The following is a 144,179-nucleotide window of genomic DNA, read 5'->3' as shown; positions in this document are numbered from 1 at the left end:
ATCTCATTTACGATAGGTTTTCCTGAAAATCCAAGGGAAACATTTCTTGAGCCTGAGAGCGGAGCCCCTGGAACTTCGGCATGACTAATTGTGGTCCTACTTGCCCCTGTATCAATCAAAAACTTTCTGTCTTTCCCTAATACTTGACTGTGAACATAGGGACCTTCTTGATCTACAGGTATCTCGATGAGAGGCAAGCCTACCTCCCTCTCTAGGCTGTTTCATGAATACTGCTGGTACTCTGGATACTCAGACTGTGCATACTGGTACATCTGCGATGTAACATGCTGTGTTGCAGCGATAGGCTGCGGTACTGTAACTATCTGTTGTGCATTCTGTGGCTGAGGAGTCTGTGAAACTTGCTCTTGTCTAGGCGGACGTGGTCTTTCTTTAGTCTTACCAGTAGCTATGTTGTGTTTCAGAACTGCACACTCATTTATAAAATGACCTGGCTGTTTACAATAATTGCAGTTCCCTTTAACGGGAGCTGCAGGATGACTGGCTTGATTCGGACCCCTCTTCTGACTGTCTTGAGGAACAGATTGTGCAACTAGTACTTTCATTTTCGTGTCTTTCATACGTTTTCTCTCGTGTTCTTGCTCTTCCCTGATTCTATTCTGGTGGTACTGGAGCATCTGGAGCATCTGGGACATCTGGGACGGAGTATTAGCTTGCCAGGTGCTTTCGACTTTCAAAACTCGATTTTTAACTTGTGGGCTTGAATTCTCGACTAATTTAGTAACAAAAAGGTGAGGGTATGACTCACTACTTGTCTTGAGGCCACTATTGATGCTAAAACATTTTTCAAACCTAGAATAGAAATCACTAATATCTTCCTCTTGTTTCTGTTTACAGGCTGAGATTGCATCCCAGTCTTCTTTTCTAGTTGTCAATAATCTGGGTAAAACTTGAATCAATAATTCTGGTAATTCTTTACATTTCTCTCCTAGACCAGTACCTGGTACTCGTGCCTTGTCTTCAGCTTCTAGAACTGCCCAATCGATCTTTTTCTCTCCCACCTCCCATTCTTTTTCCTTTAGCTTTTCATACACCCCTGCGGGCAACAGGACCTTTAACATTTTAATGATATCTGGGTAAGTGTATTCTCCCATACGGAGCATGTCTTTTAATTCTCTATGGAACCCTGCTGGATCTTTGTCATGACAGGGAATTAATTTCTTCATTTCGAGAAGTTCCATCTTTGTAATCGGGGTGTAAACAAACACTCGTTGCATTTCACCGTCCTCTGTCTTAACTGGATGCACTTCTCGTAACGGGTTCTGTCTTTCCATGTAAAATGGTTTACTTTCTGGGGGTGAGACATGAACAAAATGCGGGTTCAGAAACGTTCTATATTTGTGGCGCTGCTCTAGAATGACACTAATTAAGTCGGTACCTAGACCTTTCCATCTATACTGGAGTAACTCGTTCAGGACATCGTGTAACGGACCTGGATCAGAATGTTGACCCTCATACAGAGTAATGAGGTGCTGGATCATATACATACCCACCAGTCGCTGCTCGGCTGGGGGCAATTTCAGAAACATTTGTGCCACTATTTCGTCTGGAAAAGTGGTAGAATCAGTAATCCATCGGACTGCTGATCGGGCTAGTTCCTGTTCATGCATGGTACTTAACTCACTGTAACCGATTCGTGATTTCAGAATGTGATCGGTAGCTTGGAATACTTGTTCTAGGGAACCTTGTTCTGGTGCTGAATGATGGAAAATTGACTTGTGTTCTAGGCGTAAATGGCGATCTGGAAATCTAGATTTTCCTACATACGCTATTCTGGCGGGATTCTCGTCCTCTACCTCTTCAGTATCAGAGTTACTTTCTTTCTCGCTTACTTGTGCTGCTTTACGTTGTTCGTGTATCTTTATTATTTCTCTACGGATTTTCTTGTACATACTCTCCATGGCACTAATGGTATTGTGCTTACCCTCGGCTATATTATCACTCCACTTTGTCAGGGTTTTCATTTCGGCCGGTTCTTTAGACGGGTAATCTTGTTCTCTTATTAGACAGTTAATTAAAAACTTTAATATCATACGCTGGATCTCAGCTTTCCTTTGAGACATGGCATCACTAATACTTTCTGGATCATCCCCTGTACGGATGAAACGATATATTCGGTCTAGATCTTCTTTCATATTGGGTAGGGTGACTAGATACTCGGTCACCCTCCTTACGCGTACTGAATATAAAACCATATTATTCTCGCCTGGGACTGGGTCATAGGCACATTCGCCAAGGGCTTGCCTGATTTCTGCAACAGACTTATTACTCTTGGGAGTACGCTGTGATGCTTGAGCATGTAATTCGAGTGCTGATAAACGCTTGCGTGGCGGCGGGGTTTGAGGAGGACCTCCTCCTGCGGCCCCTAGACTAGAATCGTCGACTGATATTCTTCGTGGTGGAGCGGGAAATTGAAATGCTGGCTGGACCGGGGGTACCGTAGCAGGTACTGCATGGGGTGCCCCGGTGTCTGGAGGAGCAGGATGTGCCTGATTTACAGGGACTGGCGGAGCGCGAACAGGATCTGCATATTCAGGGACTGTGTCGTCCAGATAGGACGAAATAAAAATATCAGCTGCGGTCGGTTTGTGACGTAGCTTGGTCGGAACTAGTGGTGGCGGGAAATTACTAGATGCCTCCGGGGTCGCTTTTGGCAAGCCCTCGGCAAGAAGAGGATACATACCCTTAATAAGGGCATGCCTCTGTCTGTCTGACTGTTCGGCTTTGACTTGTTCACCTATCTCGATTAATTCTTTTTCTTGGGCTCGCTCTAAGGATTCTCTACTTAATTCTGATTTTCTGATTTCTTTTTCAGTTCTTTTATGAGCTTCTTTACGCCATAACTCGATGGCATCTTTCTGTGACTGTCTGGCTTTCTTTTTCCATAATGCTTCTTCTACTCGCATGATGCATTCGGCATCCCATGTACCCGATACGGGCCATCTATACTTTTCTTCTAACTGTTTGGTATACTCCACCCATAAGTCTAGATACAATATGGCACTTATGCCATGTTTCTGATACATAAAGTGACCTGGACTGTCCCTGGGCGGGACGGGAACTGCTTCTTCTAACAAACCCTTTCTAGTTTTTAACTGACGTAATCTCGAAAAGAGAAACATTGTAAACTTGAATCGGAACACAATACAATACACGAGGAACAATAACAATTGGGAGAACAATTCAGGCATACCACGACATTGGAAATACATTGAACAACATCATAACATAACAGTTCGGACAGAATATTACCTGGAATACTGAGAACAGAAACACAAGAATTTCTCGAGAACGGAACAGACTAGAGTTACTGGATGCACTGCTGAAACAGTACGGAACATACCGGTCCCATAAAGGGACGCATCAAGACCCGTATCCACCTAGGTGAACACTTCGTTTGTGAGTCTGTGTACCACCAACCCACGGACCAGAGTCAATTTAGATTGACCCTGTCTAGATACTACCCCAGTAATGGTACTCACCGGGCAGCAAGAACGGAAAGCCTCGGACTGGACTGGACTGCTACGACGACGACGGACTTCGGACTTCAGTTACGGGTGGACCTCCGGATACCTCGGACCTTGGACTCTTGGCTTGGGCTCTGGTCGGGACTCGCCGCGTTCCTCCACCGTCTCGTCTGGATGCTGGACCGCCTCCTCCGTCTCCTCCGTGGGCCTGAGGGATACTTGAGCAGAAATATCTGCCACTGCGCAGAAGAGTTCCGTCACGACTGCAGAGGGTCAGGGGGTCGGCGTGGCTTCACCGACGCGTGGGGAAAGGGCAAGTCCCTGTTCGGGCGCCATTATGTGGTAAATAAATAAATAATACCCTATTTTTGACTAGACATATATCATAACAGATAGCTCAATAAATAAGAGTCAAGATTCGAGGTAGTAGGAGTTTTGCAGGTTTAATACAGCATAAGGACAGGAACAAGACAACCTGCATAGGAATAGGATGACAGGGCCCAGCAGCTGCTGGGGCTGGATCTGGGATGAGCGCGCTGGCTTTTAATAACAATACATGAGCATATATACATAACGCAAACACATAGCATTACATGGCAGTAGGCGTAGCAGTGGGTGGAGCAATAGGTGTGACGCGTAGTAGTCGCGAAAGATAAAGGCAAAAGTAGGTGTAACTGGGCGTATACATAGACATGTGGTGCAGACGTAACAGGATATGTCATGAATGGGGCGGAAACCATGGAGGGGGCTACCTGAGGAGCCGGGACCTCTAACCTGATGGTGCGCGCAAACTAGCAATGACGTATCACTAGGAGAAGCTGGGGGCTATGAACTCTGTGCTAGGAGCAGAGACTGAAGTCTGGAGGGTCGGAGCGACATGTACCTAAACCCTATCTAGTATCTGATGTTTAGGGAACATGTTGATATGAACTAGAAGTCAGGAGGGGGAAGGTTAACTTGATTCTAAGACTGGACCATGCATTATTCTACATGTAGTGCGTGATGAAGAATATTAAATGACCATTAAATGCAGTATTTCTCTAACGCGGAGACGTGAAGGCTAGACAATGACGGAAACTATTGATGCAGTTCAGTAGCTTAGGAATGCAGAGAAGGAGGACTGAACTGATAACTGGAATCATAACATATTCTTGGCAGACTCAGAGACTGAGCCAGGCTGGGCCGGGCACTGCGGGGCAGGAAGTAAGTGAAGGGTCGAGGATACAGGTGGGGGCTGTATCCCTCCTCAGCGAGGCTTCAGGAGACAGGAGCTGAATCTGGTGTCCGGGCCCTTTTGAGGCCTAGAAACGGGGACTTTATAATGGAATAACGTGCACACTGAGAAACGTGGCAACGTAGCTTTACATAGGCCTGATATTCGTATTATTCACGAGGACTAGAAACTGGCATACTAGAGGGGGACACAACTGTAATTGCGTCATTAATCAGACATGGGGAATGCATATGCATATTTAATCATGCACACATAACATATGATGGATGACACGTAGGGACACAGAACATGACAAAATTTACTTTTCCACACTGTCCCCTCCTTCAACAACTCCAGTCCTGCGATATGCCATTCATTTAACCCCAGTTCAGCATCACTCGGTCCTAGTACCTAACTATCCCAATCATTTACAGTCGCAGCCCTGCCTAGTACCACCACAGCCTCATTCCCAGGACCTGCACTCTACCCCAGTCTTTGGGAGGGATGCGGGGGCAAGCCAGACTGACAACCAGTTTGTGTGTGTAAAAGGCCGCTTTATTGAAACAGGTGCACATCACAACTTTATTAAAAACTGGCACTTTGCCTTACAAAACTAAAACCTCTCTAAACATCGAGTTACCTGACCCCTTGCCTTTCCTCCCACCACCCCTACGATCCCCACATGATAAAACAGCCCCCCACCCTGCAAAATACAATACATAAAATTCAAATACATTAAATAATACACCATAATACACAATCTTATCCCATAACATTTGAACTTCCTAACCACCCAAAACCTAACATCCTATCTGTCTTTCTGCAACTGTAACTAACAAGGTCCATTGAAAAACATCCAACCTGCTTAACTTATCCCCGTTCCTGTACACCAACTCCCCAACTTAACGCTAAACTACCAAACTCCAGCCAAACTTGGTCAACTTCCAAAACAACACCGCCACCCAGGAAAAGACGGGAGGATAGGTGATTACACCGCCTCCCTCTTTTCCTGCCCCCCCCCCTTGCCCGTCAATCTTCCCAGGCACCCCCCACTCTCTAACGAACTCCCAATAACCGGGACAACACCTCCCTCAACTCCAACAGGTGAAGGTCCATGCCAAGGTGAGACAGATGAACCCCATCACCCAAACAGCTCCGGTGCATCATAACGTATGTCCTTATGTCAAAATCCTCAGGAAACCTAGGTGCCTGCAAAACCTCACCATCTCTACATTGACCTTCCTCCGGGCCTTATCAATTGCCTGAGGATTCACTGCGCCTCTCCACACCCGGCGCGGCACAAACTCGGTCCAAACCACTACGCAACCAGCCCACTGCCTCTTGATCTCCCCCAAATCCCTCTTCATGGCCCTCATCTCGCACCGTCATTTTCCCCTAAATGAAGTACCAGAACATCAGGACACCTGCCCGCCTCAACCATTCCATTGAGTGTTGACACCAGTTCTCGCCACAGCATGCCCCCCTTTCCTGTCCAACGAACATTAAAAACATTAGGGTTGAAACCCAGGTTTTCACCAAAATAGCTGGACCGTGCCTGCACCTGGGTCCTTCTAACAAAAGAATGCCCCACGATCTACACAGCCATATCCCTGGCGAGGGGACCCGCCACCGAACCTGAAATGAGAAACAACAGTAAATACAGGAACAACCTACCCACCGCGCGCATTCAGAGGCTCGGAACGCATTGCACGTAGCGCCGGTAGCATTCCGACGACCATCTACCCAACCGCATGATGTCCCCTCACCCTCAACCCTGCCTGAGCGCTTCCGATGCCGCGCCAATCCTGAAACAAAGCGCCTCCCGTCCAGGCCCAGCCGCTGCAAAGCCTTGCGCAACACCGCCAGCAGCTGCGAACCCGACACCCGCCGTCCATCCGCATGCCGAAAAACCACCCCATCCATCCGTGCCGCAGATCGCAGTCTCAACCCCCACGCTACGGGGCATCTCCCCCGGCGCAACCGCCTGCAGCGACATCCAGCGACCTACCCCTCTCTGATCCGTTTTCGCCTTCCACATACACAAACGCACTTCGGACTCCAAAAAAGAGACCTCAGACCACAATACTCCCGCCTCCCCTTTCACTCCCAGCAATTCAGATACCCGAATAGGAAAACAAGCAGGCTTCCCTTTCATCAAAGCACACCCCCGGCATAACCTCCAGGACCTGCTCTATCAACCCCAGCGACAAAGGCTGGTGGGCCCTGCACCCTCTCCCGCACTCTCGTGCCCACCCCTCCAACATGCGAGAACCGAGCTCCCCCGCCGATGGCGCGTAACCCCACAGGAGTTTCCCCATAAACGTGATTTCGGCCAGTTTTCCCGCGATCGTCACCCGCGTGAGCCCCCCGTTGATCAAACCCAGGATGAACTGAACTACGTCCTCCTGTCTCCCCCTCCCCAGGGCCCGCCACCTCGCCCCGGACGCCAGAAAGCCCTCCCATGCTGTCATGTACATCACCTTTGTCGACTCAGACAAGGACCCTAAAACCAGCTGCAACACCCTGTGTTGCCTACGTACCACATCTGAGGCGGGATGCTGGTCGGGTCCCGATCCGCGTCCTTGGCTAACCCACGGAATCTCCCCCACTGCGAACAAGACAAAGCGTCCGCTATTTCATTGTCAACCCCAGGCACATGCACCGCGCAAAAAGCAATGTCATAACGCAAGCAGCCTAAGACAAACACTCGCAGCAACTTCAGCACCTGCGCATCCCTGGCCGAATGCCGATTGACCACCTCCACCACCGCCATGTTGTCCATGTGAAAAGTCACTCGCCTGTGAGTGAGACTGCCACCACCAAAGGGAAAAATTAAAGAAAAGCAATGCTCCTTCCCCCTCCCGCCCATTCTGGGGGCCACTTCTCCGCGCACCACTTCCCCTGCCAGTACAATCCAAAAGCGTTGCTCCCCGCCACATCCGAGAAGATATGAACATCCCAGAACAGGGCTTCCCCCCGCTGCATGGGGATCCCGTTGAAATGCTGCAGGAAGAAACGCCACATCCGCAAATCCTCCCTCACTCCCACGGGCAGCCGTATGTGGTGATGCAGCGGTTTCCGCCCCGCCAAAGTCCTGCCCAGCCTCCTGCAAAAGGTCCTCCCCACACGCACCACCCTGCAAGCAAAATTAAGGTGGCCCAACAACACCTGTATTTCCAACACCGTCACCTTGGGTCGTGCCAACATCATCTCCTGCAGCTCCAAAATATGCTGCCTTTACTCCACCGGTAAACGGGCCTCCATAGCCACAGAGTCCAGCTCAATCCCCAAAAATGACAGCGCCCTGCACGGCACCACTGTCTTTTCTGGTGCCAGTGGCACCCCCAATTCCCCCATGAGCTCCTAAAACCTGTCCAGTGCCACCTGGCAGTCCGCGGAGCCTGGGGTGCCGACCAAAAAGAAGTCATCCAGGTAGTGCTTGACACCTTGGTGACCCGTCCGTTCCGTGAACAACCATTGTAGGAACGTACTGAAGCACTAAAAGAGTGCGCACGACATCGAGCAGCCCATCGGCAATGCTTTGTCCACTTACCAGCGGCAATCAAACTGAATCCCCAGTAGGCCCCAATCGTCTGGATGGACAGGGAGCAGCCGGAAAGCCGACTTGATGTCGCACTTCGCCATATTGCCGTTGCGCCTGCCGCCACCACCAGGGTCATGGCTGCATCAACGGAGGAATAAGACACCGTGGTCTCCCGTTCATCAATGTAATCATTTACTGAGCCCCCCTCGGGCCACGACAAGTGCTGAATGAGGCGAAACTGCCGCATTTCCTTTTTTTGGCACGACCCCAATGGGAGACACAATTAGCTCCTCCAACAGCCACTCATAAAAAGGACCTGCCATGCGGCCCTCGCACACCTCCTTTTCTAGCTTGCTCCGCAACACCTCCGGGTGCTCCCTGGCGAAGTTCAAATTGTCGGCCCACCTCCGCTGCCTCGGCCCCTCGTAACCCAGACAAAACGCCTCCAGAAACCCCAACCTCAAATGCTCGGCTGCCCCCACGTCCGGCTAATCGCGCAGAGCCGCCACCAAACGGTCTACCCTAACCGGAGTATGATCCCTTGGGCCCAGGCCCTCTATCACCTCTGCCTGCCCCCGCTGACTGCTGTACCCCCGACCGCGGACCACCTGTCATACCCTGCTGTCCCCCTTTTGATTGCCCCACCGCTCCCCAGCACTTGACCTGGGGATGTCCATATTTCTCGCAGCCGGAACACTCATGGCGGAAACGGCAATGCTCTCGCGTGCACAGACATTTGTTATAGTCCCAACAGGCGTCAGAAACGCCGGACTGGTTCTTGGCCCCTGCCCCCACCCCTCCCGGGTGGGGCGTACCTGAAAGGGCTGGTAAATTATAGCCTGCCCGCTCGCTGTAAAGATGGTCTTCCCCAACCCCGCCAGCCCCATCGTGTGCTGCCAGAGATCAGTGTTCAACTCACCCCATTTCGCATCTGGATACCAGGCCATTATCGCCCTGAACTCCTCGTCATACTAAGCCCATGCGAAACCACCTCATGTGATTTGGGCCTTCCGTATAACGTCCATGTATTTAAACATGGACACCCACCGTTACGGGAATTTTTCGCAATATACGCTAGCAAATATTAAAAAGGCCGCCGTCCAATTCTCAATCGCAAGAGGCACCTTCAGCCTTTTCTGGAGTTCATACTCCTCCTCCTTCGCCCGCACTTCCCGGTGAAGGAGCTTCAGGATCTCAACGTACTCTCCCTTCCAAATACACTCTTTCGTCGCCAACATCAAATGGGCACCCACGGTTTGGTAACCCCCATGTACGTCAGCCGCTTGATCTTCAGTTCCTTACTCTCCGGTTTCGCAACTTCCTCCCCCGACGCTCCCGTACCTGCCAATCCGGCCCCACCTGTGCCCCAGCCACCACACTTCCCTTAGCTCCGTCCACCGTCTGCCCCGAGGGCCCCACCTTCCCCGCAGCCCCCGGCTCCTTCCCCACAGGTTCCACCAACACCTCGTCTGGCCCCACCCCTTTGTCGGCCACATACTTCCCCTTCCGCAGCCACCGCACCACCCCAACCGACACCAAGCGCGCCGCTGCCGCCGCTGCTCGCGTACCTGACACCAAGGAGGTCACACTCCGCTCTCCACCGCGCCGATCCAGGGATGCCGTTCTTGGTTTCCAACGCAATGTCCGGGCCATCCTCTCCCGTTGGCCCAGTGACATCTGAAACACACTAGAAACACCATTATTCGGCCCCCCTCCGCCCTCGCCATCCCTCAGCTCTCCTTCTTCCAAACTGTCCTCATCCTCAACTATCTGCACATCACCCTCACCATAACAACTTCCTGTCGGCGGCGCCGACTGCCCCCTGCCAGCAAGATTAAAAACAGCGCGCGCGTTGCTCCTCCAGCGATGAGGCTCCCCAGGCCGCTGGTGCCCCGTGGGTGTTGGGGTCGGCGAGCTCGCCTCGGGCCTTCTTCTGCCGGCCGCGGCGGGATCCCCCGTCGGTACCGGGCTCGCCATGGGAGGCTCCGCCCTCCCTTCGCCTTGGTGCCAGTGGGCCGTCCCCAGCCCTGCCAAGTTAGGAGCCCCTCGCCGCTTGTCCTCCTGCAAAAGAAATGGCCGGACTGGTGTGCTGGGTCCCTCACTAAACCCGACCCCCAACCTCCCCTGCCTCCACACCATCCCCCGGGCCCCCAGGACCCCCCAGGCTCCCCTAGCTCCACCCCCGCATCCTGCCATCCTCCTCGCCATCGCTCCACGCCAACCCCCCAACACCCGCCCCTCATCATCAGACCAAGCCCCTCCAACCCCCCAGCCCTCCACGTCCGAAACCCTTCCTCCTCAATCCCCCGGAGCCCACCCCTGTCCCCAGGGACCCCTACCCCCCACACCCCTTCTGCACCCCCCGTGCCTCCCTAACCCCCTCCCCCAAGACACGAAAACGTCCAGCCCATCCTAGTTTCCCCCACTCCCCTCCGAAATCAACAGTGGAGACCAATCCCCCCCCCCCGAGTCCTTCCGCCCACTCCGGGCCCTTGACCCCTCTCCCCAACTCCCTCTCCCCTGCACCCCCCCTTAGCCAAGGAAACGCCCTCAAAGGCCCCCCATCCAAGTGTGGCCTCGCGACCAACCCCCCACCGCCCGACCCAGCTACCTAACCCCCCTGCTGCCCGTGGCCTGCCCCATCTGCCTCGCCCTCCATCACCTCTGGCGGGGGGGGCACTCCTTGCCCCCTTTCCTGCTCCTCTTGCCACCTGCCTTACCTCCCAGAGACACCCTCGCTGAAACAGCCCGCCCCTCCGAGAGCCGGAGCTCCTCCCGCTCCACTCCAACCCAGCCCTGGAGGTACCTGCCCGCTCCTCAGTCTCCCGGGGGGGACTGCCCTCCGCCCCCCCCTGCGCGTTACCACCCCCGGTCCTTGGCCCCAGCCGCATACCGGCCGGGGAAGCGCTCTTCGCGCCTCCCCGCCACGCACCACCAGCCTTCATCCCCAACCCTCCCACCACACCAGACGCCTCACGGAGCCCCGCAGGGGGAGCGCTCTTCGCGCCTCCCCGCAACGTGTCCCCAGACCTTGCCCCCCGGCCCCACCCGCCTCACCAGACTTCACCCGCAACCCAGCAGGGGGAAGCGCTCTTTGCGCCTCCCCGCCGCTGACCCTTGACAGCCCGCCCCGGGCCTCCCACCGACCCACGGCCACACAACAGCGGCCCCTCCCCTGCCGGCACCCTCGTGACCGCCCCCAAAGCAGCAGGGCGGTCAGTACTCATTACGGGCGCCCGCGGGGAGATGCCCCCGGCGCCCCCCCTCCCCAGCTTCCTCCCGCGCTCCCCCGCACCTTCCTCCTCGCCATCCAGGCCCGCGCTTAGGCCCTGTCCCCTCACCTGCAGCCGGGCCGATTTCCGGGCGGCAAGCAGGCCAGCACGGCCACCGCAACCCCCGCTGACGCGCTCCGCACAGGGCGTGCCTCCCCTGGTGGCCACAAGCAACTCCATCCGTCCTGCCTCACTGAGCAGGCGGATGGCCTCTAAGACAAAAACATCTTCAGCAGCCATTATCACCCACTGCAATAAACTACCACAAGACCTCCAAAATCTTGACAAAAAGCGCCAAAAGCCCGACCAAAAAAGCCTAACTACTGCGCTCCCAGCCACCAGGTCGCCAAAACCTAAAATGGTGGCTGGGCAAGCGTAGGGACCCCTATACTACCATTGGGCTGGCATTCAAAAATTGGGCTGCCTTTGGGCTACTCCCAAGGCAGCCCAAATCTACAAAATGGCTGCTGACATCTTGTCCCCACCCCCTCCCAATCTGCCCGGGGGGCAGACCTCGAGGCTCGGCTGCCCCCCAAAGCCCCCTTCCTGCCCAGCATCCCATCCTGCACCCCACCCCCTGCCTGGTATCTGTCCCACTTCCCCCACACTGCCCAGTGTCTTCCCTCGCCTCTACCCCAGCCTTGCTCTGTGCTCCTATTCATTGACTCTGTCCCATCATTCACTATTCCCCAGTCTGTCTGTCCACAGTGCTGCCCCAGCCCTGCCCCCTGACGTCAGCCCTTCACTCTGACCTCAACCCTCCCCTACCGATACCCCTTCATTCACCTGTGTCAGTGCTTTCCTCTGCCCTCAGTCGGTACTTGGCGATGGTCCGTTTTGGCCACTGTCCTGCCCAAGAATACTTATTGCATTTTGGGTTGGTGCAGATATTACCAAAGTTCCCCGGAATTTAAAGGCTGGATTATCTAAAAGAAGAACTAACCGGCTATCACTATTACCAACAATATCTCGGCCCTGGGTCACCGCCTGTTGAAACGTGCTGAATTTTTGGGTGGAATTAAACAACTGGATTTAGCAACAGGTGGGATATACTGCCCCCCGTGTTCCCCCACCCACAAACAAGTTGCTGTTTTCCCGAAAAAACACCTCTCTCAAGTCTTTAGACCTGTTTATTTTTTACCAAAACACTTCAATCTGCGCAATTTTGATTTCAAAGTGGATAAGTGGACGCCTCCTTGTGGGAGCGGTGCTGCGCCAAGGCGTTTTTCGTGTTTTCTCTGTGCTTTTTGAAGCGGAATTAAGGTCTGGTAAATGCAGTGGAGTGTTTTGCACAAGCACCTATTACATTACACAAGGTCAGATCCAGCGTATATTTTGTATATATGTATTTATTAATTTATTTACTTATGCTGGAAAGTGGCTTGCTAAACACTTATCCATAAAATCACAACATATCACATACAAACACTCAATAATACATAGCCATAATACAATACGCCATAATACAATACCATTAGCAATGCAATTGGCTTTAACTTAAACAAAGGCGCGACCTATTGCATTTCCAATGCTTGTTTCGCTTGTTTTGACAATGTTACTCAATTGGATTTTCCTCTTTCTCAACTGTGCATTTCATTTAAATTCTTTTTTATTCTCCCTTGTGCTTTTATCTCTCAGGGCTCTCACGCTTTTCCAGGTCTATCTATGCTCGAGTAACTCATTCTCGTCCAGGTTTTTTTTTCCCATCCTGCGACATGCCGCCCTGTTTTTATGAGATAAAAGAGTACTACAAATCCCAGAATGCAAACAAGAATCCTGGCCTGGATAAGCTTTTCGCGATTGGATCTGAGAAACCTAAAGGAGTTGGTCTCTCCCAGCACACATTCTCAGCAGTCTCAGGCCCTATTTTCAGAGGCACACCAACATCACCGAGGAGGGCAAGACCCAGAGATTCACAAAACGAATGTTAGTTGATCATCTTTTTCCGCCAGTACGTTCAGAGATCAATATTCTGAAACTCAACCGATAATTTTTCCCCCGCTAGGAGGCGCTCGCTGGCTTTCTATCTCTACCAACTAGACTAGAGCAGGGGGGCGTGGCTACGCAGGCGAGCGGAATGGCCGCCTGAATGTAGAGCTCCGCCGAGCGGGCTGCAAACGGGGCCATTCCCATAAGATCCGACACTGCGCAGGGGTCAGAAAATGCTTGATGCCGACCCCTGAAACCATCGGATGAAGCTGGCCAGGATTGGAGGCCAGGGGACGGCGAGAACGGGTTCAACGGCGGAGGGGTGGTGAGGCCTCCCGGGCCTCGCCGGACGTGACTCTGCTGCGCCGGAGTGCTCGGTGAGTCTTCTGTGTGGCCCCTTTGTTGGCCCCCTTGGCATTGGGGTTGCTGTTGGGCTCTCCCAGGCCCGCTGCTTGCCCCCGGTGGGCTCCGTTGGTGGAGGGGCGGACCCCCGGTGCGGGACCGGCCCTTGCGGCCTGGTCCGGCCTCGGGAGCCGGGGCCTCGATTTTGGAGACTGCCTGGGCTGTGTGGCGGCGGGCGGGAGCAGCGGGCGGCGGACCCTGATTGTGCTTGGGGGGTGACGGGGGGTGCACCCGGGGGCTCTAGGGCGACTTGCAGGCGGCCCCGCATCTCTGCATTCAGTGGGGGCACTACATCTTCGCCCCCACCACCAACATGCATCCCCCGACTCGCGTCTGTCCCCTAATAGGCCCACGAACTACACACTCTCCAGCCCCCAAATGCTGCAACTGGCCACGCATATTCTACGCCTGTGGGCATGCTGGATGGCTGCAAGAGCACTGCATGGCCTTTGTGACTCTGGCCTATTTACTTGAATGTGCCTCTTTGTCCTGGATGCCTGGTCTCCCTGCGACGCTGCCATTTGCTGCCTCACTGGGTGGAGAAACAGTCTTGACTGCTGGTACAGTGTTGTCGTCGCGACCCCCCACTGGCCCTACATGCTGCAAGGGCTTGGCCACCGGATTGGCTTCAGACGGACGTGTCCCCCCGGCATAGGAACCCCCCGGGACTACGCGGTTCGGCCTTGGCGTCCCCGCGACCTCTGCGGTGCGGACTGCGCCTAACACGGGGTGGTGTTTGAGCCCCCTGATCCATTTGTCCCGGTCTGGAAGCCTTGCTTGCAGGGTGCCTTGTATCTGTGCTCAACGCTCTTGCTGGTCGCACTTGTCGCTGTGTCTTGACGCACTGGTGCTTGTCCACCGCCATTTCCATCATGGGAAAAAGGGATCTCAACCAGAGGAAACTTACCTTCGAAACGGCTTCCCTCCGCACAGTTGAAGACCCACCTACACATGCTGCGGACACTGAAGGCCCAGCAACAGCAGGAGACACCGCTGGTATGGTCGCCGAGATGCTGGGCGAAATGCGTGCTGGATTCAAGGCTTTGGACTCCCGTTTCGACACCCTCGAAAAGAAAATGGCGGATATGGGCGCGAAGATTCAATCACATGATAGGCGCCTGGATGTGGCTGAATCCAGAGTTTCCGACTTAGAAGATGGAGCTGCGTCGACGCTGAAAAGATTGGAGCGCGTGGAAAAGATCCTTAAGGATGTTGCTATTAAGAATGAGGATTTAGAAGCGCGCAGTAGGCGCAATAACATTCGCATAATTGGTGTGGCGGAGACGACGGCGACCGGACGCTTTGACACATTTGTGGAAAATCTCCTGATCGAACTATTCGGAAGGGACACTTTCACGGCTGGCTTCATAGTGGAGCTGCACAGATTGTTGGGGCCTCAGCCTAATCCAGGGTTGCCACCCCGGCCCATCATAGCCAGAATCATGAACTTCAGAGACCGGGACGCGGCACTAAAAGCTGCCAGGGAGGCTGGCGAGGTGAAATGGCAAGGTGGAGTGCTATCCTTTTATCCGGACTTCACAATGATGGTCCAAGACGCGCGCCGAAAGTACACTGGTGTCAAGGCCGCTTTGCGCAAGCTGGGGTTGCGCTACGGAATGCTGTACCCTGCCAGGCTCAGGGTGGACATGGATGGCAGGTTTCGCATTTTTGCCTCCCCCGCCGAGGCACAGGAATTTTGTCAAGCTTACAAAAGCAGAGGGTCACCTCGGACCTCAGGCAAAGCACAAAGATCTCCGCCACACACAGAGTCGCAGGCCAGTGCTGACCTTTTTGCAGAGAGCGGACAAGGCTGAATCGTACCCTTTTTGGATTGGCCGTTCACTTTTGTATTATGCACCTAACGGTGTTGTTATTCTTGCAGTGTTTTCTATACTTGTTGATAATTGAATGTCGCCCCGGCCGGGGTACCCGCGTGGCGGAGCGTTGCCACCCCCCCCATGGCACGGGCCGTATTGTGCTTCTCTCTTAGTTTGCTTTTATTTTTCGAGTATGTTACTGAACCATTGCTTTTGTCTGATGACATTGGTGTCATTCTTTGGGGTGGGAGATGCCTCCTGGGGCTTACTGAGAGGCTGGGTGGTGGGAGGGTGGGAGGGATTGTTTCATTCTTCGGTTCTAATGTTAATGAAAATGCACTGTTTTTCTTCATGAATGATGCCTATTTTGCGGGAGGGAGACGACGGATGTGCACACACTTGTTTAATTGTGATTCCTTCGGATTTGAATGGCTAAGGTAGGACAGCAGTCTGGTTCTTCCAGACTTACCCTGATGTCATGGAATGTCCGGGGTTTAAATAACACGAGAAAGCGGCGTCAGGTTCTAAACTATGCAGCGCGACATGGGGTTGATGTACTGTTTCTACAAGAGACACACTTAGTGCGGAATGACTCCTCCTCATTTGCTAAGGGCTGGGGCGCGCACAGGTACTTCTCCAGCTACAGCAGGTACGCGAGGGGTGTGGCGATAATGATACATAGGCGCGTCCCCTTTGTGCACTCAGACAGCGTAATTGACGATGGAGGCAGATACGTTATTGTTACGGGGGTACTTCTTGGCTTCAAAATCACCTTTGCTGGAGTATACGGTCCCAACTCAGATTACCCCGCCTTATTCCAAAGTCTCCATGATGCTTTGCTACGCCTTGACACAGATATGTTGGTGGTAGGTGGAGATTTTAACTTGTTGATGGACCCTGCCAGGGACAGCACGTCTTCTTCCCCAGACTGTAAACCCCGCTCGCGTGCGGTACTGACAGATATGTGCACACACTACCCGCTCATTGATATTGAGGCTCGTTTACATTCTAACACACCCATTTATACCCATCACTCTGGATATCACAACACTAGTACCAGGATCGACTACTGGCTCCTTTCCCCAGGGGTGGCTGGTTGGGTGAAGAACCATTCAACACTCCCACGCACGTTGTCGGATCACTCTCCTATTGTACTGACCCTACTGATTCCCAGACTGGGGGGATACGAGAAGCAGTGGCGTTTCCCCGGCAAGGCGTTATCTGACCCGGTCTTCAAGGAAGACATTCGTACAGCAATAGAGGAGTATTTTGAGCACAACACAGGCACAGTAGACATTTGGGCCACGTTGTGGGAGGGATTCAAGGCCACTATTAGAGGGGTTTGCATCACTAAACACGTGGGGGCCTTGCGCGAGATTCGGACCACCATGACACGTATCGAGGCAGAAATAGCCAAGCTGGACAGAGACACACTCACGGACACCGATGGTGAGATAGAGGCGAAGAGGTTAGGGTTGCTGCAGGAGTTCAGGGATGCTGCAGACAGGGAATTGAATTATCTGTGCGCGCAACACTCAGCGAGACAATACGGAGAGGGAGACAGGCCTGGCAAGCTCCTGGCTCAACTGCTCCGCCCTCCCCGTCAGGCCGCATACATCTCTGACATAGTGGATGACTTGGGCGCTCGACATCAGACCACCCCTGCCATCTGCGATGCCTTCTTATCCTACTACAAAACATTGTACACCTCCACTCTGACAGGGGATCGTCGCGACCCAGGCCCCTATATCAATGAGATCTCGATGGTGTTCCTGGAGAAGTATATGCAGGACTTTCTGGCTATGCCTATTGCTCCAGACTACGTCATTGAGGCCATTGATGCATTGAAAGGCTCCTCGGCGCCGGGTCTTGATGGCTTTTCGGCCGACTTTTATAAAGAATACAAGGAGGAGCTAGTGCCGCGCCTGATAGAGGTGTATGCAGAAGCACTTGAAATGGGGGTTTTGCCGCCCACGCTCCGAGAGGCGGTCATCATTCTACTTCCTAAGCCCGGTCGGGACCCCACGAGGTGTGGCTCTTACAGGCCCCTTTCGCTACTTAACCTTGACTACAAGATTTTAGCCAAAGTCCTCGCAACCCGACTATCTTTACTGATGGAGTCTATTATCTCGCCGGCTCAGTCCGGATTTGTCCCCCACAGATCCACCTCCTTTAATCTCAGAACGTTGTTTTCGGTGCTCCACAGAATAGACCCAGATACACCGGCGGCTGCGGTGTTTTTAGATGCCGAAAAGGCGTTTGACTCTTTAGAATGGCCCTTTTTTCTGTCAGCCATGAGACGGATGGGCATGCCACCGATGTTCATCTCAACGGTCGAACTGCTTTATACCGCCCCTAGGGCGCGGTTGCACCTGAATGGCACAATTTCTGATAGCTTCCCTCTTTCGCGGGGAACCCGACAGGGATGCCCCCTGTCCCCCCTGCTGTATATTCTGGCCATGGACCCTTTGGTGCGGCACTTTCAAGAACACCACGTGCACCAGTTTCGAACAGGTCCGCTTCTTATTTCCCTCTACGCGGACTATACCATTTTATATGTTAGATCTCCGGAGACAAATCTTGCACCCCTGCTTTTGGGAATACTCTGGCCTTCGTATTAATTGGCACAAATCCGACATCTTTCCACTCACCCCCTCCACTGAACGCTGGGACTGCCCGTTCCCGCTTGAGTGGAATGCTGACTCGGTGAAATATCTGGGTATCCACATTCATCTAGACACGGTATCTATGATTCGTCTAAACTATGGACGGGCGTTGGACTTTCTGGAAGATAATCTCGCACGTTGGCTTGCCTCCCTCTTTCGATGGCTGGCCGTATCGCCATAATTAAAATGATTGTGCTCCCCCGTTTTCTATATTTGTTTAACAACATTCCGATCCCACTCACTAAAATCTTCTTCACTCTCGCTCGTTGTTGCTGCGGTTGGTGTGGGGAGACAAGAACCCGCGAGTTTCCTGGCGAATCCTGACACTGCCTTATGAAAGAGGTGGCTTTGGGGTGCCCGATTTTTATCTTTACTACCTAGTCGCGCAATGCGCTTATGCACACCCTTGGTTTCACCCGGACGCTCGGATTCCATATCTGAGGCCGGAGGCGGACTTGGTGTTACCGCTTGCCCTCAACACGGTACTACCCAAAGGCATACCCCGAGACCCACAAGACATACAGACTGTTTCCACTACGTCGTGGGCTTGGATGCAACTGCGTAGACTACTCCAGCTAGACGTGCTGTATTCGCCGGCTCTTCCACTACCGAACCCACACTGGTTCCCTATCACCGCTGAAAAAGTGGTTTGCAACACACTGTCCAAATTTCAGATCACCACAATAGGGGACCTGTTCCCAGACGGACATGTCTTTTCGGTGTCAGAGGATCAGCGATTCACTGACCGGACGTTTATGGATTTGTTTGTATTGACCAGAGTGCGATCCATGCTTAGAACGCAGTTCCCCTCGTTCCCACTACCCCCAGATGACATGGCTGCCCTAACTTTATTACTTCAGTCCCAAACGGGCGCACATATGGTTTCTAAGTTGTACAGACTCTGTGTGGCGGCCCTTCCTACTTCGGACGCGAGGGTCCGTGCGGCATGGGAAACTGATTTGGGTGGTTCTATCACAGATGACCAATGGGCTGCTTGTTGCCGAGCTACCAAAGACGTCTCCATTAATAGTAGGCATAAATTGATACATTTTCAAGTGTTTGAGGTGGCTGTACTTCACGCCGGCCCTGGCCCACAAAATAGACCCAACCAGGCCTCATTGCTGCCCCAAATGCAAGGCCCCACATGCCGATTTCGCACACCTTACATGGACTTGTCCTACACTGCATGACTACTGGCTGCAAGTACACCACATCTTGGGCGACATTTTAGAATGCGAGTTGCAGCCCTTACCAGAGATTGCGCTGCTGGGTTATGTTGTTGAGTTCCCCCGTGGCACGCGGAAGCTTGCTGCCATAGGCTTCTTACTTGCAAAAAGGGAAATTGCTCTACTTTGGCGGTCCAGACGAATCCCAAACTCCAAGGCATGGTTACGCAGTCTCGCCCACTGTAATGTCAATAGTGTGGAATATTCCACACAGGTCCCAACAGCTTCACACTCAGTCGATATCTGGGGCCCATACCGACAGTACGTTAGCAAATTAACGCACGCCGTCATGGAGGTCTTGTTATTAATATATTACTGGGACGGGGTTGACGGGAACTGCCGATCCAATTTTTGCTGATGTTTTAGAAAGGGGTGTTTTGTTCTTTGTTTCTTTGTCTACTTGGCCCCGCTTGAAGATATTGCACTACTTACGTCTCTTCATATGTCATTCCATCACTCCTCGTCTGCCTATACCAATGCTGTTACTGCCTTGATCATAATTGATGTGTTGCTTGTCGCACTCTCTCTCACGATGGCATATTCCTTTTCGTTATGTTTGAAAGCATATATATCTCTTTGCACTATCCTACCACACGTGCGATTCACATGTATAACTGGAAAAAGGAAAATAAGACTTCTAGAATGTGTTGCACCACTTGTAATATTATTGGTCACGTCTTCCAGATGCCTATTCTGTATAATGTCTACTCAAGTTTTCAATGTAATCGGTTTACTGTGTGATTGTATGCTTATACGGACCAATCTGATGCTAATAAAGAGATTTAAAAAAAAAAAAACTAGACTAGAGCAGAACGTAGCCTGGAGCACCGGCTCCCGTGCGGCTGGGCCATTTCTTTTCGGAGCAGTTTGCAATTTCTTCCATGTTATGATTGGCGCATTCTCTTCCGTTGTAGGGGCGATTGTAGTTTTTGTTTTTTCGGGACTAGTCAGGCTTTCTTTTTCTTTGTTAGTTATATATTTTTTGGGTCCAATCGTGGGGTTTGCCGGGAATTAATGCTTTATAGAACATTGTAGGATTTCCGAGTTCGTTAGTCACTTTCAAAACTACTCTTTGTTTACCTCACCCCTTTTTTTGCATAGAGAAGCTGCTTCTGGATTTTTTCTGTCCGTTCACGGAAGGTAAGTTCCATTTTGGAGAATCTCCACCAATTCTAGACTTTTGTCATGTAGGTATTATACATTTAAAGCATCCTTTCCTCTTATTCTTCTTATTCACTGTGTCCTTTTATGCCTTCAGTCTATCATACTTTAGTTCATTTTATTCCTGTTTCTCTCATACGTTTGTCATTCTATATTTTCTGTTCTTTACCTTAATTTTCCTTTTGTTGCTTCTTCCTGGGTCCATCCTAGACCATCTAGTCTTTTGTCTCATACAGTTACCTTTTTGCAACTTAATCGCTTGGGCGCCTGGGTATAAGAGCTCAGGGGGCCCCCCATGTCAAAAAGGAAGATCATCCTGAGGCCATCCTGAAGTATGCCTGTAGGACGAAAAATGTAAATGTGATGACGAACCTAGACTCATCACAAAAACTACAGTAGGATGGTGTTCTGATGACTTCTACTGGCAGGGAGTGATTACCTTTTACAACTCCACGAATACTAATTGACAACTTCAGGATGAGTGAGAATTACTCCAGGATGGGTTCTAGCTAATTTAAGGATGACTGTCAATTATTCCAGGATGATCCTATAACCGCTGGATTACTCTGGAATGATCCCATGACAATTTCTGGATGAGTGTGGATTATTCCTGGATGATCCTATGACAGCTTCAGGATGGCTATTGATTACATCAGAATGGCCCCATTATATTTTCAGAATGAGTGTTGATTACTCTAGGATGACGTGGTGAAAGGGAGGCATTTTTTTTTGTCCTTGATATTTGGATTTAAGCGGGGACTCCAAGACAAGTTCATTTTCACGGTCTGATGTGTCATTTTTAGTTGTGGATTTTTGATGAAGGACACTAGCCATCCCTGCTAAAAGGGCCAGGTTTTCAAGTTTCTGCAAACTCATCTGCGAACTTGCATCACCAGGCTGAGAAGTTGTGCTTTCAGCATGAGCTTTGTTACCAACTCTTATATAATCCAGTCCATCTTTTCTCTGCAATTTCTTCCTCTTGTAGTTCGCGTAACCCCCTCTTAAGTCTACCAGCGCTTCCCCGATTGCCACAGTCCATTAACATCTCCTTTTCCTCCAGTGCCCTTTGAAGTAACACCTGTTTTAGACCCTCTGTTGTGCCAGAATAGCTTGCAATTATCGCTTGAAAAATATCCTGAATCATTAGACACTGTTTCTTCACTAAAAAAAAGCAAGAGAAAAAAAATATATTTACATATAAACTTCAAAACAGATAAGAACACATTGACCACTTGCAATATATCTTCATGCTCTAGCCATAATATATAAATAAAGAGGTAATGATAATAAAGGACAAATGTACAATCTATCCATAACCAAGTAAGTAAGTTTTCCTTAATAGACAGTACACATTGTAAGCCTGAACTTGAACCTCCTGAAAAAAGTTGCCTAAATAAAATAGTTTATCCAAAAATGGCTGCCTTATAGTAGTGCCACAAGCTAAACGTTTCAGTCCTTTTCATAAGTGTTACATTTGTCTCTGGAGAGCAATCCAAGGCATATGTGGGGACATGCATGTTAATTTTTACTGTCCATTATTGGATTAATTAATCACAAATGTAGGTTTTTACTGAAACAGGTTGGTAATTTGTACCGTTATCCTGCAGTTGCAAACTTATTATAAAGGTTTACTTATTGTGCTTACCAGATGATTGGAACAGAATCATAGCTTTAAAATCTCTCTTCGGTGATTGGCCGACCAGCTTCATCTAGACTTTCGACCAGCCATTTACAAAGAACTTCCCCGGGATTGTCCAAAAGCAGGAATTCACCATCTTTTCGAACACACACAGAATGATCGCATGTGAAAAACAGGACATTGAATGAACCCATGATTATGTCCTGCTAGATATAAAAATCAGGAATTAGTTTGTGTGTGGTTTAAGTTTCAGAGGTAAAATACAAAGCATATCAAACTGATTAACAGATTTAATTGAAGAAAAGCACCCCAAAAAGTACACTGACCTGGTGCAATTTCTATCTAATATGCCTAGATTTTGGACTACAAAGAAGTGTTTGGGCATGCACTGAAGGCCATTGAGGAAATTACCTAATAATCAACTTTATTTTTGGAGAGCCAGAGTGTATGCTTAGGTCTTGCTGCTCGGGACAAATAGTAATAGCAAAGTAGAGGCATTATGAGAGAAATAGAAGAACTATCAATAAGTGAACTTTCACACTGGGGTTTGTGACGGGAAATCAAGTTACCTATCCCCACAGATGCATAGTCAGATGCCTGCTACCCTCTGCCCACCGGCACCCCCAACATGAAAGGACAAGCGTTAAAAATGCAATAGGTTTCACCTTTTATTAAGCTAAAGATATTAGCTTTGCTAGTAGTATTGTTAATTGTGCAATATGTAATGGCTTTATAAATGAAACAAAAGGCATTACAATGGCAAATACATAAAGCAAAAGCATTGGCATAGCCAATAGGTCTCCCCTCTGGGACCTTATAAGTGTTTTGCCAGAGTTGTTTGGAAGTTTGGTAAGAGATGCAATTTAACATAAAGGGATCCCATACCTCGTTGACACATGCAGTACCCGCAGTTCAAACGAGAAGAGGGCATGTGGAAACCTCTTATAAGATCTCAATTAATGGGGAAGGCACGCGTTACTGCATGTAGGAGGAGAGAGAGCAAAGGAGAGAGAGCGAAGGAGAGAGAGCGAAGGAGAGAGAGCGAAGGAGAGAAGGAGAGAGAGCTGACCTCATTATAACTAATGAACCTGACCTTATCATCCTGACGGAAACTTGGCTAAACGAATCATCCTCACCCATCTTAGACATTTTAGTTCTCCCAAACTATTACATCACAAGACTTGATCGACCCGATAAGCTAGGGGGTGGCATTGCCTGCATTCATAGGAACAACCTCTCTGTGAACCACTCCAACACCCCGGTATTCTCTTCATGTGAATACCTCTGCCTAGTCATCTCGAGCAATAACAAACCAATATGCTCACTCCACTCTTTCTACCACCCTCCCGGTAACAACCTGACCTTCATCGAGCACATCATGGATATTTTAGCAACAAATGTCGGTCATCAGATTACCCAGATATTCCTGGGGGACTTCAACCTCCATTGGAACGATCTAAACGACCCAGAGGTCAATAGCCTCAAAGCTTTTCTGTCCGACCTCACCCTGTCCCAAATTTATGATAGTCCCACCCACGATAAGGGCTCAACCCTTGATCTAGTGATCTCCAAAGCAGACTTTATTCAGCTTGAATCGATTCTTCCTTGCGACTGGTCTGACCACCACATAATCACTTTCCATATCAAGGAAGTAGTGAAATTACTCTCTATCCAACCTACGAGAACAAAAATCGGGAGGAGGAACCTAGATAACCTCAATCCTTCCACACTAGCAACCACCAGCCACATCTTCACGCCACCACTGGACAGATTAGATATTGTACAGGACTTGACGGATCACTACTTCAACTCTATGAACATGGTACTCGACAACATAGCACCCCTACAATTGAAAAGAGTCAGCACAAAAGACTCAAACCCTTGGTACGACGGTAGGCTAAATGAATACAGAAGATCACTGTGAGGAATTGAAAGACAATGGAGATCCGCTCCATCCGCTGCCCACCTCAAACTACTAAGGAGCACCAGAAACTCCTATTACAGAAAGATTAGACGCTCAAAAGCTGACTTCATATGTAAACAATTAGACCAAGCTAAGAATCGCTCCACAAAACTATTTGAAATAATCAAAACTCAATCAAAGGGTGTCTCCCACGCCCCCCAAGCTAGTCCGGAAACACGCCCCAATTGCGAGGAGCTTGCCGCCTTTATCACTACAAAGACCGAGAATTTAAAGACAGACCTACGTAACGACCCACTATCCCACACACACACTATTACCACGCTGACTACACCAGTGACCCCGCCTAACTGTTCTTCAAAGCTCGACCTCAAGAACAACGCTCCCTGGACCACCTTCAACTTCTACAGCGAACAAGTGATCTTAAATACGCTCATGGCTTTGAATCCATCTAACCATTTCACAGATCCACTCCCAGCAACCCACTTAACAAGCATTTACAATGCAATGGTCTCGGCATTGTTAATGTTAGAGCTATTGGCATTGCTCATGACATTATTTTTATTAATGTTTTTTTTTTCAAAACATAAATAAATGGCATTGTCATTTACAATGCCAATAGCTTAATCGCTCGCAAATGCGAGACTTATTGCATTTACACCCACACACAGAGCCACACACACAGAGCCACACACACAAAGCCACCCACACACACATACAGAGCAACCCACACAGTCATTCATATAGAGTAACCCCCACACACACAGAGCCACCTACACAGTGGAGCAGGACAGGGGGGAGAACATGAGATCAAGTCAGGAGAAGAGGGATCTGAGGACATAGCAACATCGGGGCAGATGGGGAGGGATCTTAGGGGCAGTTTACCAGGGGAGAGGACAGTGAAGAGCAGACATGGGTCAGGAGTGGAGAATGGCCACAAGATGCAAGTGAACACTGATGCCACAGAGGTTACATAATAAAAGCATTACAACTATTATAAAACAAAACCAAAAAACAATAGACTATAACAACAAGCCGTACAGCGAAGCTTTGCAAACAATACCGCAGCAGTACAAGTCACTATTCCAAACCAATGCAAACATCCTCCGTGACATCTGCACGACCCATCACACAGCAATCTTGGAACAGAACACGCAATACTGTCCGGATTAGGATAGCATCCAATTCCAACAAAGAAATATTTATGATGAACACTTACACCATATGGGTACTGGATAGGAGTGATGGTTCTCACATCAGTTATGCACCATTCACATAGACGGGGAATTAGATTAAGATCTTTATAATTCACCCTTTTTTTATCAAATGCAGCCCTGTAGGATAGGGTTTCCTTAACTCCCCCTAAGAACTAGACAGGATCCATCTGTAGATTAAACTCAGACACCGGTGTGATTGACACGCGCAGTTAACCACTACGCGCATTTCGGGAGCATTAGGGCAGCAATGGAGCTCTAGTAGCCTATTGGTGTTTTTAGCCTTCCCACCACTGTCCTATCACGAAGGAGATAGCGCGCACATATGCCTCAGCGCGCACATATGCCTCAGTGTTTTCTTTCCTTTCGGGCGGGAGGCGGCGTGCCAGTGACTACATTGTGCGGACCAGAGTGTAAACAACCTTCTTTCTCTCCCTGCCGTCCGTAATGTATGTATTTAACCAATAGGGAGCTGCCTTCCTCACATTACCGGCATGAGCATTTAGTCTCTTCACTCCGATAGGGGATTAGCTCGTTTAGCTTGGAGCTAACCAATGGGAAGTGACATTTCATGAGTCCACTGTCCTATCACGAAGGAGATAGCGCGCACATATGCCTCAGTGTTTTCTTTCCTTTCGGGCGGGAGGCGGCGTGCCAGTGACGACATTGTGCGGACCAGAGTGTAAACAACCTTCTTTCTCCCCTGCCGTCCTTAATGTATGTATTTAACCAATAAGGAGCTGCCTTCCTCACATTACCGCATGAGCGTTTACTCTCTTCACTCCGATAGGGGATTAGCTTGTTTACCTTGGAGCTAACCAATGGGAAGTGACATCTAACATTGCCATGCAGCAAGGGGGGAGTGAAGGCGCCCTTGGAATGGCTGTGTGCAGCCCAGCCCGCTCAGCAAAGCTTTTATCGGCGCCGCACGCTGGTATGCAGACTCCCCCTGCATTCCAGAGAGGCGCGCGACGCGATCCGGTCAGCCCTGCAATGCTGTGGAGACAAGGCCTGGCCGCGCGCACAACGTTATCCTATGGGGAAACGCTGCGCGCAGCCAGGTCTTGTCTCACTTCGGTGTTCTCAGACTGCTGAGACGCCGACAATAGTTCTCTGGGGAGAACGCGCTTTCAGCGCGTTACTAGCCGAGACCTAAAAACCTTCATGCCACAGCTAGTTCCTCTATGGACTAGGATTATAAATACCTCTCTTTTGCAAGGAACCATCCCCGACATCCTCAAAGCGGGTCAGGTAACCCCCATTCTAAAGAAAGTCTCAGCTGACCCGTCAGACCTGAACAATTATCGCCCTATATCCAACATTTCGACCCTGGCAAAACTGCTCGAAAAGTGTGTCCACATGCAGCTTAGTAATCATATCGACGACTTCAATCTGCTGGATCAATTCCAATCAGGCTTTCGATCTGGGCATAGTACCGAATCAACCATGACCCACATCATAGATGACGCCCTACAAATACTGGATCAAAATAAAGACTGTTTGTTAATCCTCCTTGACTTATCCTCAGCCTTTGACACAGTCAAACACAGCAACCTACTAGAACTCCTAAAACATAGAATGGGTTTATCTGGAACAGTGTTAAACTGGTTCACTTCCAACCTCCAAGACAGAACGCAAAGATTCAAGATCAACCAATCTTTATCTAACCCCACCCCAGTCACCTTGGGAGTACCCCATGGATCTTCCCTCTCCCCGACACTCTTTAATCTGTTTATGGAACCACTCACTGAGCTTCTCAGCTCCTCAAACACCCAATATCACATGTACGCTGACGACACACAGCTCTACATTAAGGTCGACTCTCTTGAAGACATCAAGTCCCTTAACTCAACACTACAAAAAACACAGATCTGGCTGGCAAACAACCATCTAAAACTTAACACACTAAAAACAGAATTCCTCCTCATCGCTCCTCCCAAACAAACAGACACGATCCGTGAATGGATGCAGCACCTAACTGCACTCGATGGTCAACCTCGCATTATTGATTCTTCGAAATCCCTAGGAATAACTCTGGACAATAATCTAAACATGCAGAAACACATCAGCGCTGCACCCAAAGGAGCCAATCTTCAGATGAACACCCTGAGAAGACTGAAACCATTCTTACCCGCGAATGACCTTAAACAGGCAGCCAAGCCCTAGTAATTCTCAGAGTGGATTATGGGAGTGTCGCTCTCTGCGGCCTTACCAGATCAACAACCGCTCCGCTAAGAGCCTCAATCAATACAGCCGCCAGACTCATCACAGGCTCCAGAAGGAACTGCCACATTTCTCCCGACCTTCGTGCCCTTAACTGGTTACCTTTTGAGGCCAGAATCCATTTGAAAATCGCCTGTATGACTCAAGGCATTGCACCAAAAAACACGGAGATACCTTGCGGAGAAACTAGTACTATCGGGTGGTAGCAGAACAACTAGGAGTTCTGACAGTCTTCTTCTTAAACCACAACGTTTCTTGAAGAAAAAAACATATAATCGTACATTCTCAGGAATGGCCCCCAGATATCTAGATTCACCTGAACTTTCTTATATATACACTTGTGGATATGTACTATTTGCTAACTTTTACCAGGAATGCATTTGCTTAATTCTTTATATTCTTATGTATTTGTCAATCACCTTTATGTGCCTGTAAAGCGCTCTGATACCCGCAAGGGTCTTGTTCGCACTATACAAAACTGTCAAACTAATAAATAAATAAATAAGGAGAGAGAGAAGGGGAGAGAGAGAGAGCGAGAGCGAGAAGAGAGCGAGAGAGCGAGAAGAGAGAGCGACAAGAGAGAGCGAGAAAGAGAGAGAGAAGGAGAGAGCGAGAAGGAGAGAGAGAGCGAGAAGGAGAGAGAGAGCGAGAAGGAGAGAGAGCGAGAAGGAGAGAGAGCGAGAAGGAGAGAGAGGGGGCGAAGGAGAGAGCGAGAAGGAGAGAGAGAGCGAGAAGGAGAGAGAGAGCGAGAAGGAGAGAGAGAGCGAGAAGGAGAGAGAGAAGGGCGAGAAGAGAGAGAGTGAAGAGAGAAGGAGAGCGAGAGAGAAAAGGAGAGAGAGAAAGAGAGAGAGAGGAGAGAAAAGGAGAGAGAGAGGAGAGAAAAGGAGAGGAAATGAGAGAGAAAAGGAGAGAGAGAGAGGAGAGGAGAGAGAGGAGAGCGAGAGAGGAGCGAGAGAGTGGAGAGCGAGAGAGGAGAGAGAGAGAGAGAAAGAGAGAGAGAGGGAGAGAGGGAGAGAGGGAGAGAGAGGGGGAGGGGGAGGGGGAGGGGGAGGGGGAGGGGGAGGGGGAGGGGGAGGGGGAGGAGAGAAAGAAGCATTGGGCCAGGATGCTTGGTTGGAAATGCTGCCTGCGCAGCTCCTGTCGAGACCCCAGCTCGAGGTAATACATAATCCTCCATTAAGGCAGGTAGATGATTTACCGCGTCTCAGCCGCTGTGTAAACACCGCCACCAGGACACGCAGGCTCCTGGGGCCGAGTGCCGCTTGGCCATGATTGAAACCCAATGGGTTGGAATTAATAGGAAATATTAATGTGATTTATCTCAGGGCTCGATCCCTCTGCCTCAATACTTTAGCAGTAGGTCAGGTTGTAACTGGATAATATATGGCTGGGATCGATAGTGGCAGATGTAACAAGACCGGCTTCATTTTTACAGAGATCTTAGCAGTCAAGGTAAATTAGCGCAAACAGGGAATACGTAATTGGCCCTGTCTCAATAATATATATAAACGCGTTAAAAACACATGGAACGAAACCAGAATGACAGCCAGTTTTGCGAAAGTAGATATTGCAAGATGTTGGAATGCGTCGGACTACGTTTCCTAAATAGGGCGTAAACCTCAATCGCCACAGGCAACTAGCCCTTTCAATTACACAAATAGCAAACAAAATAAGGAACCAGCATTACAACGGCTAAGTTATTTGAAGCATTTATCCTTATGCTTTGAAACGCATCCATGAAAACTGCCAGTATTTTAGAAGATGGGCTGCTCTGCACACTACACAGCTTGGGGAACGTGACCAGGATTCAACAATAGAGCACACATTCATTTAGTAATGAAAGCTCACTACAAGTTGCAAGGACACAAGTAATGCTCAACAATATACAGTATTCACATAAATAAATGTGTTTAGCCTTCTTTGATTGACAACTTTTCAGTAGATCGAAAACTGTTCCATTTGGTCGAGAATCTTGAATACACGCAGGTGCACTTGGAACCAACATGGGACCTACAATACACGGGCAGTCATTTATTTTTCCTTACGGTGAAGAACTTGCTGTAAAACACATTTTTTAGGCTTTTTGTAATTTTCCACAACTTACACAGGCACGCACTACGTCACACATACACAAAAATACACATACTCAAACACAAAAGGTGCATATTAAACAAGCAGGCAGGCTGATACAGACAAACATCAAACACACATAATGCACACACATTGCAACGCAGGCATTCATTATAACACGTACGAAGCACACACATGCAGGGAGCTGCGTCTGAATTTGGCCCCTTAATGAAAACTCGTGCTTTCCGAAAAATGAGGAAGCTGGTCTGGGACGGAAATCCATCTGTCCCTTTTATGGCCATTGCACTCACGGCGGTCTTCGTTCTTGCCGCAGAACAAAAACGTCACTTCCGGCGCTCCCGGATGTGCGTAGGTTTTTGCAAGATGAACTCCTTCGGCTTCAGGTATATGCAAAGGTGAGAGAGCTGCTCTCCATTGAGGACCTGCGGTTCGAGTCCCAGCCAGCCGGCAGACTGATGGTTTATAGTAGGTGAATTTGGCATTGTGTTCGAGGCAGCAGTGCTTTCTAAAATTTTATTGTAGTATTGTAATGGAGTGAATTCGGCAGTCACCATGACGACAAAGCTTGTTTTTCTTTGCAAGACCTGACTGCCTATTCCTCGGGCCATGAGCAGGTCTGTCCGCAGTTGTTTAATGAGTCTAACAATCGGATTCCAATAAACTATGTGTTTATGGAAATACTCTATGAAGGAAGTGCAGCCTGGGGGTACAGAAAGTATCATTTGCAATCACAGCAGCGCCTCCCGGCATTCCGCATTCATAAACAGTTTGGGGTTTGTAGGGCTTTTGGATTTTAGGGTGTACATGGTCATTTTAAGGTTGAGGGTGGGTTTGTGTTTTTGGGGGGCCAGGTGTAATTTAAGGGTTTAGAGCATGTTTGGGTTTGGGGTGCGAGGGTTAATTTTAGGGTTTAGGGTGTGTTTGGGTTTTAGGGTACAAGGGTTAATATTAGGGTTTAGGGTGTGTTTGTGTTTGGTGTGCAAGGGTTAATTTTGAGGTTCAGGGTGTGTTTGGGTTTTGGGGTGCAAGGGTTAATTTGGGGGTTCAGGGTGTGTTTGGGTTTTGGGGGGCGAAGGTTAATTTTAGGGTTTAGGGTGTTTTTGGGTTTAGGGTACAAGGGTTAATATTAGGGTTTAGGGTGTGTTTGTGTTTGGTGTGCAAGGGTTAATTTGGGGGTTCAGGGTGTGTTTGGGTTTTGGGGTGCAAGGGTTAATTTGGGGGTTCAGGGTGTGTTTGGGTTGCCAGGGTTAGGTTTAGGGTGTGTTTGGGCTTTAGGGTACAAGGGTTAATATTAGGCTTTAGGGTGGGTTTGGTGTGCAAGGGTTAATTTGGGGGTTCAGGGTGTTTGGGTTTTGGGGTGCTAGGGTTAATTTTAGGGTGTGTTTGGGTTTGGGGTGCAAGGGTTAATTTGGGGGTTCAGGGTGTGTTTGGGTTTTGGGGTGCCAGGGTTAAATTTAGGGTTTAGGGTGTGTTTGGGTTTTGGGGTTCAAGGGTTAATTTGGAGGTTTAGGGTGTGTTTGGGTTTTGGGGTGCAAGGGTTCATTTGGGGGTTCAGGGTGTGTTTGGGTTTTGGGGTGCCAGGGTTAATTTTAGCGTTTAGGGTGAGTTTGGGTTTTGGGGTGCAAGGGTTAATATTGGGGTTCAGGGTGTGTTTGGGTTTTGGGGTGCAAGGGTTAATTTGGGGGTTCAGGGTGTGTTTGGGTTTTGGGGTGCCAGGGTTAATTTTAGGGTTAAGGGTGTGTTTGGATTTTGGGGTGCAAGGGTTGATATTGGGGTTTAGGGTGTGTTTGGGTTTTGGGGTGCAAGGGTTAATTTGGGGGTTCAGGGTGTGTTTGGGTTTTGGGACTCCCAGCTGCAGGAGGTCAGACGTTTATCTGCAATTCATTGTGCAATATCCAACAGTTAGCATTTTTCTGGAAAACTGAAACCAAAGTGGTGGACGTTCTCTTTAACCCCTTCGATGCTGATGACGAGCTCAGCTCTTCATGAGGTACGCCTGTCGTACACTGATGACGAGCTGAGCTCGTCATGTAACGCAGGTTTTTTAAAAACCCAGCACACAGCGGGAAAACCGCTAGCGCTCATGCGGTTAAATAGACAAGCAATTCCTGTTAAAATCACCAGACGCAAAAACATCTTATTGAAAACACAATAGGACCTTTGAAGTATTCAGATGCTTATTTTCAAATCATCCCAAAGTCATCAGGAACAATGTCATCTTGTAAAGTTATCGGAGAGTCATTTACAAGTCATCCTCAGATCATCAGGAATAATGACACCTTCTGAAGTCAGCAGATACAAATGTTCAGGTCATCCTTAAATCATCACGAATAATGACACCTACTAAACTCATCAGGTACTCCTTTTCAAGTCATCCTCAAATCATCAGGCTGAGCTTCTGCAGCTTGCTGATGACTTCAAGAGCTTGATGATGTCTGATGACGTGTAAATGACTTCTAAGGTAGTTGGATGATCATCCAATGACTCTGGGAGGGCTTCTAAAGTAATCCTGTTTGACCTGGGCCAGCACCCACCAATAATTTCAGACTGGATCTAGTGCAGCCCTGCCAAGTGCCACACATCTCAGGTCAGACTAACTAATGTATTAGAATTTTTTGGTTACATCACTGAAAGGCCCAGAGATTGTCACGCAAACTGTATTAAATACAGGCTGACTGCCGACAGTCTGTCAGCCCCTCTCTGTGATGGTCGGACTAGCTGCTTCTGTGTTATTTGGCAGCTTGTGCTGCCTGTCACTAATGATATAGGTCCCATTACGATGTAGAGTGGAAGGCCATCCGAATGCTTATCGGTGGCGGTCCGCCTGGCATTTGAGGCATCAGTCCGACCGCCATATTATGATAAGCTCCAACTACTCAGGGAGCCAGGCAACACAGTGGGGATTACGATGCACGTTTCCGACAGCTTTTCTATGGTCGTCCGACTGCCAAAGAAAGGCTTTCGGAAACAGACCGTACCCCGGTGACCTTAGCAATGAGGCTTGGGGGGCACCTGATGTGCCCCCAAACATCCATGCATTGTGTGGCAGGCACCGCATGATGCCGTGGTGCCTGCCACACAGTAAATGGATGTTTAAAAAGTGTATATTTCCTATTGCGGCTTGTGCTGCAGCCCGCAGCAAACGCCGCAATAGGAAATATACACTTTCCGACCGCCGCCAAGGTAGTCGCATCCAAATTTTGGAAGCGGGACTGCCAACTCCTTATTGGGTGGTCTCATTACCGACATGATGCTGGTCGGATGCTCGTCCGACCAGCATCGTAATGGGGATCCATAGTTGTTGTGACACCATGGTACCAGGAGCTTCTCCCTGAACTGCATTAGCAGTTTCGAGGTTACCTTCCCTGAACAACTGGGCTGACAGTCTTGGAGCCTCCTCCTGGTATTGATCAGGTGACTGGCTTTTTATCATTACATTTACATTGCCAAGCAGCAGAACGTCATCTGTTGTAGACTCCTCATACCAGAGATGTGTGGACTTCTCGGGGACTGTGAAATCCTGGGGGCAGCTATCAAAGCAGGCTAAGAGGAGATGACACTGGCAACTCTGCCCACTAAAATAATATTCCCATCTCCCAGTACATGCTTAACCCCTCCGCTGCGACGAACGTTCCGCGCTAGTGCGGAACGTTCTATTGAGCGGGCGGGGCCGCGACAGCCAACGGACGTGCGCAGCACTACCGAGGTAGTGCACGCGACGGCCGTTGGCAGCAGCGATGGAGTTAAGACTCGAGTTCAAAGGTAATGACAAATATTTACAAATAGGCCCGTTTATAACCCAAGCGCTGAATACAGTTTATCTAAGAGTTCAGCAAAGCTGGTCAGTAGATATTTAAAACTTTTGTCTGTCGCCACCCCCCACCCAAAGTGTACCTGTTCTCTTCAACCGAGAAGGAGATCAAATATACAAAATATGTGTTGACCAAGAACCAGTCTAAAGACAGATTGCAAGAGTGAGATTTTCTCTGTGCCTGAGTGACTGCGATGTAATCTCCTAAATCATTACATCAGCTTTCATGATAGGTTAAAACCTATAAGTATAGCACTTTTTAACATTTCAAGAAATGTTGAGTCCACACCACAGTATACACTTGCAAATTGTGGGACAAACCTCAGTGCAGCCCCGCAGCTGCACTGAGTGTAGGAAGGTATTCACACCTAGGCTTCTCACAGATACTCTGTGACCTACTGCTTTCAGGGTAGCTGCAGTTAACCATCATTGTGTGGATGACAGTGTGTGCGGGTTGAGAGCAGTGCCTGCATTTCTTTAATGTGCCTGGGAGAGTTCTTACTTCTCAGCAATGGTTTAATACTTTTAATGAGGGAGTGCTATCATTTCTGATTAGGAAGCAGTTATTCTAGGATAGTGAGTACAGCACTTTTTCTATTTCCATTTCATGGGGGGTGCCAGCACCCTAAAGCACCCCTTCACATACCTTAAAACTAATTCTGTGTCTGTGCCAGATGTACACACTGCCTACCCCTCAATCTCTCTTAACTATCCAGATGTACACAGGGCATCATAAAGAGCTGAACATCCTTTGGGTGGAATATCAGGTTTTACAACGTGGGGGTTATGAGGGTGAATCAATCAGAGTACTTGTAAAGCGTGCTACTACCCACGAGGGTCACAAGGCGCTGAGGGGAGGGGGGTGCCGCTAGGTCTTGAGGAGTCTTCTGAAGGCGAGTAGGTCTTGGGTCTGCGTAGGTGGGTAGGGAGGGTGTTCCAGGTCTTGGCGGCGAGGTAGGAGAAGGATCTGACGCCGGAGGTTGTTCGTTGGATGCAGGGGACAGCGGCGAGGGTGAGGCTGGAGGAGCGGAGCTGGTGCGTGGGGGTGTAGAAGCTGAGTCTGCTGTTCAGGTAGGCTGGTCCGGCGTTGTGAAGTGCTTTGTGTGCGTGGGTGAGGAGCTTGAAGGTGATCCTCTTGTCGACGGGGAGCCAGTGTAGGTCTCTCAGGTGGGGGATGATGTGGCTGCGGCGGGGGATGTTGACGATCAGTCGGGCGGAGGCGTTTTGGATGCGTTGTGGTCGTCATAGGTGTTTGGCTGGGATTCCTGCGTAGAGTGTGTTGCCGTAGTCCAGTCTGCTGCTGACGAGGGCCTGTGTCACTGTTCTTCTTGTTTAGGTCGGGATCCACTTGTAGGTCCTGCGGAGCATGCGGTGGGTGTTGTAGCAGGAGGAGGAGACAGCGTTGACCTGTTTAGACATGGAGAGGGAGGAGTTGAGGATGAATCCTAGATTGTGTTCATGGTCGGTGGGTGTCGGTGCTGTTCCCAGTGTGGTCGGCCACCAGGAGTCGTCCCAGGCTGAGGGGATTGGTCTGAGGATGAAGACCTCCGTCTTGTCCGAGTTCAGTTTCAGGCGGCTGGTCCTCATCCAGTCGGCGACGGCCTTCATTCCCTCGTGGAGGTTGGTTTCGGCGGTGTGTGGGTCCTTGGTGAGGGAGAGGATGAGCTGGGTGTCGTCGGCGTAGGAGATGATGTTGAGGTCGTGATAGCGGGCCCCTTGTGCGAGGGGGCCCGTGTAGACGTTGAACAGCGTCGGGCTGAGGGATGAGCCCTGGGGGGACGCCGCAGATGATGTCGTGGCTTCGGATCGGAAGAAGCCACGATCGGAAGGGTGGGAGGTGGACGCTCTGGGTTCTGCCGGAGAGGCATGATCCCATGCTGCAGCTCTGGGATGCTTGCACCGCAGGAAGAGGGCAATGAGAGGAGGCTTCTTCTTTTGGTAGAGGTATTGGCACTTCACCCGGAGAACTATAAAACAGTTTTTAGAGTAAGTTGCAGCTTGCTTCGTACACCTGTCTGTGGGCTCTGCCCCTGCATTGCCTTGGGAGTGTTAAGTGCCCGCCTTCTCTACACCATCCACTCTCTCCTTTTTACATAGCTTTTCTCCTTTCCGTTGGGCCAGTGACAGTCAACAGCAGTTGTAGGCAGCCCATAAATGCTGGGCTCTGTTTCACTTGAAGTATTCTTCTCAAAGGTTAGTTTGTTACCATACATTGCACTCTATGTACATATATATATATATATTTTTGACAATCAATTTTATTGAGTTTTGGATGTAACAACAAACTGCACCATTCAGAGCTACATTGTACATGGTCAGAGTAGGGAGAAAAACACATCACAGTGACATCAAGGCTACACAAGGAAATCAATAATAGCATATCCACGTGTATCTGAAGAGCAGACTACTCAATCTCAGTCGTCGATTACCCTGACCCATTTGCCCCACATGCGGCAAAATTTCTCAGGACACCACCTGGCTACATATAGAGGCCGCTCCTGCGCAGCACACCAATCCACCCTCCTGCACTAGCACCCTAGAGTGGGTGGGACAGTGTCCAGCCAGTGAGCAGCAATGTCCCTCTTGGCAACCACCAACGCTGTATTGAGAAAGAGCTTCTCAGCCCTGGAGCCGTCCAATCCGTCGGTGATGCCCAACACGTATGGGATCAAGAAGCACCTCCCAGCTCAGGACCCCTGTCAGGTCTTGTGTTAAAGATTCCCAATTCCCCTGTATCGCAGTACACAACCACACCATATGGTAGAAATCAGCATGAGGGTGGGAGCAGTGGGCGTCAGGCCGAAGCCCAACGCGGTGGAGACGCAGGGGTGTAAGTTAGGCGGCGTGCAGAAAATAGACTTGGACCAGGCGGAGCCCCGCCGATGCCGCAATCGTCCTAGGGGCCATCAGGGCGTCCCTCCAATCCTCATTCTCCAGAGCCCCAAGCCAGCCCTCCCATTTCTCTCGGAGTAGGGAAAACGAGTTAGGGGTATTGGTGAGTGAGCAGTAGATGCGAGAGACTCAACCCTTCCTCAAATCACGTGTCAGAACTTGCACCTCGGGCGGGCTATATATGTACATATATTATTATGCATTTAACAGTACTGCATTGTTTTTTCAACTCATTGTCTGAATGCTGGACACCCATATACTCATGGGAATTATCTTGCTCAGCAGGGACTGGGCTGTATAATGTTAGAATGAAGTAAACCAAATATAGCAAACCATGTTCACTTTATGTCTACCTCATGTGAGATGGGCTTATTGCACATCTGTCAATTCACTCACGTTTGACGAGTCACCCTCTTTTTAGTTATATTCACTCATCATAATGAGGTCACACGCTTTTCAAACCTATATCATCCTCTGAAAAGTTCTCATTCTCCATTCACATTAATAGAGCCCCCTCTTCAGTGGCTAACTTCACCTACATTTTTAAGTCATGAGGTTGACAGAGATGCTATTGGTGCCATCTACCATTGGTAAAGTCCACAATATATGTCCATATTTCTTTGTTATAGCGAAACTCTTCATTGTTGATATTCCAAGTGAAACTTCTTTTGGAAGGTTTTTGTGCTGGGTAAGCACTTCAAACATGCTGTTGCTGCTTTAAGACCGTTTCTTAACTGAGTGAAGAGCAGCAATTTCTGAAACTTATCTAATTGTATATACTTGATTGTTATGTCCTACTCATGATAAAGAGTCACTCAGAGTCATACATAAATCACAGAAATATCACTCATCTGTAATTAAAACATCACACATAACCAAACTGGAAATGTGGCAGCTATGATAATTGTCAGATCGGGACTTCAAATCGTTTATCCTGACAGGATCTGGCTGCCAGTGGACTTGGCTTTCGTCTGAGCAGTGGAGGAATAGGACAGTTAAACAATACAGGAGAGCTCCATTGCCAGGTGACTGCTATCTGAAGTACTATATGTTAGAGTGATTCACATAGGTAAATATTTCTGGTGGATGCCAAAAGAAATACACATATTTCTGCTGTTGTAAGCCACATTGTCCAAGATCTAGCAGAATAAGCACACACCATTTATTTCACTCCTTGAAAAACAACCCTTTTTAATGTGACTAAAACAAGCTAAGCAAGCCGTCTGTTGCCGATGGACCTAATCATATGATTGGGGCTGGGCCACACCCATAATTTGGCGAACCTAGCATCCTTGCTTTAATACCTTCTCTTTCATTCATACAGTTGCATGCTGAATTTCCTTAGCCCCAGTTTAGGATCAGCACGTTAAGACATCAAGACAGCTGGCAAGTTAACTTTTGTAGCAAAACCAATGGGCACCTTAGCCATCCTCTGAATTACCAGGGCACAACTGCCAAACCTTGTTATGTCCACTCCCTACATTTTATGCAGATAAAACAGCACACTATCAGACAGGGATGCCACGGTAGGGCTAAGGCGTACACTACCCTCTGAAAATAAAGTGTAAGAAATTGGATTATTGTTTGGGTTGATAACGACAAACCTCAAGGAATAATTCCAGTCCTAGTTTGGGTGAATCGTCAAAATTAATAAATGTACCTGAGCTCAACCCCCTGGTAGCTAAGGCGCAGAGCATGCAGGTGTAACTTAGGTAATGTGTACCATATTTATGCAGTACCAAAATAGTAATAATGTCAAAATGCAAAACAATAAGAATCCCTAACTAAATAAAAGAAATAAAGTTTAATACACAAAATGGCACCAAATGCCAACAATCCAATCAGGGGAACAAGAGATCTGACTTATTACAATTTGAAGTAGAAGTAGCACCAAGAGCCAGTGATAGTCAATGGTCTAAGGCCTAGGTGCATTTTGAGGCTGACCGCAATGGAGTGCGTGCCAGATACACCAACAAGGTTCGTCCTGGTCAAAGATTTTACCTTCTAAATTAAACTTTTGAATCCCAATCTCCCACATGAGTAAACTTCTAAAGTCTCACAGGACCTCAGGTAAGGCTCTTGGAGGCCCACAGGTTGTTAGGCAAAGGCCAGCAGCAGAGTCCAGTCCAGGCATCCTCGCCTACAGACCTCCAGGACTTTGCCTCAGTATCTGCGACGCCATCCCCAAATTCATCGCTCACTCGCCATTGACTCCAAAGACTACATCTTCCTTGGAGACCTACATTATCACCTCAACGACACCAACACTGCCAACCTCCTCGAAAGCACAAACAACATCGACCTCAACCAACTAGTCACCAACCCCACACACACCGCAGGACACCCACTCTACCCCATCTTCACGGCTAGCGAAAGTCAAGTATGGCCATGTCACCGAGTTCACCTAGACAGACCACGCCATCGTCAACCTCATCATCACAGGCCTTCACCGCCACCGAACCGCCCAGCACCCCACATCTCAGCTGGAACAAAGTATGAGAGAGCCAGTAGATTGACTCCATCAACACCTCCTACCCTGACATTGCAGCCAACCTAGAACAGGCTGTCAAGAAAATTTCCGCCTGGATCACAGATTGCGCAGACACAGTCGCCCCGTCAAGCCCACCAAACTCAAGAGATCCTCCAAACAGGACAGTTGGCACACCACGCAACTGAGAATCACAAAACGCAACTGTAAGCTACCGGAGCAGAAATGGTTCACCATCAAGGTACTCACATACCGAGCCACATTCAAGACCTCCCATAACCAATAACACCAACTCCTGAAGGAGACCCACAAAAAGGAGCTCCCTGGTCGACCACATCAAAGCCAGTTCTAAACACAGCAAAGAACTCTTCTACATTGCCCGAGAGTTCTCCAACCCCTCAGCCTTCAAAAACATCATCACCCCTTCCCTGGAACTTTAACACCCAGGCGGACGTCTTCCATGTCAATAGTCATCATCTACAAAACCCACTGCCGCCGACATCCTCAGCCTCCTCGCTCCCACAGATGCAAATCCCAACCACCTGGGAGTAGCTGACCACTCAAAACATTACAGTCATCATGAACTCTGTCTACTTCGAAGCACCCATGGACCCCTGTCCCCACCAAATCTTCAACCTCGGATGCAAGATGATTAGCCAGTAACTCACCCGGGAGTACCCAAGGACCCCTGTCCCCACAACATCTTCAACCTCAAGAGCAAGATGAACAGCAACGAGCTCACCGCCATCTTTTACACATCCATCATAATGGCCACCATCCCTGAAAAACGGACACACGTAGAAGCCAAACCCCTTTTCAAGAAACCGTCGACAAATCCCAACAAACTCAATAACTACCGCCTCATCTCTATGCTCCCCTTGTATCCTTCAACCGCCAACTCATAGAACACCTGGAGAACAACAATCTTCTGGACAACTCCCAATCCAAATTCCACACCAATCACAGGACCGGACCCGCCTTGAACGCTGCCACAGGTGACAACGGAATCCTCCTTGAATGGGGAGAAATGGGGCCCTGATCCTCCTCGACCTCTTAGCAGCGTTCAACACTTTATTCCATCACACTCTTATCAAGAGGTTTCACCACATTGGAATCCAAGGAGACGCCCGCTAAAGGAATGCCGCCTTCCTCCCCAAAAGAATCCAGAGAATCCGCCTACCACCTTTCACCTCGAAACCTAAGAACTTCATCTGCGGCGTCCCTCAAGGCTTTTCCCTCAGCCCTACACTGTTCAACACGTACATGAGCCCCATGGCCAACATTGTCAGAACATATGGACTAAACATGATATCCTATGCTGATGACACACAGCTCATCTTCTCGCTATCAAATGACCCCTCCACTACGATGGTCCCCTTCTGCAGGTGCATGACGAGCTTCGCTGACTGGATGAAAGACAACTTCAAAAAACTCAATACAGACTGTCATGGAGATGGGCTTTGCCTTTACACTGTATTACGTCAGCATGAGCTTATTAGAAGTTTAAATGCCATATTTCCTCTCTGCTGCTTTTTGCACACGGCACACAATATTATAAATGTTTAGAGTCTAGCAGAATATTTTGCTTCACACGAGAATGTTTTCCTATAGTAGCAGCCTTGCTTGGTAAGCTATGTCTGAACAGTGAGAGCAGAGGCCTTCAAGGTTATTTCAACACAGTGGTTGTTATTCGGTCTGATCAGCGCACGTTCTAGACATGACACATAAGCAGCTGTGGCCACCTCTGATTTTGGCGCATTTAATAATGTACTGCGCAGGACATGCAGACAGCTGGTGTAGAATATGATGCGATCCTTTTCTACTTGGACCAGAGGTATGGGGCCACCCTTGTAATCTCAAGAGACCTTCTGTAGATATAATATAATATACTAGCAAGGGAGGGTAAGATTTAGGTGCAATTTAGCCTTCTTCCCTTTAGTATTTTAACATGCTTTCTCCCTTTGTATTTTATGGAATAGTAACTATGCTAATAACCTTGTTACTTATAATATGTCTGCTTGTATTAGCTAAGATACTGCGCCTGAGAACACGGCATTAGAAATAAATATTTCAAACTTGCACGTGTCTTTATTTACTCCTCGTTGTGGACTGATATGAGAGCATAACGAAAGAGTGTTCATGTGTTCCACGTTTCCTGAGGTGTTCTAAGTTCATGTTTTGGGTTGTCTAATCATTGGGGTTATGGAAGAACCAATGAGACACTGATTGCTAGTCTGGTAGGGGATTTTGGATATTAAGGTGAGTTTTGGTACACCGTGATTCACTGAGGTTCCAAGTCTCTATGCACAGTTTTTTGTAGGAGCAGAATCCCTGCGACAAGACAAAACAGAAGTACTGATCTTCAGGAACAACACCTCCCTGTGGAACGACGCTTGGTGGCCATCTGAAGTAAGACCCTCACCCAATTTGCGGGACAATGCCCGCAACTTTGGCCTCATCCTTGACAGCAGGCTCACCATAAAAAGACAAATCATTGCAGTCTCCTCCCCCTGCTTCTTCACTCTGCGCATGCTCTGTAAGATCGTCAAACGGCTGCCCATCAACACCAGATGAACTGTCACTCAAACCATAGTCCCCAGCTGGCTTGCCTACGGCTACACACTCTACGTAGGAATTATCTCACATCTCCCGAAGAGACTGCAGACCATACAGAATTCAGCGGCAGGACTCATCCTAGACCTCACAAAGCAAAGCCACTGCCCACATCACCCCCACCTCAAGAAGCTCCACTCGCTTTCCATTAAGAAGAGATGTCAATTCAAGATGCTGATCCACACCTACAGAGCCCTACACAACCAAGCACCAGCATACATCAACCACTTCCTGAACTTCCACCAACCCTCCAGACACCTGCGCCACCTCCTTCTCCACCGCTCCCACCCCTGCATCCGCCGAAGCAACAGTAGAGAATGCTCCTTCTCCTACTTAACTGCGAAGTCTTAGAACAACCTCCCCATTCAGCTCCGGACTTCATCCTTTCTGTTGGAGTTCCGGACAGGACTCTAGACCTGGCTGTTCAACTGAACCTTCCCGGAGCAGCCGGGTTCTCAGCACCTGGATACACCCACGGGTGATTAGCTGTGCCTTTTAAGTACTCTTTGATCGAGAATCATTTGCCACTGGTTAGCTGGGTACTTCCAGGCAAATGCCTCTTAAAGCTTGTTGTCTCTTTGTAGCCACACAGGAGGTCGGCCAACTGAATCTGGGAGTCAACTTCTTTGTCCTGGGTGCAAGAGGGAGCAGGTCCAGTCCTCTAAGGCTACTACTCGGTCATAAACAGCAGGTGCAATCTTCTTCTGATCTTCCGCTGGTCCAGAGAGTTTTCTGAAGAGGGTATCTATAGTTGCCATATTTTTGCCTGGCTCATGCCCCCTTCCCAACTAACGAGGTAAAGGTTCAGTAGTACCTGTTTGCCTTACCACAAATAGAAACAGGAGTGTGTCAGGGCATTTTCAAGATGGCGAAAGTCTTCTACCAATCTAAACTTGGGCTATGAGGGCTGTGTGTGGTGAGTATACTATGGTAATCCTAATGTCCTCACACATCTAATAAAATACAGTTTGGAGCAGGTACTGTACCTAAAAACAAATATTGAAAATAATTGTTTAATTATTTTTCTAGCTAGTCTTTTCCAGAGTTAGCAGTATTCTTCTTTTTTTAATATCAATTCCAGTGTTTTGCTATACCCAGTCAGCCTTCCTACAGTGAAAATAGCTTTTGGGTGCTAGCCACTGTAAATACCTATTAACATTACATTTCTACATGTCCTGCAATTTTAAATCCCATGCACCTTCTCTTGTAGGCTACAAGACCTACATAGGGGTGAATTATTAATATTTCAAATGGAGGTTTTCACCTGTCAGAGGGGTTTATTTTGACAGTTCAAAGTGCAGTTTTTACTCTGCTATAGTCTACTACAGCAATAGGCCTGAAGCCATGTTTGCAGTGCACCTGGAGTGGATGGCACAATAAGTGCTGCAGTCCACTAGTGGCATTTAACTTTAAGGCTCTGGGTAAACTTTGTACCATTTTCTAGGGACTTATAGGCAAGTTAAATAAGCCAATTAGGAGTATGGAAATTCAGCCATAGTTTGGGAGTGGGGGGACCAGGCTCTTTACAGCTGGCTAGCCTGTGTAAAGTGCACAGAGTTCTACAAAAGTAAAAAAATCTGGGGTGATCACGCAGAAAAGGTGTATTTCTTTTATGAATTAATTCCAATCACAGAAAAACTGGAAAAAAAATAATCGAGCTGGTAGACATTCAAAGCAAAGATTTTTTAAATAATTATTAAGTTTAAAACCAATATCCGCAAGGGATTCTTAAGTCCTAACTGCTACGTGTCTCTGCGTCACTTATGTCTATCTTTTCACATCCTATTCTCCTACCCGTTAATTCTAGATGTAACAGCTGACTTGGGCATGTGTAATTCAACAGTCCACCATTATGGGTACAAGCAGATCAGGTTATCTTTTACTTAGTGCACATACTCCTGGGATGGTTTTGACATGCCCTTCATCAGTGCTTATTTGTAAAAGAGTAAGTGCCTGGACCCAAAGTTTTGGTCAGAAGCCGAAGGCCAGCAGTATGAATAATAAGGGAGACAAATACTAAGGCTATGTAGTCTTGATTCTGCTTCATGCCTCCTTCGTTCTATACCGGACACTCACTTCACCTCTGTCTCACCTTTGCAGGTTCCTGTTCATTCCTGCTTTCTCTCTTCATCGTATTTTTATTTCCGGTTCTCTTTCTCCTCCATTTCCCTTTGTGTGTTTTTCTCTCTCTTGCTCTGGATCAAAGATCAATTATGAGGAAGAATACGTGACAGTCCCCAAAAATGAATTCCAGTGGGCCCGCCTGCAACCACCGGCTCAAATAAGCTCTGCTTTGGCTGAACCACACTCTAGGAATAAATTGACACTTCCTTTCACCCTTCTTACAGTTATAAACAAGCACTTACAATGCAACGGTTTCGCCTTTGTAAAAGTTAGAGCTATTGGCATTGTAAATGACAAATTTTGTATTTATGTGTTGGTTTTGAAAACAGATAAATAAATGGCATTGACAAAATGGGCACGCAGGGGGCAAGCATGACTGACAACATGGGCACGCAGGGGGCAAGCATGACTGACAACATGGGCACGCAGGGGGCAAGCATGACTGACAACATGGGCGCGCAGGGGGCAAGCATGACTGACAACATGGGCGCGCAGGGGGCAAGCATGACTGACAACATGGGCGCGCAGGGGGCAAGCATGACAGACAACATGGGCGCGCAGGAGGCACGCAGGACTGACAACATGGGCACAGGGGGCGCGCTCGGCATCACACGTCAATCACCACAAACTGTTACCACGTACATGCGGCCGGAGTAACCGATCAATCAAAGCCAAAGAAACCATATTTAAAGACCGCAGAGATCAGACCACTGTGCGGGCACACCCAAATACAGACACGTTTACCCCGTACACCCAGGTAGCATTATAGGAGCTATAACGTGCACACGTAGCGCTACAAAACAGGGGATTACTATTAAACGAGGAGGCACTGCTGAGAGGGGGCAGCAGGAGTGGCGGGGGGTGGTAAGCACACGGCACGAGGCTGAGGACAGCGGTCAGAGGTGAAAGGGCACCCAGTTTTGAAGAAGGGCACGGGTGCGAGGTCCAAGAGTGAAGGGTGAAGAGAGAGTGGGTAGGCCACGTTAGAGAGACTACAGCACAAGCAGGGTGGAGGGTGGGGTGGACACGTTAGTGAGACAACAGGACAGGCAGGGTGAACACGTCAGTGAGACAGCAGGACAGGCAGGGTGGACACGTTAGTGAGACAGCAGGACAGGCAGGGCAGACACGTCAGTGAGACAGCAGGACAGGCAGGGCGGACACGTTAGTGAGACAGCAGGACAGGCAGGGTGGACACGTTAGTGAGACAGCAGGACAGGCAGGGTGGACACGTCAGTGAGACAGCAGGACAGGCAGGGTGGACACGTTAGTGAGACAGCAGGACAGGCAGGGTGGACACGTTAGTGAGACAGCAGGACAGGCAGGGGGGAGGGTGGGGTGGAACACACAGGAGTGGTGGAGTGGGAGTGAAAGATGACACTGAGAGCACCAGAGCGAAGTCTGGCCGGGCCTCACCTGTACTGAAGAAACAATGGCGCCACTGACTTACCAAGATCGAGAAGCAGCCATGGGCACCCTTCAGTGAATGCAGCACACATGGGCAGCTGGCAGCGCATTCCTTTGAGAGCCAGCGGGACCCGCAGACAGACAAAGGGAGGGCGCGTTTATACGCGCCGGCAACAGCTGAGGGTAAGGGGGCCAGTGAGTGCAAAGAAAGAAAGAATACTTTTAGAAGGGCCGGTGATGGCGAAAAAAACAAGGGCAAAGCCATGGCTGTCGGGGGGATGGATCCTGCATGTGATAGGGATTTTGGACTAAGAATACAGAAGTTATGATAACACAGTATCTTCCTCTTGTGCCAAGATCTCTCCCTTCCCAAAACGCGGAAAGATTCCACAACACAAAATCAAGAATCAAGAATTTTGAGGCAGCGAAGGTCCTCTTCTATCAAGAAAATTTGCTCTAGAACTGTGAGGTCAAGCAGCCCATTTTCTTTGAACATGTTGTAGGGAGAGTAGTGCTTGCACAAAGCCCACGCAGCTGTGCATGTGTCTCCTCCTCAAATTACAGGAACAGTTTATGCCCCAAGAAATTGAATCAAGCAGCCTTAACTTTGCACAAGTAGGCATGCATGTTTTGTAGAATGATGGCAACTTGGGGAGGTCAACGTTAGGAAATATACAGATAATCCAACACACAAGGTTCTAATTTACTTCAGATCACTAACAATGGCCGAGTTCCGAGTAATGCAAACAAGTATAAATGCTCTGGGAGGGGAGCCAAGATGGCGACTGGTACGGACGTGTAGGTTCCCGGCTCCACCAGCTCTTCTTCCTCCGCGCTGATATCCTGATCTCTATCCTGGCGATTTGTGGCGGCGGAACGTTCACTAAGCTGTGCTGACCTAAATCGTCTTCCCCCGGACTCTCAACTCGCCCGGCAGCCGAAGATATCTGTGAAGAGACTCCGAGCCCTGACCCCGCGGCTATACTTCCGTCCGTCTCCGAGTAGGGGAGGCATGGGGGCGGCCGGGGTATCCGTGCGATACCGATGCTGAGAGGGTGGCGATATCCTCCCGAGACAGACTCCTGATCGCGCTGCCTGCCGTGGAACACTGCGACCTGCGCCCTGTGCCCTAGCGCCTAGTCGAGACGCTCTGCAGATACGGCGTCTTTGTTTGAGGCGGGTGGCGAGCGAGAAGGAACATGCGGCCATGTTTGATTGACGTTGGGTGCCTGCTCTCCTGACCCGGTGTAACGGCCTGAAGCGCTACGGTTCTCAGTGTCGAGAGCCCGATCGGCATCGATTTATCGGGCTTGGCGCCCTGTATTGCTGACTGGTCACGCCGCACCCGCCTCGAAGATTATTCTGTGACCCACTTCTCATGGCTGTATCTGATGCTCCGGGGGGCGGGGGAGAGTGCCCGTCCCTGTCCGCGGCTTGGGTCGCCCGGAGTGCGCTGGGGGACGGCTCGCGAATTCCTTCCCGGGAGCATGGTGACGAGGGTCTGCAACCACCGTTTTCATATGGAACTATCCTGGCCGCCCTGTCTGACCTCCGGGCGGAAATATGTGCGGATTTTTTAGCACTGGGTGACCGCCTCGACATAATGGAGTCTGTTCTACGGCGAGAGCGCAGTGTCGGAAGCCAGCCAACTTTGAGACTCTTTCCATCGGAACCTACTGAGGATGCATTGTTTTCTTTTACCCGTGGAGAAGACTGGATTGCCTCTGCCTCCACTGACGCCTGCTACTGGCCGTCCGATAGACTTGCTTTCGACACTTTGTTTCCCCTATCTCCGGGGCCTGCCACACAGTTGCCTGCGACAATGTTTCTACCTCGAGACTGGGACACGCAACTGCCGGCCCCTTCGCTGGATTTCCCCTTGTGGCCTTTGTTCATTGCGCTGAGGAGCCTATACTTCCCCGATGGCCGGGGGGAACTGTTTGGTGGGGACAAAGGATTGTGTGGTGACCTTCGACGGCCATTTTGTGTAACCATGTCATTGTCCTTCTTTATGCTGCCATTTTGTCTCTTTGCCTTGGTGGGGGCGGGCCTTCTTCATGTACCTCATTATGGGAAGTCTCCGAGATCTGGCCAGGGCTAAGCTCCTCCTTTTAGGTTGCCGGTTGCTTGGTTGGTCGGAACGGGATTGGGATTGTCATACATTTGTTTCAGTCATGCACGGCGTATTGTTTCTCCCCACCTGTCTCTACATTATTACTTAATTCTGAACTATTGGTAACTGTGTGGGATGGTCCTTTTGGCTGGTGGGCTGGGACCGTTTGGAATTGCTCCTCCTCCCGTTTCACTTGTTCTTGTGAGAGTTGTAGAATAGGATGGCCTTTTCTCGCTCTCATATTTAGGTGTTAGACGCGTTATTTTCTTATTTTTCCTTTTCTTCACTTTCTTTCTTGTACTGCATTTCGGGTTCTTTAATGGGCGACAGGCACATTGTCGGGGGGGGGTAGGCCATAGCCTCCGCATTGTTGTAGGGTGGGGGGATAGTTTTAGTTTTCCTTATTTAGTTTCTATGGGCCTTTTTTCTTCACTTTCTGCGCTTTCTTGTTCTGTTTTCCGTTCTGGGTCTGCGACGGGGTTAGTGGGGAGTGGGTGGCGCTGTTGGTGATACGAGCATGATTCCTGCTATTTCGTTTGTTTTACATTGTATAGCCCATCTGATGGGGTGCACATCGCTAATGTTGCTATTATTTATGCTGCCTACTCCTGTTGAGAATTATTGTACGGACTCAGTTCTCTTTGCACCTATTCTTCATTGCTTTATTTTTGATTCGAAAAACTTTAAACCTTAACCTTTAATGCTCCTTCTCCTTGGCGACTGGAATTCCTCCAATGTAACTGTTATTGATTGTTGCTATACCTCCTGAGACCGCTGAGAGACCGTATTGCTAGCACCTGTGCTCCACAGTATTGTGGCCGGCCTGACGGTTGTAGGCCCGTATTTGTTCCCTTTTTATGCACAATAAAGGTTTTCAAAAAAAAAAAAAAAAAAAAAAAAAGTATAAATGCTCTGTTTATAAGTAAACTCACTCACTCTTTGGACAGACATGACAGAAAGTAACAAGAACAACGGGAGGGGGGGTGCGGGAACGGGCAAACACGGACAGCGGGAGGGGGCGGGAACGGGCACACACGGACAGCGGGAGGGGGGCGGGAACGGGCACACACGGATAGCGGAAGGGGGACATGCATAATAACGGAGGCAAACAGGCAAAGAGGGTTGAGAAAGAAACAAGGACGCACTCACCTGGACATCTTCCGGCGGCAAATGATAAAAACATGGCGTCCCCCCCAAAAAAATAGGAACCGCCCCCCGCCGCAATGACGACGTTAAAGGGGCGGGATGAGTAAAAATCACGGGAACGCCCACGAATCTGCTCCGGCAATGACGGGCAGATCTGTCTTCCAATGGCTAGCCTCCATTTATGGAGCTAGCCAATGGAAGACAGAGGCGGGATTAAGCTCCATACTGTTTACAAAAGTTTTCGCCTGCGCGATACTGCTTGCGCAGTAAACGCCAGGCGAAACCTAAAAACCTTGGCCTGAGTGTGTAGTTTTTTCAAAATTTGCTAAATCTATTCAATGAAAAAAATGATGAGAACCACGAAACACAAAAAAGTTATGCCTTTGTTAAAAAAGGAAACACATTGCAGAAGAGCCAAAACAATACTAATTGCCAGGTTTACGTATGCTCAAAACAAACTGGCATGGTGTGCACACACTCAAGATCAGAAGCTGATCAGTATCTCCTGCAAGCTGTCCGCACAATTAGAACATAATGCATTAAAGATTAAATACATTTTGTGCTTCTTATAAAATACTGACAAGTCAAAAAGTGCTGGTCTACTTTGTTTATTCCAATTACAAAGGCAGAAAGTAACCTTATTGTCAATCCCGGTGCTTTAATGATGGATTAGAAGGTCTCCAATAATCCCCCCCTCTCTCTAGAGCCTTCATTTAATTTCGGTGCTGCTTTACTTCCCTTTCTGAAAGAACCTAGCGTTGGGCATAGTAAAGTTCTTGCACGTCACCCCCCTTCAATCGTTTGTCATTCGCACTCTCTCTCCTGTCACTACCACTTCTGGAGACTCCTCTCACTTGTCACCGACCCTTTCACTCCTGTTACTGCTCTTCTATCACCTTCCATTACCCTTCTTGCTCCTGCAGTCGTTCCTGTCTTTTTACTACCCCTTCCCTGTCACTGTTGTTTCTTATTATTGATGCCTTTTCTCTAATTACCTGTGCATAGCCAACCATCTTACTTTTATGCTGTGGCCAGTTTCTTTTCTCGCTGCACCTACCTACTGGCTTTTGTCACTGTTATCGTATATAATCTACCATCACTTCTCTCTCCTGGACGTTAACAGTAAAGCACATGTTTCAAAAACGGAATTATATTTTTTTATTTTACCACCACTCTCGTGATATTGCTGTAGGAATCAGATTGTTGAATACACATTCGTAACTGTCATAGCAACTGAACTATGAAAATCACATGTTCTACCCCTTAACATAATAATCCACTGAACCATTTGAAACATTTGAAATGCAAAGTACCTTAAAATTATGGGGGGTGGAATTACATGTTGTTTCTAGGTGCCCCTTTTTTGGGTGGTCACTTCCCAGTTTTTCATGTTTTTGGGACTCGCCTCTGGTAATCTTAAACTCCTAGCACAGGAATGCTGCAGAAATACACCCATGACATGGAATGGCACTGGTGGACTGCAGCACATATTGTGCCATTCTCTACAGTTGCTGTGAAAATATGGCTTCAGGCCTACTCTGTGTAGCCTGACAGCAGCAGCTTGAACTGTCAAAGTTACCATTTGACAGGTAGCGAACCTGATTTTAAATATTAAATAAGCCACCCCTGAGCTCACCTGGTTAAGAGAGGCATATGTGTGGCATTAGAAATGGCTTGCTCCCCAGTGACTAGGCCCAAAATTAAATTGTTACTGGTCAAGCTGTAGCTTACACATAGGAAAAGTTAAAGTATTAATTATACACTTTATTCTATAACATTTGACCTGTACCAGCTACAGACTTCATTCAAACACTTATATTTAGCAAAAATACAATCTGATTGTAAAGTCAGTTTTGTGTAAAATATATGGGAATTGTAACATTTAGAAAGGTATCTTTACCCTACCCGAAGCTGCTGGAAGCTAATTTGCATTAGCTCTCCGGCTTGTATTATGACTGAGTTAGGTGTGATTCTCCAGCCCTCTTTTGTCAGTGAATAGCTAGGGGCCTGTATCCTGACACTGACAGCTGCCAGTGGCCTCTGTTGGTTGCTTACCTTTTGGGCACAGCTGGCCCTCAAGTGGGGACAGAAGCCTGACCTAGGAGGTAGGATGAACAACATCATATTATTGGCCTTGATAGTCCTGTTCACTTGCTTGGAGGCCTTTGGGTAGGCTAGATGTGGATCTGACCAGGGTAGGGTCTGCAGAGAGGGGGTTCTATAGGGAACCGGTTAGTGCCTGGGGCAGAGTTAAACAGAGTGACAGTACTGTCAAAGGCAGAATTAGAGGATTGGCCGAAAATTGTTGAGGTGGTCCATTTCCCTACAGGATACGGACTTCCCAGTGGATCAAAGACCTGGCACTGACCCCCACCACTACAGACGGTTTTTCCATTTATGATGATAACTGCCAGAGGGTTGGCTATTTGCCCTCATCTTTAGTCTGGAGGGGAGCCGTGTTGCAGGTTGACCCCTTAGGGTGGGCTCCCCCAGTTTTTAATTTGTTTGGTAATTTTGAACCCTAATCCTGGGACACTACTATCCAGTGCTCAGTGTTTGTGCACTGACCCCAACTATGTTGAAAGTGACTTAAAACCTGTTTGGCACATTTAACTTTCTATGAACTCCTAACACTAGGATACTGCAGAAATACAACTGTGTCTTTGAAAGTTAAATGCCACTTGTGGACTGCACCTACTGTGTCATATATTTCAGTAGCATACCGTGTGTAGCATGACAGCAGCAGCTTGAACCCTGCTGCCAAGACCTGTCAAAATCACTCTTTTGACGGGTATGAAAAACTGATCTAAAATTTGTAATCAGTCACCGATCAGTGAACCTTACTGCCCACATGATAGGGGGCATATTATTTTAGAGGGAAACATGTGTGACATGAGAAATGGTATGTTCCCCCCGTGACAATGTCCTAATCAACATTGTGACTGGTCAATCTGTAACTGGCCGTTAGAAATTTGCCCTTTCTGCAGGGTCACTCCAATGTATTTCTTTGTTTGCATTTTTGCTGAACCCTGTTTTTTCCAGCTTCAGAATTCTGTGCACTTCACCCCTGCTAATGTAACCAATCTGCACATTCATTATGCCACCCATTCCACTAACACTGCAAACATGACTGCCACCAGTATCCAAGCTGTGCATGTTTAAACTTCAAATTGTTAAAATAACCCTCTTAATAAGTGTAAATCCTTTTAAATATTAATAAGTCACCCTTACTGCTCATTAAGGAAGGTGTAAGGTATTTACGAGTAGGACATGTAATAGTTTAATGTTAAACATGTCCTTACAGTGAAAAGGCCCAAAAGACTACTTTCACTGTAACATGTTTGCTGTTCCATAGAAACACATTGGGATACAATATTATGTTTAATAAATGTTATATTCGTCTGGGAAACAGTTAGACAAATATTTCAAGCACCTTTTTTTGACAGTTACACAAAATCCAATTTAATGATAAAGTTGATTTTGTCTATTATAGAAGAGGTAGTTTAGAAAAGTTACCTTTTACCTGCCTAAAGCATATGGTGGCCTTTCTGTAAGTATTCAGCTGTTACCTGATGGCTCCCCTGTGATGAGGTGTGAACTGATCCCAGGAGCGCACAATAAGCTAACCTGAATAAGAAGATATTATCCATGTGAACCTGATAGAATATGCTGGGGAGACTAGGAGGATCCTCTTTGATATTAAAGTGTCCAGCCTTGCTTCAGTGTCACATCGTGCTTGACAGGTCTGGAGGTGTTCCCAGTTCTTTCCATTATTTTTGAAGTTCAGGGAGGGGGGTCTATAAACATCTATGATTCCTTAGGGCACCTTGCACTGGTAGGTGATTCATTATATTTCGGGCTGCCTCAAGCCTAGACTTGCACTTGGGCACATATTTATTATTCACAGGGCCTTCTCCGGACTGAATAATACCGCCAAATATCGGAAAGCAACATTTGAACAGGAGTCCTTGATTTCTCCATGGGGTAAGACCTGCTACCCCCTTTAGATGTCATCCAGCTTTTCCCTATGTATTAATGGTATTCTTCCAATTATATAAATATCTCCTTTTTTCTGTCAGGCCAAATAGGATGCCCATAGGGATTCACTGCCACTTTGCTTTTATGACCAACCCAGGCAAGATCCCCATTTTGTCTATATATATTTTTAATTCCTTAACCAGGCTTCCGATTAGTCTCCTTCCTGAACTATAATTATGTTTTCTATCTTTAGATACCGGGTGCTCACTGTCTGAGGTTGAAACACCATTGACTGTGGGACGTTTATAGACCACACTCTCTGAACCTCCAAAATAATAGAAGGAACTAGGAGTCCTACATTTTTAATCTTTGATGCATCGTTTTTTTTTTCACTTGTCAGTTATCACTGTAGATTTTCTTTACGTGTGTAAGCACTGGATCTCGTAAGGACTTTAAATAAGCTGATAAAAATACTTAAAAAATGATATGTGATATTTCATTTTGTGGAAATAAATTATACAGAATAAATTGACTGATCTTTACATGTTTGAAATCTTACGGTTTTTTAAGATAAAATATTTACTGTGTCCATAATTTGGTTGCTACACACTTCTAAGTAACCTGTGATGCTCTCAATATAAAATATAGTGAGAACCTTTTTTTGGATTGATACCGTAGTCAACCATTGTTTCCTGTATACAACTGTATTACCCCAGGTTTTCAAAGATTGTGGGTTTACCCTTGTTCTCAATACCTTTCTGTGTTTGGACTTAGAAACGTTTTTTTAACTTTTTGATTACCAGACTTCCACTTGTACCCGACGAGGGCTCCATTGCTGTCCATCTCAAATTGCTCATAGTTCCTGGTCTGCTGTTTCCATAGACTATCATTGGCACTTTGTGCTTTTTGGCACTTACTTTCACTCTTAAATTTATATCTCCGGTTAGCCTTAATATAATTTTGTTGTTTTTCACTCAAAATTATTATCATTATTGTAAAATTGTTTGTTGAATTTTGTTGTGTTTTGTATCACTTTTGCTACTGTATACTAAATACTTTACACATTGCCTTTGACTTTAGCTTGACTATTTTGGGCCCTAGAACGAGTTTGTCAGTCCGAGGACCGCCAGACTCGTGGTGGCGCGGAGGTGGCGGATCCTGCCACCACTGCATGGGGATCTGACTGCCAGATTACGACCTGGGCAGTTAAACCTCCCTGGGACCACCGGCTCGGCCAGTAAACTGCCGTTCCCTGGCATTGGAGCGGCGGTTAGAAGCCGCAATATGCTTGGCAGAGCCAAGCATATTACGAGTTTCTTCTCTGCCAGTGTTTTCATGGCGGTTGCACCGCCATGAAAACCCTGGCAGAGAGGTAACAAAGGGAGCCCTACAGGACCCAATGTGCCTCCACCACATTTGGATGTACACATGGGGGCATAACATGTGCCCCCTGTGTGCATGCACATAGGATCCTGCACAGCAAGGACTGTCGAGTCCATGCCATGCAGGAACCTTGCAGTGCGTTGCATTGCTGTGCGTTTTGCAATGGCACCATCGTCTTTAAAAGAGGCACAGCCACGCCACCCGCCAGTCAGACTACTTGTAAGTTGCAACCGGGCAGGCAGGCGACCTTCGGCGTAGTAGTGGCATGGCGGTTTGCGCCGCCACGCCACCGCTCTGCCTAAAAGTAGTATTCTGCCCCTATGTGTCATGTTACGAGGGATTGAGCTCATGTTTATTGTATTTAATTTGTGTGACATCTAGAATGTGGTGCCCACTATCAGTTAGGTCTGTTGCACAGAAATGACCGATCAACAAATAAAACAAAAACAGTTATATTTTATATGCCAATAAAGTTTTCTAAATAAATTTCACAGAATGTAATGAGAACTTGAAACATTTACTCAACCGTAGATACTACTGCGTGGAGAAACGTAGCTCTACTTACCAAATGTTGTGCCAAGGATTCATGCTGAAGTTGATCTTGCAGTGTTTCGAATAAACATGACAAAAAATGTTTCTCAACTTGACACATTTGTTGCCTAAATGGAAATTGGGAATGTGTCAAAACGTTTAATCAAACTTTTACTTGCTGGTGTCTCTGAAAAGCATATTGGTTGGGGATGTTTAGCCTGGCATGGCTCATTATACCCAGTTTTCCTGTCTCTTCTGTTGTACTGTTAGAGAGATCAGCCAACTGCTATGTTTCTTAAACACTCACAAATATTAAAGACTGTATTACATATCACCACCTTTAAGCTGAATCCTTTCAAGAAATATTTTCTATGGATTGCTCCCCTTTCCCACTCGATGCCCATATTGCAATGGCACAACAATCTGACCATTCTAGACCACAATCTGGAAATTGTACACCCTGTACAGAATCTCTTGGGTATTGTTAGTAGTGGACAAAAACCCAAAGCTTCAAACACACATAAAAACACTAGTAAAAATAGCATAGCCCCAATTCAATTATGAGAAATTAAACATCTCAGTGATTTCCAGCTAAGTGATACAGGCTCTTTTGAGTTCAAGACTGGAGTATTGTAATTCCCTGCTCTGTGGAATTCTTAAGAGACACCTCGCATCATGGGCAGGCCCATACCAGGGAAGAGAAATATGACCACATTAGTCCACATTGGTCTCACCCAACTGGCTTCCAGTAATAAATCATTGCTAGTACAAACTAGCCTGCATCACTTACTAAACCATCCACACAATTTCTTCAAAATGTATGGCACACAAACTGAGCTTTTCATTTGAGGAAACCTATTTGACAAATGGAGGGAGCCTCCGCATTGAAATCACAGCAGCTAATGATTTACACACACGATGTTACATCCCCACTAGCAATATGTATCCCACACACCTGCAGTACTGGAAAGCACACAGACCTCGCTGCAAAGCAATGCCGTGCCATACTTCAGCTCTTGCAGTGCCACGAAAAATCCATATTATAAACTCGTAATTTGAAGAAGCGCACAATGGAAGATTTGTTGTCAGTATAAATGATGCATACCATTTTTTCTCAACACTTGCATTGTATGGAAAAGCGTTCAAAGTGGTGAAACTTTATTTCCTGCGCCACACATAACAACCTTTTTGCACAACACAGGATTTCATGAAGATGTGTGCACTACAGACGTGGAGGTGGATTGAACATTTTGTCTCTAATCTTTTTTATTTGTGCCTCAGACAGAACTGACGTGTCCCAATGAAGGTGAAGATTAAGATGTGGCATGGAGTGGCATCCTGGCTGTGGGTGGCCAATGACGAGAATTGCGGCATCTGTAGGATGGCTTTTAATGGCTGCTGTCCTGACTGTGAGTAGTGAACGATAGAAGAATTAGTCGTGTGTACGTAGCAGTTGATAGGACATATTTTAAACATTATATAGAGCACATGGAGGCACTGGAGTTTGCTTTACAGGAGAGGTGATGAACTATGAGCAGTAGTGAGGCCGTGGGGCCGGCTTGGGTGTATCAAAGAATGCAGGTAGTAAGGCATTTTTGTGTAGGAGGAGATTTTGTAGATATGTGGATGGAGACTGCTTTTCTCTTTAGTAGAGCTGCATCTGCGACAAATCTTCCCCTATTTGGGATTTCCACACAAGGTCCGGGCTAGCATCTCCCTTGTTCTGTCCAAACTGGAATACGCCAATAGTCTCCACCACAGATCACCTTTAACGACCATGAAATGACTACAACGGATTCAGAACTCAGCTGCCAGACCAATCTTACATATAAAACCACAAGACTACATCTCCCTTGTCTTGAAAGCCCTGCATTGGTTACCGGTTGCCAGAAGGTCCTCGTTCAAGCTGCTTTGTATCATCCACAAAGCGATGCATAGAACAGGGCCGTTCTTCATCTGGAATAAAATCACCAAACACATTCAACAAAAGAACCTCCGCTCTAGAGTGGCACCTCGCCTCAAAATCCCAACGTACAAGAAAAAAAACATGGGTGGCACATCTTTCTCTGTTCAAGCAGCCAAACTATGCATCATCTCATACCTCTTTTACTATCCCTTCACCCCCCCATCATAAGATCCACGGATAACCACCTTATCTCAGAAAACGACTCCAGAATTGGCTCTTCCCCACATAATGCCCATACGCAAACAGAAATATATAGCATAACCCTCTGTATATAAGCATTTATTTGTACTATAGATGTGTACCTATATATGTGTATTGCTTTGTATAAACGTGTAGAATAATTGTTTTTCAAAAATAAAGATATTCATTAGTTCTGCCCGACAAATGAACATTTTACTGATAGTTACATTATTATATGTTTTTAACATGTAAATAAGTGACTGCATAAATAAGTAAAGCTTTTATCATAACTATCTACAATTGCTTCACTATTGTATTGCAAAAAATAACATAAAAATTAATTTAAAATACAACAACACTTGAAAGCCGGAGTTAATTTAATGCATCTTTAATCTACATATACTTCCATTCCTTTATGCATCCATATACCTTCCATGTACTTTTGAATCTATATATTCATGACTTTTCTTCTAATTCAGCATATCCAAATACACTACCCTATTTCTCACCTTATACCTCTGTCAATATATCCTCTACCTCCCCTCTCTCATTCATCCGAACCCCATACCACTACTATGATCCCCAAAATAACCCTTTCTAAGCTTGTCTCTACTCCACCCCTCCTTGCATCATCTCATACCTCTTTTACTCTTCCGCTCTCCCAAAACAAGCCTTTCTAAACCTTTCCCTCTGACTCTTCCCCCTCCACCTCCCTTTTACTCATCCCAAGCCTCCTCCTACTGCTATGAGCACTAAAACAACAAAAAAACACACAAAAAAAATCTAAATCCTTCCCTCTTCTATCCCTCTACAATCCTTTCCAATCCAAATAACAGACTAACATGTCCACCACTCAAATTAATTTTATATTTCACTGTACTAATTCACCACTAATTTCTTATGCGTTCCGGAGTAGCGTGCTACTCGCCGAAAAAGCGATTCAACACCTCATCTGGGAAGCAAGCGCTATATAAATGCAGACCTTTTTCCCTCTTCTATCCCTCCACTATCCTCCACAATCCAAATAACTGACTGACATATCCACCTTTCAAATTAATTTCATATTTCACTATACTAATTCACCACTAATCCTGTATGGATTCCGGAGTAGCGTACTACTTGCCAAAAAAGCGATTTGACACCTCGTATGGGGTAGTAAGTAATATATATAAATGGAATTACAATACAATACAATAATGTCATTGCCAAGAGGTAATGTGTGTGTCTATTATACACTGGAAGGGCATGTGTAACTCCTCACAAACAGTCGATGAAAGGATGACGTCAGCTGCGGGGCCCCTAGTTCATCAATGCAGCGGGGCAAATAGTTTCTTTTTCTGTTAACTACGCACTGTAAATGAGCTTCATTCTACAGTGGATGACAAAGTTGATGACTGTCCATTCCCTACATTTATCATATCAACTACAGTAAATGTCAGGATTTTTAAGTTTACCACACAAAACCAGTAAGTAGGCTAACATTCAAAAAGAAGGATTTTTGTAAACCAAAGGCCAGCGCAGAACCACAATCTGTGTTATATTCTCCACATCATTCATTATTCAGTATTTCTGCAGCCCTTGCTGTACACTGTAATCTCTGAATGAGTGGTACCACAGTGAAGAGCATTGAATGCTTTTAGCACAAGACTAAGTGTTGCAACCCTCTAGCCAAAGGTGCTAGGGGACAGAGAGCCTGAGAAAATATAGTAACTAGCTGCAGGATAGTAAGAATGGCCTGATAAAGAAAGAGTCACTCCTAGTGATTCACAAAGCATCCATTAAGACTCTGCCTGGAGCCGTATGTGCCCGCCCGGCCCATGTCCTGCCTCTTTCCCTAGATATGACAGTGAGGGTCCACTCCAGGTCCCAAACCAGGGATACTGTGAGTTAGAAATCAAAGAACACTGAGCAGAAAATAGAGACCAGAGCTCTGCGCTGTTTACGTGAGGGTGCCAAAAAAGGATGTCTCACTTTACTACCCAGCCGGAGATGGATAGGTGTATGTGGGTATGAAACACTTGTGGAAAAGAGATCAGATGCATACTCATAGGATGATTAAAGTTAGGTTGTACCAGGAGCAGTATCTTGTGCGAAGGTGGTTAAGGAATGGGAAAGAGGACCCGTGACCGGAGAGAGACTCCCTAGTGTATAAGGCAGTTATGTTCAGTACAGGTGTGGGGTGTTACAAGGAGTTCACCTGCCGTTTTAAGAACCAGTGAAAGCTAGTATAGCATGAGTTTTGGCCAGACCTCACCTCCTCCAAGGAACAAGGCCCAAGTTTAATGCTGCCATGTGATTCTGTAATCTGTACATAATTCTGCCTGCCATCCATTCACAATATGATGGGAGTGTGCAGCTGTGTCTGAGTATACATGTCTTTTCTGCCACTAACACTGTGCAAGCATCTCTTCTGATGATGCTTAATACCTACAATTTCAGAGGAAATCATGGCCATCCATTTGTTTCAGTTGTAGTTTCGGCTGTTCACCTGAGCTTTTGGAAAGACTCAAAAGATTCACCCTCTGTAATTTGTCAGATATCCAGAACCAGTGGCGCAGGATCTTGAAGTAGCTGGATTTCATCTAGCTTCTCTCAGGTCCTTATCATGGTATTCTAGGATTTCTGACCAGTCACCCTCTCTGATAACTTCTTGTACCACAGATTGCAACCTCAACCATAACCCTTCCTCAAACAATTTGGAAAATGAGTGAGAAGCAATCATTCAGTACATGCCAGAACCCCCCGTGCCCTGCTATACTTTCCCCATCCATGCAAGAATTCCTATGTGGGGGTAGTCATTGATGCCATTGGGGCTTCCCTAAGCTGTCCGTCAGACAGTAGACATGATGCTTATATTTCCAAAATTTGTAGTTTCGCACAGCAAACTTGGTATGCAGATCATGGAACAGTTTTATGTGTCACTGTGCAAGGATTTAATCTTGTGCAGGAATTCCTGCTTTCTCCAAGAAATCCCGGTGTCGCGATATTCCTCCCAATATGGTGAGCTACCATAATGGCAATTTGTTAGGGACATGCAGAGCTTAATTTAAGGCAGTAGTGTTCCGCTGTGAAAGGCATTATGGTCAATTGTATGGTGGGGTTGTCTGTGGAGGAGTGTGGGGCCTTAATCAAATCCACTTTTTCTGCTAAGGCCAGTCGTAGTGCATTCCAGGTCTAGCCAGAGTAATACAGTGATCAAGGTTGGACCCATGTCCACAAGCGGGGAGAGCTGATGCATCTGATAGGAGCTCAAGTATGGCAGTTGTCAAGCATCTTGAGATCTTGTTGACACACAAATCTCGGTCGAGCCCCTTCCGAAAGCCTTGGGGGATGGTCAGTGACAGCATGGAAAACTGGTAATTAAACCTGGGCCCGACTGCCATCTTCACCTTGGAGCCCTTCCCCACAGATCGAAATTAAGCTGTTCCTAGTGAGCATAACCTTTTTATGGTTTGGAGATCCGCGGCTCAAAGTTACCTTCTATCATGGATATAAGGACTCAGGTGACTGGCATGCCTAGGTACTTAAGTTGTGTATGCCTCCACTGGAAAGGGTGACCACTAATGGTTGTTCTTGAGAACACTGGCAGAGTTTTTCTCTTGTCCATACTCACCCTGTATCCAGTGAAGCAAGAGAAATCAATAATCAGGGCAAGTAGAGAGGGTACATAGGCCAGAGGGTTAATGAGCAGAAATAGTATATTATTTACATACAGGAAGAATTTGGAGTTTCCCACTTTTGTTTGTATGCCTTTGAATCCTGCATGTTGGCAAGTGAACACAGCTAGGCTCCATTGTAGGCAGGAAAAGCAAAGGTGAAAACTAACAGCCCTGTCGTGTCCCCCTAAGGATGACAAATCTGCGGGAGTCTAAGCTTTCACAGTTGACTTGAACCGATGCGTCAATATAGAGCCACTTAACCTTTGATATGAAATGCAACCCTAGGCAAGATATGTTCATGGTTCTAAATGGGTAATCCCAGTTGACCCTATGAAAGACCTTCTCTGCGAATGTGTCCTCCAGGAAATCTCTAGAAGGCTGTAATATTTGACACTGGAACCAAAAAATGCTTGGGTCTGGTTACTACCTGGCCTAGACCACTCTAATTCGTTTCAACAACAAAGATGGCCAGATAGATACATTTCATATTTTTACTCCACACCTAGCCAATAATCCTAAGCGGGCAAGATTTTCATTTTAGTTGTTTTTACTTATTAATATGTAAATAAGTAAAAACGACTAAAATGAAAATCTTGCCTGCTTAAGATTATTGGCTAGGTGTGGAGTAAAAATATGAAATGTATCTATCTGGCCGTCTTTGTTGTTTAAACGTAATATTTGACACAGCATTCTCAGACCGATTGAGTGATGTTGTTGTTGGGACAAATCCAACTTGCGTGTGAAGGCTGCGGCAAGTAATCACTTTCTGGAATCTACCAGGATTGTAGCCAGTATCTTGATGTCCCCTTTAATTAGTGAAATCAATCTGCCACAGTAGAGCCAGTTCTTTCCAGGCGTCTGAAATAATACGAGTAAGGTTTTTTGGGAGATTGATAATGAGGTACCAGTGCATTTTGCTTCCTTCAAGGCATCGAACCGCCTTTCCACCAAGTGTGCTTTGTCCAGTGTATAAAACTCTTCAGGGAAGCCATTACAAATGGACCATGTCAAATTTTGTCCATGGGAGAGCAACATTCTGCTTCTTCAATCGTGTCACCAAAGCTGATTCGCAAGTAGTCCAGTTTTCCTCTGCAAATACAAGTTACATGTGTTCATGGCACCCTGATTATTTTTCTCATCCTTCCAGTTCTCGTGGCTATTCCACCTCTGTTAAAGGGGTGAACTTGCTATTCAAGTCTAATGTTTATGAAAGCTAATGAAGGTGGAGCAAGAAACCTCAGTTCTTCAACATGGGTATCTTTGTTAAATTACCAAACCACCCTCCCTGATAGAGCTATCGGAATGGAGCATATGTTAAGGCCCTTAAGTGGCGACGATATGATGCATGTGAGGGATCAACTACCTCCTTTGATATGATGGTGATGGCTCATTTTTCTCTTTTAAAAGGCAGAATATTAAAAAAGTTTCAGCAGCAACGCAGGCCCACATATTTTACATCTATTTTGATTATCTGGTTGGCTTTTACATATAGTGTGCTCATTTTGTTAAATTATGAAGAGTAGAAAGACATACTTACCTGACCTAGGCATTACATGTGTATGGTCGGAGGGAGTTATTTCTTTTGAAATTGTGTTCTGGGATCCTGCACATGTGCAGAGAGATTCAAATGGTTAATTAAGATGCCTCTTATTGCAGCACCTTTTGGCCTGGAGCAGTTCCCATTTTTCTTGGATTTTGGTCACTCCCAGTTGCTACGGTGTATGTTCCCAATGAGAGCCAAGACGGGTTCATCCGGGAAGTGGTCCATGAGTTGACGTGTCTCCCTGACAGGGCTATACTATTGGGAGGGGACTGGCCTTTGAGGGGGCAATAGACCGATCGGGGCAGCGCTGTGGACAGACTGGGGCCTTCTCTGATAATGGGAGGCAGCTGTTGGCAGAGGCTGGGCTGGTAGACCCCTGGTGACTGCACCATCCGGGCTCCAGGGAATACACCTTTTACTCGCACCCACACAAGTCTTATGCCAGGATTGACCACATACTCACCTCTGACTCTTTAGCGCAACAGACGCGTGAGTTGGAGATCCTTTCATGTCCCTTATCTGACCACTCGGCAGTGCAGATATCCCTGTCTTTGCACCCTCACCGGCCCTCCCGTAGGTTCTGGCTCCTCCAAGAGATGATGCTCCAGGGCCCCTCGGTGGTGCAGCCAATTCATGACTGTATTACCAACTATCTAGACCTTAATGACTCCCTAACCATCTCCACGACAACTCTCTGGGAAGCCCTAAAAGAGGTGGTCAGGGGAGAACTTTTGGGCATAGCGGCTGCAGACAATAAGGATAGGAGGGAAAAGAGGGAGCGACTAACTGGGGAGGTTGTCGAACTGGAGCGAATCCCCCAACGGACAGGGGCACCTAGGGTCTGGAAGCAGCTTAAGGCGGCTAGGGCACAGCTGGCGGGCCTGGATCTGGATAGGGCTGAGTACTCTGCCCTTCCCTTGCGGCACGCATTTTATGTGGGGGGATAGGTGCGGGAAGCTCCTTGCTAACAGGTTACGCGTGCATCGATAAGCCTCTCGCATCACTGGGATTCTGGATCAACAGGGGCGGGATCTTTGTGGATCATGAAATTGCGGACACATTCTAGCAGTTTTATGAGACTCTTTACGCGGCCCAGACCCTGCCCACAGACAGCCCGGCCCAATATTTGCAGGGAGTCCCCACAGCTAAACTTCTACTGGGTCATTCGGAGGAGTTCCCATTCGATTGGAAGAGGTTATTTCTGCAATCTCTCGCATAAAGCACCAGGTCCAGACGGATTCTCCTCTGTTTTCTATCAAAAGTTCTGTGCCGTCCTCACCCCACTGTTGGTGCGGGTCTATAACTTGATTGAGACTGCCCCTGCTGCCTCCCTCCCATCCGCTGATTACGGTCATACCCAAACCAAGCAAGGATCGGCGTCTGTGGCTCTTTTCGCCCTAAATTCCTCCTGAACGTAGATTTAAAAATCTTTACTGGGATCCTGGCACAGAGACTTTCCAGTCATCTACACGGGTTAATGGACCCGGATCAATCTGGGTTTGTTCCCGGCCGTCAGTGCTCCGATAATACAAAACTGCTCCTTCATCTAGTAAACAGTTCTGAGGACTTCCCCGCGGAGCGTCTGATCTTCTCTCTCGACGCTGAGAAAGCGTATGACAGGGTCCATTGGCCATACCTCAAGGCGACTATGCTCCACTTCGGCATCCCTGACCGCTTTATTGATTGGGTTTTTGGGAGCTACGCGAACCCTACAGTTACGGTGTGGGTGAACTGGGCTGCCTAGTCAGCCTTTCCCATATTCAGGGGGACGTGACAGGGTTGCCCTCTGTCACCGCTCCTGTTTGCCCTGTATATGGAACCCATGACCCAACGAGTGCGGGTCGGCCCTAGCATCAAGGGGGCGCGTTTCGGAGGGACGGAACACAAACTATGCCTTTATGCCGACGATGTTGTGGCCACGCTGGAACACCCTAAGTAGTCCTTGCCTGCATTTTTGGCTGAGCTAGACAGGTTCGCACTAGCATCGGGCTTCAAGATCAATGTGCATAAGTCTCAGGCCTTAGACCTCTCTTTGGCACCTGAGACACTGGGGCTGTTGCAGCGATCCTATCCGGCCCAGTGGGCTCGGGACTTAATCCTCTACTTGGGCTTGCAAGTTTCAGCCACCATACAGGCCAACAATTAATCAAACTACACAACAATATTGCAGCAGGTCCGAGATTCCCTTCGGGAAATGGAAACCCCACTCGCTATCATGGCTAGGCCATATAGCAGCAGTGAAAATGGTGATACTACCCCAGATGCTCTATTTGTTTCATACACTACCGTTGGTGCCCCCAACGGGAGTTATCCTTTCACTGCAGCGGGATATAGAGCGCTTCATCTGGAGGGACCAGCGGGCCCGGCTACGCAGGGATCCTGTCGAGGGAGTCTTGGGGGTCCCTGATTTACTAGCTTACTAGCGGGCAGACGGCTCAACTGAGCGCCCTAGTTGAGTGGGCCCGTCCGAAATCTGAGAAACACTGGTTATTTATGGATAGGTCTCTTGCTGGTCTGCCTTTGTGAGGGGTTCCCTTTCTTGCGCGTGGCGCAAGGCCTCGAAATCTATGTCTCTCTAAGGTCACCCATCCTATCCTATCCTATTGGCCTGGGATAGGGTTGCTACTTCTAGAGGACTTGAGGACTTAGGACCTTCCCGTCCCCGATAATGCCTACAGTATATAACCCCAACTTCACACCGGGCTTGGACACCAAGAAGTTCTATCTCTGGACTAAGGCCACCTTCCGTTCTGTCGGCCACCTCTTCAATCTCTCGGGATCCCGGTCCTCTACTGATATTCGAAAGTCCGACATTGGGTGTTGGGTGGGGAGGTACGAGGGGGTGCAGAGAGGCACCTTACCTCGTTTGAGAAGTGGTTGCTGACACGCCATGACGAAGCCCGTCTGACCTCACACTTATATAAATTAATCAAACGTTCTTCTGACGCTGGGAAGACTGCGTCAGTAACGCTGGGAAGGCGAGTTAGTTCGACGAAAGAATGGCATGATATCTTCTACAGAGCTCGACATACCGCCCACAATGTGGCTTCCACCGAGACAGCTACGAAGGTGGCCACTTACTGGTACATGCCCCCTGTTCAACTCCATTGAGGTAACTCCTCCCGCAGTCTGTTGTGTTGGAGAGCCTGTGGCTCGCTGGGCACTCTCACTAATTTGCTTTGGGACTGTCCTTCCCTTGGGGCATACTGGCAAGAGATCTTTGATGAAGTCGACACCCACTTTGACACCCAGATCCCCCACTTTCCGGCTTATGTCCTCCTGCGCTTCCCCAACTCTCACGTCCCCCCTTAAATCTCAGAGGGGCAAACAGATGGCACTTGCCCTGGGGGCAGCAGTCCTAAATATACTTACTCATTGGGGTACTACGACAGTCCCAACTCGACAGGGGTGGCTTCATAGACTGTGGACTATATTGTGGATGGAAAAGATCTCTCTTTCCTTGACACACACCAGGGCCTCATTTCATGACCTTTGGGAACCTTTCCTCACCCTACCAACGCCAGAATTCACAGAGCTTACATGTCCCAAATACTTGAGACTTCTACGGCGCGCAGACCCACTACACGAGCGGCCGCGAGCACTCTTGCTTCGTAGCGCATCTATCTATTTACTGACATTCCCTGCTTCTGGAGACGTCTTCAGTACAGCGAAGGAGGAGGTGAAGGAGGGAGGGGCTTTCTCTTTTTACTGTTATATTTTTCTTTGCCAAAGTAATAATCCTATGGCCGGATTGCATTCCGAAGTATACAGAGCATGTTCACTGATTCCCTTGTCTTGAAACTCAATAAAAGAAATCTAAACAAAAAAAAAACACTTTATAAAATCCCGGGGTTTCATCAATCCATTTTTAAACCGATAGCAATGTTTTATCAAAATGCCACCTTTATTTGTTCTCTTGGGTTGGGCAAATGTAATATAGAGGAGACCAGAGAGTGATTCGAAAAATGGATTTGAAGAAATCAAAGATTCCCCCCTCGCGAGATGGTTACTTATCAAAAATAAATCCAAACGAGATGCTGTTTTAAATCTCACTGAGTAACAACACGTGAACTCGGTAGTGCCTGGATGATCAACCCTTTATGGGTCTAATAGGGCAAGATCCTCTTTTATAATTTTTAAAAGTCTGTCTGTCTTAGGTTTCAATTGCTTTTTCCCCTTGTTATGGGTGTCCAGGCCTAAATCTTGTATTAAGTTAAAATCTCCTCCCATAATTATGGACCCATGAGCAATCACCAGCAGAGCATACACCTGTTTTAGGGCCGCACAGTCGTCCCCAATTGATCCATAATAATTAAGCAGGACTAGGGCTACCCCATTAACTAAGACTTCTGTCCAAATCAACCTAGCTCCCATATCCCGGATCATTACCCACCTCCCAATCTAACTCTGTAGATAAAAGGATGCCCACTCCCCGCACTGCTGCATGGGCAGATACAAAGTATGCTTGGGCATATTTCTTGGGGAGAGTAAAGTTGGGGGAGTTAGATTTAAGATGTGTCTCCTGCAAAGAAATTACCTGAGGGGAAAAAGATTCCGACCATTTTAGCATTGCTCCCCTTTTTTGTGTGTTCAAGAAGCCGTTCACGTTGCAAGAAATTACCTTCAACAGTTGTGCCGTTCTTCAATCAAATTGTACCACTTTACAAAAAGTTTGCTAGATTCTCATCTGTCTACTTTCCAGTTGTAACCACTCTTCTAAAAGAGTCACATATATCCCCTTGATGACAGAGATATAGCCAAATTCAAATTGGCCTCCGAAATGAACCATGTTGCCAATCATCCCAATGTCCCGAATCTGTCCGCTACCTGTACGCTCATTTTTTTATGGCTACACCCTCCTTCCCCTGCCCACCCAGACTGTCTGTGGAGTGAGGTAGCCCTTTCCTCACAGCCACAACCTCCCTCCATCAACAAGGTGCCTTGACTTGGCACCCGGGAGCACGTCTCCCTCACCCCCTTCCTCCCTGTGAACAAAACCTTTTTAGGTAGATTAGCCTAGGAGTGTTTATACTAAAAGTATTTGTAGAGTTGCTCATACCGCCTTGAAAAGGCCCTAGCGCAGACTCTTCCTCCACTGGTACATACTGCTATCAGCAAGCACAGTGCCTCTTTTCTAAACTCCTAATAACACTTATACATAATGTATCTTTCCCCCTGAAAAGACAAAATATCGATATCTGAGATAGATCTAGTAAGAGATAAAATAGACCTAATATCTAGGATACCTAGGATTTCCAGATGTTCTAGTATATCTTACACTGTAATAATATTCAAGCTTTAAATCCCATTGAGAAACCTAACAATCCTAATCCTCCTATACTACACACACCAGGGAGGGTAGAGCTGACCTAGTGCTTTTCCCCAATTGCCAATAGTATTATTCCCCCCTCACCCGAAGAGGGAGGGAAGATATAGTGCAATAGAGTAAACACAGTATGGAAGTAGCAGAGCACTTCAATTCTCCGAAAGTCCAAGCCTCATTAAAACAATGCTCCATAGAGGGAGAACAACGAGAAAATTGCAATTTGTGCGATAGTGCAAATTTTAGCTTTGAGGAGCAAGCAGTATCATAAATTGCTCCCACCCCCAATACTTTGCACATTTCCAAGCAAATAAATTCTTTTACCACAAGTCTTTTGGTGAATAATAAAGAAGAAACAATCACCACCCCCCTCGGCATCAATGGGGGATAGGTAAAGTGCCATGTGCAATTGGGCAAAAAAAGACGATTTCCAGCTGTAGGCAAACTGCTAATAGTGCGTCGTGCAGTTCATTAGTGCAAAGACATGCAAGTCTTTCAATCTATAAATACAATGCAGGGAAATAAAAAAAAAGTACGCAAAACAAAGTGCATTTTCAAACTTCACAATATTCACAAGGCCAAGGAGGAAAAAAAAGAAAAAGCCATTGCGAAAATAGTACCTATAGCATCAAAGACCAGAAAGGCAATGGCAATGGCTCAATCCAGCGCAACTAACCCCAGAGGAGAGCGAAATGTACATTGGGAAAGAGTTGGTACATCCGTCACAAAGAAGGGGAGAGGGTCCAAAAGTAAGTTCCACCACCCCAAACCCCCAAGTACAGTATACACACACCAAAGGGGGTGGGGAACAACAAACGCTGCGACGCAAAGACAGGGCTAAGGAAAACAAAATTATTTGAAAAAACTGCCCTCACTCACACACAATGTGTGTAACATGCTTCATCATCGGGTCTGCTTACAATACGCCCCGCGTAGCCACGCAGGGGGCGGAGCATAGGGAGGGGGAACACAAAAACACACTACTCAAAACCAAAAAAATACAAACAACATATAAGTGACATACAGTGATCACAACAATTAGTGTTGTCCGTCCGGACTGGGTAAGTGATAGACTTAAAGTGCAGTTAGAAGGTGCTCATTAAAACTGGCTCATGGGTACCCGCAGGTACTTTATTCATGGGTCCCAAGGTCAGGATTAAAATAAAAGTGAAGGATGTAGAAGTGTTTAGGCAGGAAGTCAAGATCCACAAACACTCCTCCTTATACTGCGGTGGTCAACATGTTTCGACCGTTGCTCCGTGCCCTCGATTATATGGGTCACACCGGTCTTCGTCAGGACAGTCTAACTGTCCCAGTCCTTCTACACCTCTTACCTCAATGCAGTGATTGATAGAGGGAACCACGTGGAGGGTACTTCCACACCCGTGGATCGTTATTACTAAAAAGGAAATAGTAATTTTCAAAACAGTATCCATTGTGGTATACTAAAGTAGAGTACTGCTAGACTTTAATTGCCCCGATCCCTACGTGCTCAATAGCTCAAATCATTAAAAAAAAGATATATAATTAACAGACACGCTCCCGAGACATGATAATCGGCATGGGGAAGAGAAGTAGTCCAACCCATGTTTGATGGTTGGAGAATCCCCATGATACATGTCCCATCATACACTGTAAAGAAAGTAGCCCCCAAGATAGAAGCGTAGAAAAAGGTCGGGCATGAGCGTCTTACCGAGTCTACTGATTCTTAAGGCTCGAAATGGCGTCAGCGGGTGGAGCTCCAAAGAACACAACCTGTGTTCGTGGGTGAAACATATGCAACAAGGTGAATTCATTCCCAATATAACCATATTATGCATGTCAAACATCCACACTTGCCTCCTGTTATATGCAAAAGGTAAGACCATTCCCAATGTGACCATATTGTGCATGTCACGCATCCTCACTCACCTCCCGTTACATACCCGGGGTAAGGAATTCGGTAAAATATATATTGTCATAATCTCCCTACCCAGCTCCCGCAGGACCCAAGTAGAGAACGAAAGTCCATTGGAAAGCAGGAAGAAATCACCCGTCGCCTAATCACCCCACTCACTGTTCTGCAGGACTGCTCCAGCACAAATCGTGCCCGCATACCAGAGGACGCCGCGAAGATTTGGGCATGTTGTAGCGCCGATGGTAATAAGCGCTGCCTCGCGTCTCCCCCGGTCCCAGCACTTCCGCGTAATTACGTCAAAGAATGTCATTACGTGCGTAGTGCTGACGGGACCGGTAGTTTTCACATCCTCATTGGGACATCCATCGTTGTGCCTACAAAAGCCCGCATGTCACCCTGTGTATCCCGTAGTGTACCAAAACGAAACCGTAGTAAGCTGTCTAGAAATGCGCCCGGAACCAGCCGTTAGAATCCCTGGTGGTGAATTTATCCTCTCATGTCCTTACCCCTATTCAGGAACAGCTTTTGAATAAAGGACTGGGATTTGTTCCCACGAACCCACTGGCCTTTTTCAAACTTCGGCAAGACTTGTCTGTGGTCTTCCGTAACCTGCGCCTACAGGCCTTTTTTGATGACCGAGAGACTGATGACTCTCCTAGGGGAGATACCCCCTTCCGCCCAAAATCCACATTCACTCCCCAACTGGCTATTTTACCCTCGGAAGTGGCTACTTTTGAGCAGGCTGTGCTGTGTGATCTAGAAAAATTGCAGGGATCACAATCACGCTCCTTTTCCAATCTTTCCAACCCAGAAAGAGAGGCCCTAAAAGAACTAACTAACTGTAGGGAGATAATTCTGAAACCAGCTGACAAAGGTGGGGCTACTGTACTGTTGGATTTGGACACCTACAACAATGAGTGCCGGCGGCTTTTAGCTGATGAGAGGAACTACCAGAAACTTTTCATGGACCCTACTGAAGATATCACTTTGGAGATTATGACAGCGGTGGAAGAGGCTCGGACAAATGATTGGATCTCCGATCAGGAGGCGGTCTTTTTGGTGAATAAACATCCGAAGACACCTTACCTATATTTCTCCAGTATTGGGGTGTCTTTCATAGATTCACATGCTTGAATATTCCCGGTCGTCGGAGTCGGAGTGGGAGTCCCACGGTAAATAAAATAGCAATAATATACTAAATATATATATATATGGCACAGGACTCTTCACATAACGAAACATGCCTGACCGCACTGCAGCCTACTAAAGGCATTTGAATAAAGAAGCATGATATATAAAATATACAACTCGACCTTACTACAAGGAATAAACAGACTGCATTACGGACTACAAATCCCAGGGAACATTGGTGAGCACGTGAATGCAGCACACGCCCACTGGGGATTTTGTCAATAAAGAGGCGGAAATGCAATAACATGAAGTTTTCGAGTGTAATTTTAGCAAGCCCATGAAGAAGGGATGTCTAATCCCGAAACGCGTCGGCGAAATTAATTGTATGGCGGAGGCGGAATCGCATGGTGAACAGAAGCCCGGAGGGCAGAGGACTGTCGAGTGCTTTCCAGAATGCTTCAGGGCATCTTGCGTTTTTCATATATATATATATATATATATATATATATATATATATATATATATATATATATATATATATATATATATATATCAGAAGAAAAAACCTGAAATTTGTATTAGAAAAAGGCATAACCTGCCTACCCAAAATTCTACATAGGAATGCATGGGGAAGGAAAAGACCATATGCAGCCTATCCTTGTCATTATGTTGGTACAAACTGCAGCCAATCCGGCGACAGCAACCCTCTAGAACCTTCTCCTCAGAGCTCAGCACCTCAGATTTTCTACCGCACGTCGTGTGTAAGGGAGTCTCCCTGAGCTCTGCTCAGTTTTCTCTTCTCGGTACAAAAGGGGGTGGTGATGGACGGAGCATCTGAACCAATCAAACACTCACACCCATTCAAAAGATCTGGGTTTAATCCATCACCATTCTTTAGCCCACTCTGCCACCCCAGTTCAGACGTGGCCATATGCAAATCAGTCTGACCCTGTGCCTCATGGGAACAGTCCAGCCCGAACTGCCAAGCCATGCCTTCCCTGGACCGGAAACAAGCTTCCGAGGACCGGTTTCTGGCATTACAGCCGTCTTCAGCCCGGCTTGCTTGAATCCAGTGGCAAAGTGAGCAAGGGACTCATGTCTGAGCATACCCTGCCACACTTATGGCGGCCAAAGCGGTACAAAAGGGGGTGGTGATGGACGGAGCATCTGAACCAATCAAACACTCACACCCAGTCAAAAGATCTTCTCTTCAGGTTTTTCCTGTTTCTACAACATGTCTACAAGTAAGAAGTCTCTTTTCAGAGCCTGTTCATCCTGTGGAAAGCAAAGACTTTTTTCTGAGGACCCACACAGTAAGTGTATTTACTGTCTTTACCCGGACCATGAGGTGGGGAGCTGTAAGTTCTGTAGAACATTCTCCACAAAGACTTTAAAAGACAGAGAAGGCCGTTTACTCCTCTGGCTTCAGGGACTGAAGGATAAAGATAATGTACTTTCTGATGCTGAAAGTCTTATTTCCGGCCATTCAAAAGCAGCTTACAAGCGTGGTAGTGTGCAGGAGGTGCCTTCTCCATTTTAAAAAAAGAAGAGGATGTCTCTCTCCTTGGCCCCTGCGGTGTCTTCACCACTTCCTACCACTTCTGGGCCCACGAGACCTGGCTCTCAGGCTCCTGCTGCATCTTCCTCAAGTTTTTCTGTGAAGAAAACTGATTTTCCGTCGACGACGGTGTCGTCTACAGTTCCGTCGACGAGATTTGCTGTTTCTGGTGCAAAGTCGACGCTTGCTTCTGGATCGTCTACAGCCCCTTTGTCGACGTCGTCGATGAAGGTAATTCTCAGTTCAAAGACTGTGTCGTCAATCATCCCAATTTCGTCGTCGACGAAAAAACCTCCGTCGTCGACAGTACGATCGTCGTCGACAAAGGGTGTGAAGATGTTGATTTCGTCGACGCGTTCGACGACGAGTGTTCCGTCGACGGGTGTCCCATCGACGAGTGTTCCGTCTTCGGCTGTCCTGTCGGCGACTGTCACGTCGGCGCCTGCCCCGTCGACGACCGTCCCGTCGACGAAAAAGATAAAACAGAAGGCTCCGTCGACATCTACGTCGACGAAGGTTCCGTCGTCGGCTCCACTGCTGTCGACGCCGTCGACGATGGCCTCTTCGACTACGGTTTCGATGATTGTTTCGACGAACAAGACCGCAAAGACCATTGCACCGTCTATGCCTCCGAAAGCTCCATCGACGGAAGGATTGCCGTCGACGACAAGGTCGCAAGATGTAGTTAAAATAACACCGTCTTCATTTGCCTCACTACCTTTGTTGCCGCTGTCTTCCAGCAAATCAGACCAGGTCGCAACTTTTCCTGAAGGGGAAATGGCTCTACCACCCTCTCCTTTGTTTGCTACAGACTCAGATCAGGAGTCTGAAGAGGATGTGCATGAAGCTTTTACTGAGGCTCGAAGTCCGTCAGATTTAGTTATAAAGTGTCAGGACTTCAGTAATGATGAGGAGGAACAGTATGGCCAACATAATGAAGTTCAGACTCAAATGCCAGCTGCGATGTTGCCTTTGTCAATGATTTCAAGCCTCCAAAATATGTTGGATGACTATAATCGGCGTTTCCCGCCATCACCACAAGTGTCTACTGTCCCATCTGTTTTGACCCCAATTACGGAGCCGTCAACTGCTCCTTCAGAACCTTCACCGCCTGCTACCATTCAGAGACACACATCAATTCAGGTTCACGCAACTTTATATCCTGATGATGACGACGAGAACCCTCCGGAGCGAGAGGATGGAGAAGTTGCAGATGTGGATGGTGATGATCAGAAAGCGGAGTGGGATGACTATCGGGCACAGACACCATCCCCATCTCAAGTGACGCCAGGGGATTCTCCTCCAGTGGATATTGCAAGCTTCCATCAATTGATGGATAGAGCGGCTCAGCGTTTCAAGTTGCCACGAGTCCAAAGGGAGGAAGATTGTTTCCTTTATGACTTCAAGAACCAACCATTTAAACAGATTCATACTGTCCCAATTATAGATTTCATCTGGGCTGAAGGGGTGAAACTCATGAAGACGCCAAACTCTTTACTGGCACAATTGCCAAGGTTAGAGAAGAAATATAAGGCGCCGGTAGGATCTCCGGCATGCCATACTGGCCAGCCGAAGCCTGATTCTGTTGTTACACAGGCAGCTCAGAGGGGATCCCGAAATCCTGCATCTACTATCACAGCTCCTCCGGACCGTGAGGGCCGTCGCCTTGATGCTATAGGGCGCAAGTTTTCATCAATGTCTTCCACTACTGTGCGGGTGGCTAATGCTATGGCCATTTTGGGTCGATATGACCGTCAAGTTTGGGCAGATATGTCTGCCTATGCGGCGTTACTTCCGGATGCTTCCAATGCGGAAGCGTTGCAGCTTCTTCAGGAAGGTGAAAGAACATCCGAAGAATTGATTGATTGTGCAGTGGATGTAGCCTGCACTGGATTTCGACAACTCGCTGGAGCGGCCGTCTTACGTCGGCAAGGTTGGTTGCGCTCGACCTCTTTCCGTCAGGAAGTTCAAGCAAAAATTCTTGATATGCCATATGATGGCGAATCACTCTTCGGAGCGCACATTGACGAAGCGTTGCAATCTATAAAGGACACTGCACGTGCCTTAGGTACTCTTCAATTTAAGAAACAGCCCTTTCGGGGTGCTCGAGGACGAGGCACCAATTCCAATTTTCGAGGAGGAAGCAATCAATATCGCTCCTATCACCAAGGCAACCAGCGTTTCTCCGGAAACCGTCAACAGTCGTCTCGTCAGCAGCCGGCCAAGACCTATAGAGGAAAGTCCACTTACAGGGGATCTTCCAATAAGCGACAATGACTTGCCTTTAACTCTGCAAATTGAAGGTCGAATCTCTCTGTTTGGTTCTCAATGGTCCTCCATCACCACGGACTGTTGGGTGCTCGACATAGGAGAAAAGGGCCATGCATTGGAATTCGTCGAAATACCTCCTCCAACACCACCTTCCGGGCCGCCTCCTCCGCACCTCAAGGAACTTTTCCATCAAGTTCGCCTTCTGATTCAGAAGGGTGCAGTAGAAGTGGTGCCAAAGTCTCCAAGAGGGAAGGGGTTTTATTCCCGTTTTTTCCTCATCGTCAAGAAGAACAGGGAATGGAGACCTATATTGGACTTGAGAGCGCTCAATCGATATCTCAAGAATCAATCCTTCCGCATGCTAACGCTTACAGAAATCTTGCGTTTGCTCTCAGTCGGAGATTTCATGGCGACTATCGACCTCCGAGACGCCTACTTCCATGTCCCAATACTCCCAGGTCATCGGAAGTTCCTACGATTCCAGGTGGGGCAACAGCATTTCCAGTTCTGAGTCCTGCCATTTGGCCTCCATTCCGCCCCTCGAGTCTTTACCAATATATTGGCTCCGGTCATGGCCTTTCATCGCCTCCAAGGTGTCCAGATATTCCCATATCTCGACGATTGCCTCCTGAAGTCGCAGTCCCGCTCACAACTGCTGCACCATACCTCCATTTGTCAGAGGGTGTTTCGTTCCTTGGGTCTGTCTCTCAACCTGGACAAGTCCCAATTGCACCCTGCAACTTGCAAGGATTTCCTAGGGGCCACATTGGATACCACGCTGGCAAAGGCGTTCGTATCCCTGGAACGTCAACAGAGGATTCTTCGTCTAGTGTTTCTTCTACTGTCAAAACAGTACATTTCAGTTCGACTGTTGAAGTCGTTTCTAGGGATGGCATCTTCGTGCATCGCTCTCATCCCACATTGCAGACTACGGACACGTCCTATTCAAGAGGAATTAGACGGACAGTGGCGTAAGGTTACCGGATCCTTCAACGATCTGATTTGTGTCACGACTCGCATGAGAGCAGCGCTCAAATGGTGGACACAGCCATTGCATCTTGCAGCAGGGATGTCGTTCCTATCGAACACCCCAGATCTTACACTCACCACGGACGCGTCTCTGGAGGGATGGGGGGCGCACCTCCAAGACCGGTCTATAAATGGAAAATGGACTCTACATCAGAAAGCCTGGCACATGAACAAATTGGAGCTCATGGCTATTTTCCTAGCGCTAAAGTAGTTTCAACCCGTGCTGCAAGGAGAGTCTGTCCTTATACAAACAGACAACACAACCTGCATGCACTACATAAACAAGCAGGACGTAACGAAATCTCCGGTACTGTCTCGCCTGGCACAGGCAATTTGGGACTGGTCACTCAATCACCAAATCACAATCACCGCAGTTCATCTCCTGGGGTTGTCCAACCTCCTGGCGGATTCCCTAAGCAGATCCCGATCATCAACCCACGAGTGGGAGCTACATCAACCAACACTCGACATGATCTTTCGTCGCTGGGGTCGCCCGGCACTGGATCTCTTTGCAACGCCAGAGAACCGCAAATGCCCAGCTTACGCAAGTTGGCATCCCCACAAAGGGTCACAGAGCAATGCCCTTTTGATGAACTGGTCAAATCTGTTTGCTTACGCCTTTCCTCCAATCCCTTTGGTGCCGCGGGTGCTTTGGAAGATACGGAGAGAACCCTGCCACATCCTTCTCATTGCTCCCAGGTGGCCACGACAGGCATGGTTCTCGGAGTTGCTCCTTCTATCCCAATGCGAGCCCATCCTTCTTCATCCTCGGCTGGATCTTCTTTCCATGGACAGGGGTCTCATCTACCATATGGACCCCTCTTCTCTGAGCTTATCAGCCTGGAACCTGAACACTGTGAATATGCACATCTAACCATTCCTCAAGAATGTCGAGACATCCTTGCTCAGGCCAGAGCTCCTTCAACTATAACGACTTACAAGTTGAAATGGAAACGTTTCTGCCATTGGTGTGCTGCTGTCGGTGTGCATCCCTTGCGTGCAACGCCTGCTCAGCTCTTCCCTTTCTTCTTTCAATTAGCTCAGTCAGGATTGTCTCATGCTACTTTAAGAGTTTTTCTGGCGGCAATTTCACGCTTCCGCCACGATGGCTCCACCTCCCTCTGTTCCTCTAGGATAATACGCCAATTTTTAAAGGGACTATTTCGTAAATTTCCACCAATTCGGCGCCCTCCTCCTGCGTGGCGCCTCAACATTCGTTTAGCACAATTAATGAATGCACCATTTGAACCAATACATAGAGCTGAGCTCAAGTACATCACCTGGAAGGTTGCTCTTCTTCTTGCATTGACGTCTTCGCGTCGAGTGAGTGACATTCATGCATTTACGATCAAACCACCATTTCTTCAGTTTCAGTCGGATTGTGTGCTGCTACGCACTAACCCTACCTTTCTTCCTAAAGTACCTTCAGATTTCCACATCAATGAACCTGTTATTCTGAAGACTTTCTTTGCTAACCCACAGTCTCCTGCGGAACATCGCTTGCATTCCTTAGACATTAAACGGTGCTTGAAGTTCTACATCAGCAGAACGGCCCAGTTCCGCAAATCCGACCAACTCTTCGTTGCCTATGGCCGTTTTCACAAGGGACGTCCAGTCACCAAACATACGATATCCCGCTGGGTGTCTTCGGCTATTGCTTTCTGCCATCAAAAAGCAGGCAAACCTTTACAGTCTTCGGTGAGGGCCCATTCCACCAGATCGATGGCGTCCTCTACTGCACTTTTTGCCGATGTCCCGCTGCATCAGATTTGCAGAGCAGCCACGTGGTCCAGCAGGCACACGTTCACGAAACACTACTGTCTGGGTGCCATGAATGAAGGGGATACCGCAGTAGGACAAGCTGTGCTTCGTAATCTTTTTCAATAAGGTGAGCCTCTGTTCTACCCTCATTCTATTAGTTTCCAAATGCTTATTGACTGTTTGATATATATATATATGTGCTCCATACATAGGATTTTCAGTCTTTTATTATGCATTGTGACTATGCAGACCCTCCAGGATATCGCGATTTCGCGATTTGCCGCGAAATCGGCACTTTAGTAAAAATGCCGCGATTTTTACAAAAGTCCCCGCGAAATTGGCACTTTTGTTGAAATCGCGGCATTTTTACAAAAGCCGCTATATCCTGGGGGCCCACTTACATTGTTTATTGGGGCGGGCGGGAAGGACACAAAAGAATAACTTTCCGGGCTTAATGGGGCAGCTTAATGGGGCATTAGCAGCTCACTGTGAAGGGCTTTGAAGTGCCCCTCCCGCGCCTGGCTCCCCGCTGGAGACCCTCCCGGTGACTGGGGCGAGGCCCCGCCCTCTCCCCTGGAGCCGAGGGTCAATATGGGAAAGAAAGGCCCTGATGGGCGATCAGGGCGAATACTAACTGTGCCCCCCCCGGCGCAGTACAGCCATGTCACCGGCGCGCACACAGTCACGCTAGACCCAGCGAACCTAAAGGCTGCTTGGGTGCCAGTACAGGCTTTAACTGATAAAAACCTATAAAAAAGGTTTACACTAGGTACAGTAGCGTCTTGCTAAAAACATAGATTTTGAAAGCACTGTAAAGATTTAAACAGTCTATTTGTACATTTTACGACAGCCTATTTACTCCGGGTGCACTTTATACTTCTTGTAATATTGGTTGGAAGGGTGTTGTCTCTGTTTTGAGCCTATGTGGGAAGAGTTGTGATGTGCGGGAAGTGAGCCGATAATAGTGATCACACTCCTCACGCCAGCAAATGTAAAGAAGACAAACTCCCAAAAGGCCCCATCTCCTTTTACTCCTGCAGTGCCTATAAGGATATACTCACTCCCTCTAGCGTTTAGACGGATATTTATTTATTTATTTATGCAATTTTATATAGCGCGGACTTTACCCAAAGGTGTCAGTGCTTTACAAAAGGAAATAGGGGACATGGCTGCGACAAGTTACATCATAGGAGTCAGTATAACCAAGATTATCGAGACCTTCATTACGAGTGCCCTGGGTGAGCAGGCACCATATTACGCATGTTTTTACATCCAATTTCACGGGTTTTGGTGTTTCACAAGAGAGATAAACAAAACCTAATACAGGTTTAGTAGTAGTCAAAATCGGTGCATGCTTTCTACACCAAACTCTGCATGGCCCGATATTTTTCAGCACTCGTCCCTTTTTACATTTTGACAGGTTTGATTTACCACAATGTATTATGAGAACAGTCTGAAGGTATATATCGCCGTCAGAAAGCACTGGCTGCGATAAACAGCACACCACTTGTAATTGCAGTGCCTATGCAAACTAATGATTGTGCAGAGACTGTCATTTCATGAAGCACTGAGAAAAAAGGCCAGTGTACTGAGGCCGAACCTCTCCCCCTCTTTCATGTTGTTAAATAACAAAAAAAAAGTAAGATATTTGTGTTTGTTGTAGGAAAAATGGCCACATAAAATGCCGCTAAATTGCCGCTAAATTTCCATATTTGTGCCGCTAAATTTCCATTTTTGTGCCGCTTAATTTGCTAATTCATGCCGCTATATCCTGGGGGGTCTGACTATGGAAACTTTCCTTGGTACTGACTGCTATCTATTCTATATTCAAGCATGTGAATCTATGAAAGACACCCCAATACTGGAGAAGAACAATTGTTACTTACCTGTAAACAGGTGGTTCTCCAGTATTAGTGTCTTTCATAGATTCACATGCGACCCTCCCTCCTCCCCTCAGAGGCTCTCTTCTCCTCACAGACTCTTTAGTCACTCTTCTGCTCGAAAATCTGAGGTGCTGAGCTCTGAGGAGAAGGTTCTAGAGGGTTGCTGTCGCCTGATTGGCTGCAGTTTGGACCAACATAATGACAAGGATAGGCTGCATATGGTCTTTTCCTTCCCCATGCATTCCTATGTAGAATTTTGGGTAGGCAGGTTATGCCTTTTTCAAATACAAATTTCAGGTTTTTTCTTCTGATTATTTATATATATATATATATATGTATGTATGTGTGTATATATATATATATATATATATATATATATATATATATATATATATATATATATATTAGTATATTATTGCTATTTTATTTACCGTGGGACTCCCACTCCGACGACGGGGAATATTCAAGCATGTGAATCTATGAAAGACACCAATACTGGAGAACCACCTGTTTACAGGTAAGTAACAATTGTTCATCCTCCCCAAGATCCATAAACCTACTCGACCCTCTCCCGGGCGACCCATTGTCTCCGGGATGGGGTCGTTGTTGGAACCACTGTCACAGTTTTGTGATTTCTATTTGAAGCCCTTGGTCCAGAAGCTACCAGCCTACCTCAGGGACACTCTGGACATTTTGAATCTCCTCAAGGATATACCTTTTGATCCAGATTTGGAATACCTGATTGGGCTAGATATAGAGGCCATGTACACCAATATTCCTCAGATGGAAACCTTAAGAGTATTGGAGGATATTCTGTTTCAGGAGGACTGGCCATACCAGACCCCAAGAACCTTTATCCTGCACCTGACAGAGATAGCCTTGACTAGGAATTTTTTCGAATTTGAAAACACCCTGTACCTTGAAACCCATGGTACCTCCATGGGCAGTGTTTTTGTGCCTAGTCTGGTGGGACTTTATGTGGGCGCCTTTGAACAAACCACCATCTACCACGAAGCTTGTCCATGGAGGTCCAACTTGCGCTTGTGGTGAAGGTACATAGACAACGTTTTGGTCATTTGGAGGGGGGATGCCGACTCTGTGACTCACTTTTTGGGATGGTTGAACCAGAGGAACCCCCTTCTCCATTTCACCTCCACAATTACCAAAACAAGTCTACCATTTTTGGATTTGGTTATTGAGCCAGGCGAAGGGATATTACAGACTAGGGTGCACCATAAGACCACTGATAAGAATGCACTACTAGCATTTACCAGTTTTCATCCACGGTCACTGCGCGAAAACCTACCGGTGGGACAGTTCTTTCGTATCCGACGGAACTGTTCCAGACTGAATGATTTCACTGCAGAAGCAAGCCTGTTATCTGCCAAACTGCACAAGAGAGGCTACCCTAATAAAATAGTGAAACGAGCAAAGAAGAGGGCACTCAATGCCAATCGGGAAGGTTTGCTATCTAAGGCCAATAGACCGCGAGTGGAAAAAACGGTTTTTGTATCAACCTTCAATACCGCATCACAACAGATCAAGCGAACAATTCTGAAAAATTGGAAAATCCTGAATTCTGGTCATTTACAAATGGAAAAACCTCTTTTCTCCTTTAAGCGCAGCCAAAATCTAAAGGATTTACTAGTCCACACTAGACCTAGAGCAGCGACTGGATATGGAGTTACGAGTACCATGACAGGTTTGCCACCTGTGACCGGCCACTATCGCTGTGGCTCATGCAGTGTGTGCCATCTTACAACCAATTCCAAACAGATTGACCTGGGTTTACCAACTCCCTGGGAACAAAGGTCATATACCAATTGCAACTCGCAAGGAGTAATATATCTAATCACATGCCCTTGCCGGAAACAATATGTGGGCATGACATGTAGGAAGATTCGCACCCGCATCACGGAACATCGCAGCACTGTTAGATGTGGCAGGTCTAACACGAAGCTGACTACCCACTTTGCAGAATTTGGACACACAGTGGAGGATTTGCGGTGGACAGTTATAGAAAAACCCACTGCCAGCTCCAGTGGACGAGATGAGAGCAGAACCCTCTTCGTGAGGGAACAGAAGTGGGTCTTCCGCCTCCGCAGTGATCTGCACGGCTTGAATGATGAAATACCGTGGTATGCCTTGGGGCGATGAAGCAATCAAGTATGGGAGTGCACTCTCTAGATCTGGTAGCCAATACTCTTTTAACTAGACCCTAATTTTGCAGGCTCTGCAGCATGTTCAAGCTAGCTGTGATGAGGCCTCAGTTATGATATTGAGTGACTGACTCCCTGTAGCAGAAGACTAGGAGTTTCCACTAAAGCACCCAGAGAATCGGTGATGAGGTCCTATTATCAGGGGTCAGGCTCAAATAATGATATTTATTGACTTATTCCACGTAACAGTAGTTCCTGAAAAAACAACTATACCACCTTATTTTTTGAAGATGAAACTCTAGTATCGGCCGTTGCTGTCGTTTTAATTCTAGACAGCTTACTACGGTTACGTTTTGGTACACTACGGGATACACAGGGTGACATGCGGGCTCTTGTAGGCACAACGATGGATGTCCCAATGAGGATGTGAAAACTACCAGTCCCGTCAGCACTACGCACGTAATGACGTTCTTTGATGTGATTACGCGGATGTGCTGGGACCGGGGGAGACGCGAGGCAGCGCTTATTACCATCGGCGCTACAACTATGTCCTCTGGTATGCGGGCACAATTTGTGCTGGAGCAGTCCTGCAGAACAGTGAGTGGGGTGATTAGGCGACGGGTGACTCCTCCCTGCTTTCCAATGGACTTTCGTTCTCTACACTGGTCCTGCGGGAGCTGGGTAGGGAGATTATGACAATATATATTTTACCGAATTCCTTACCCCGGGTATGTAACGGGAGGTGAGTAAGGATGCGTGACATGCACAATATGGTCACATTGGGAATGGTCTTACCTTTTGCATATAACAGGAGGCAAGTGTGGATGTTTGACATGCATAATATGGTTATATTGGGAATGACTTCACCTTTTTGCATATGTTTCACCCACGAACACAGGTTGTGTTCTTTGGAGCTCCACCCGCTGACGCCATTTCGAGCCTTAAGAATCAGTAGACCCGGTAAGACGCTCATGCCCCCCCCCCCCCCTTTTCTACGCTTCTATCTTGGGGGCTACTTTCTTTACAGTGAATGAGGGGACATGTATCATGGGGATTCTCTAACCATCAAACATGGGTTGGACTACTTCTCTTCCCCATGCCGATTATCATGTTGTCTCAGGAGCGTGTCTGTTAATTATATATATATTTTTTTTAATGATTTGAGCTATTGAGCACGTAGGGATCGGGGCAATTAAAGCCTAGCAGTACTCTACTTCAGTATACCACAATGGATACTGTTTTGAAAATTACTATTTCCTTTTTAGTAATAACGATCCACGGGTGTGGAAGTACCCTCCACGTGGTTCCCTCTATCAATCACTGCATTGAGGTAAGAGGTGTAGAAGGACTGGGACAGTTAGACTGTCCTGACGAAGACCGGTGTGACCCATATAATCGAGGGCACGGAGCAACGGTCGAAACATGTTGACCACCGCAGTATAAGGAGGAGTGTTTGTGGATCTTGACTTCCTGCCTAAACACTTATACATCCTTCACTTTAATTTTAATCCTGACCTTGGGACCCATGAATAAAGTACCTGCGGGTACCTATGAGCCAGTTTTAATGAGCACCTTCTAACTGCACTTTAAGTCTATCACTTACCCAGTCCGGACGGACAACACTAATTGTTGTGATCACTGTATGTCACTTATATGTTGTTTGTATTTTTTTGGTTTTGAGTAGTGTGTTTTTGTATTCCCCCTCCCTATGCTCCGCCCCCTGCGTGGCTACGCGGGGGAGTATTGTAAGCAGACCCGATGATGAAGCATGTCACACACATTGTGTGTGAGTGAGGGCAGTTTTTTCAAATAATTTTGTTTTCCTTAGCCCTGTCTTTGCGTCGCAGCGTTTGTTGTTCCCCACCCCCTTTGGTGTGTGTAAAGAGTTGGTACAGTCTGATTGAACTTGAATTTAAGTTTTAAGCTGCGTTAAGTGTCTTGAGTGCAAAAACAAACCCTAGGGAAGCAGTGACTTGGACCCGATCTAAAGATTTCTATAGCAGGTCTGCCCTTTGTAATGCTGATTCTACTAAGAGTATCTCCTGTTTCTTCATGTCATGGAGTTTTGATTTCTCATCACAGTCACCCTCTCTTTCCATGCTAAGCCTGTGTTCGCCTGTTGCAGTACTGCTTGGATGGTACACACAATACTTCTGCTTGAGAGATCGGGTATTTCAGTCCTACAGGCAAAGGGTACGATTTTTGAAATTATGTTTGTGGCTAGTTTGGTCAGCTGTTCATTGAGCATTACTCATTCAGGGAAGACCATCTCCCATAACGAAGTGTTCGAGGCATATGGGCTGCAGATGGTACATTTATGAATAGATCGCCATCTTGTGTTGGGTTCGGATGATTGCACTTGTTTTTCTCTTGGAGAAGTCTTTTGTGGTCACGAGACCGATGACTCTTCCTTTGGGTGCTAGTGCGCATGGGCATCGGCTCCAGCCTTAGATTGTTTTTTTCCGCCATCGGGTTTGGATGAGGATCGAAGCGCTCCGGATCGACTTCGAGAAAAGAGTTATATAACTTTGGTACCGACACAGGAGCATCAAACAGATCCAAAACAAAAGACTTTGTTTATTGATCCGCAAACTGGCAAGGTGGTGACAAAACTACCTAAAAAGAGGAAGAATGAACAGTTGGGACGACAAAGCTCCTCCTCCTAAGAAGAGAACAATGGGGACAAATACAACTCCTCCCCTTTCTCCACAACCTAGAGACACACCCTCTTTCCCTCTTCCTCACACTCTGCCAGCTATTCCTTATACATCACGCCCATCTACACCTCAAACGGATGTAGAAAGTGACACAGGGGAAGGGAAACTTCCTAGGGATGATGACGACACTGTCCCAGAAGCAGACCCATGGGAAGATTATGATGTAGTGTCAGATAATGATAACGACCCTGAACTATATCCCTCAAAACCTTCACCACCTGATGATAATACAGGTTTTGCACAGTTAATTAATAGGGCAGCAAAATACCACAAGGTAGATTTACATGCGGAACCTCAAATAGAGGATTTCCTTTTAGAAACACTACCTGCTGCACAAAGAACATCAGGAACACTACCAATGCTTAAGGGTCTCCTCAATCACACATCAGAAATATTCAAAGACCCTGTGAGGGCTAGAGTACTAAACCCAAGAATTGATAAAAAATATAAGGCAGCCCCAAAGGACCCAATTTTTATCAAGGGACAAATACTTCTATACTCGCTAGTAGTCACAAACGCTCGTAAAAGAGCAAACTCATTAACTACAGGAGAAGCTCCTCCTCCTGACAAGGAGTCCAAGTTAATAGATGCCTCTGGCAAAAGAGTAGCATCCCAAGCGGCAAACAGCTGGCGCATAGCTAATACGCAAGCGCTACTTGCACGTTATGATAGAGCTCATTATGATGAGTTAGAAAAACTCATTACACATCTCCCTAAAGAACATCAAAAAAGGCAGATCAACTCATACAAGAAGGGAAGATAATAACGAACACTTCCATTAAGTGCGCCTTATACGCAGCAGACACTGCAGCAAGATCCATAAACACCAGTATCATGTTAAGACATGCATGGCTCAGAGTCTCAGGGTTCAAACAAGCGGTGCAAACATCCTTATTGAACTAGCCTTCTGATGGGAAAACACTTTTCGGTTCAGATGAGGCGTTAGAAAAGATGAAGAAAGATACAGAAACGGCTAAGTTAATGGGAGCATTGCAACAGCCAACTCAAAGGGGTTCCTTTCGTAGGTCCACCTATAGAGGCGGATCAAAGAATACAGGCACAAGCCAGCAATCAACCTCTTTTACACCAACATCACCCAAAGGTAATTCTAGAGGCAATTACAGAGGTAACAACAACAAAGGTAGAGGCCGCGGAAATAACAACAACCGCAACCCCCCTACCCCAAAACAGTGACTTCATACAGCTCCCCCCAGACCATATAACACCGGTCGGGGGACGCCTATCACAGTTCCTACCTGTCTGGGAAAACATCACATCAGACAGGTGGGTGAGACAAATTATCCAACATGGTTATTGCCTGGAACTCACAGCCAGCCCACCAAACATCCCCCCCAAACAGCGTCCAATGAGTCAAGATCATCTAACACTGTTAAAACAAGAAGTACTATCACTACTACAAAAGCATGCCATAGAGAAGGTTCCACAACATCAACAGGGAACAGGGGTATACTCTCTATACTTCCTAATTCCCCCAAAAGACGGATCGCTGAGGCCAATACTAGACCTCAGACCTCTCAATGCATACATAAATTCGGAACATTTCCACATGGTCACGCTCCAACAAGTACTTCCTTTACTGAAGAAAGGGGACTTTCTTTCTACTCTGGATCTAAAAGACGCTTACTTTCATATCCCAATTCACAAAGCCCACAGAAAATACCTCAGGTTTGTTGTAGAAGGACAACATTATCAATTCAAAGTCCTTCCGTTTGGGGTCACAACAGCACCAAGGGTGTTCACAAAATGCCTAGCAGTGGTTGCAGCTCACCTAAGAAGACAACAAATACATGTCTTCCCTTACTTGGACGACTGGCTAATAAAAGCCAAGTCACAAGAAGAATGTCTTCAAAACACACAAAAGACAATTCTGTTGCTGCACCAGCTAGGGTTTACGGTGAACTACACAAAATCCCACCAGCAACCAAACAAAGTTCAACAATATCTAGGGGCTACTATAGACACAAACAAAGCCAAAGTATACCCCAATCCAGTCAGGATTCAAACAATGATCTCATTGATTCAAAGATTTCAACCACAACACTCACTAACAGCACGAGTGTTCATGCAACTATTAGGGATGATGTCATCTTGCATACTGCTAATACCATATGCCAGACTACAAATGCGTCCGCTGCAAGAATGTTTAGCAACACAGTGGAATCAGGCTCAAGGTCAGATTACAGATCTGGTGTTGGTAGACGACCGCACACACCGCTCTCTGAAGTGGTGGAACACAACAAACATTTCCAGTTCCTAGAACCAATTCCACAAGTGATACTAACAGCGGATGCATCGCTCACCGGATGGGGAGCGCATATGGAGAAATATACAGTACAGGGAAGATGGAGTGTACAGGAGAAAAGACTGCACATCAATCATCTAGAACTACTAGCAGTGTTTCTAGCATTAAAAGCATTTCAAATGCAGATTCTCAACAAAGCAGTCCTGATCAGAACAGACAACATGACAGCAATGTATTATATTAAAAAACAGGGGGGGACGCACTCTCTCCAACTATCCAGACTAGCGCAGGAAATTTGGAGATGGGCCATTCCTCAAAACATCTATCTGTTAGCCGAACACCTACCAGGAGTTCAAAATCAGATAGCAGACATCTTAAGCAGACAAATGGGAACTGCACGAACAAATACTGCAGCCATTCTTCCAAAGATGGGGACAACCAGAGATAGATCTCTTTGCCACTCCTCAGAACGCAAAATGCCAAAGCTTCGCATCCAGGTACCCACACCACCTGTCGCAGGGCAATGCATTATGGATAAATTGGTCCAACAAATTTGCATACGCTTTTCCCCCTCTCCCACTAATTCCATTAGTGGTTCGAAAACTGCAACAACATTCAATGACCATGATACTAGTAGCACCCACGTGGGCACGACAGCCGTGGTTCACCACGCTCCTGCAACTCTCACAGGTGCCACACCAAAAATTAAGAATTTTACCCATGCACCTTACACAGAACCATGGAGAAATAATGCACCCAGATCCCAAACAACTGAACCTAGCGATCTGGCTCCTGAAATCCTAGAATTTGGATACTTAGATTTACCTACAAACTGTATGGAGATCATTAAGCAAGCAAGACGTCCCACCACCAGAGCATGTTATGCGGCAAAGTGGAAAAGGTTTGCTCTATACTGTAACAGTAACAACATCAACCCTCTGGACGCATCAACAAAAAATATTATTTGCTACTTATTACACTTACAGCAATGTAACCTTGCTTACACGCCCATTAGAGTACATCTTGCAGCTATAGCCGCATACCTGCAAAACAGGCAGCATCTATCCCTATTTAGAGTGCCAGCAATTAAAGCCTTCATGGAAGGCCTCAAAAGAGTCATTCCACCAAGATTACCACCTTCCCCGGTCTGGAATCTCAACATAGTACTCACCAGACTAATGGGACCACCTTTCGAACCTATGCATAGGTGTGAAATACAATTCCTTACATGGAAGGTGGCCTTCCTTATAGCCATTACCTCCCTCAGGAGAGTGAGTGAATTACAGGCATTGACAATACAAGAACCATTCCAACAGTTACACCAGAATAAAGTGGTTCTTAGAACAAACCCCAAATTCTTGCCTAAAGTAATTTCAGCATTCCACATTAATCAACCAGTGGAACTACCAGTCTTTTTCCCAAAACCACAGACGGTAGCAGAAAGGGCCCTACATACATTAGATGTCAAAAGGGCAATATTGTATTACATAGAAAGAACACAAACATTCAGGAAAACCAAACAACTATTTGTAGCGTTTTCCCCAACACATAAGGGCAATCCTATCTCTAAAGCAGGCATTGCCAGGTGGATTGTAAAATGTATACAAATATGTTACATAAAAGCAAAGAGAACACTAACTGTTCCTCCTAGAGCTCATTCTACACGTAAACTAGGGGCATCTATGGCATTCTTAGGAAACATTCCCCTAGATGACATATGCAAAGCCGCAACTTGGTCTACACCACATACCTTCACAAAACACTACTGTGTTGATGTGCAGGCAACACAACAAGCCAGAGTGGGCCAAGCTGTACTAAAAACTTTATTTCAAACTGTTGCAACAGACACTGGTGGCAACTGCTGTATAATCTAGTCATAAATGTACCATCTGCAGCCCATATGCCTTGAACGGAATATGCTACTTACCAGTATGCATCTGTTCTTGGCATAGAGGGCTGCAGAGTGGTACATGCCCTCCCTGCCTCCCCGGAAACCTGTGTCTGTTCCAACACTATCTTATTTAGATACGCTTACATGGGCATCTCTTTCTGTATTCTATTATACTACTCCATCTAACCCTACTATGGCAAAACAATCTAAGGATGGAGCCGATGCCCATGCGCACTAGCACCCAAAGGAGGAGTCATCGGTCTCGTGACCACAAAAGACTTCTCCAAGAGAAAAACAAGTGCAATCATCCAAGCCCAACACCAGATGGCGATCTATTCATAAATGTAAAACTCTGCAGCCCTCTATGCCAAGAACAGATGCATACTGGTAAGTAGCATATTCCTTACCGCTAAGCAACAGGCGCATTTCATTTGGCATTTAAATGTAAGTACATTTCCCCTAAATCCAGTTGGACACAATAATTGAGTATTTTAGCTCAAATCCTAGGGGACCCCCGTGAAGCCTTTCTACCACCAGCTGCCTACCTGCACTTGAGAACAGTCCCGGGGGGGCTGCAACGGACGACCACCTTCACGCTTTGCCGCCAGCCAAACCGAGGGGACTACACTTCCCATAGTCCCGCTCTGGCGCCTGTCACTGCAAAAGCGCCAGGAGACGCTTTAAAAACGCTTGTGGGGTCCCGCAGCGTGGGACCCCTCTGAAGCCTTTCTGCCACCAGCTGCCTACCTGCACTTGAGAACAGTCCCGGGGGGGGCTGCACGGACGACCACCTTCACGCTTTGCCGCCAGCCAAACCGAGGGGACTACACTTCCCATAGTCCCGCTCTGGCGCCTGTCACCGCTTCACTGCAAAAGCACCAGGAGGCGCTTTAAAAACGCATGTGGGCTCCCGCAGCGCGAGACCCCCGTGAACCCTTTTGGCCACCAGCTGCCTACCTGCACTTGAGAACAGTCCCTGGGGGTCTGCAACAGACGACCACCTTCACGCTTTGCCGCCAGCCAAACCGAGGGGACTACACTTTCCATAGTCCCGCTCTGGCGCCTGTCACCGCAAAAGCGCCAGGAGGCGCTTTAAAAATGCTTGTGGGCTCCCGCAGCGCAGGACACGTGCGGGCGTCTGCGCCCATCATAGGCCGGAAGAGGCAGGGCCCCCACCCCCATAGCAGTTGTTATCGGCGTGTGCACAGTGAAGAAAAAGTGCGGGTAAGCTTTCTATTAACCCCTATATAGACTTGGAGGTATAGACTCTTTGGCAATAATCATCAGGCCCTGACGTAGCTATATTGACCTGGATGGCGTAAAGACTCCAATTACACAGTCTCAATAAACTCCGGCCACAAAAACAAAACCTTGGACTGCGGGGTGCCCTGCTAAAGACTGTGGACTGCCGTATCATTGGTAGTAGGGAAAAAAAGTTTTAATCTATTTTGGGTAGTGTACCTTTTACTCTAATTTGCAGGGTCTAACTAGCGTTATTAACGAAGGGGTGGGGAGTGTTAAGATGGGGAAAAGGGTGGGCCCAAGTAGAAATAAAGCTGTTTCTGTTCCCCCAGAGCCACAAACATCGATGGATAAAATGCTACAGAGGGCTATTGGGGTGGTTAACACAGAGATTGAATTAACAGAGCGGAGGTTGTCGCTCACTCCGGATATATTCTTACACACATCTGATCCATCCATATCCGTTGCTACGCCCCAACCACAAGAGGTCATACAGATTGAGACACCCACCCAGAATATTCCCCCCAAAAAAGCCTTGCGCAAGGATAGACCAGGTGTAACTGCCCCCAAGAACGGCAAATGCAAGTTAGCCCGTTAACCGCGGCTGTTTTTTCGCGGCAGTGCGGCCGTTTTAAAGAGCGGGCGGGGCTGCATCGGCCGTTGAACGTGCGCAGCACCAGCCAGGTAGTGCTCCGAACGTTCAACGGCTGACGGCAGCACTGATAGGGTTAACTGTCGAGGCTGGCCCTAGGAAAAAAAAAACCCTGTGGGGAGAAAGTGGTTACGGAGGATAGCAGTTTAGGGCATGATTCTGAAGAGGCCACACATCAACCTCCTAGCGGAGACACTCTTTATCCACCATGGGCACACGACCTAATGGTCGCTTTACACGACAAAGTGAGGGACACACTAAGATTTAAACAAGCCCTTCTAATCACTAGATTGGATAAAATTGAGAAATTGTTGTCTCAGGGGGGTGTGGGAATTGCCGCACAGCCTATTCCGACCACAAAGCATATAAGGGGGATGGCAAGTGACGGTGATGGGGCTACTCTTGCATTAATACACGCAGTAGAGGGAGAACGTACATTGGAAGGACCATCTACTTCATCGGATGGTGGCGTAGTAAAAGGCAGACATGTGAAGAATAATAACAACCCCAGGGATGTTTCGAGAATAGAGCGTAGCCCCCCGTCGATGCATGCAGTATTATTCCTAATCTTCCAACTTTAAGGACTGAGGAGGCAGGTAGATCACGTTTACCAAGTCGACAGGAACACCCCCGGTGAATCTAACCTACCCTACATAAATCTCCCCCCGACATGTGCCCCATATGTTGTTATATTAACAGGAACTCCACCAACTGCACCTAACGCAAGAGAGACCCCACTCGAACTTAGAAATAAATGCCTGTTCTGCATTGCAAAATACAAATATTTCGAGCATGGTAGAGCAGGGGAAATAATCATGGTGCGAAGAGTAGGGTGGGTGGGAACACGAAGGAAGCTAGAACCAGGGGAGTGTATCATTATCAACTTCAAAAGTCCCAATTCAGTTAGAAATCTACTCCATACTCCCACCAACCAGCAGACAGCCCCAACAGATATTAGTCTCCGACCACTAGATTTCTTCTATCCACAGCAACAAAAATCACCAATAGATAGTGTAGTACCGATATTGCAAAAAACGGGCCCTGAGATCGCAAAGGAGAGAGGATGGGACCTATATAGTAGGTACCCCCAATTTAACATCAGGGTGAACAACAGGTGTGATGGTTTAGAGGAGGTGGACTGACTGGGAGGGGAGCATCAGGATAGGGAAAACCCCACAATCCGATGGCAGATCCAGACTCAGAGGGAAGCAGTGGATCCCTGTGGGCCCCTTTTAGCTGGGGGGGGAGTTGTGCGGACGATGGTCCATCCTTTGGTATTCCACCTACGATTACAAAGGAAGGGGGTCCCCGGATGCATCGTCTTTAGTAGTATGGAGGGACTCCTCTAGAGAACTGGCTGTGGTAGATGGCAATCCCTGTGATTCCGATGACCTGCTGGCCCTGGGCGATAGGGGCAATGTGGTACAGCAGAGAGCCAGAGCACTGGGCGATAGTATTAGAATTCTGTCCTGGAACCTGGCTGGAATTAAGAATAAATTCCTCTGTCCAGATTGGGGATGTTTTGTAGACAATTATGATGACTGTTTATTCCAAGAGACGTGGGCCCGGAGGAATATCGGAGAGCAGGCTTTGCTCCATTTAACATATTGGCTACCATGAAGGGAAGGGGGAGACCGTCAGGCGGCCTAAGTATCTGGGTGGGCACACACCTTGGCGTTAAAGCTGAGCAGATTCCAACTAATACTGATGACGTGCAATGTGTTCTTTTAACACTTGCCTTAAAGGCACAAATAGCCTTACTCAATGTTTACTCTAGACCTGTACATAATGGGCAAGAATCGGGTACTATAGAAGAGTTGGGACACTTTATACCAACTTTGGGTCCAGCAGCTGTATTGATATTAGGAGGCGACTTTAATTGCCAGTTTGAGCCTCTAATCGATCCAACTTTAGATGGGCCCACTGAGGAGGATCAGTATTGGTTGATACCTGATCCACAGATTCCACCAGTTAAAGTTTGGTTGTCGCTGGTCTTGCAACTTAATTCCCTCACCCTGACACTATCATTGAGGGTATGCAATGGGAGGACCAAATCCGATTGACCGGGCCAGCTTACGTTCAATAGAGAGGGGCAGTTCTCGTTGCTTGTTTACATCTTGGTTGAAACTAGAACTTGGGACAGGGTCCTTGACTTTAAGGTCCACCAGAGGCAAGACAGTGACCTTAATGCTCTAGTAATGACCTTAAAAGCAGGGAGTTTGGGCTTGTCTAATCCTTTACCAGCCTCTAACACTGAGCAAAATGCACTGATACTAACAAACAATAGGCGGAGAGTGAGGTGGTGTTATATTCAGAAATCTCTACCTAAACTGGCCAATATATATCATCAGGCTCTACCACTGCTAATTGAAATGGGGGAGGTAGGAGGAGCCTTCCCAAATAGGGATACAGGACAGGCCCCTAAAAATCCACGAGCTGCTAACCGCAAAACTGCTCGATGCATTCTACCCGGTGGGAAAGTTAAGGGCAAACAATGATTCTAAGTACCCCTGGTTCAATCTAAGTTGCCGTAAAGCCAAACTGGACCTGCTAAATGCAGTTAAGGCAAAGGACAGGTCAGCTATTAAGCAGTGTAGGGCAAGGTATAAGTGGACTACCAAAACAGAAAAGAAAAATTGGGAAGCGGAGAAGTGGGAAGACCTTAGGATCGCCCTGAACGACAAAGATTTGAAAACATTTTGGACAATAGTTAGTTCTGGGGGAAGGCAACCCGCCCTAGAATCTAATATAGCGCCCGCAGTTTGGGAAGCACACTTTGGGGCACTATATGCTAGTCAGAGTGAAGTGGGCACTTCTTTTGCCTCTCCGAAGCCCTTCCATGAGTATCGACTGGAAGGTGCTTGGGAGATTACCTTAGGTGAAGGAGAATGTGCCATTAATAAATTACATCCTAATAAAGCACCTGGCCTAGATAAGTTACCCGGGGATCTCTTTCGGACAGAACCGAAAATTTGGGCCCCATACTTGTGTGCCCTGTTTAATGCCATCTTAAATTAAGATGGCATTAAAGAGCATGGATCCCCCGGACACCTGGCGAGGGGCTGAGATAGTCCCCAAACACAAAAAAGGTTGCCCTCTCCTACCCTCAAACTACAGGCCTATCAGCCTAATAGATACCACGCTAAAAACTTATGGGACGGGTCATCTTGGATAGAATATTGGGCTAGACAGAGGATATGGAGATACTAAGACCTTACCAGGCAGGCTTCAGGTCAAGTACATCAACCGTTGACCAGATATTTAGACTTCAGGTGCTTTACTGGAAGACGGAGAGTATAGAGGGTGGCAGCCTCTATCTCATATTTCTTGACCTGAAGTCTGCCTTTAACTTAGTTCCTAGGGAAAAATTATACAAAGTATTGTGCGACCTTGCCATCCCACCTTACCTTCTGGATGTGCTAGTGAGGCTACACATGGGGACTTACGCCCAAGTAAGGTGTGGTAAACACGGGGAACTTTCTTCACGCTTCCCTGTTAAAAAAAGGGTTCGACAGTGGTGCGTCCTTGCCCCTACTTTATTCTGCCTTTACATCAACGGGCTCATTAACCACTTGGCTGCTAAGGTACATCCCCCTCTTCCCATTGACTTTCCATTGAAATCAATGGAAACTCCATGACGAGTTACCCTTGTCATTAGCACTGAAGGGGTTAAGCACGTAAACAGTGTCAAAGATAGCGATGCACCAAGGCTAGTCTCGGGGAGGGTGCCTGCGTTGATGTTCGCGGATGACACTTCGTTGTTGTCCAAAACATCAACGGGCATACAACGCACTCGGGATGGCTTTTCTGATTTTTGTAATTCGAGGGGCTTGGAGATCAATCTAACTAAGACCAAATTTATGGTCTTCAATCCCCCCAGGAACACCCGTCCAAATCCATCCCTAGACGGCACACCCTTGGAGTGAGTGAGGAGTTTTGAGTACCTGGGTATTACATTAACAGAACATCTTGAATGGGATACCCAACTGGCCAAGGTAAGCCTGAAGTAAACACAGACAGTGGGGGGATTATGAAAATGCACAGAACTGCCACGTTCAAGCCAGCTGCCCCTGTTATCGAAATATATAAAGCACAGGCCAGGGGTGCTACCCTATATGGGGCCGAACTGTGGGGACATTGTAGGCCCTCTAACCTCATGAAAATAGAACACAATTTCATGAGGCATTTGGTGGGCCTCCCTCGTAGCACCCCTTTAGTCCCCCTTCGTATGGATTCGGGCTTGCAACCCATCGATGAAGAGATAGCCTTAAGGCCTATTACATTCTGGCGTAGGCTCTGGGCAACACCAGAGCTGTCCTGCTATAGAGCCGAACTCAGGGAGGTCCTACCCAGCCTAATTAATAAGAAAATCCCGTGGCTTAACCACATACGAGTTCTCAGTACCAAGATAGGAAGATAGGACCTCTGGAAAACACCAGAATTAGTGTGCCCACTAATAACCAGGGTAGATCTTGTGCGGCTTTACAGGCACCACAATTTGACAATCCTCCAAGAAAGGTCCACCGGTGGCCGGCTGACACTAGAGTTTCTACAAGTGAAGGCTGCATATAGAAAAGTGATCTATCCTTCTTTGGCTAGGAAACTCTATATTCAATTTAGATTGGGGACTCTTCCACTTATGACGTTCACTAGTAAATGGGATAAAGAAAAGAAGGACGAATGTCCGGCGTGCAAATATGGGGTAGAGTCTGAAATCCATGTGTTTTCCTCTGCCCGGTATACTCTACACCACGCAAACGATGGTTAGCCCCAATATGCAGAAACCTGGGGTTCAGGCATTGTTTACATGCCTACAGGATATTAAAGTTTCACACCCACCCCCCTATTGTTTTTGCTGTTTCGCGCTTCCTGAATGATATGTGGCATAAGCGCAGAGACTTTCTGAAGTGATTTTGTGGAGAGCCTTATATGTGCACCTCTTTGAACAAATTTATGGAGGCTTATACAATGGGGACATTTGCACTACCTCATAATTCTATTTTTTAATTAACAACTTTTAAATGAATTTTACAGTTTTTATCTGATTTTAGGATAACGGCTAGCCACTTTTTTAGGTTTTGCCTGGCGAAAAGATGCGCTCTGCGCATCTTTTTCGCGCAGGCGAAAACCTGATGAGAACTGTAGTGTGGCTTTGGGTCGGCCCTCGTCATTCATTGGCTGGCTCCATAAATGGAGCCTAGCCATTGGACGAGGGGCCTGTCCGTCAATGCCGGACCAGATTCGGGGGCGTTCCCGAGATTCTTTGGCTTTTGCCGACGTCACGCTACGTCAGCCGAAAGCCGATTATCGGGAACGCCCCTGAATCTGCAGGCGCAGTAAATCCCTCTAAATATCTGCAGCACTGTAAGGTCTGGAAAGGACGCCCGGAGATAGACTTCAACCACGGAGAGTCTGCAGCGCACTGAGACGACCCGCGAGTTTCCCTTCTGACGGGGAATGCTGTGTTTTAACCCCGTGGTTGGGTTCGTCTCTTCGTGGGTCCTCTTCTGTGGTGGATGAACAGCGGCGCTCATGTCCTAATCGGTAAGTGCAGGTTCCCATAGAGCAGGGCTGCTGTATATGTTACCCACAGAGGTGTATCTGCTTTCAGTTTCATTGGCTGAAGCCCCCACACCTGAGATGCAGAAACAGAAGAAACCGACCCTTCTCTCTCTATTTATGGGATTAAAGTTCCCAGTCTATCCAGGACCTCCGTGGAGTGAGTAATTTGTTTCACATCCTAATTTAAACTAGATAACCAGTTCTTACATTGACATCGCATTTCCAGCCTTGGAATACAACTTTTAACAAGCGCAGAGTATACAGGTCATGCGATTGTTTTTCGTCTTTCTAGCAGTAGATTGTAAGGTGTCACAAAGCACACTACGCGAAACTGCGGCTGTCTGCCAGGTTTAACCTGCTTCCGTTATGGGGGCAGTTAAAGTGTTGCAAGCGACAGCAAAACGCATCCAATAATGAAGTGTGTTTCCTGATGACAGCCGTGGCAGCCATGATTTACTTCCTGAGTTAGGTACTGTGGGCGGTGTTATTCGTTTGCAGTTGTCTATGTGAAGAAACGATCTGCTTCTGCTGAGGATCACCGGTGAAAATCAACCTGCGTGGAGCCGGGACACTGAGCATCCTATCCTTGCCCCACTTCTTCCTCTACCGGTTTGCCACCAGCGGACCGGGCCTCCATCATTGATGGACGCCAAAGCTCCGCTTTGCAGATTTGCTGCCCTGTCTCCGGTGTCGATGAGAGACGGAACAAGCTGTGCGGGCCAAGAACCTGCGCCAGAAACACGAGCGAGTTCAAAGCGAATGAAACAAAGAGACACCTGATGTCTTCTAACCAGTGGCACAGGTGACCGGGCGAGCAGCGCACACCAAGGCTTGGCGACACAAGAGAAGGAACTCAGAGAAAGGATTCCTCATCCCAGCGCGACCTGTGGCAGCTGAGCCCTGCGGGTGGTGGCGCATGAGTACAAGAGTAGAGACAACTGACTGCATAGGTCACAAAGCGTCCCCCAGTGGGATATGGCTGGCGTACAATCCTGAGGTGTTCAGCAGCTGACGCGGTGTACGATCCAATCAAACACATTCATTTTCATTCCTGTGCTGAGCCCGGGTAGAAAATAACATTCTGGGGAACTTTACGGCTGTAGTAGCACTGATTTGCTCACACTTGCAACGTCTTAAAACTAACCAGCGACGGCTGAAGCGGCCTCCAATCAGAACAGCGGCCTCGTTTTTAATGTCACAGGAGTTCATTGAGAATAAGGGACCAGGTGACCCCTTGGCTCAGCACTGCTGAGGGGCGGTGAGGGGAGCCCCTGGGTATAATTCACCTAAGGAGCCGAGCCGGGCTTCACCGTTGAATCAGCAGCAACTCCTGAAAGATGGAGACCGGCCCTGTCCGCCTCCACCACAGGTCCCTAAACTCTGGGTACTAGGGCACAAGGCCGCGCGCCTTTTATGCCCATTCAGGGCATACAATGAATCCATTTAACCTGAAAGTTCTCGGAGTTAGTGCATTATTTTGAGACAGAATGGCTTGAGACAGAAAGAGGCAAGCATTGCTCACGGTTTCAAAGCTGAACTGTCTGGAAACTGAGAGAAATATCGGGTTAAATCAATCCATTTTACTCTCTGCAGGTGCGTAAAACAAGCATATGCAAAGACCACTATGATACGATTCCTGCGCTTTATGCCAGCGGGACATCCCAGGCACCGGAGCGAGTCCTGTACATTAGATTGCGAGTGGAATCGGTGGCCCTCATGTCACTCTAAAGTCCACCAGTGACCAGGGGGGAGTGAACCGGTCTTGCTGCCGCCCACACTCTGCGTGTTAGCACTGGACGTTCACAGCAGAGCACTGGCCTCAGCAGATGATGCTACCTGTGGAGCAGGGGGCTGATGCGCGCCGCCCTCTGACGCAGAGTTGTGTTCATACCCGCCCTGGTAGTGTACTTGGGCTGGGTACATATGGCGCGTGCACCCGGGTTCACCGGTTCACTTGCACGGAGTCGTTTTGTTGAAGCATCTTTTTGTGACGCAATGTGTTCGCATACCTTTGAGATGTTTTTACAGTAAATATCTTTGATCTGATTTTTGTTTGTAAAAAGCTATCAATTGACCACTTCTGATGTGCCAAGAATGTTGAGGCTCACACTTCCCCGGAAGGGGGGTTAGGGGGGGTGGGGGTGCTTTGTTCTCTCACTGATCTGACCCGGTTGCTAGGGTCATAGGACTGCACCTTATAAATTAGTCCAGTCGTCCCCACGGAGCTTTCCTTGTGAGCATGGAACACATCCTTTCTCTTTATCTCCTTCGGTTCTATTTCTCATTTCTATCCCTCCACTTCTCTATTTTATGACGTTTTCTTTCACCCCTTGTTTCACTCTCAGCCTTTTCTTTTCTTCCCTTCCTGTTCTTTTTTCACAGTCTCCTCCTTTGTCACGCCATAATTTCTCTGTTCCCCGTTTTCTCATTCTAGCCTTTTTTCTTCCTTCCTCTGTTCTTTGTTTTCTTTCCCTCCCTTTCCTTTCTTCCTGCCTCATTTCCTTGCTCCAATTTGCACCTCCTTCCTTCCCGTCCTTTGTTCTTCACTTGTTGTATCCGTTTCTTCGAGCCGCTGTAGGGTTGCCTCTCTTGTCCCTTCTTCTTTTCACTCTTCTTGTCTCTTTTTTTCTTTCCTTGCCTCTTTTTTTCTTTCCTTGCATTCTTTTCTGTGCACATTTTCTTTATTTCTCTTTCTATTTCTCCCTTCCTCTCCTCTTCATCTGTTCTTTCTTCTCCACCTCCCGTAACCTTAAGTTCCAGCCTGCCTCTCGCTTCTCTTCCCCTCTCTTCACTGACTTATTTATGTCCTTATGTTCCTGTCTCTCAACTCTTTCTTTCTACCCTTTCTCCTTCTAACCTGTCTTCTGCGCTCTCACCCTCCCTGTATCTTTCTCTCACTCACCTTCCTTCCCTCCCTTTTTCCCTCACTCGTCAGTCCAGCCTGCCCTCTGTCCCCCCTTCCTGACCTCTCCTCCGCTCTGTATCTCTCTCTCCTTCCCTCCCTGCCCCTCTCCGGTTTATCCCACCTTCCTTTCTATCCTGTCCTCGCTCGGCTCCCCCACCCCTTCCCCGCACACTCGGATGATGTCATCCTTAAACTGTCTATCCACAGGCTCCCGGCTTCCTCTGAACCCCCCTGAGAAGCCTTCTGGCCCTGGGCATGCTCTCGGTGAAGGCTGCAAGTTGCCAGGGTTACTGCAGACCAAACCTCAGCTTTTATTGGGGGTGGAGGTGGGGGGGGGGGGGGGGGGGACCTGGGGGCGGAGTTAAGATATGCACTAAAGCGGAGGGCTGGAAATAGAGAGGTGAGAGAAGTGACTGGGGGCTGGGGGGTATAGCTGATCATCAAAAGGTTAAAGTGAGACACTGGCCGCGTTCACAGACCGCAGCAACAGACCCACCACAGACCGTATCGCCAGTGAAGGCACAGACCGCATCGAACAACGCACACAGACCGCATTCCACATGAAACAAAGACCCCGCCTCGAAGAGGATACAGACCACCCCAGACGCGAGCCCAAAGGGCATATAAACACCCCCCCTACACAGGGGCGGCTGGTGACATTTGAAAGTGGTGAGGCGTAAACTAATTTGCATATTGCACCGCAGCGAGCGCAGCGAGCGAGCCCGAACCACCTTGCATCCATACATCATTCATTCATCCACCCATCCATCCATCCACCCACCCACCCATCCATCCACCAATTCTGCATCCATCCTGCATCCATCATTCATTCATGCATCCATCCACCCACCCACCCATCCATCCACCCATCCATCATCCATTCCTGCATCCATTCCTGCATCCATTCATGCATCCACCCATCCATCCATCCTGCATCCATCATTCATTCATGCACCCATCCATCCACCATGCATCCATCCTGCATCCATCATTCATTCATCCACCCATCCTGCATCCATCATTCATTCATGCATCCACCCATCCATTCATCCACACATCATTCATCCTGCATCCATTCATGTGTCCACCCATCCATCCACCCATCCTGCATCCATCATTCATTCATGCATCAACCCATCCATTCATCCACCCATCATTCATCCATCATCCATCCATCCATCCACCCATCCTGCATCCATCATTCATTCATGCACCCATCCATCCACCCTGCATCCATCCTGCATCCATCATTCATTCATCTACCCATCCACCCACCCTGCATCCATCCTGCATCCATCATTCATTCATGCATCCACCCATCCATTCATCCACCCATCATTCATCCTGCATCCATTCATGCATCCACCCATCCTGCATCCATCATTCATGTATTTTTATGACCATATAACTTGCACACAGCTTGTCAGTGTTTAATACCAGTCTCGAACCTTGTACTCCAGCACCAATGATACATGATTAATATTAATTGTTTTTAAAAACATGTATTTGTTCGACACCAATTTCACACCTTAGTCGGAACATCATTTTTATTTGTTTTTTAAAGTATCTATTTATTTACCACCAAAGTAAGTCATGTATACATTTTTATGGTTTGATAAGAGGCTCGAACCTGGTTTCCCAGCACCAAAGTCGGCCGTGCTATCCGTCAGGGGATATGTAACCGGGCTATGTAGTGACCAGCCAATCCTGCACCAGGATTGGCTGGGGGGGCACCATGACTCCTCGCCCAGTCGCCCTGTGTAACCCCGGGGGCTGCGGCCCGCCCCCTGGTCCTCTCTCTAAGGGGGAATTCACAAGAAAACGATCTGCGCATGCGCGGGCATGTTTGTGCCCAAAAATACACTTGCGCAGCTGCAGCAGCCCGATCCTCCCCCCCACCCCCCTTCCCTTGCGCACTCCGGGAAGGTCGGGTGTCTCCCGGTTTCCCGGCCGGCAGATAGCGCGATTTTTTAAAATAATTGTGTTTGGCTTCTAGTAACGACGTAGTGGGTCCATGGGGCTTAGTGGGGCTTCGCCCCTACGCCCCAATGGACGCACCGCGCCTGCCCCTACACCGCTGGTACACAGACGGGTCCACCTTTAGACAACAGACCACACCCACCTATCCTCTTCTGACCTCCATGCGGGCACAATGACCCCGAGTGGCTTCAGCAGAAGTAACCAACCGCATCTCTGGGCAGTACAGCTCAGACCAGATCCCTATCCATCCACACACCTGGCAGCCTTACTTCGGCCCATCCGTTAGGCAATGCTATACAGCCCAAGTCTTCAGCCCGGGTTGACATCTGAGAGAAGTCTTAGCAGTCCAGATGCAGTTCACCCAGTGCTCTGGACCACCGGGAAATGATTCAATTTAAGTCAGAATACCTACAAAACTAAGAATTCAACAGCTGCCGTCGCAACTCTGTGCTTGATCACTGGAGGTGACGAGCGATACTGGGCACAAGTCAAAGGGTCTCCTACCTATACCAACTGACCAAGTTGCAAGCATACACCGCGATTCAGCCAACAACTGTCCAATTCAGTCTCTGGCCTGCACACACCTTTTGTGTTCCTCTGTACACCAGAACACCACCACCCAACCAAAACAAATCACACACGCTCTACCACATCACCACTATCTCAATTCACTTACCCAACGTAAGCCACACGACAGCCTCCTCGTTGAGCCACCACGTCACCCTCATCATGCTTGTGTATCCTCACAGCTCACCAACCTCACACATCATTCCTTCCACAATACCACTGACTCAGACTTATATGTGGCTATCACCCCCTCAGGAGTATCATTACACCTACAAACTCCAACGCTCAAGGTCTCTCAGTCCTGCATCTTTATATATCACATTACCAAGGTGCCTCTCATTCTGTCTAATGAACGCCAGATCTACATGCAGCACTATAATGGCCAAATTGATTCCTGCGCTTGCATTAGGATGCCCTGTTTCTGTGCGATGCCAGATTTTTTTTATTGTGCTTTAATCGTGGGGCTGAGAGTCAGCTGAGCACAAGCATGTGTTCGTGTCAACTCTAGATTTAGTCAGAGCATGAAGGTCCGTTACGATAAGGGGGCTCTCAGTGTGTGGGGGGGCTCTCAGTGTGTGGGGGAGGCTCGCAGTGTGTGGAGAAGGCTCGCAGTGTGTGGAGGGAGCTCGCAGTGTGTGTGGGGGGCTCGCAGTGTGTGGGGGGCTCGCAGTGTGTGGGGGGCTCTGTGTGGGTGTGTATTGGGGGGCTCTCTGTAGGTGTTTGTGGGTGTCATTTGCGAGAGATAAAGCTAGTGGCATTGCAAATGACAATGCCATTTATTTATGTAAAAAAAAACATAAATAAAAATAATGTCAAGAGCATTGCCAATAGCTCAAACTTTAACAAAGGCAAAACCATTGCATTGTAAATGCTTGTTTTATATTGTAACAAATGTAGATATATGATTGTATTGTCTATCGTTATCTAATTTTTTATGCTTCCTTTTGTGGTTTTATGATTGTATTAATGTACTTTTTATCGCCCGAGTCGGGCGAAATAAAGTTATTAACTGACTGATCAAATCCTAGGGCCCAATTCACAAAGGTAAACTGAGACGATAGTCTAACTTTATGACTTTCGGTATTCACTAAGAGCATTTACGAGTAGTAAAGTTAGACCTTGGTCCAAGTTTAACTGAAGTTTTGATCTTAGGTCTAACTGAGACCAAAACTTAAGTTAAACTGTGAGAAAAGTCTAATTAACTACTCGTAAATGCCCTTTGTGAATACCAAAAGTCTTAAACTTAGGCCTATCGTCTTATCGGGCCCCTAGAGTGTCTAATTTAAGGGTTTCCTGGTACTGGATTTCATCCACTTCTCCTGAGGGGATTTTCAAAGAGTACTTTAAGTGATTTCACAGGCATTAAGAAAAGCACAGGCAGTTGAGAGGCATTTTATAGGAGAATGTCGGAAAGTAGGATCTGCTTTCATGGTTACCCAGACTTTTTGCTGGTGTCAGTCTGTTTTTCTGACTAGTCTGACTGGGACACTGCTAATCAGGTCCCCAGTCACTTTGCTCTCTCTCTAAATTGGACTATGGTAAGTACTTTGGTACCTTCCTAATTGGCTACTGGTGTACCCTTCTAAGTTGTCCCTAGCATATGGTACTAAGGTACCCAGGGCATAGGTTCAGCAGAGGTCTCCCATGGGCCACAGCATGTGTTATGCCACCCATGAGAAACCACTCAAACTATGACTACAGGCCTGCCATTGCAGCCTGTGTGAGCTGGAGCTAGCACCACTCACAGCAGATATGTTTCCTTATATCTGAGGTCAGTGCACTTAAAACTTATTAGTCACCCCTAAGGTAGGCCTTTCCATTTTGAAGGCAGGGTGCAGGATTATCAGTGCTGGGTTGCCCTGTATGAACAGGATACCGCCTACAAGCCTGGGAGTCGATTCTCCGGGCTTTGTAAGTGCTGGCTGCCATTTTAGACATATAGTGGACATCAAGTCAATTACTAGATATCTAACTATATATTGGCTGCACCGAAACCGGTCATGATTGATATCAAGCAAATTGAAATCCTACCCCAACACCGATTAAAGTGTTGGATGTAGGATCCATTGTACTGGGGGGCTCCCCTAGGGAGCCCCCGTATATTCCTGGTTCCAGCCTTTCAGGGTCTAAAAGCAAGCTAGTGCTGCTGCCGACCACCTACCCGATTCTGCCCTCCTGCTGCTGAGCCACTCAAGCAGGGGAAGGTAGAACAGTAGGTTTCCTTTCATAGGGAGGTTTGACCACCTCCTAGGCAGGACTTAGTGTATTGGTCTGGGGGACTGCTTTGAAAGGCACATTTGGTACCCCCCTTACATACTCCAGTTGGAACCAGTTCAGGGAGCCGCTGGCGCCCGCTCTGGCACAAAACTGGACAAAGGACATGGGTGTATCCTCCCCTCTGTCCAGCCCCTGCTCTGGGAGGGACCCCTAAATCGTCCCAACCCTATCTTTTGGGTTACATAAGGGCTTATCTGTGGGTGGCTGTTCAGCTTCGTCATGGGACAATATTCAGATCCGAAACCACTTCATCTTCAACCGTCTGGGCATGTTGGACTTTGCTGGACTTCGCTTTTGGAACCAAGACTGCATCTGAAAGACTCGTGCTTCGCCTGGTCTCGTCGTCCTGCCAGCCTTCTGCGTCGTCTGTGCCTGTGCTCCATCAAGGCCTGTTGCCATCCAAGACACCAGAAAGAATCTCCTTTGGAGTGAATGAGTCACTCCATGTATCCTGACGTCCCACGGACTCTGAAAGGCTCAGCAACACAGGTGTTGGTTCTGCAACTCCCTCAAGGCCTGCACTGTCTTCCCAGCAAGTTTGAAGTCCGTATCCCTCATCGGGACCCACTAGAGCAGCACCCCTGTGCACAGTGTTGACTTGCTGTTGCCAAGACTTGTTGACTCTCTTCTCCAGAGATCTTTGAGCTCCAAGAAGCTTCAGCATCTCCTGCGATCAAGATCTTTGTCCTCACCGCATCCTCTGCACCGTGGGCCTGCATTCTTGGTGATCTGCTCACGGTCCTCTTGCGACTCCTGTGCCTTCAGCCTTTGGGTCCTCCTGAGGGTCTTCTTTGGCGCCAGTGGGCTCCCCTGCTTGCTCGGGCCTGTTCTGACTCTCCTGCACTTGATGAGTCCCATGGACCTTGCTAGTCCCGACACTGCACCTACTTCGCTTTCATTCATCTGTTGCTGCTGCCAAGACTTGTTGGTGGTCCCGCCGGACACCGACTCCCTGGCTCTCTCCATTCGACGTGGGACAGCTCGTGAACGGCTCCTGGTCATCAACCGCTTCATCTGGTCCCCACAGCTGCAGCAACAAAGTCACCGCCAACTCTCCTGCATAGTCATTCATCGACGGTCATTGGTCTTCTGTGCCTCCTGGTCACTCCAGAGTGGCATAGACTCTGTCCCCTCTACTTGCAGGTACTCCTCTTCAAGAATCAACCCTTGGATTCCACCAAACTCTTTCACCTTCTTTGTCAGCAGCATCTTCACTGAAGTCCTCCATTGTGGTCTACAGCGGTTTCCAACGGCACTTCCCACCTATGCAACCGGCTTCCCTGGTGTAGGTATCCTGGTTCCTGGGGTATCTACAGGTGGAGTGACTCTCCAACCTTCCGTCTTCTTCAGGGTTTCTTCAGGGTCCTCTGGGAAGGGTACTTCTTGAAAACTTGCAACCGCGACTTCCCCATTGACTTGTATTGAGCACGCAGTCGTGTTTCCACTCTGCACACGGCCAACCTAGGGTTCCTGGGTATTTACATTGGGTGGTTCATTGGGTCCCCAGCTCTTCTAAGTCTTCTGGGTCCAGTCTTGACTTAGATCGCGATTCACATTCCACTTTATTAGTATATGGTTTTGTCTACCCTGAAGACCACTGTGTATTTGTGCTACTTACCTGTTCTACTGTTGAAGTATTGTGTATATTGTGATTATGTCTACGGGCAGGAGATATACCAATGTGTTAGTCAGTGTTTATCATAAATACATATTTTTATAACTACACTGTGTGGTTATTTTTCACTTAACCTTCACTATATGATTAGTACTGGTAAAACAAACTGCTTCTGGACTAATCCTGGAGGCTGCTCTCCACAGCTACCACTTAGAGTGCTTTCTATGGTCGTCTGAGACCAGTAAAATATAAGGGTTGTCTGTATTAGTGCAGGGTGCTTTACTTGAAAAAGGGTGCACCAAATACTAAGCCAGGCTCCTACAGAGATGAAAATAGGTTGATTTTTTTTTTTCTTTTTTTTTTTGCACACCGTATATGTGGAGTTATTGGCAGGTGTGCATCCTCCTCAAAGTGTAGACCATGAATATGAAAAGACAGCTCACTCTAAATGAGATTACCCAATAAGTTATGTAGGGTTTAAACACCCTAGGCCATCTGCCAGCCCGATGTGGGATATGGAACACACATATGTGGAAACTATACTTACTCTATGTGAGCAGCATATGCATCCCAGGTAGTGAGTGTAAAGTGCTTTGCATCTGAAGTAGAGCGAATGGGGTTATGCAGTATGCAAGTGGAGTGAACAATGTGCGAGTCTGCTGTGGCGATAGGACGGGGTCCTGCCTTGTCCGCATCAGCTGTGCCTGTCTAATGGTGCCTCTCCCCTTATATCCTAGGTAAGGTGCCGGGGGACGACTGCCCACTGGTCTGGGGCCAGTGCTCGCATTGCTTCCACATGCACTGCATCCTGAAGTGGCTGAACTCGCAGCAGGTACAACAACACTGCCCCATGTGCCGACAGGAGTGGAAGTTTAAGGAATGACCCCTTCTCCAACTCTATCCAATTCCTTTTCCAGAACTTTCTTTCTTCATTTGCAGTTGGTCATAGATGTATTTTCCAGGAACTGCAGATTCAGTCCTGTGGGGGCGACATTACCTGCTAAACAAGCTGATGCCATTTGTGTTGAGTAAATTACTTGTGTCGTGCAAGGCTGAACCTTTTCTGATATTCCCAATATCCAGTGCAGCTACCCTTGTCTAAATGCCCTTACCTAAAACCTTTCTCCAAGCTCCTCCCTCATGTGGTGCCTTTTAACAGGTGTCTACGGGGCAAGTACGATTGTTCACGGATATTTTTTGACCTATTTAAAGTCAGCAGACGACTTTGTGTTAAGAGACAAAATGGGAAAAATAAAGAATAAAAATGGTATGCGAATAATTCCTCGTGTCAAATATGATTACCATCCTAGTACAACATCTTTCAGTACACTTGCGTTTTCAGAATGAGAAGAAGAGAAGCCTACTTTAAAGTTATTAAGGAAGCCTGTAACATTGCTAACTCTGGCAATCATGGATACATCACCTGCAGTGTATTGCATTTGTTTTTATTTATGTGTTTTATGAAGGTCTAAACTTCACATATGCCACTCCAGAGCATTGTTTTAGTTGTAATGTATCTTTTGAAATAGGGTGGGGGGCATCCCCACTCTTCTGTTTATTGCTTACCTTTTGATTGGTATGGAAGCAAGAAAAACCTATTTTTTGTTTTCCATATTTCTCAAGTTTTACCCACTTATTACTACCAACTTACCACTTGGTGCCGTTTGCCGCAAATAACCCTGCTGAACTCCACCACTTTCCATGCCATTGCAGGTCCCTAGCTGGTCATTGAAGCAATTTTTTGCTTTAGGCACCTCTGTCGTTATTTGTAACATGGTAGTCTACATATGAGACTTCTGGGAGTGGGTGTCTTGCAGCCTCCTCTTCAATGCTGAACCACTGGAAAAGTATGGTGGCCAGGCCTTAAAATGCTGAAGAATTTATATCTTTTTTTTTTTTGATGCTCCAAGTTTAGTTTTTTTTTCTGGTGGTGTTTTTAGTGCAATTTTGTTAAATGCTACAGTTTATTTCGATATGCAAAATTAATAGCTCTTCAATTAAATGTGTAGTGGATGGACCAATCCAAACAACAAAGCATTAACCTAATGACTGTCATTGGATTCTTTATTTTCGTTAAAGTCTTTGGGGGCATGACTGATAGACTTGAATCTATAAGCAATGAAAAATAAGTATAATTGATATGCCATAACCACTGTTAACACTGCAAACAAACTTTATTTCACGTTATGTTTTGCTTAGGGGTTAAACAAGCGAAATACAAAATGTATTTATCTCTTAGTCTTAGTACCATGAACTCTCCTGATTTTAACCTTAAATACCCGTTACTATTGCCCGTAACACTTTGCTTAAATAGTTCCTGGATAAATGTTTAGCTCTTCCCTAAAATAAGGAAGAGCTCAGTAATGGTGAATTGTTTATAGATTATTTATACTTGTGTACAATAGTAGAGTGCAGCATGTCCTTCTCAAACACAACGACGTTCCAGAAATGTGTCTTCATAACAAGATATTTCTATTGGCTATTTCTCAGTGCAGAGTTATTTTTAATTCTCCCTCACGTGTTAGTCTGGATCTGTATTTTTTGTGAACAGCATTAGCTCCCTTATGTTCTAGGTGGCACACTGTTCTGGCCCAGCAATGGATGTGCTCAACTCAAATGGAAATGACAAAAAGAAAATCCATAAAGGGGCCGCTTGTATACGCCAAGACCTCTGGTTTTAATTGATGGCTAAGATGTAAGATGCAGATGTCTGTGTCTTACCTTAACACCACTTGCATGTGCTGTTAGGATGTGATCCACGGTTCATTATCCTGTGATAAATGTGCTCAGTTGCATGCCAAAACAGTGATTTGAAATGGCCATAGGCCTTAGCAACAATGTTTGTGTAATAGCACATCCAAATTATTTGAAGCAACCCGAACTTTAGCCAATGAGGTGAACATGTCAGAACTCCTGTCACCATAGCTAAGATATCTACCCAGAAAGAGCTCCGCTTCTACTTCTCAGTGACCTTATCCTGTTATTGTTCTACCCTGGAACTGGGCTAGCCCTGCCTTCAGCTTCCAGAGTATCGAGTTGTTTTTAGGACTGAAACCTTATTTTCTGGGCCAGGGAAACCATTTCTTTCTCTGTCACCATATATCACCATTACTGACGGAGAGTAAAAAAAACTTTATTCAAGTTGTGTTCTACCCTTGAACAGAAAAAGATTTATACTGATGGTCCACATGACCAATGTGTTTACTGCCTTCATCCTCCCACTGTGATATTTGTATGACATTTAATTCTAAAACTCTGAAAGATAGGGACAGAAGGTTGGTACAATATCTACTGGAAAATAATAAGTGTGAGAAATCGGGTTATTGATTCAGTTGTGTGAAACCCCTCTCAAGAAACAGTCACAATCCTCGTCGAGGTGAACTACAAAAGTCACAAACTTAATCTGTGCTTGACCCTCTGATAGCTTGGAACTAAAATCAATCATATTTAATTTAAAGGCTCTGAGTTTATGCAACACACAAACAGTACTAAAGTGAAAGCACACCAATTTAGTAAAATAGAATGAAATGTATTAGTAAAATGAGACCAAAACGACAAAAAACCAATCAGTAGAACTGAAGGTATGCAGTTTTAAAAGTTTAAGTAAAAATAGTGACAAGAAGAAGAAAGTGCTAACTGTGGGTATCTGGTCGTGCTAGACAGTGACTAAATCACAAGTTAAGGCTGACTGCAATGGAGTGCTAGCCCGATGCAGGGGCCAAGTTAATCCAGCTGAAGAAGTTACCTTCTCAAAGTCTGGTGCGCAGTGTTCAAAACTTCAAAATTTCAGAGGAGGAGCTCAGCAGCTAAGGGTCTAGGACAAGGGTAGGCACCTCTTGGGGATCAGCAACTCACTTCAGCAGGGATCAGGCAGGTCCAAGCAGAGCCAGTTGCATCAGGTCACTGGGCAGTGAGGCCTCTGGAAGTGTATTGTGTCCCTGTAGCTCAGAACACTATGTCAACCAACTGAACCTTGAAGTCACTCTGGTAGTCCTGGGTTCAAGGAGATGGTCCTCTTTCCAAGCAGCAAGGTGGCCCTCAAGCAGCAGGGAAGTCCTCTGAGAAACTAGGCAGGCCTCAAGCAGCAGGGCAGTTCTCTGGAGTACAAGGCAGTCTTTCTGTAGACTTCCGCAGGTCCAGGTGTGTACTTGTTGCTCGAATAGGAAGTTACCTTGAAAAAACCGACAAGAGGCCAAGAAACAGTTGGTTCAATCCAACACTTCGGCCTGGAGCACAGATACAGAGTTGGGTGTGAGGACTGTCTCGGAGTACAATCGTTTTGAGCGCCTTTTATTAAGTTTCTTGAAGCCTCATAAAACAATTGATAGATCCTGTTTAGGGAGAGGAATGTGATGTGGCCTAGTCATGTGGCCCTAAATTACTCACACCTGATGACAAATGCAGGTGGGTCACAACCTTGCGTGTACACAATGAGGGCCAGTGATCACTGCATGTGCTGTGTGTCCTGTATCCTGATTGGCTGAGTGTTCCTAACGTCATTTGGCAGCCAACTTTATGATGTTTTGCGAATATGCGCCCCTACAGCCATGTCCGCTTTATTGGGGCCAATCTCCCCGGACCAGACCATTGTGATGTCACTGCCTGTCTGTGGGACTAATCATGGTTTTGCCTTCTCGTGCTTTTGTTCTTCTGGTTACATGCCACCCCACCTCTGATCTGTCAATTATTTGCCTCAGACCTAGGTTGCAGGGTCTGCCTGACCACGTATTTCTGACTCGGTATTGATAGAGAGGTCATCAAAGGTGATTTCAACAACAGTGATTCAATTTCATTTTTATTCACACATGTATCATTGAGTACATCGACATCAGTATTAACATACTGAAGAGTTAGTTGGTCTGGGGGTCCACATTTTTGAAGTGGTAGAAACATCTGCAGTTTCCCCCCACAGAGGCTTCTGGAATTTCCTTCCTCCCTGCCCAGGTCCCAAAATGTCTGGGGTGACAAAAGCCTGGTATCAAGTTCTTTGTGAGTGCGCTGAGGAAGCTCTTTTAAAATGTGAGTGGGGCAGGGAACAGCTCCGACCCTCCCAATCTGGCGAGATGGCCCTCTCCCAGCTATACCCAGGTACTATTGTTCACTGTTTGGGTCCAGTACGCATTCCTGATGGGAACATTTGTAGCTTGTCAAAGAGCAGTTAGGTTAAACTCCAAAGCAATGTGTAAAGTCATCATCATCATCATCGTCATCATCATCATCAAATAACTTTATTCTGTTATTTGCACAAAACCATCAAAGTATACAAAAGATAAAATATGTCTGTTTACAATTTAATAGAGTGTAAAAACAAATCCATATCCAATTGATTTTAAAAAGAGGAACATAAAAATGACAGCCAAGCATGCACCAAAATTCATTGAATAAGAGCTGTAAGGCATGCTTCCTACTATAAACCGTACAGCATGCAAGACCCAAAAGGATAATAGGAAAACAATCCAGCAATCCGCAATACATAAAGTGCATATTTGACATGAAAACAGTTTATATTACGGTGCAATCTGCGATCAAAGCTTCTGTCGGATTGTCCAGAAGGCAAATAAAAAGCGACTGACAGCAAAAACTATCGGCTCAGATACATCTGCTTTTAGGATTCTATACGCAATCTGATGTTGCCTAGCTCCTAAGTTAAGGCAGATTGGTCTTATCCACCTCCTGCATAACTGATGGTATTTAGGACAAAAAGATAAAACGTGTTCTTCAGTTTCCTTAACATTAGTGCAGGCAGGGCAAGAATCTAGTAGTAAGCCAACCTCCTTACTTTTTAGGAAATTTTAAGAGCAAATTGCCGCAACAAATAAGCTTTTTGCAAGGGGGGCAAAATTTGGTCCAAAAATGGTTCGAATTGCGGACATGATTTCATTGCTAAGAATTTGGAAGATAGCTGACCACTAGACAACTTATTAGTGTAGTGATCTCCCACCACCTCCCAGTATTTGAGTTTTAATCTCAATAGATCCTCTCTTGTAGTCCTATCCAGATGTTCCAACAAATCCATCATGTTCATTTGCTTGCACCAATCTGCAATGTGCTTAAACCATGGTAGTGTTGATGCACCATTGATCTTCATAACCTCCCGCAGAGAGTCTCGATAATCAGTAAGTTTGGGGGTTATCCATAGACGCACCCAGTAGGTTAAAGGTTTCAGAGCAGCCAGATCACCAATTCTCTTTAACCCAAGGTAAAAAAAAAGGGGAATTAGAGGAGTTGTGATAGGTGCCGAAATAAGGGACCTAACAAAGATGTTTTCACACGTCGTTAGCTTACTTTCGATCGAAACCCTGCCTGGTAAGTAGACAATATCATGTGGTCATCCATCCAGCATTGTAGTTTATCTAAGACTTGCCTAGAAAACATCATTTGTAGGTTACCTATAAAGCTGATGGGTCTGTAATTGGAGGGGATAGCAGCATCTCCCTTTTTATAGATGGTAATTATCTCTGCTCCCCTCTAGGTTTCTGGAATGTCCCTACCATCCGCAATACAGTTGGACAAGAGATTTATATATGGGGCCCATATCATTGGTTCTGATTTATACAAATCTCCCGGAATCCAGTCAGGGCCAGGGGCTTTGCCTGCCTTTAATCTGTTAGTTGCGGACATAGTATCCTCTAGTGAAAAAGCCAGTGCTGGGTTGTTTGCATTCGTCACCATGTGTAAAGTAGTTGCGCAACACTTCAAACAGTAAAACAGTGAAAACACCACACCACACAAAAGGGTCCCACACCACGTTAGTAAAATGGAGCTTAATTTAATAAATAAAACAAACAAAACAACAAAAATCCAATTAGTAGAACCGGAGGTACTGACTTTGTTCTTTCTTTAGAGATAATAGCACCAAAAGGCATAAAGCGCCAACTGTGGATATCTGGTCGCGCCAGAAAGGGACAAGGTTACAAATTCAGGCTGACTGCAATGGAGCGCGGGCTGGCAACAGGGACACAGTTAGGCCAGCTGAGCAGAATACTTTAAATCCTGGTTTACGGAGCATTAGGTGTATCTGTGTCAAGATGCGTTGCACAACCAAAGCAATGCGCCTGTTCAGAGATGTGGTGAGCCTGCAGTGCAAGGTCCTGTTGTGTCAATGTCGAGTATCCCGTAGACCGAGCTTGCGATGTGAAGTCCGGAGTTGGGGAAGCGTCACCCCCGTAACAGTGAATTGCGCTATTTCTGAGGGGCTATGATGTAGAGTTTAGCATTGTTGACTGCTGTCGAGAAATTAAAGGCCTGCGCCGAGAATGCTTTACTCAGTGGCAGTTTCGAAAGCGATGTTGGTGACCGCATAGTTGCAAGTCATTGCAAAGAGTCTATTCAACGCAGCAGGGGAGATGTGTTGGTTCCAAGGGTCCAGAGCTGGATTGCCACTACCTGGTGGGATTGCCTCACAGATGACAGAGTCCAGATGCAGCTCCAGGGTTGTTGGAAATCTGTTATGTCCCTGAGGCTTCAAATCAGGAGGCCAGATAACTCACCCTTAAAGTCACTCTGGGATCTGGGTTCATGAAATACAGATTTAGCCCTTCTCACACAGGCAGGAGGGTAGCAGGTCAGCTCAGCAAAGCAGGAGACCAGCAGAGTGGCAGTCCTTCAGCAATACAGTAGCACTGGGTAGCAGTGGTAAAATACATAGATTCCTAAAAGCCAACAAAAATGGGTTCATAAAACACATCGATGAAGACAAACATTTGGGGATGACCCAACAGAGACGGCCATGTCTAACGGTAAGAAATGCCCTGCTTGTAATGGTATCATCCTCTTATCTGAGGATGATAGCGTTAAAAGGGCCCCACAAAGAACATCCATTAAAAAAGAGACCTATAATGTGTTCCGCAATTGGATTTATTTCACAAAGCCCCAGCAGCCACCTCTTCACAGAAGAAAACCTGGAGTTCCCTCAGAAAAAATATTCAAGGAAATGAGAATGTTTGGCTACGCAAAAACCTGTGCAAAAATCTGATTCCTATGAAGAATAACCATCATTGAAACAGAAAAGATCTTCAACAACGATGGAAACCCTTTTGACGTTGTTGATGACTACTGTACTGTCAACGTTGCCTCCTGCTGTCGACACCAGTACAATTGACCGCTTTGACTATGTCAACACCATAGGCTGTTATCTTCTTGCCTCACTTAGGTTCAGGCAAGGGATTTGATTTGAAACAAGACTTGTATTGGTATACGATTATTTGGAGGGATAGTCCTTATGGAATAAACACCAAAGTGTCATTAGACAACATCAATCAATGAAATTTCCTAGCATAGACAACACGGGAGTACCTAATAGTTTAAAAATAAAGATTTTTATGTATAGTAAGCAATATCAAAGGAGTACAAACAAATGAAGTCAATCAGCATGTAGTCCTGGAAAGAAGTAAAATCAAATTAGCCTAGCAGTACATGACAAAAACGAACTATTCCAACTTCCATCATGGGCAACAAATCTCATAATGAGAATATGTATCGCTCTGGAACAACAACATTTTAGAAGTTCATCCACTGACAGGGGAGCGTCCAGCGCCTCTCGTGCTGTGTCCGACAGAGCGCGGGGAGAGAAGTAATCGATAAACGTCTGTATAAGCGCCGCAGAAAATACTTTCGGGGGGGCACAGAGGTCTGCGTAAAATGAGGCAAAACTGTCGGAGATGGCAAACGAGTCTGTAAGTACAGTCTCATCAGGGCCATTTATACTCTGGAGCATCTGAGGGCGTAGCGTCTGCTGGCACAGGCGGTGCAACAAAGAGCTGGACTCGTCCCCCACTGGTAGATCCGACTACAAGTGGCGAGCCAATAAAGGCGGGCTTCATGTAGGAGCTCGCTAGTGTATGTCTGCTGCATTGTCAACAATTGTCTACGTTCTGCCTGCCCCGCTGTATCCCTACAAGCGCGCTCTAAATCAAGAAGCTAGGCCTCAATTCCAAGCAGCTTATCGTGTTGCTGTTTGCGCAGGGCAGTACAGAAGGCAATATCTGCTCCCCTTAGAGTGGGTTTCATAGCCTCCCACACGGTGGCCGACGACTCCACAGTTCCTGTGTTAAGTAGTAGATAGTCCACTAAAGATGTATGCATATGCGCCCTATATTTCTCATCCCTTAATAACCACGCCGACAAACGCCACAGAAATATGGAACTTCTGGGGTCTAGGGACATGACACAGGACACCAGAGAATGATCGGAGTGCCCCCGGGGAAGGATCACAGCCTCGGCCAGTCTATGAATGTGTGTTGCTGTGAGCAAATTGTAATCTAGACGGCAAAAGGAATAATGCGGCCTAGAGAAATAAGTGTAGGCATGTGTGTCATGATGCAAAGTCCTCCATGTGTAGACCCACCCCAAGCCCTGGACCAGGGGGAATAGTTTGGAGTCTGGGCCTCTGCAACTCGGGCTGTGGCACGCCATCTATCCGAACCACGAACATAACATCATTCCAGTTCCCCCCCCCCCCACTATGGTTAACACCGATGGGAGGTTGGTCGGGTAAGGGGCATAAACGCTGCCTAAAACGATTGGCTCTCCATAGAGTGACCCGTAGATCACAATGAATCTACCCTGTGGGTCCAGCCACGTGTGGCTATGAACGAATGGGACACTGCCGAAGTATAAGTATTGCAACTTCCCGGGAGCCCCTAGTGAACCCAGCATGGTAGGTGTGTGCGAAGCCAAACCGCCCCAAACAAGGTGCCTTAGTGCCCGCTAAGTGGGTCTCCTGCAGGAAGAGAACACCTGCCGTGTGCCGCTTTGCCTGGCGCAACACAGCACCCTGTTTAATTGTATCCAGTAGACCATTGACATTCCAACTAAGGATACAGAGCTCTCTACTCCTGCCCTGGCTAAATCTTGCGCCATAGACGATGGTGACATAAATGGAAGCATCTGATAAGGTCGATGACTTTGGCAATTCTCAAAGTACATAGCGCGAAAGACTTGGTGGCAATATCAGAAAACATCAACCAAAACAAAGAACCCACCCCCCCTTCCATCCCCCACCCCACCCAATACCTCAAAAACAATAGAAGTATCTGTCGCGGTGAGCATCGTACCGCTACCCCAACTGGGGCAAGGCACGGTCCCATACCAACGGTTCTCCATAGAACAGACCCCAAGAAACGTTAATTTCTCATATGCTGAGAGGAAAGGGATGGGGAGAAGGCCTCACATAGGCCCATACTTAATACCATCAGCATAGTAAACAAACAAATTAAAGCTCTCAGACCCCAATACTGATATTGTAATAACTAAATGAGAGATACAAGCTAGGGAAAATAAGATAGAGTTCACCAGCTTGTCCGGTTTTCACAGTGACATGTTCCGCAGACCTCATTCTCCACCATGTGCTGGTGATGAGTCACGTAAGCCCCCGTCACCCCGCGAGCTAGAGGCACCTTGGGACTTCAAGCAATGCTTTGAGCGTGATCGTCTATTCAGTTTACCCTTAGCCTTGGGAAGCTTCTGCGTGGCCTCGCCAGAGGACGGCTCTGATTCAAAACGTGGCAGGTTATGCGGCTTGAGCGTCCGTCGTTTATCTGAAAACCTCTTTGGGAGTGTCAAAAAAGAGCGTACGCAGCTCATATATGACTCTCAGGGCTGGGAACAACAATGCATACTGGAGCTTGAGTTCCCGCAGACGGGCTTTAGCCGCTGTGAATGACTGCCGGCGCTGTTGTACTGGAGAATATGGGAGTCATGCTGGAGTTTGCCTGCCAACCTGGCCTGCGTGAGGACTTCATCACGGTCATGGAAGTTAGCTATAATGGGTCAAAATCTAGCCCCCAGTGGAGGCTTCTGCATCAGGGCGCGGTGTGCGCGTTCAATAAGAAAGCATTGGGATAGAGACGACTGAGGGATCCAACTCTGCATCCACGTGGTAAGGAATCATTCCACAATATTATCCTTGCACCCCTCCGGAAAACCTACAAGGCAAAGGTTGTTCTTCCGGGCCCTGCCTTCGGCATCCTCGGCCCTGAGTCCAAGCCCCTTAGTGATAGATTCCAGGGAGGACACCTTCTTATGTAGCGAGGCAACTGTATCTTCGGTGGTGGAGATCCGGGCTTCGGCTTCTGTTATCCTGTCGACCGCCTTACAGAGGTCCTGATGGATCAACATCACATCCGATTGCATTCCAGCTGCGGCATAGTGATCGAGCGTGCTTTGTTTGGCACCATGTAGCTTGTCGCGAGTCATGTTGAGTGGCAACAAGTAGGTTGTCACAAGCCAGTGAGGGTCTGTAGGAGTCAATGAGCGGGGTCCCTGCACCCCGGCGCCACATCTGTGCCAGCGAGAGCACCCGGGAGACCAAGAGGTGGAGAGGGCTCCCCCACTGCAGGCGGTCAGTCTGAGACAGGCAGAAAGGCAGGTGGACAATCAGCCCACACACAAGTTGCACCAGGACTTAGCCCGGCCGCCTCCGCACACATGCGACTCCCCACCCCCCTAAACGGTGCCCCCACCAGATTATGATTCTCCCGTGCAACCCAAAGCAGTGGCGGGGGACAGTTCGCAGAGGTCGCAGTGAAGGGGCGTCGATCACTAGTGTGCGATCCACACACGCATTCCACCTGATGTGCAAAGGGGGTGGGGGGGGCGATCCCTCGCCGGATCATCATAGGGCAATAGTTGTGCGCGGGGATCAGCGCAAGCCAATAGTCAGCCCCTCTGCTTTCACTGTCCTACTGCACTACGGGGGGTTTCAGGTCCCAGATGAAGGTGGCCGGCCTCTGTGGTAGAGCATGCAGGTGGGCCCCAATGGCAGAATCTGCAGCGTGAAGGACCCCTCAGCCGATACATCCCGCCGGAGCCGGGACACACCAACTCCATATCAGCTGCCAGGAAGCAGGGGAGGACCACCAAGGAGCCCCAAGAATCTCATCTCGTTAGTTCCAAAGTTAGGAGTCTCAGGTGGAAGCACAGTCCTTCTAAAATGCAGCTCGGAGCCCCTGAGACAGAGCCAGGACGATGGGGGCCCCAACACTAACCATGGGGGAGTCCACGACAAGGAGTTGTGCCGCATAGGCTCAAGTTACGGCGTTCCTCGGCAGCCAGGCCCATATCGACAGATGCCACGCCTGCTGGCTATGGCGTCTTCTGGCGAAAAGCCAGTGCGGCCTCCCGATCACAGCTCGGATCAATGCGAGCACCGCAGGAGTCCGTTAGCTGCCAGGGGAGAGTGGGTATGAGCCTCCTCCCAGGCCACCGGACAGGCGAGGTATACACGTCCATCGGCAGGGAGCCCCTAGCTCCCGCCACACGGGCCTGCCGGGCGGTTCAGTCACTATGTGGAGCTCACCCTGCAATGATAATGTGGCTGTGTGCCGCCCGCTCCACATTGGACACTTCTGTGTTGAAGGAGTCCCTCTACCTTTATTTGTACTTGTTTCAACTCCTGGCACTTTATTTAGGTAGTTTTGTGAGAGAATTCTTTTCTCAGGCGCCATTTAGGACTTCCTTTCAGATCTATATCACTCATAAGTGGGAGTGGATATATATGTTATGTTATGTTATGTTATGTTATTGGTTCATTTTTATAGCGCACGGCTACTCAAAAAAGAGTGTCCCGGCGCTTTTATTGGAGAAGGCAAAAGACAGCTGCAACATAATAACATAACACCAAATGAAAGACTAAAAGAGCAGTGAGCCAGGAGTTCAAGAGAGAACGGCTACTGAATAAAAAGCCACGTTTTAAGGCCCTTCCTAAAAGCCAGCAAGCTAGTGGCTCCCCGCAGGGCCAGCGGCAAAAAATTCCATAGCTGAGATGCCAGCAATCCAAAAGAGCGCCCGCCAAGGCGCGCTTTCTTTACCCGAGGGACAACAGCAAGGTGCAGGGATTCCGACCTCAAAGACCTGGTCGGATGATAAAAGACCAGTCTCTTTTGGAGGTACTTAGCTCCCTCCTTGTGAAGAGCTTTATAGACCAAGGTCAGAGCCTTAAAGGCGATCCTCTTGCGAATGGGCAACCAATGTAACGTTACCAGCAAGCCCGAGGCACTAGAACGCCTACTAAGGCCGAAGATTGCCCTGGCCGCGGCGTTCTGCACCACTTGAAGGCGCTGCAGCAAGTACTCTGGAAGGCCCAGGTAGAGAATGTTGGAATAATCCAACCTGGACCCAATCAGAGCCTGAACTGTCAGCGTCCTATGTTCCACGGATAACAGAGGAAGGAACCTCCGCAGCATCCTAAGGATGCCAAAGCACATGCCCGACACCCCCAGGATCTGAGATTTCAGGGTTAACCTGTTATCCAACTTCACCCCTAGATTCTTTGCAACCTGAGAGGAGCAGGATGGAGGGAACATATCCCGTGGCCACCAAGTCTGCCAGTCAGGTTCGGTGTCACACCCAAAGAAAAGTACTTCGGACTTGTCGGAATTGCACTTAAGGCTGTTTAGATGGAACCAATGAAAAACAGCCCCAAGGCATTCCCGAATACTCTAATATTATTTTTAGAAAGGTTTCTATTACCTCGCTTAGGGTACGCCGTTGTTTATATAATGTTTGTGTATTGTATATGTTGTATATAATTATTGTATATATGTATAATTTGTGATTTGTGTTTCCATTGATTAATTCTGTGCGCCACTTGTTCTTGTGATACGTTTATATGTCCATATAAATTTTGTTTAATTAGTTGTGGTTACATTAAGTTGTATAGAACAAGATAATTTAAATTTTTCTTGATTCCAAACATTAAATGTGAAATTTATCCCTTTATACCGTTTTTTTCTACTTTCTCATCTTTTTGATGACCCCTGCTCCGGTATGGGAGGGTGATGTGGGCAGAACCCCTTTGTTATAATCTAGCCCGCTCCACATGGGTCGTCTTCCGGAGTCCCGCCCCGCGGCGGGTCGCATGCACCATTCGGCCACCAGAGGCCAGAGTAGGCGGGGTGTAGTGCGGCAAGGGCTCGAGCAGCAGGCCCAGGTCTGGGAGCAGCCCCACAGCAATTCGACCGCCAGGCGCCCGCAGCACGCTGGCCACAGGTAGGCACAGTGCGAACAGGCTCAGGGCTGGAGCTAAATCAGCGCTGATGGGGCAGGATAATAGAAGTATTACCCTTCTTCAGTTTGGCAGAGTGAGAAAATCCATATTTCACACCAGTTACATGCTGGCATCTTCTTTCCTTCACCCACTCATTCAAAGTTTTTGTCGTTTCATCCCCTGCTGGGGATTCTGGTGGTCTATATTTGTTCAACAAAGATGAAGCAGACGTATTTTACCTCCTCACTGCTGGTGAGAGAATCCTAGAAGCTGGACACCATAGGACTAAAGGTCTTTGCCTAAAGCAGCTTGGCATTATAAAGGGCAAATGCTCCCTCTTTAAGTGTGAGGTAAAATGTAATCATTGTGGAAGTTCGAAGCCATTGTTTTAAATCACATGAACGGTCTATTTACCCAACTAGAGAAGGTTAAAGCGAAAGCATCAAAGCATAACATAAGCAGAGGTCTAGGTAAAGGAGATGCAGTTGGCGAGATCTTTGAACATGGTTGCAATCTAAATGGCCATATTTGTTTTTGACAGGAAAATCTGCTATGCAGTCACGTGCTGTGCATTATTTAGCCATCAAGTGATTTGGTCAGAAAATGTCTTCTGTAACCTTTATTTTTTTTTCTTTTGAAAATCCATAGACAGAGTTGTGATGTACCACTAGGAGGTCAAGTTTAAACCACCGTGCCATAGTACGTGGTTGCCAGCTTCAGATTCCCATTTGTGCTGTTGGGCTTAGAAGCAAAAAAGAAACTTTGTGCCACAAGCATTCTAAATACAAAAGATGATATTGAAAATTTAGTATGGAGAGCTGATTAAAAGATCATGATGAGGTGCAGCTGTAGAGTGCTGGGATAGCGGTGTGGATGCCGAAGACTGGCAAAAGACATCAAGAATTTATTATGAGACTGTACATTGAAAAAAGGATGAGAAGACTCTGCCTTTCCATCACATCAAACAAGACCCTAAGGAAACCGGTTTTTCTTGGGAGTTCTTGACTATAGAGTGTTGGATGATGCATATTGTCAAACAAGACCAAATTCCAGTTATTTGCCAATTACTACAAACCTGAAACAGACCAAACTGCACCCAATTGCATGAACCTTGATGACTTTGTACCTCCACATTCACTGAATGTCACCCTCAAGGAAGATACTGCCAAAAAAAGGCGGCCTGGTACCACCTCTCTTTTCTAAAGAAAGCAAAACCGTTTCTCATAGAAAGTGACTTCAGAACCCTTGTGATCTCGCATCTGGATGGTGATAATGCCCCGCTCCAAGGCCTACCAGTCTCCACACTGGCTCCTGTTAAAGGTATCCTACACTCTACAGCATTTCTCATCCAGAGCATGAAATAATATGATCACATCAACTCCATCCTGAAGGAACTCCATTGGCTCCAGTTGTCGGCCTGCACCATCTTGAAAACCAGCTGCATAATTTACAAAGATATCATGGGCAGCACCCCCGATTTATCTTGTTGACAAGCTCCCTTGTGTTTAATTTTTTTTACAAATCCCAGCATACCCTACAAATCTGGATATTTTATAGTTTCAAATTCATAAACAGTGGATTAGTGGAAATAACGGGCTGCTTGTTTAATATCTTGTGGATCCTCACCGGTCATTCCATCAAACCTTTTTTCCCTCTTCTATCCCTCCGCTATCCTTCTCAATCAAAATAACTGACTACTATCCACCACTCAAATTAATTTCATATTTCTCTATAATAATTCAGCACTAATACTTCTTGGGTTCCGGAGTAGCGTGCTACTCGCCCAAAAAAAAAAGCACTTCAACAGCCGATCAGGGGTAACAAGCGCTATATAAATGCAAACCTTTTTCCCTCATCTATCCCTCCGCTATCCTTCTGAATCCAAATAACTGACTAACCTATCCAGCACTCAAACTACTTCCATATTTCACTATACTAGTTCAGCACTAATACTTCTTGGGTTCCGGAGTAGCGTGCTACTCGCGGAAAAAGCGATTTCGCGCCTCATCAGAGGTAGTAAGCGCTATATAAATGCAATTACGGCTAGAGCGGTCGACCGCGAAGCTGGGGAACCGGGTTTGAGTCTCTGCGACGACGCTCAACATCCTGTGATTCTGGGCAAATCACTTAATCTCCCTGTTCCTAACAAAAAAAATGAATGTGTACATCTGAAACGAACCTGATGCTCATGTAAAGCACTCAGATACCCGACTCGGGTCTAGTTTGCGCTATTTAAAACTCTAAAAAAAAGTTTACAAAAATACAATATAGACAGGAGACGAGCCCCGTGGGGGGTGCATCAGCTTTCATACAGAAGGTGGTTTAGGCTACCCACTTAGTGAAGGCAAAGTTTCTTCATCAACATTGTTTGGACATTGGACAGTGTGTAGTCCCCAGCCCGGAGAGAGTGCCTGTGTTGATTTTGCCTACTGAGGCCACACGTTGTTCGATGGGGGACACTCCATGAACTGAGGAAGGTACCAAAGCTTCCCCTGCAGAATGAGCGGATTGGTGGTGGTAGCGACTGGGCTGGCCTAACTGCCCCTGGGACTCCCTGATCATGTGGGGAACCAATGCAGCCTTGGCGCCCACAGAGATGGTGGAATTTCCCCGACTGTCACTTACTAACTGTCTTTGATGGAAGGTATAGGACTCTATCATACACATTGGCTCTCGTACATTGACCACCACCTACTAGACACCACGGAAGAAACAGACCGGCCAGGGTGGCCTTGAGTGACTGTGGCAGAGAGAGTATCAAAATGCGTAAAGATTTGACCATATCTCTGTTCCCCTCCTTCCATTGTAGACAGTCTGTGGGTGTGACATTGGCGGCCCCATTGGGACGGATAAACTGGTGTTGCAACATCCCCAGGGGTGAACTGACAGATTCACCAGGCCAGTCCAGGCCTCTGAGTCACACATGGCCGAACCTCCCTTTGATAACGCTGAGCCAGATTTATAGTTCCAAAATGTTTCTTATCGGCACACTGGAGCAGCTCTTTCTGATCTGCACCTGAGCTTCGGTCGTTTAACTCCTTTTTTTTATATCAAACCCTAACATTCTATATGTGGCCATGCCTACGTGCTACATTCTAAACTTTACATGACATCAGTACATCCTTTTTCTAGCTTAACACAGAAATAATTACTTAGTCAAAATAAAAAACAATAAAAAAAACAATGAATAATTATTTTAGCATTGTTCAATAAGTCTTTGAGGTTTCTTGAGTTTCCTTCCTGTCCTGAAAAAAACATAATCATTCTCTTTTATATTTTGTTGTTCTTGCATTGGAGTAATACACTTTTTGAAATGTGCTTTGTGTCTTACTATTGTTTGGTGTCCATTTTGCACAGTGATTGCTAACCCCTTTACCTTTGTTATTTCCAATGGAGATGAATGAAATCTGCTCTTGGATTTTGGTTCCTGGTTCTGTCTTACTAAAACAAAATCTCAAACCTGATAATTTCTTGCTTGACCATGTTTCCTTTGATCTGCATATTGCTTCATTTTTCTTTTCATCATCTCATCTTTCTTTGCAATTTGTTCATTTTCCTTAGGGGATTTCAAAGTCACTTGCGGCTAACGTGTTTGTCCAAATAACAACTCTGAAGGACATTTTCCAGTTGACTCATGAGGTGTATTTATGTAATCTCATAGAACATGACATAACGCTTGATTAGCAGAACTTTCTGACAGCTTGGCTCTTTGAACAGACGTTTTTTTTATAGTAGCCATTACCCTTTCTACTATCCCATTATTATCCTGTTATTACAGTGGAGTAATTTTCCTATGTATCACTCCCATATACACAAGAAATTTGTCAAATTCAATTCTGTTAAAAGGTGGACCATTGTCTGTCCTTAATACTGTCGGTTTACCCCATGTAGAAAAAATATCATCAAGTACAGGGAGTATCACTGACGTAGATGTAGATGACCCCATTTTCACAATCTGGATTCTTGAGTGCTCATTAATTATGACAAAAAGATATTGTCCAGAATCCAATGGGCCATAACAATTACATGCTAGCTCAGACCATATAGCATCTGACAGTGTAGGCACGTGTAACTCATCAAAATGTATTTTCTTAGTAGTAACATTGACAAAGATGAAAAGCGTTTATAATTTCTTCCACTTGGCTATCATGTCTTGGGAACCACACTTTTTCACGTAACAGTTTTTTCGTTGATATCCCTCTGTGACTTTCATGTACCATATTAATCAGATGTTTTTGCAAAGCATGCAGGATAACCATTCTGTTTCCTCTATGAAGAAAGCTAGTGACACCATGTTTCGATTTGTTAAGCCTTATTATTCATTTCACTTATGTAAGAGTGTTGTCATTGTCAGATTCATAGGTCAATTCTTCCTCTGAAATTGCCTCAGGACCACTGATTTAATTACAAAATGTACATATTCTTCAATTTCATCAGTTTATTTTTCACTTATGTCATCTGACTGACTGACTGAGATACTAATAAAGCGCTATTATGCCGAGGCGTCTTGGCGCTGAGTAAATATGATGCAGACAGCAACAGATCTTAAGGCCTTAAGAAGAGCCAGGTCTTTATCATTTTTCTAAAAACGGCCCTATTGGATTCTAACCTGATTGTCACGGGGAGGGAGTTCCATAAGAAGGACGCTTGGTAGGAGAACCCCGTTCCTCCCCATGTAACTCTTTTTGTATTGGGACACAAACCATTCCTGTATTGTCTGACCTGAGAGAGCGTTGGGGCTGGTATACCGAGAACAAAGTTTTAATATCCCCAGCCCCTCCTCCATATATAGCCTTGTGCAGTAGGCATAGGGCTTTAAAGGTCACTCTTGATGGACTGGGAGCCAGTGTAACTCCTTAACCGCATGCTTGCGGTGCAGATTCCCGCGGTGCGCTGAGTTTTAAAAAAAACAGCGGTTCATGACGAGCTCAGCTCGTCATGTGTACGAGAGGCGTAACTCATGACGAGCTGAGCTCGTCATGAGCGTCGAAGTGGTTAATCACTGCAGATGTTGAGTGATATTTGGGTAGGCCAAGTAAAACCTGAGCCGCTGCCTTCTGGAGCGATTGGAGTTTTTTGGTCTGTCCCTTACCAAAAACTAAGTATAGGGCGTTACAATAATCGATTCTTGACAGAACCAGGGCTCCGACCACTGTTTTTCGAACTGACAGAGGAATGAAGGGCAGAATTTTCTTTTACATTTTTAAGGTTAAAAAGCATGCTGAGGAAACTTGATTTATTTGTGAGGCAAGTTTAAGGTCCTTGTCAAGCACAAATCCCAAGTTCCTAACCTTGGGCACGGGGACTGGACAGGTGCCTGCTTCAGGAGTCCACCAGGCTTGGCTCCATACCGAGGGTAGTTGCCCAAACTCTAGGACCTCAGTTTTTTCTGTATTTATCTTTAAAAAGTTGAATTCATCCAGGTCATTACATCTGTGAGGCAATTCCAAAATCTCTCAGCTGTAAGCCCCACTAGTTGAGTGTCGTCAGCGTACGAAACCAACATTATACCGTGCTCTTTGATTACCCGAGCCAGAGGACTGACATCTAAATTAAATAATGTCGGAGACAAGGCCGAGCCCTGAGAGACTCCACAAGGGAGATGGAAGATTCCCGATTGCAAGCCATTCCAGTGGATTAGTTGTTCTCGTGAGGTTAGAAACGATGTTAGTAGAGTCAGAGCCACATCTTCTATACCTGCTTCCCTTAATCGACGCAGCAATACTACATGATTTACAGTATCAAAAGCTGCAGTCAGATCTAACAGGATGAGTGCAGCTCTGCCTCCCCCATCCATCACTTTACGGATCTCCTCTGTGGCCATGATTAAAGCTGACTCAGTGGAGTGCCGCGAGCGAAAGCCATGTTGTGTGGAGTCAAGAATGTTACTACTGGGGAGGAGCCTAGCTCGCGACCGAGATGGCCGCGCTTTAGCTCGGCTCCGTTCGCCCGCCTGTGTTTTTCACATTTATCCTGCATTTATCCTGCCCCGGGAAGCCCTCCTTGCTGTGTAGTACTACTACGACGCACTGCAGGCACTTACCGCTTGTTCCGGTTGTCCTGGCTGCTGTGGGTCCGGTGCGGTGCCCCCGACCATTCCCGGGACTCGAGAGCGGACTGGCCTGGTTCTTCGTCCCGGCTCCTGGGCCGGATGCAGCCTGCGGGCTTGCCCTTCGGGGCGCACTTGAGGTGATCAGAGGGCCGCTGTTCGTGTGAACCGGAGGTTCCTGGCTGAGAGACTCCTGTGTGGCGGCGGCCTTGGATGGTGACGCTGCCCTTCATTATTGGGGTTCCTCGTTTGTTCAGCTTCCTCCCCCTTTGTTCTCCGGTCCGGCCATTTTGTTCTTTGCCGCCCGGACTCGGAGATCGGGACTGGCGACATTGGGGCGCCGGCGAATCCCCTTCTTCTGGTGGCCCCCCCTTCCTGTCCGGGGTGTTCTTCTGCCTGTCGGCGGGACTTCATCTGCTTGACTGCCGCCCCGGCGGAGGTTGTTGGCCGCGCGGCCTGTTCGGGCTCTCAAGATGGCGACCAACCCCAATTGTTTGGGCCGGGCCCGGACGAGCACTGGGGGCCCGCCGCAAGGCCCGGGAGTCGGATACTGTGAAGGTTTTCCTGCACTTAAGGGGATCTTCAACATCCTGCTATCCTGGCGGCTCTCGGTGGCCGCGCCACTCCTGGCTCCGGAGACGGTTCCTCACTGCGGGCCTCCCGGGCCCCCACGACCGGATGAGGCATTGATATCGCGGGGTGTGGCTGGTACTCTCCTGGCGGACTCGGTCCCGGCTGCCGCCCCGGAGGTGCGTAACCTGATGGCGCCTTCTCCTCCTGTGCTGCCTCCTCTGCCCTTGGCCCGGGAGCTGGATTTTGTTTTGCCGGACTTTCATGATTCTCCTGGTCCCTCTCAATCACCACCGCCCGATGACGTCTCCTGTGCCGGCCCGGATGGGTCGGTTTTTATGGATATATCCTTGGAACTGTGCCTGCATCGTTTGCTACAATCTGTGATTTTCCTGGATCTTCCGTGCTATTCTTCCTGTGACTTTTTTGGACTGCCGTTGGACTCTCCTGCTGCCTGCCTTCTGTTCTTTCTGGCAGGGTCCTCGTTGGATCGGACCCTTATTGCTTTGGATAAAAAGGGTCAGGGCTGATGAAAACTAACTCTTATATGCGGTAGCTCATGAACGGCTTGGATGATCTCTGTGTCCTGATATGGTTCTGTGTACCTGGTTAGTGCTCCTGGACTTTGGCCTGATACTCTTTGGCTTCCCGAGGACTTGGACCTTTAACCCGGGCGGGTGGATGGGTGCGTTTACTCCTGTCTTTGGCCCTCCCCCGTGTGTATGTTTGTATGTCTTTACTCCCTTCTTTCCTTCCCTTCCTTCCCCACCCCTTTTTTTTTTGTCTTTTAATTCCAACTTTTCTTGCTCCACTATATTTCGGGTTCTACTTAGGGCGACAGGCACGCTGCGGGGGGGGTAGGCCGTAGCCTTCTGCAGGGGTGCAGGGTGGGCTTAAGGGTGGGTGGGGGGGGTCTGTTTGTGTCGGGGGGTCTTTTTCCCCCCTTATTTTCCCCTTTTTTGTTCTATGGCTCTTGTGTATTCACTTTTTCGGGACTCTGTCACCTCGTATCTCCCCCGGGGGTTTTCTGTCCTTCTTCCGGTGTGTGGCTGATTGTGGTTCGCTGCCTATTCTGGTATCGTGTTTCTGTTACATCGCATGCCGGTTTTATTGTCCTGTTTTTCCCCCTGGGGGTGCATGATCTGGCGGGTGTTCCTTTTGTTGTCTTTTTCTCCCTCTTTCCCTTCCTCCTTTATGGAGGTTCCCTTTTTCCGTTGGGGTGCGTATTGCGTAGTCTTTGTGATGGGGCTTTTTGACCACGTCTTCTTTGTTCGGGTAGGGGCGGAGGTGAGTGAGCTCGATTGACTGTTGCCACTGTCGCTATTTGATGGTCTGATTCTGTTTCTGTCCTTTGCTAGATTTGATTATATGGTTTCATTTCCTTACGTTGTGTCTATAAAATGGCGGCTTGCCACGGTCCCTCCCTTGTACTCTCATATACGGCCCGTTATTTCTTTGGTCCCCTCCCCGTGCTAGAAAATTAACCTTTATTATCCTGCTCTTGCTGAACGCTCGATGGTTTTTATTGCTTCACCAGTGCTCCTGATGTTATATTCTGTGCAGAACTTCTTTTTGTACGCTGGTTATTTGACCATTCTGTTCTGGCCAGCCCGTGTGGTTGTAGGCCAGTATTTGTGAGCTTTCGTTGTTCAATAAAGGTTTTTAAAAAAAAAAAAAAAAAAAAGAATGTTACTACTATATAGGTATTCTGTCAGTTCTAGGTTCATGGCTTTCTCCAAGATTTTTGATGGTAATGGAAGACAGGAGATTGGGCGGTAATGTTTTGGCTCTGAGGGGTCTAAGGAGGCCTTTTTTATGATCGGTCTAATGCATGCCTTTTTCCACAAAGAGGGAAACTCCCCAGAGGTGATGATCGAATTTAATAAAGGAGTCAAGGTGGAACTTACTTCTTCCGATACCAGATGAATTATAGAAGGGGAACATGGGTCCAGAGGTGATCCTGATTTAGTATTTAACAACAGGTTGGTAACTTTAGCCTTCTCCAGTGTGGAAAAATATGACAACCTTGGCAGAGTTGCCCGGTGATCCACGGAATCTACACTATTCGTTTTTGAGACACAAGCAGCAGTGGATAGCCCATCATATACCACTTGAACTTTATTCTAAAAGAACACGGCCATCTGTTCCACAAAATTTTGGTCCGGCAGAAATGCTCTGTCACCCGGACATTTTGATAACGCTGTCACAGCGCCTTAGAGGAATTTTTTACCTCCAGGATTTTTTCCGTGAAGTAGACTGATTTGGCAAATTTTATGGCTGCCTTATAATCTACTAAGGCGCAATTATAGTCTTTTTTATAATCAGCATTATAATCTGATCTCCAAATACGCTCCCTGCGTCTACAAGTTATTTTAATTTGCCGTAGCTCAGTCGTATACCAAGGTGAGCTAACACGTTTATTATGGAGTTGTTTGGTGGTTCCCAGGACTAAGACAATTACTGCTGAACTAAGCCAGCTGTCAAAGTTTCCGACTGAGGTATTAGGGTCAAGAGTCACCACCAGGGTATTATTCGCCAATGTGGTTGCCAGATCTCCCTTTTGGATGGACTTCCAAGGACGAGATTTAAATATACCTGACATTTCCCTAAGACCCCTAATAATAGGGGAATGGTTTATACAGAAATGTATTGCAGAGTGATCCGACCATGGTAAAGGTTGCACGCTGACTATCTTAAGATGTTTGTTGTTGGTAAAAATGCCATCCAACGTATGGTCAGCCACATGTGTCGGCTCAGCAATAAGCTGACTCAAACTATAACTTGCAAGATTGTCCAACAAGTGAGATGTATCCGGGTTATTAGCCTCCAAATGAAAGTTAAAATCCCCCAAAACAGTAAATGTTGAAGTGTCCAAGCAAGACTCCAGAAATGTCTGGAGCGAGCTAGAGAATGGTGGTCGGACCCCTGGTGGTCAGTAGATTAGTAGCCCCTGAAAAAGTTCGAAGTTATTATTTCTAATGTTAAAGGGCAGTGCCTCAGCCTGTAGCGAGGATTGTGGCAAAATCCGAACTGAAAAGCAAGATTGATAAATAATGGCTATCCCTCCTCCTTTAGTTTCAGCCCTATTCATATGTGCAACTAGGTAGCGTGGAAGAACTGCTACGTTCCAATCTGGTTCCGATGACTCATTGGCCCAAGTTTCTGTGAGAAACACAAGATCCGGGTTTGCTATTTGGATCAGGCATTCCACCTCGTATTTGTGTTTGCTTATGGATCTAGCATTTAGTAGAATACCTCTAAATGACTCGCCGTTGAGGCAAGGAGTATTACTGTGTTGGTCCAGGGAATTCTGTGGGGCTGGACCCAATATGATAGTCTGTCCTTGTGATGCCCTACTAGTACAAGTATTGTTAATAATGTTCCTGGCGGGCCTCTCTCTATTCCCTTTCCCTCTATACAGACAGCTTTTAGTCGGTTTGTCTAGAATCCCCAAACCACAGGCGTTGCTCCCTCTTAGATTATAAATATCTCTATCTATCAAAAGGGTGGGATTAGAACACTCATGGATGTCTTGACAAATAATCAGCTGGATGTATTCTTTTCCAGGCTTGTGAACAATCTTAAAATCGTAATCCTTTAATCTTATACTCCATCTTTCAATACCAAGGGGTCTTTTACCTTTGGATTTCCAAAAATTGTTGTTAGTACTTGCGGATCTGTGACTATCACATACGGTTTTCCGCATAAGAAATCAAGATGGTGCTTGCACACCCAGACTACTGCCAAGCTTTCCTTCTCCGGCTGTGAGTATTTCTTTTCGACATCCGTTAAGCTTTTGCTGGCATGCGACACTACAAACCTCAAAGTATTTTTTACCCAGTTTGTGCTGCAGTAAAATGGCACTTAGTCCCTCCAGACTAACATCTCCGTTTAGTTCAGTGTTTAGATAAGGGTCAAAATATTTAACATTTTGCTGATGATGCTATTTCTCCATGATTTGTTTGAATGCATGTTCACCCTTCAGTTGAATCTTTCTGCTTTTCATTGATTCTCGAAGAGGTGACCTTACAGTGGCACAATCCTTGATATAACGAGAGCAATAATAGCCATCCCCAAAATATTGGTAACTCTGTTATATCTTTCGCACTGGCTGTTGATTGTAGGGACGATACGGTGTTTGGTTTCATCCCTTTCCTTGAGAATATGCAACCATTAAATGTTAGTTCTGGTTTGCCAATCTTGCATTTATTTAGATTTAGCGTCAATCCAGCTTTCATGAGTTCTCAACACACTTCCCTTAATGCGTGGTCATGTCCACTTTCCGTTTTTCCAAACACAAGAATGTCATAACTGTAGTTCACTGAGTTTCTTTACATGTCTGATGAAATTCTTTAAGATTTCTGCCGCTGAACATATCCCAAAGTTGTGTTTTGAGTTTGTAGCGGAACAGCCCCAAGTGTGTTAAAAAAGTTGTGATATATCTTGAACATTCATCAATCTCTAATTGATGATAGCCCTTACAAATATCCAACTTTGAAAACACTGTTGCATCATCTAAAACACTAATCATGTAATTCAAATGTGATTCTGGGTGGCTTTCCCTCTCAATTGCAGTGTTAGGTACTCTCATAGCTACACAAATTTGAATTTCCCTTGAATTTTTCTTCTGAACCATTACTACTGGGGACACCCAATGAGTTGGACCATTCGCACGTTCAATGAAATCTTGCTTAAGCAATATGTTTATTTCTGCTTTCACTTTGTCTTGCATATGAATTGGAACTCTCCTATGCACCTGCGCCACAGGTTTCACCATTTCATTTATATGCAGAGTGATAGTTTTATCCTTTAGGTTACCCAGACCCTTAGTCAAAACAGGAAACTCTCTAGGGTGTACCGTTGTTACATTAAATGTCAGCTTATAGTCCCATTAGTTGAGCAGTAACATTGCTCAGTAAGCAAGGACCAGAGGTTTCTCTCTTTAGAACATTCACTTCCTCTTTGAGAGACATGCTTCCATATGTTAGATTTTCTTCAAACTTTCCTAAACAAATGACAAGCTACTTTGCTCCCCACTGAAACATGAACATTTGATTAAACAAATGATGGCTTCTCCTGCATTTTATCATATTCAGTTACGCATATGGTGTTACATGTTTCTTCACTGTCGAGAACTAAAGGAACTTTTTGAGATCCTACTAATATGTCAAAATACATTGTTTTCTTGATATTTTCTTTCTTTAGCATATTAATTGTTTCATCTTTAGTTTCCTCAGTCAATGTGTGCAATCGTTTCTTATCAAATTAATCTGCGGCGAAGTCATCAAAGCTTTCCATTTGCCTTAAGTGTTCAACATTTCCTTTAGTCTGTCATTGTCATGTTTGTTCATTGTCTCTGTTTTAACCTGCACACACTTGCAAAATTATTCATTTTTCCACATTCTTTACATTGTTACCCTAATGCTGGACATGTATTTGTATGTGGAAATTGTTGTCCAGAGCTACAGCATGTTATTCTGTCTTTCCTTATTAAACTTGTTCTATCAGTTTTGTTATCAGTTGTTGTCTTTTTGGGTCACCTCAGCTTTATTATAATTTTTGACAATTTGTCTGACTTGTTCCAAAGTTTTTATCCTTCCTTGTTCCATGTTAGTGGCATGTTTCTTCGCTTATGTTTCAGTTCATGCTATATATGAAGAACTGTTGCAGATCATATGTTTTTTCTAATATTTTTTTCTGAATTCCACTGAATTACATGCATAAATAATTCCTAATATGATTGCTTCCTCATTGTTAAATTTGTCAAATTCTCAGAGCATGAGTAACTTCCTCAATTTAGTCACAAACTCATCAGTGGTCTCATTATCTTGTTGACTAACCAAACTGAAATTGTATCTCTCAAAATCTAAATTTCTTTGCGGATAAAACCTCTCATTCAGACATTTCATAAGCCCTTTGTATGTATTCTTATCTGCGTTGGGGAATATAACAATTATATCCTCCACTTCATCACCTACTAAATAAAGTAATACATCTCTAGCCGGTCATCAGTGTGTTTAAGTGTGGCTTTCAAAGAAAAAGTTAAAATCTCCTCCATTTTCCCAATCTTTGAATAATAGTTTGTTGATCTGTTAAGTCAACGGTAAAAGTCTCCTCAATATCATACTGGAATCATTTTCTTCCTTGTGAACATATACATCATCCATATTTGTAGCTGCTTGTGTACTTGTTGAACTTTCACCATCTTCTAGAATTGTGTTCCATATTTTCTTATTTAAAATGTAAAAAAAATGTTTGTACATTCATTGTATTTTTCCTAACACTAAAAAATAATAATCTCTTGCCAGTATTTAAAAAAAAATCCTGCTGTTTAAAAAAAAAAGTCTAGTTTTCTGATATTATGCCTGACCTTAATATGGCTTCAAGGCCTTTTCTTATTAATGCCACAATAGCATGCCTGATTCAAAGAAGGCTGCTGAGATTTTGAAGTCTCTTGTTAAGATTTGTCTGCTTTCAAGATGGCCGCCGAGTAAGACCGATCTCGCGAGATTTTCAACGCTCATGCTCCATTGAATAGTTGCATCGGTAGCTATGTGACGCCGGTTGAAAAACATCAAATTACTGTAAATACGTTGACTTCAACTAAGATAGTTATGCTGCTTTATATCTTGATATCCTATGCGCATTGAAAATTATTGCTATGGAAAAATGTGCCCGTACCAAGATGAAAGTAGAAAAATAACGCTGGTGCAAGCTCCATCGACGTTCGTCTCCACGCTGTGACAACACGGAGTTAGGTTTATAGTTCCAAAACATTTATTATCGGCACACTGGAGCAGCTCCTTCTGCTCTGCTCCTGAGCTTCGGTCGTCAAACTCTTTTTTTAACTCAAACACTAACATTCTAAACTCTACATGACATCGCTACTGTACACTACTGACCACAGGGCCTCCAAGAATCATGACTCGCTGGAGGGGAAGATTGGTGAACTTAGTGTTGACCTCTCGCTGCTTACACATGACTTACGAAACATGGTAGACAGGGCCACCAAGGCAGAGGGGCGAATAGCTAAAGCAGACGATTCCATACAAGGTTAATAACTACAATAACATATCTGGAAAAAGCAGTCCATCACTTCCTCCTGGGCCTCCACCAGCTGGAGGTCCAGGAGGAAGATACAGAGGGACGCTCCCAACAAAATAACACCCATGCAGCCTGTCATCACCCACCATTGTCTATGGATTTCCTTAAGATTTTGGGCAAATTAATAATTAAACTTCTACAAGGGCTGTTGCTTTTGGAGAGAGACCTCAGTGGGGTGGGTGACTGGTCCATGGACAGGTCGAGTGAAAGTGTGGGGATGCGGGCTAATTGGTCAGCCTCCTCTGGCTAGGCTCCTAGAGATCAAGGGTTCTGTGTAGGGTTTTCACGTATACAGGAAGATTGGCGCCTGGCTAGTAGCGGTAAGAATTCAGCGAAAAAGCAACAGTAATGAGACGGCGCTACAAGGTCAGAGGAGACCCCAAAACCTCTGTAAGGAGTGGCAAGGGCCCACCCGGTGAATACAACAAAAGTCCTGTGCACACGTTAAGGTAGGTATATACAGTTGTTATAAAAGGTGCAGAACAGTTCGTAGTCAATGAGACAAGGTGGACACACTTGAATGGTTATCAAAATTGTATTTTGACATATTAGTAGGATCTCAAGAAAACAACTAGCCGACACGTGTTTCGTCAAGCGGGTAGCTAACCCGTGACTCTTCAGGGCTGTATTAAGTCATAAGGTTAAGTATTGTTTACCCGAGACGGGTAGTGTCTTCCTCGGAGTTGGAGGCCCTCCAACTCTGAGGAAGACACTACCCGTCTCTCCTGCTTCACAACCATAGATCGTTGGTTGGACGGATGTATCCGCCCGTCCCCCTGTGCTTTTACGGAGGCACCTACGCTGGTACTTTACCATTACCCATTTTTGCCGGGTCGGAAGTATCACCGGCTTGAAGACCAACACGATCCTCATGCCTTTTTCAGGCCTAACCCTTCTACACTCAACTGACGACTAGTATAAGAATTCACTGTGCTGTTGACATCTATCTGGTGGTTCTTATGATGGGAACACTGCTCTATCCCCCTCTACTGAGTCCATTTTCATCTCAATGCCCTGACACTCTTGCCTTTGTCCACTCCTTCGCCTTGATTGATAGCTGTGCAACTTGTCCCAGAGAATGCAGACAGAAAGAGGGTGATGGAACACTAACCCTTCTAATTTTGACCAATGTGCAACTCAAAATATCCCTGGGCAGGCCAGCATGGCGTTTCCAACCTTTATCTCACCCCTGCCTACAAATAGTCCACGTATGAGTTCTACTTCGCCTTTTGGTGCTAGAAGGCCTTGAGGTACCAAAGGGTACGGCAATGGGCACATTCCAAAATGCAGCAACAATCATTCTCCTATATTCCTGAAATTCTTTAGAACAAGATCTCAGCTTTGAGGAGGAAGGGGCAGGTTCCTATGGAATCCTATTTGCCTAACCCACACCCAACTCTTAGATGTTTTCCTCAAGTGCTTCCAAGAGTTAGGATGAAGTTGAGGCGTACTCTGCATCAAAAGTGCCCCAAATCTGCGAGATACCTTTCGGAAATTGGGTTACTGGTTAAGGGGGGTGAAATCCTACTGAAGCAGCAACATAATTCCTGTCAGGGTGAAATCACAAGCAAACCCCATATTAACCTGTGCTTAACCTTCTGGTAGCTTGGCACAAACCATTCAGGCACAACTTAGAGGCAATATGTAAAGTATGTAAGCAGCAAATCAACAAATATAAAGTGAAAAACACAAGACCAGAAAAATCCCACACCAACTTAAAAAAATAGAGGAACATTTGATAATTTAATTGAGACCAAAACAGCAGAAAAAACAATACGTAGTACCGGAGATTTGCAATTTTAAAGGTTTAGGTGAAAATAGTGTTAAAAAGCACAACGCTCCAACTGTGGTCTGAATGCACAGGTCTGATGCAAAGTCACAAGTTCAGGCACTGGCCAGACACAGGACCAAGTTATGCCTGCTGAACAAAGTACCTTAAATCCTGGTTGCAGAGCATTGTGAGATCCTACATCGAGGATGCGCCACACAGCAGTGGATCCAAGGACTGATGGATGCAATGTGGATTCCTCCATCGACGATGTGTTGTGCAGCAGCGGTTCCGAGAGGCTGCGAAGCGAAGTCCTGTGTCGAAGACGAGTAGTGCAGTGGCGGTTCTAAGGTGATGTAGGGCTGCAATGTGAAGTTCTGTGTCGAGGGTGTGTCACGCAGCAGTGATTCTAAGGAGCTGCGCAACCTGTGTTGGGGATGCATCACACAACGGCGGTTCAGATGTGGAGCTGTGAAGAGATGCTTTGTGCTGCATCGGTTCTGCCCACAAGGGCTGGAAGTGTGCCGTCGGCCACTTCAAAAAGTCCAGGACTAGGGTGGCACCACTTCAGGGTAGACACCACACAGCAGGTTGAGACCAGGTGCAGGGTTCAAGGTGGTTGGAGTATTTCTCTGCCTGAGGCTCTGATCAAGAGGCCAGCCTGAGTCACACTTGTGGTTCTGGGTTCAAGATGCAAGTCTAGTCCTTCTCACTCAGACAGCAGGGCAACAGAGTAGCAGTCCTTCTTGCAGTAGAGCAGCACAGCAGTCTTTCTGGGTTTTCCACAGGCCCAGCTGTGTACTGAAGAGTTGGGTCTGAGGGTTATAATATTTATACTTGGTGCCATCTTTGAAGTAAGAAAAGTTTCTAGAGGTTTCCACCCGCAGAGGTGTTTGGAAATTCCTTCCTCACTGCCTTGGCCCGCCTTGTCCAGGGGCAAAAAGACTGGTGTGAAACCCTTTGTTAGTGTGCAAATCTTTGTAATGTACAAAAGTGGCTTCTTTTACAGCTCTTGCCTGCATCACGTCAGAGATGGCCCATCCTGCCAATTTCCCCTTTGGCTCCCTGTCTGGCATTGTCCGGGAGCAATACCCAAAGACCAACTTCCAGCTACACCTAGTCATTTGGCCCAGGACACAGGCTGCGGGCACCAAATGGTTGGGACAAGAACATAGCAACTTTCTATTTTCAGAATTGTAACTTAAAATCCAGCCATTTGAGAGTTTTTAATTACAGTTCTTTAGACACCAAACTCAACATTCCTACTTGCTCCCTATTGAAAGTTATAACTTACTAAATGTAATAAGGTACCCAGTGCTATCCCATGTGATAGGCAGCCCTTGCAGTAGTGAACAAAGTATTTAAGAATTTTTCACTACTAGAAGATATAAATGTTAGAAGTACATGCCCAACTTTTTAAATACACTGCCCTCTGCCGTATGGGATGTTTAGGGCCTACCCTGGGGTTGACTTTTTTGAAGTACAAAGAAAGGTTTAGGGCTGGCAATAGTTTTTTTTGCCAGGTCGAAATGGCAGTTTAAAACCACCCATATTGACTGCAATGGTAGGCATGAGACATGCTTAAAAGGATACTTAAGTGGGTGGAACAATAAGTGCTGCAGGCACACTAGTAGCCTTTAAATTACAGGCCCCGGGTACAGGTAGTAGCACTTTGCTAGGGACTTACAAGTACATTAAATGTGGCAATTGGGTGCAAGCTAAATGTTACCATGTTTTAGAGAGTGTGTACACACACTTTAGCACTAGTCAGCATTGGTAACGTGCAGATTTCTAAGGCCAACAAAAACAAAATCAGCAAAACAAATGTAGGTGGAATGCAAAAGGTTTGTGGGGAAGACCACCCTAAGGCTGAAAGGTCTGGCACAGAGAGAAGGCTTTAGAACTGAGCAAGCTACCAGTGAAGGGCATAGAGCCTCAATAGTCATTGCCGCCCCCGAACAAAGTGCACTGAACCTCCTCCTTCAGAGCTGAAATCATCACTGGGACTGAAGAAATCCAAGGCACCCATCCTGGAAAAACTGACTGAGGAGCTCGACGCCAGGCAAAAGGTACTCTTCATCTACCCAGAGACTAGCAAAACTATTACTAAGCTGCCTTGAGAAATTACCTTCAACCATGCTGTCCCCAATTGCAAAGTAACGTAATCTAACCTTTGAGTAGGAGCTTGTCTTCAATGCACCACAACATCTGGTGCCCAAGAAGCACATGGACAAGACGACAAGCCCTCCACCCCCACCTTTCACTCCCAGGCAATCACCACCACCACCTCCTCCGTCTCATGCAAGACGCCCGTATTCACCTCCCCACCACCAGAGACCCCTACATATAGCTTCTTGGGGCTGGAAACAGAGATGATCCCTGGGATGAGTATAATGTTGACCCAGCGAATTAACCAGATCTGGAACCAAACACGCCAAATCCAGACGCGCAGGATGAGACCACTGTGAATCAGGCAATTATTCAAACGGTGGCTCACTACCATAATTCTACATATAGGTCCTACAGGAGAAGGATAACTTTGAGACCCTCTCTAAGACCGAACGTACTGTTCAGTTTCTGCCCATCCTAAAGGGGATGTTAAAGTCAACCTTCGACATATTTAGAGAGCCTGCCAAGGCAAAGGTGGCAATACCACAGGCCGCAAAGAAGTTGAAGGCTTCTGTCAATGACCCACTGTTAGAAAGGCGAACCCGGGGGTGGCAGAAGGTGTCTGACCACCCCTAGGTCTACCCCTCCTTCAGAGAAGGGACCGAGCGATGTCGAGAGGCCTCCGACGGGAGGGCCCTCTCCTAGAATCGTACAGCCGAGTAACCACACCACTACAAATATACACCACACGTAGATAGAGTTTTCAATCTTTATCAGGCAATTAGTATTGTTTCAATATATACAGCAGATCCCGAGATCTGGAAAGTCTCATGGCAAGGGGCAAGGTAGCGGGACAGTCTTATAGATGGTCGGTTGCAAGGAGACCCTACGCACAGCTCTCAATCCTCGAGCTGGGGGGTTCCGGAAGGTTGGGCCGCGGCAGCGCCAGCAGGCTCCAAGATGGTTCAGCGAGTGTGGACCGCGGCAGCGCCAGCAGGTTCCAAGATGGTTCAGCGAGTGTGGACCGCGGCAGCGCCAGCAGGCTCCAAGATGGTTACAGCAAAGATGGACCGCGGCAGCGCCAGCAGGCTCCAAGATGATTCAGCGAGTGTGGACCGCGGCAGCGCCAGCAGGTTCCAAGATGGTTCAGCGAGTGTGGACCGCGGCAGCGCCAGCAGGCTCCAAGATGGTTACTGCAAAGATGGACCGCGGCAGCGCCAGCAGGCTCCAAGATGATTCAGCGAGTGTGGACCGCGGCAGCGCCAGCAGGTTCCAAGGTGGTTCAGCGAGTGTGGACCGCGGCAGCGCCAGCAGGCTCCAAGATGGTTACAGCAAAGATGGACCGCGGCAGCGCCAGCAGGCTCCAAGGTGGTTACAGCGAAGATGGACCGCGGCAGCGCCAGCAGGTTCCAGGTAGAGCAGCAAAAGGAGTTCGTCTCAGGGTCAGCCGCGACAGCGTCAGCAGGGCTTCTCGACTCCGGGATACAACTCCCGTCCTACTCCGGGGCTGGCCCAGATATAGGTCTGGAGTCCTTTGATGTCCGGACCCTCTCGCCTGGGGGTCAGAGGGGCCGGGATGATGGTGTCCAGACACCCAGCAGGGGTTGGGGCCAGCGCTCAGGGAGGCCGGAGGTCGATCGAAACCAAGCATCCGGGGACGGTTGGAGAGCCATCGAAACTCCCCTTTCCTTGTCTCTGGTTGAGTGGCCACTCTACCACCCGGAGGGTTCTTGGTGCCTCGATGGCGGGCTCGCTGGAGCCGTGGCCACGTGGGCCCAAGATGGCGTCGGGCCTGGAATGTGGGTCCGGGGTGGGCACCGGACCGGTAATGCTGGGGCGGCCCGAGTGTGCCGTGTCAGTGGTTGTGGGCCGCCGGGTGGCGGATCTGGTGGTTTGGAGGGCATGCAGAGGTGTGCCCGAGATCGACCCGGGCTGGATGAAGGGCCGATGTCGTCCGGGGCCCGCCATGCGGGAGGGGTAGGACCACGCCACGAGGCCGGGTCCAACACACGTCCCCTTCAGCTGAAGGCGGGGGAGAGTCACCCATCTTCTTGGGGATTCTCCTCGCCAAGGCGGAAGAATCTGGAGAGGCCGTCAGCGTTGGCGTGGTCGTTGCCAGGGCGATGCTCCACGGTGAAGTTCATCCCTTGGAGGGAGATGGACCAACGTAGCAACTTCGGGTTCTCGCCCCGCATCTGCATCAACCACCGCAGGGGCCGGTGGTCAGTCTGTACTCGGAAGTGGGTGCCGAAGAGGTAGGGCCGGAGCTTCTTTAGGGCCCGTACGACGGTGAATGCTTCCCTCTCGATGGTGCTCCATCGTTGTTCTCGGACCAGCAGGCGCCGGCTGATGAAGGCCACAGGAAGGTCAACTCCGTCAGAGTTCATTTGGGACAGTACGGCCCCAATGCCGTGTTCCGAGGCGTCAGTTTGGACGATGAACTCTCGGCTGTAGTCGGGGGCCTGGAGCACCGGGGCGGTGCACATGGCAGTCTTTAGTGTCTCAAAGGCTACTTGGCACTCGGGGGTCCAGTGCACCTTTGGGGGTAGTCTCTTGGAGGTTAGTTCTGTGAGGGGTCCCACAATGCTCCCATAGTCCTTTATGAACCGCCGATAGTATCCAGTGAGCCCCAGGAAGGCTCGGACGGCGGTCTGGGTGACGGGGGGGCTCCCAGGCCTGGATGGCGTCGATCTTGGGTTGAAGGGGAGCCACTTGGCCGCTCCCCACTTGGTGTCCCAGATAGGTCACGGTCCCTTGACCGATCTGGCACTTGCTGGCTTTTATTGTTAGTCCGGCCCGTTGGAGGGCCGTCAGGACCTTCCAGAGGTGGGTCAGGTGCTCGTCCCAACAGAGGCTGTACACTGCAATATCGTCCAGATAGGCGGCACTGAACTCTTCCAGCCCTGCCAGCACCCGATTCACTAGTCTCTGAAAGGTGGCCGGAGCATTCTTCATGCCGAAGGGCATCACGTTGAAGTGGAAGTGGCCATCGAGGGTCGAGAAAGCGGATCGTTCTTGTGCTCCTGGCGTGAGGCCGATTTGCCAGTATCCGGCCGTGAGGTCGAAGGTGCTGAGGTACCTGGCGGCTCCCAGGCGATCGATCAGTTCATCCGCTCGGGGAATGGGATGGGCGTCGGTCCTGGTGACGGCATTCAGTCCCCGGTAGTCGACACAGAACCGCAGCTCCGGGGGCACCCCGGGGGCGGCGGCCTTAGGGACCAGGACGACGGGACTGGCCCATGGACTGTCTGAGGGCTCGACTACCCCTAGGGCTAGCATCTTGGAAACTTCGGCTTGGATGCAGGCCCGGATTCGGTCGGGGACTCGGTAGGCTCGGTGCCGCACGGGCGGACTGTCCCCGGTGTCGACGTCGTGAACACACCACTGGGTGACTCCGGGGGTGAGGGAAAATAAGTTCGCAAATTGACCCAGCAGTTTCTGGCAGTCCTGGCGCTGTTTGGGTGTCCGCGCGGGAGAGAGGGAGACTCCCTCGACGGAGCCATCTTTCTCGGAGGTGCTCAGGAGGTCTGGTAGAGGCTCGGAGTCGTCCTCTGCTCCGTCATCGGTAGCCAGCAACAGGCTCAGTTCGGTGCGGACAAAGTGGGGCTTGAGCCGATTGGCGTGTAGGACCCGGAGGGGGTTCCGGGGGGACTCCATGTCCACTAGGTAGGTGACGGGGCTCTTGCGCTCCACCACGTTGAAGGGCCCCGTCCATTTGTCCTGGAGGGCGCCGGGGTCGACCGGGGACATGACCCAGACCTGCTGGCCCGGTTCGAATTCAATGGACGAGGCATTTTCGTCATACCAGCGCTTCATCTCCCCTTGGCTGGCCTTCAGGTTGGTTTCGGCCAGTTCCCGGAACTTCCGAGTCTGGTTGCGGAGAGTCAAGAGGTATCGGAAAACATCGGGCGGAGTATCGGAGGCGGCCAGCTCCCAGCCTTCCTTGACCAGGCTGAGGGGGCCTCCCACCGGGTGTCCATATAATAGTTCAAAGGGGCTGAACCCCAGGGACTTCGGGGGTACCTCCCGGTAGGCGAACAGGAGGCATGGCAGCAGGACGTCCCATTTGCGCCGGAGGGGCTCTTCTAGGCCCTTGATCATTCCTTTCAGGGTCCTATTAAATCGCTCCACTAGTCCATTCCCTTGAGGGTGATACGGGGTGGTGAACTTATACGCGACCCCGCACTGTTGCCACAGGGACCGCATATATTTCGATATAAAGTTTGTGCCCCGATCACTGACGACCTCTCGGGGACAGCCGACTCTGGAGAAGATCCCCATTAGCGCCCGACCCACTACGGGGGCTGTGATAGTCCGGAGGGGGATAGCTTCTGGGTAGCGGGTGGCATGGTCCACCAGGACGAGGATGAAGCGGTGCCCCTGAGAGGTTGGAGGATCCAGGGGCCCCACGATGTCGATCCCTACTCGCTCGAAGGGAGTGGTCACCACGGGAAACGGTTGTAGTGGGGCCTTGATTTTCCCCCCACTCTTTCCGCTGGTTTGGCAGGTCGGACAGGTTTGGCAGTGGTTGTACACATCATGGCGCATCTTCGGCCAATAAAAGTGGGTCACCAGCGGCTGTAGGTTTTGTCCTGCCCCAGGTGCCCGGCGAGGGGCACATCATGTGCCAGGTTTAAGAGAAAGTCTCTGAAGTGGAGGGGGACGACTAGCACTCGGCTGGCCCCCAGCTCGGCGATCTTTTGTTCACTGTACAGGAGGTCCTGGTCCCAATAGATCCAGTGGGACCCCGAGGAGTCTCCTGTGGCTTGCGTGGCGGCTTGTTGTCGGAGTCCCTCAAGGGAAGGACATGTCTTTTGTTCCCGACGGAACTGCTCGCGGGTGGGGCCCCCTTCTTGGCGCCACTGGGCTAGTTCGGGAAGGGGCCCGAGCTCGGGAAGTTCTTCATGGCTGGGGCCCTGCGGCCCCAGTTCGGGTTCGGCCGTGGCAGTGGCGGGTGGCGGGTGGCGGAGGTGCCGGCCATTCAGGTTCTTCGGGCAGATTGTCTTCGGTTGGGACGGCGTCCCGGGTGGACATGGATCGGGTCGTTACGCAAACCCATTCAGGAAGGCCTAGCATCCCCAGATGCTCTCTTCGCTCGATCTGTGCCCAGGGGGAACTTTCCAGGTCGTTCCCTAGGAGGCAGTCCACCGGGGCATCGTCTCGGACGGTGACTTTCAGCATGCCGGACACTCCTCCCCACTCGAAGGGGATGCGAGCCATCTGGCACAGGCTCTCGGAATTGTCCGCTGACCGGACAGGGCACAGAACGTGGGGCAAGATTTGTTCTGGGGTCACCAGATGGCAGCGGACGGCGGTTATGCTGGCCCCCGTGTCACGGAGAGCCTCGGCCCGGCGTCCGTTGATGGTGACCCACTGGCGGTACTTCTGGGTGTTGATCGGAATCTGGTCTCGGGGGATCATGTCTTTGTCGCCCAGGGAGGCGAGGCACATGGCCGCGGACTCCCATTCTTCTGGTTCCATAGGGACCTCTTCTTCTTCATCCTTTTCTTCGCTCAGAGCAGCTGCAGTGATTTGTCGACCGGGGGGCCCGGTGGTGCCGGGCCGCTGGTTCATGGGGCAGAGAGGATCATTGGCATAGTGACCCAGCCGCTGGCATCTGTGGCACGTAACGTTGGGGCGTGGCCCCGGTCGGGCTGGATGGGCTCCCCTCGGGCTGGAGGCTGGTGTAGAGGAGGCGGGCGAAGACCCCGGCGGGAGGCCTCGGCTGATGCCAGACCCGCCGCCTCGCGGCCGGTGGTTCCCCGGAGACCCTCGTCCGTATTCTCCTGTGGTGTTCCGGTGGTCGCGGTTGCTCGCCCACCGATCTGCTTCGACCGCTAACTTTCGCGGCTCGGTCAACTTGCTGTCGAGGAGGTGCTGTCGTAGTTCAATGAAGCAGTTGTTGGAGAGGTGCTCCCATAACATCAGGTCGACCAACTGCTGGTAGGTAGTGCCTTTGACCCACCCCTCGAAGGCTCTGCTAAAAAAGTTCACATATTCTACCCAAGTGGTACCGGGGATTTTTTTACAGTCTCGGAACCTCTGCCGGTACATTTCGGGGGTGAGTCCGTAGCGCGTGAGTAGGGCCGTTTTCATGTGTTCATAGGAGGTCATTTCGGTGTCAGGGAGTTCCAGCAGGGCGTCCCTCCCTTCGTTGACGAACTTCCCCCACAGGCCGGCGCCCCAATCCTTCAAGGGCACCCGATGGGCGGTCATGGCCACCTCGTAGGCTTTGAACCATTGTTGGATATCATCGTTCTTGTAGTATTCTTTGACTACATCTTTCGGTAGGTGAACCTTGGTGTCCACGGGAGGGGCCGAGGTCTTGGCCCCGGCCGCGCTATCTTCGTTGATCTTGGCCTTGATTTCTAGTTCTCTCAGGCCTCGTTCGTGTTCATATGCTAGTCGTTTTTCTTCGAGGTCACGTTGTCTCCGTTTCTCTTCTTGATCCCCCTCCAGCCGTAGTTGCTCGAGGGCTATCTTTTTCTCCGCTAGCTGGAGTTCTCCGTCTAGCCGGAGTCGTGCAAGCTCCACTTCGTGTAGCCGGTTGCGCTCTCGTTCTCGAGCATCTTCATAGATGAGGTCCGCGTTTAGTGTTGCGGTTCTTTCCCCCGTTGGGGGTGCGCTGGTTTCCTGTTGCCCGTTCGGGCCATTCTCCTCTTGGGGTGGTCTGTCTCGGGTTTCCACCCAGGCTTGTAGGGCCGATTTGAAGTCCTCTTTTGTGCTCAGGCCAGTGGTAGCGATACCCATGTCTTTACAGAATTGTTTTAGTTCTTTGTGGCTGTATTCTTCTATCTTCTCTTTCTGGAATTCGGCAGGTAGGTTGGTTCCTTGGGTCGTCATGGTCTCTGTGTGTTTTTCCGTCGTAGCGGGTAGATCACTCTCTGTACGATTTTGCGTTGGCTCGGATCGCAGCGCCTGCCACCAATGTTAGAAAGGCGAACCCGGGGGAGGCAGAAGGTGTCTGACTGACCATCCCTAGGTCTACCCCTCCTTCAGAGAAGGGACCGAGCGATGTCGAGAGGCCTCCGACGGGAGGGCCCTCTCCTAGAATCGTACAGCAGAGTAACCACACCACTACAAATATACACCACACGTAGATAGAGTTTTCAATCTTTATCGGGCAATTAGTATCGTTTCAATATACACAGCAGATCCCGAGATCTGGAAAGTCTCGTGGCAAGGGGCAAGGTAGCGGGACAGTCTTATAGATGGTCGGTTGCAAGGAGACCCTACGCACAGCTCTCAATCCTCGAGCTGGGGGGTTCCGGAAGGTTGGGCCGCGGCAGCGCCAGCAGGCTCCAAGATGGTTCAGCGAGTGTGGACCGTGGCAGCGCCAGCAGGTTCCAAGATGGTTCAGCGAGTGTGGACCGCGGCAGCGCCAACAGGCTCCAAGATGGTTACAGCAAAGATGGACCGCGGCAGCGCCAGCAGGCTCCAAGATGATTCAGCGAGTGTGGACCGCGGCAGCGCCAGCAGGTTCCACGATGGTTCAGCGAGTGTGGACCGCGGCAGCGCCAGCAGGCTCCAAGATGGTTACAGCAAAGATGGACCGCGCCAGCAGGCTCCAAGATGATTCAGCGAGTGTGGACCGCGGCAGCGCCAGCAGGTTCCAAGGTGGTTCAGCGAGTGTGGACCGCGGCAGCGCCAGCAGGCTCCAAGATGGTTACAGCAAAGATGGACCGCGGCAGCGCCAGCAGGCTCCAAGGTGGTTACAGCGAAGATGGACCGCGGCAGCGCCGGCAGGTTCCAGGTAGAGCAGCAAAAGGAGTTCGTCTCAGGGTCAGCCGCGACAGTGTCAGCAGGGCTTCTCGACTCCGGGATACAACTCCCGTCCTACTCCGGGGCTGGCCCAGATATAGGTCTGGAGTCCTTTGATGTCCGGACCCTCTCGCCTGGGGGTCAGAAGGGCCGGGATGATGGTGTCCAGACACCCAGCAGGGGTTGGGGCCAGCGCTCAGGGAGGCCGGAGGTCGATCGAAACCAGGCATCTGGGGACGGTTGGAGAGCCATCGAAACTCCCCTTTCCTTGTCTCTGGTTGAGTGGCCACTCTACCACCCGGAGGGTTCTTGGTGCCTCGATGGGGGCTCACTGGGGCCGTGGTCGCGGCGGGGCCTGGACCACGTGTCTGTGACGTGATGGGCCCAAGATGGCGTCGGGCCTGGAATGTGGGTCCAGGGTGGGCACCGGACCGGTAATGCTGGGGCGGCCCGAGTGTGCCGTGTCAGTGGTTGTGGGCCGCCGGGTGGCGCATCTGGTGGTTTGGAGGGC

The 144,179-nt window shown here is 47.7% G+C and overlaps 1 protein-coding gene across 3 annotated transcripts; it reads left to right on the top strand.

Moving 5' to 3' along the window:
• Positions 1 to 30,118: 30,118 nt before the first annotated feature.
• On the top strand, positions 30,119 to 105,599 carry ANAPC11 (anaphase promoting complex subunit 11). 3 transcript variants are annotated; one of them, XM_078653804.1, is made up of 3 exons: positions 30,119 to 30,198; positions 55,571 to 55,698; positions 105,058 to 105,599. In XM_078653804.1, exons 2-3 carry the CDS (start codon positions 55,590 to 55,592, stop codon positions 105,201 to 105,203), a joined length of 255 nt encoding a protein of 84 aa, XP_078509930.1. In that variant the 5' UTR covers positions 30,119 to 30,198; positions 55,571 to 55,589; the 3' UTR covers positions 105,204 to 105,599. The 3 variants fall into 3 exon arrangements, with proteins under 3 accessions (XP_078509930.1, XP_078509927.1, XP_078509928.1); XM_078653801.1 differs by having other exon boundaries at positions 30,126 to 30,268; XM_078653802.1 differs by having other exon boundaries at positions 30,140 to 30,272.
• The last annotated feature ends 38,580 nt before the right edge of the window (positions 105,600 to 144,179 follow it).

This window comes from Lissotriton helveticus, chromosome 7 (assembly GCF_964261635.1).
Source record: "Lissotriton helveticus chromosome 7, aLisHel1.1, whole genome shotgun sequence".
NCBI classification, from domain to species: Eukaryota; Metazoa; Chordata; class Amphibia; order Caudata; family Salamandridae; genus Lissotriton; species Lissotriton helveticus.
This window is presented reverse-complemented; position numbering and strand designations above follow the sequence as displayed.

Coding starts and splice junctions, on each gene's coding strand:
- ANAPC11 (XM_078653804.1), top strand. CDS start 55,590: ATGAAGGTGAAGATTAAGATGTGGCATGGAGTGGCATCCTGGCTGTGG. Junction 55,699..105,057: donor TAATGGCTGCTGTCCTGACT/GTGAGTAGTGAA, acceptor CTTATATCCTAG/GTAAGGTGCCGGGGGACGAC.